Here is a 126,606-nt window from a genome sequence, read left to right as displayed (position 1 = left end):
AGCCGTCAGCCATTTTGTTTGTTGGCCATCTTGGAATTAGCAATTGTCAGATCATAGAAGCCCTTCATGGATCATGATGAAATTTGGCACCCTCATAGAGGAGACTACAAGGTATCCAGGCACCAAATTTGGTGTCGTTCCATGATTGTCTGTAGCACCACCAACAGGCCAAACCCTAGAGGACATTTTTGCTCATAACTTCCTAACCTTTTGACCTAGCCCAGGAAGCTTTACTGTCCCTGAATCTTTGCATCCTGATGAGTAGAATCTTGTGACCTAGTCCGAGACGGTTGGTCCTATCACCACCAAATTTGGTATGTATCATGCACAAAATGGTCTTACCAAAAGTGATCAAAAGAATCTTTGCTAGGCCAAAGGATATGGCCGCTGTTGTCCAATGAATTTCAATGGCGAAGCCTCTAAAAGAGGAAGTGAGTATATCTCAGCAATGATTGGTTGGATTGATGCCAAACTTGGTACACATCATTGGGAGGAGAAGTGATGTGGAACCACCAAATTTCATAACATTTGGCCATGTGGGGGCACTATACCAGAAAAACACATCAAAAGGTGTTGAAGTACTCATTACTCCAGGACATCCATGCCCACTGACCTTGACCCAAGTGAGGGGAAACTTGGGCCTCTGCCTCGCTCCCTGGAGCTCCAGCCCAGAGCCCGGCTCTCCCCTGGGCCCCGGGCACACACTCTGAAGCCCAGGAACCATCGTCTCCACACCTAGTGCGACTTCCAGAGGCCTGACCGCCTGGTAGACCAAATCAAGCAAATCAAGCCAAATTCCAGTTTGGGTTACCAGGGGGTTGGGCTTCTTTGCGTGGGCGTATGCTGGAGGCAGCGTGCCCATGCTTAAGAGTGGGTGCTCGGGGACCAACGGTCCCCACTTCTCCAGTGGGACTTGGCTCCCGGGGAAAGCTCCAGGCCCCGGCTGAGCTCCAGGCCCCAGGGAAGCTAGCCGTTTTCCCAGACTTCCGAGCACCCTGACAGGGGGAGCTTTTCAACCGACCCTGGCTCCCTGCTTCCCAACTGGGACATTGCTTTCAGAAGGTGGCTCCAGGCCCCGGCTGAGCTCCAGGCCCCAGGGAAGCTTTCCCCAGTGGGACTCAGTCCCTGGAGCTAACCTCCAGGCCCCAGGGAAGCCAGCGGTCTTCCCCGACTTCCAGGAACCCTAATGGGGGGAGCTTCCGGACCCGGCTCGGGTCCCTGCTTCCCCCTGGGCCTCAGTCCCTGGAACTAACCTCCAGGCCCCAGGGAAGCCAGTGGTCTTCCCCGACTTCCAGGCACCCTTGTGGGAGAGACTCCCAGGTCAGGGCCAGATGCGACCAAGTCCCTTCTCCACACTAAATGCTGTACTTCTTATACTAAGGTTTTTTTAAAATGAATTCTAAGTTTCAAAAAGCAGTCAAAGTTTTCAGGAGTCCAATGCAGTGTAAGTTTATTGCATTCAGTAGTGAGCAAAATACAACTAACTGAGTCAGGTCCCCGGGAGTGACGGAATCTAATACAGCAAACATCCACTTATATCTAAAATTTTAACAGTATGCTAAACCTATGTATCCAATAAGCGCATAACACGGTTGTATGGTAACACCCCTTACATCATCCGTTTTTGCATGGTCCAACCCATTCGTTTCCAGAATTTTCCCCAGATTTTCCCAGAATTCATTATTCCATACATCACTGTTTCCGAAGTTTCCTTTTTTGGTTAAGCAAAAAATGATGATTCAGCCATGTCCTCACTCTGCCTCAGATGCTCAACCATGTCCCCAATCTCACCTCAGATACTTTACCCTTAACGCAGGTGTTAGCTATCAAGCGATGGGTTAGTCCATGCAAGGCGGACACTGAAGCAACTACGCCCCGGCCATTACTTATGCTTCTCTGTCACTATAACCTAGATTTCACCCTTTTCATATCACCTTCATGTTTTGCTGAACTTGCATTTTCCCTTTTTTGGTATACCGAGGCCCTCTTCCGTTGGCTTCAACATTCAGAGGCCTTCTTCCATTTCTCCAACACCCTAACGGGGGGAGCTTCTGGACCGGGCCCAAGTCACTGCTTTCTGATTGCTAGTCTACGTCGTACCTATGAGCTGCTTGGCCCTGGCATTGCTGCTTGCAGCTATATTTATTATTATTTTTCTGCCCCAAAAATGTTTGCACAGCAAAAACTGTAAGGTTTAGAGCTACCAAACTTGGCACTTAGGTTCCTTTGGTCAACCACTACTCAGGCAACAAACTTACCCCGATTGACCACATTGTGGTGCTGTAACAAGCGAAACGCTCGTGGCTATATTTATTATTATACCTTTTCCTCAAGACTAGGCCATTTTTGAAGTTGTTCCCATGGAAGAAAACTCATGAAATTCGGTACACACATCAGTGCTTGTGACAGTTACTCAGAGACGAAGGCTTGGCCCCAGGTGTGGCCCGGGTACTCCATAGCGCCTCCATATGGCATTGAGTCTTGTGCCTGGCATGTAGTTTCACCTACATGCACCAAATTTTGTAGGCATGTGGGTTTCCCCAAGACGAACACATTTGCAATACAATTTTATTAGCCATTCCCAAAAGGAAGTGAGTTATTTTGTATTTTGTGCTTTTTGACACACATTACATTTTGACATACTCCTCCTAGACGGTTCATTGCATTCATGTCAAATCTGCTATGTATGATGTCAAGATGTTGCAGATTTTAAATTGCTGACGGATTTTTGATATCTTACAAGGTGTTGAAATGGTGAAATGGTGAATTTATGTCTTGCCATGCAGGAGAGCAATGTGTCATAAATGATGTGGCTAAAACTTCACAGGTTATTGGTTATGATGGTTATGAAGATATCCACATGCCCAGAGTGACACCCTGGTCTAGTTCCACCATCTGGCAATAGAAAGAGTGGCTTTTTCACCCATCTCGGCTATAGTGCTCCTAGACGGTTTATGGGATTCATTTCAGATTTGGTGTACATGAAGTAACGGGTATCCTGATTTTTATACTGTAAAGGGATTTTTGATACGTTGAACAGTGTAGCCATGGGGATAGGATGAATTTGGGCACCTCTGAACAGAATTTTGACCAGTTTCACCAGTCTGATGAGTGACAGGATGTTTAACCAATCAAATTATGAGTTGTAGTGTGGCGGTTGTATTGAGATGCTACTTCATGATGTACTCCTTGAGACATTCTGACAAGAGCAGCGGACATGTTTGTATTTTAAGCACGTTAACCATGTTGCAAATTTATCCATGTCAGGAGGCATTTTGGATGCTTAGTGAAAACTAACTCTTTTAATTGTGGTGTTGGATTCATTTGGTGATTAAGTCAGGGATAATGGCGGACGAGCTGTCCCTATATAAAAGTTTTGGACGAGTCGTAGGCAAACTCAGCTTCGAGTCGTGGTGTTGCGAACTCGCCTGTGTCGGAAGGCATTTCGCATGCTTACTCAGAAACGAGCTACGAGTGGCCTTTTAAGAGAAGCATGCATCGTATTTTGTCATTTCGGTTAATTGTGGTGTTGTGTTAATTTCGTGATTGGGATGAAGGTTGACGAACTGTCGAAATATGGGACGTGGCGCAGGGAAATTCCATCAAACATGGCGTGTCCTTTCATCGCTAACCTGATCGGCGTTGAAGCCAAATTAATTCGCATAGCCTTACGTCGGGAGATAATACATCTATCATTCACTGATGACTACCTAACTGAGCGTTACCGTTTTTCATCACAGTCTATCATTTATCAGAACAACTCCAGCCTACATCTCTAATATTAGACACCGTGAACTTCTTGCTCTCAGATCAGAGCAAATTCTTTGCGTTGCTCTTCATTTTTTTTTTGCCAACGGGAGATTCCTTTATAACACTGGCGACACCGAATATATCGGGAAAGCAACTGTTTGTAGAGACGTAAGAAAGTGTCCCTTGCACTTAAACGGCTACTGCACATTTTAGTCGTGTCTCCTGGGCACAGATCTCTAAGGACCATCAAAGAGGAATTACACAGGATTGCAGGTGACTTATGTAGAATCATTCATTTGAAGTTAATGATGATATTTTAAATTATATCGTGTTCATGACATTGTGCTGCGACCTCAGACTGGGATCAGTAGTTTTTATGTTGCAGGGTTTCCCAGTGTCATGGGCTGCATCGATGGCACGCAGATCCCTATCACTGCTCCCTCAGTTAATGAAGTAGAATATGTGAATAGGAAGTCTTTCCACAGCATTAATGTGCAAGTACACTGACTATTGTCTTACAATAACAAAGACCATACATCACAATATACTGCAACCAATATTTCTCATTCTCTGCACTGTCAAGATCATATGTGATGCAGCACACTTGATCACAAATGTTGAAGCCAAGTGGCTTGGCTCTGTGCATGATTCATGAATGTATCATTAGTATACCCTGAGCAACAGATTTGCACATGGTAAGTAAAGCTTTGCACAAATATCATTCCCTTGTCTCCCTCTTTTAACACCCTCAAAATGTATCCACTGTATAATTACAGGAGAGTTTGATGGCCACCTGCTTGGTGACAGAGAGTACCCATGCCAGCCCTCTCTGTTGAGCCCTGACCTGGGCCCCCAACAACGTTTCAGTGTGGCTCACTGCAGGACTAGAGCCTGGGTTGAGATGACAAAGCCTGGCTCCAGTGTCTGCGAAAAGTCAGAGTAACCCCAGAGAAGGCATGTGACATTATTTTGCCATGTGTTGTTCTCCATAATATTGCCACAATTAGAGGAGAGCAGCACCCTGCCACACAAATGAACGATTCTGAGGAGGACAGTCCCATCCACCCTACGGATGTCCTGTCCGAGACATAATTTGCCAAAAACATTTCACGGATTAAGATACCACCACCCCCAGCAGTCAAATAAAGAAAATTCAGTCACATTTTATTTGGTCTTTTTTTATTTCCTACAAATGCAAATGCAACAATGACTATATTTAGATTTTCCAACAATTAACAATTCACCTGTGACCATGCACCCACCTCTAACTGGTGTTCCAGTAATTCAATTTCAAGATAGGCCCTTTTAATCTGCCGTTGCAAGGGCACCATTTCTCAGTCAGTTTTAGCCATTTTCTTCAGGAGATGCATTTTATACAACTCCTTAATCGGTAACTGAGAAAAAATAAGGATGACATTAAATTCTACAGTTCTACATGCAGAATTAACCTGGCATTTACTGAACATCTCACTGTGTCAATCTGTGCTGTGGAGATTGATGGACTCTCCTGGTAATGCCCAGTCATGCTCGGTTAAAAAGGATAAGAATGTGTCATCCCTTCAGTGTGCATTTTAAACTCAAAATTTCACACAAGAATGTAAAAACATTTTATTAGGGAGAGAAATATCAGTAGCTACCATACGTAACATTAATGTAAACCACTGTAGGCCTCTCTGAATCCCTCTCTGTGGCAGCAGACAACGTGTCCTCATCATCATCCTGTGATGAAGAAGAGCATTCTGTTTCAGTATACTTTAAACTACTATATTTGGCAAAATCTCTGGAGTTTTGAGTACTTACAACTCAAATGTTAATCTGCTAAGGAGGATATTAGATGAGAGGACATTTGTGTGTCTTAAAAAAGCATTCTGTTGGGGGTTAAAGCTACTCAAAGTTGAAATAGCCACTGAATGATATTTACTTTAATATGTCAAATATGATAAAAAACCAAAATGAGGTACAATCATGAGCCTATAGGCCTAAGAAAAATGTGCCTTACCTGTTTGAACTATGCTTTAATATTTCATTTTCAGCGGCTGCCAAGTGTGCTTTGTGCCCATGGGATTGCTCCTAAAAGAAAATAGAATTTTATTCAATTACATTCCACCACTTCCACCTGTAATATTAAAAGAAAGTGTGCTTACATGTTAAATGAATAGACTTCTGCATTCAAACTTGCGCATTAACTCGGGCAGCAATTCTCTCCCACGCCAATTGTCTCGCCTTTGCCGTTGCAGTTGTGTTGCCCCCCCCCCTTTTTTTTTGAAACTGTGCTCATACTCGCCATAAACACGTATCAGAATTTCTAACTGCAGCGGGGTGCACTACAATGACTTTTGTTTTTGCCGGTTGCCATGGTGAATCGTAGTATCAGAGCTCCATTGATGATGGCTTTTTATAATTGTCATGCACATGCTTAACTCAGAATTAACATACTCAGAGTTTCCCATCTCAGAGTTCAGGATTAAACTCAAGAGTTTGTTAAACCTGCCTTCTGGAATACCCCCTGGAGTGTTTGTTGTGTGTGAGGCGTCCTGGTATGTCTGAGATAGCTCTAACAGACTTATTATTGTGGAGAGGTACAGTCCCTTAATAGGGTGAGTACTGTTGAATGTTTACTATGCCCGCATTCTGCCATTAAGTTCAATATGTGTCTGTGGATGTGTGTCTGCTTATGTGTGTATATATTGTTTTAATTTATGGATTTGTGGTATTTGTGTTTTGGTTTGGAGACTAATATGTCACAACCCAAAGGAATCCCTAACATCCGTGGTTTCCATGTTAGCAGCATACAGAACCAAAACATTGAGACCAACCAGTCCTTCTGGCATGATACTGCCCAATCAGACCAAATTCAGTGTGAACATGTCTAGTTAGGACGGACTTGACCAAAATCATTATCATAACCAATACTGCTCAGCTAGGTTCATTCCCTAGTATGCCATCCCAACCATACTCTCTCATGTTGTCACCATCAGCCAACCTGAACTCCCCATGTTCACAGCAATCTGACTACAAGCAGCTGTTTCTGGATTGCTTCTACTGTCCAATTCAGACTAGGCAGCCTAAGTTAGCAAAGCAGAATAAATCTGTTGGAGACTACATGAGAAACTAAACCATCAGTCAAGTTCAATATGTCCACAAATGCAACAGCAATTGAAAAATGGCCAATGACTGACAGTACAGAGGAGAACTCCCGGGAAACGACATTACGTCTAGCAGAACCAAAGCTAAGACTGTGTACAACGGTAAACCAAAAAAAGTGCACTCTCAAACCACATTTACAGTTTGATTACATTAAAATTTATAAACAGGGATTATGAAATAACCTAACGGGAAGGCAAAATAATTTTGTGTATAGCTCTTTGTTATATAGTATTGTACAGATTTATGCAAATTACAGTTAATTTTCATTGGTTCTTTCGACTTCATAAGACTGTATTCCCCTCTGATATTTGAGGGTATTGTTTTGTTTACAGGGACCTTAATGTGTTTATCTACACAGTCAGATTGAAATGAACTCAACAAATGTTTGGTCAGTCACAATTTTTGTTTCACAACAGGTCACCACCTCCCCTTAATACATCAAAGACTTCAGCTGTGAATGACACATCCACAGGGAGTTCTGCAGTGGGAGACTCGTAATGAAGAACGACAGGGTTGAGAACCAAAATGGAAACACAGAGAGCAAAATGTCCTACTGTCTAAGGCATATCCTCCAACAGAATCTCTCTGTACATTTCATCACTCTGAGATGAGCATAATGGTCTGTTGTTCAAATTAAGATTAATACAAATGTTGTTCAAATGACTGTAAATGTACCCGTGCTCCTTCAGTTTTCTCCTCAGTAAACAAAAATGCATTGATATAAAGCCGTACAGGACTACAGCTCACAGTCAACCCTTCTCCATAAACACACTTAACATCTACTGAACACAGACTGTCTCACCTGCATCAGCAAGCGATTCCTACAGCTCAGTACCTGTGAAAACAGTCAAGAGTTTGAGAGATCACTTTTTTTGTCTGAAGCACTGTCTGTACATTTGGTACTTTAATGACTGGTCTGTTGATAGCCCAGAGAACTGTCACTGGATCGTAGACCCATGCCTTGTTCACAGTCTTTAGAACAAACTGGATCAGCTTGATAAATGCCACCCAAGTCTTTTGAGGGAGGTGACGGTGACAATGGTTCTGTGGTCTTCACAGATATATCGACAAGCCCAAACAACTTGAAGTGCAGAAAAATGAAGGTACACTAGACTTACCTTACTGGATACATATAATTTTGGAAATCACACATTTAATTATCCTTAGAGCAATCATAATCACATTCTCTAATGACTTTTGGAAGTCTCACTTTTATATACTTGTCCTTTCAGCAATCATAATCACACATTACAGCAATCACAGATCCTTCACTTTAAATTCTTATCATTACAGCAATTACAAATCTTTTACTTTATTTTCTCGTTTTGCTCTGTGAGACAGGGTCATATGCTGTGCCATAGTGACGTTATGAGTGACTCCCAAATCCAGGGGGTTTTTACAAACTTTAATCAGGAAACACATGAACACAGCGTACATCTGAAGAGTTTATATAGCGTAAATTACCCTTATCCTAAAGCTCACATGGACATCAGCTCTGTGGAAGTTAAGAGTCACTGCTCTTCTTCATTGTACCATTAGCAACATACAGTATCTCTATTAACACCTGATTAAAAACTGTTCATAAATAAATAATAAAGTAGGGGTGTGTGCCATATGAATGTGTAACCACCCACACAGTGTGATGTGAACACAATGCTACAGGGATAGAGGTAGTACCCTGAGTAACACTACTGTGTCTTGGTTATCTGTATAAAAGAATGGCTGACTCATCTAAAAGTGGAGGAACAGTATCAAGACTTCTTCACACTATTCTGTTTTGAAGCAAAAGGTGATCACCTAAAGCAGATATCACCTTAAGGAGAAAAAAAGTCCAAATCTGACAAATGATATCTAAAATCTTATTTAAAAACAAACAAAGAACGCCAGGATAACTTTAGTCCATTTACATTTGGTCTTAAATGTAAATGTCCACAATATAGTTAAATATATTAAGTGAATGAATAATTTATTTAAGACATCAATTAAAATCTGTTTGTGATCATTTTGAGATTCCTGAGATTAACAATGCATGTTAACATTCTGAAGTAACTGCCCTGGAGTGACTCAGACGATGGTGATGATGTGGCCAATGAACACTCCCATGGCTGAGTCTGGATGTTATATTTTGAAGTGGGAGCATACACTGTGACATCTCCACTGGACAGCTGCATGTGTGATGGCCTGGCTCAGTCCTCTATGTCCCCCTTAGTCTCCAGACTCGCCCGCCGGACATTACGGTTCTGCTGGCAACTGAAGTGGAGCGCCTTCAAACTGAAGTCAGAGGTCACACAGAACAATTACAAGGGTCAGTAATGGTCCAGTGTTAAAAATCCGCGGACTATTGGTGCTGCTCTGTAAGACAATGGGCCCTACCAGTACACACGTCTCTCTTGTTTGGACATGACGTGCCAGATTCGGGCCAGCTCCTTGGTTACCACGGTAGAAGGGGTGCCAGGGTGTGCACTGCACCAAATACATACACACAATCTAACTGTATTTCACTTAATTTCCACAACTTTGTTTATAATGCATATAAACAAAGCAAAGCAGATCACTATGCTGTAGCAGAGTGACAGTCAGTGGCCAAACAGTACACAGAGGAGGTCAGGGATCGAACACTGACCTGAGGTACGACCTCCTGTTCATGCGACAGAACATGATGAAGCCATTAATGCATTTTTTCTTCTGGCCTGGATGAGAGTGGGGACGGCTTCCCCTGTGCACACACAAGTGGCTGCTTATTTTATAAGGGGCATCTTGTTTTTTAGGTATCCAGGTAACTTCTTCCAACCTGGAACCTTCCCCCTCACTCTGGGAGGACAAATAACCGGAGCTGCTCCTCCCAAACACAGCCTGGGAGTCAGACAGCTAAAGAGAACAGAGACAGCGGGTAACGTCATGTGAACCAGTAAATGAATTTGACTAAAGGCTAGCTGTGTTCAGACAGTGGAGATTTATGTATGAACGTACAGAGTCATCCGGATGGTTAACGGACACACTGCTCCCTTTAGAGCCTGTTGTTTTAGGGTTGACCCACACTTCTTCAAACAAGGCTTGGGCGTGAGAAAAACAGAGGTCAGCACACTGATGATAATGGCTGGAGTGACAACTAACAATCATCATCTTTAAAACAAGGGGCTGAACGTATGAAAACATCAGTGCTTGTTCCTCTCTTACTCTGTAGCTCCTCCTGTCCCTCAGGAAAGAGGGCGTGGCTGAGACCTCGGGCAGGAGACGTGAGGAGGGAGGGGCTGAGGTTCAAATCCTGTCTTGCTTCCAATAACAGCGGTAAGGCCAGAGAGGGCATCTGCTCTGGTGTTGAGTCGGGGCAGCTGGACCAGTAAACTTTTCCAAGCATACAATCCTCCAGGAGAAGAACCCCAGTCCTCCTGAAAAAAGACAGGATGATGACTTAAGTGACATCGGGATGACACAAGGTATTCAGTTCACAGTCCATTAATGACGTGACCTGCTTGCAAAAATTATGTTTACCACTAAAACAAAACTGGCAAGTATCTGTAACTGAAATGTAGTTTTGGAATGTCACATCAGGAGGACGATGGCACTGATGGACCCATAACCTTGACAACCTATCACTTTTGAGGTTTCACAGAAAAAATGAGGATCTGCGTTTTCCTCTCCCACTAAATCGTGCAGTGAAATGTCAGCACGTGATTCCTCATGCTCTCCACCCTAAAAACAAATGCACTCTCAAACCTCGTCCGTCTGTACACACCCTGCTGGTGGTGTGTCCAGGACCTCACTGCCTGGGCTTTCATCTTCACTTCCTGTTTGCTCCGCAGAAACACAGCAGAGGCCTCCCAGTTCTTGAGACAGGGAAACCCGGTTCTCAGCGGTTCCTACATACAGAGAGAAACCTGGCTCTCAGTAGGTTCTACATATAGAGGGAACACTAAAGTTCTCAAGCTGCAGAACAAACATAAATGTCATTTCTTACTCAGAAAACAAGATGGCATTGGAGTAAGGTGAATGAGGAGTGACAGCTACTGGATTAACATTGGAACAACACTCAATACAAATCACTGTGTCTGAACTGCATAGATGGATGCACCTACCCCTCCTCTAACCTGACAACATTCCCCATTAGGCTCATCTTTCCAAAAGCTGCTCTTTTCTCTGAAAAGTCCTGAAACACTTCCACCCTTAGTTTGTGTAGTCAACTAAATTGCTAAAAACATTCAAGTAAACAGCAGACCACACATTTCACGTCTCTAAAGCAGGTGGAACTCAGTCTCACGTAAAGAGAGTGTATAGACAATTCTTTTGAGTGAGACTGGTCTCCAACCACACAAGACTAGGTGAGGATCCGTATGAGCGAACCTGTGCCGTGGCTGCTCCTCTTGCGTGGTCGACCACAGACATACTTGCTCTTGGCTTGGCTGCTCCTCTTGCGTGGTCGACCACAGACGTACTGGCTTTTGGCTTTGAGATCATGTGAGGGTGCACTGGGGTCAGAGGGGGGAGGATCCTCACTTTCAGATTCAGTCTCTGTCACAAGCAGATATCCAGTGAGACAAGTCAATAATAACTGGGCTTGACTTCATTCAAAGTAAAGGTCTGTTACCTAAAACCCAAGACCTCAGTGGTGGTGCAGTGTCTGCTTCTAAAGCATGTAAAGCTGTGCTTGACAATGACTGTACGTTGCCCTTGAGCCAACAGTAAATTAAAGATTAACCACCAAAAGACAATCTAGCATTACAAATGCAACACCTCTCACAGTGACCTCTAGGAGACAGTGAGGAGGGAGGCAGCTCAGCAGTCTCCCAATGTGACTCTGGAGGAAATCAAAATACTGCAGCATATGGACCAGAGTCTGTTTCTGCAGACACACACACAAACATATTAACAATTTTTGTGAATAATAAACCACAGAACAAATTAGTCATATGACGGGGCTGAGTGGACCTGAGGTACCTTAGTCAGTCCACGACCATTTTCTGGTTCAGCAATGGGTAACAATCCAGCAATCTCTTTTAGGCTGCTGTTGCAACTTGTATTCCAGTCACACTGATTTCTATCACCAACATCATAGACTGTTACACACTGCAGTACATCTCATCAGTCCCTGGCTATGAAAACTTAAAGTGAAAAATATTTTTACTGCATTTTAATAATATTTTTTTTAAAATACAGCCAAAGTGTTTTAGTAATCTATAAATACCAATAGGAAAATTAAGTGCCATTAACTTCATTTTGAAGAATTCCTTGCGATGATTTTGTATTAAATTAAAGCTACCTTTTCTTTCGGGTTTGTTTCCTCATACTAATGGCCGGAGTCATGCTCGAAATCTTTGGGCGGTGACACGTCATAGACAATGAGAGAGAGAGAGAGAGAAAGAGAGAAAATGTTAACTAATTCAGTAACTGGGTAAAACTTGCTTCTGCGCTTCACTTAAAGCTTAACATTGAAAAAGGACAAAACGGCCATATCGGTCTAACAAAGAAAAAAAGCCACCAGCCCAACATCTTAACCAGGTATTATACTCCTCAAAGTTAAAGGAGCTCGTTAGCTATCTTAGCTAAAGACTATGTTAAATGTCTCGGCCCTTATATTTGACAGAAACTGTCACATAGCTGTACCATGACTGCCAAGGCAACCATCGAGTTTACCTCTGACTTACCCACTTTGTCTTGGACTGGCACCCTATTTGGTGTCGAGACGCCTCGAGAGCCCCTCTGAATATTTTCGATGGTGTTGAGGTTCTAGAATACTTTAATTTCCAATTGGAACCTTTGAACGAGCACAACGACCAATCGTTTACCACCCTACAACTCGCTGGCCAATGAAACGTACTTTCTCTCAAAAGAACGATTGCGCTAAAGGTTACAGCCGCACAGTGGCCCTGATTTACGAAACGAAAATACGACAGAAAGCTGGGCGTACGGTCATTTCCACGCAAAATTTGACATTTACTGTGGACGTGATTGATCAAATTTCATTTGATGTCTGAACTCGTGTACGCAAGTTTTGGAGTCAACCTGGACTTGCGGTGCAGAATAGTAAATCTCTGAGTCGGAGAACTGTATGTTAGACCATATATTCTGACGGGCATCTAAGCATATGCAGCCACATATTCATCACTTAATATTTTATTTTGTAAAGGCCTACATCGCCTGTGTCATGTCCTAACATAAATAGATAGTTTCAAATTGTTTGCAGTTAACGGGGTTGACAGTTTTTTTTTTTTTTCTGTAAGATGAATTTCTTTCATTTTGAGATAGCCTACTTGTTAGGCTAGGTTGCTGGTGACATAATTACAAGCAATTAAAATTAAGCGATGAAAAGCAATAGGTAGGCTAACCGATTTGCAATATGATTGGTTCAATTGGAATTGAGACGTTAGTTTCTATTTCGAGGTCGGAGAAGTTTCTCCTCTTGGACGTATTACGCATCTCCATGTCGTAAACTCTAGGCGCGAGGCCTCTAAACCGAGAATATCTAGGGACGTGATATTTAAATAACGATTGTTTTCAGCCGCCACATTTATCAACGCCCAGTCATTCTTACCCTGTGATTGGCGAGATACAAACGTTTCATCAATCACACGTGAACACTGTCATACATAAGATTTCTGAGCTCGGTTTTGCGCTGGTTTCTACTTCAGATTGCTAAATGAGTGGATCCAAGTGAGTTGATCACAAAGTATCGTATATTGCTAACGACAGCAACTGTCAGAAAAATAAATCGTCTCTTTCTGGGTGGGACCAAATAATATGGCCAGGTTATATTGTATAATCAGTGGAAATAATAACAATTGCCCTAAAATTATTATGATTTACATAATCTAGTGTTCCACAGTCAGATGATTTTGATAACTGGTTAGCTTGCTCCAAAAGCCAGATAGGCCTACAAACGACAACGTGGCTGTTGTGGGAGCTTTAAAGTCAGCTGTGTAACATTTTGACTTTTTTTTTTTTTTACTTTTTTTAAACTCTCACAAAGTCGGTCCTAAAATGTAATAATTTAGTTCCTAATTATTCATTTGGCTACGATAAGACAATTTGGTGATCTAGATATGTGTAGTGGACATGACTGTGAAGTGGGATATTCAAGTATTAGGAAAACCAACTTTATGTAAAACCTTTGATCAAAATGTAGAAAAAACAACAGTGAATACAACTCTAGAGGAAATGGTTAAAACTGGATTTGAATATTTATAAAAACACAACTGAACATGACCAAACTCTATAAATACACACAAAATGTCCAGGGGAACAGTAGGTTACAGTCCTTCCAGTCATGGCACTGTGGATTCTTAGGGGTTGATTCAGGTCCAGTGCATCTCAGTTCATTTTTCGTTCACTAAAAGTCCCCATTCCCCACACCACACAGAGAAATGAACATATTTACAAAATAGAATGAAGCGTTCATCATTCACCACGTTGGTGTCAGTAAAGACATGGCCATGTCAGCTGATACACACTGCAGTCTTATCTGTTTAAAAATTACTATAGGAGTCACTCAGTTGACAACTTGTCTTTTTAGACTGGGTACTTTCAGTGTCCCGTGTCTAGTTCCCGCATGTAGTCCTGTAGAGCCTGGAGCCGAGCGTCAATCTCTGACAGGTCAGCCCCTGTGCCTATGGAGCTTTCTGGAACACAGACACACGGTGAGAATATAATGCGTTTAAAAATGAATTATCTTTTTAATTACACTCCTTTAGATGAACAAGTCTCATGAGAGTCAGCTGAGCTAACCTCTGTCTGCTGCTTTTAGCCGTTGAGTAGGAGTGCTGCACATTGGCTTTTTACTCAGGTGTCTTCCCCTGGTCTGGATGACAGACAGTTTGTCATCACAGATAATGATTTAAAACATCATTACCACAGAGATACACTCATTCATTCCACTCTGAAAACACAGAACATTAGCACTCACCATGACTGGGCCATTATAGGTAAGCTTTCTTCCTCTGTAATGCAAACAGAAACACAACCATCCTATCTGAGTATGGCCTTTAATGGTACCGCTCTTATGTTCTCTAACTTCCATATGATCTTATCACTTGATTTTTTTTCTTTGGTTTAAATTCTCTCACCTGATGGATACCACTGTAATGTAAAAATATGTTATTTCAGTGCAATATGTTGTGACATCTTGTTTTTTTTTTTAACTACTTAAAGAGTGACAACAGTTATGTATTTTTAGAAATTCAGGCTTGAGAATAAAACTACACAAACATTCAGACATAAATGTTTTCAGTTATTTCCCCATTATTCTCACATCTATTGGAGAAAGTCTAGCTTTGAGTTGAACATGAGTTTATTTGACAAAGGGTGTTGTCATGACACAATAATTTTGTTTCCATAATGATACTACGTTGTGGATTTCCCTACTTGATGCTTTCCAAAAATGGTAAGCTGTGCATTATTTTTTTCTATTGTTATAAATTCTAATAACCCCGTATGTCTAGGACTATTGCTTAACCCAAAAGACCCTTTGATCGCATTACAGCTGTAATCAGTAAAGAAAACAAACCGTAGTAGCTGCATTGTTGGTCACTGACATGTATTCAAATTCATAAAATTTAAGTAAAGTGATGTGTACCTGTTAGGCAGGGGCTTAGCAAGCTCTTCAAAATCAGCCCATGAGTTTTCAGAAGACTGTCGACTCCGACTCTCCAAAGATACACTTCGCCCCCGGCCGGCACTTCCTCCCTTGATTAACTGTGAACACGGCTCTCTGGACCGGGAACGCCCCCTCTCCATCTGACTGGGCAACGGCAGCATGTCCCGTCTGATTTTTCTTTGGCTTAGGTAAAAAAAAAAAAAAAGTATAAATAAATCTCAAATATATAAACAGTTAGAGAGAGAGAGAGAGAGAATGAAACAGGATTTGCTGTTTTCTGTTTTTGTTACTTTTTTAAAACCCAATTTGGAATTACTAATTTCCTATACTATCCAAAGTCCCTGTGCTGGTATAACCCTTGCATCGCTCCGGCAAAGAGGAACCCGTGTATCTATCCTCTAAAACAGCAAGCAGAGTCTCAAGGGGAATGTAATGTGTATGACCACACTATTTCCCTCAGATTCTCGTACAATGGAGAAAGCACCCCATTAATGACAGGACTGACTGGAGTACAATGACAGGGAAAGTGCCCTAACCGACTGACCCAATCAGAATACATCACACCCACACCCAGCTGCCACCATCACTGGGGTTTAAACACGCAACTCCAGCACAGCGTAACCAGATTTTTTTATTTACCGACCTTTTATTTTCCAGCCTTCAGCTTAACCTACTGTGTGTGTTGAGCTTTTCCTCTCTTTCCATATGGTGCACAACCTCACATTTCCTACATTTCTTTTGTCTGCGTCATCTCAGTCAGAGATGTGCCATGAAGATACCATCTCTGTGGAATATTTTAACATTGCTACTTATCTGACAGTTTACAGGAATTACATATTAGAGCTGTGTCTAAGCTCTGTGTAGACCTCAGGATTTGTGCAAAGGGTTACATGTTAACACAGGGCAGTCGGGTAACTCACTTCCTAAGCTCTGCTTCTCTTTGGCGCTGTTGACGGTCGTGGATGTAGGCAGTGGGGTCAAACCGAGGTGCACGTGACCCTGTGGAATGAACAGTCAAACACTTACCAAAAAATTGTCGTAAGTACTCACAGAAACATGCCAGAAACAGTGCAATAAGATAACTGTTTTCTCACGGAGGTGAGACTAATGTTGAGGCCTGACGAGAGCAACATGGCAGTCAGTTGGTGACTGACTCATACTCATTGTGGGTGCCTCACTCAAGGTCTGGTTACTAGGGGTGTGAATCTCTCCCTTATAAGAAATCTTGCCAGAGTACACCCATTTTTAACTCAACAGGATGCTGAGAAGTTCATTCATGCTTTCATTTCAAGTAGACCGGACTACTGTAATGCTCTTTTTATTGGTCCTCCAAAAAAGTCAATTGAGAATCTACAACTAATTCAGAACTCTGCAGCTAGACTTTTAATGAAAACAAAGAAGAAAGAGCATATTACTCCTGTTTCAGCCAGACTGCATTGGCTCCCTATATCTTTTAGAATTGATTTTAAAGTCTTTCTATTTGTATACAAAGCTCTTAATGGTTTAGGACCCTCTTACATTACTGATTCTCTGTTGTTTTATGTTCCTTCACGAGCACTTAGGTCCTCTATGGCAGGTCTTTTAAACATTCCAAAAGTCCCAAAAAATAAAGTTGGGGAAGCTGTTTTTATGCACTATGCACCTTAACTGTGGAACATCCTACCAAAAAGTATTAGAGAGGCAGGCTCAGGGGACAGTTTTAAACAGCAACTAAAAACATACATATTATTAGCAATTTTCTCTTTTGTTTTTCTCTTTTTGTTTAAATGGTTTTTATTCATTTTTTCCATTCCTTAACTTGCTTTTTTCATTTTTTAATTCTTTTTTATTTCATTTGATCTATTCTTTTAATTATTTTACTCGGAACTGTTTTATTCTTTACAGGGTTCCAACACATTTTCCTTTTCAAAATTCCATACTTTTAAAGACTGAAATTTCTAGACTTTTTCAGACCATATCTGACATCCGGATACAAATAGCTAGATCTTTATTTTGTAAATAAATGGTTTTAAAACCCAACTCTACACATGTATGTTACATTCTGACTATGTATGCTATTACTGTATGTTACCAAATAATTGCCATAAGATTGCAGCTAGGTACTGTAGCTCATACAAATCAGTCAACACCAAACCCAGACAAGTTCAATGCACAGCATTTTATTCAAGCTGCAATTCTAAAACAGTGCAGACACCAATTTACCCCCAAATGTACGGAGAGAGGTCCAGGGAGGTGCTCTGAGCTCCATAGCCTGGTACATGAATTATTTCTTAAATAAGAGAGCAACTGATGTTTTAGGTTAGCAAGGGACCGGAGGCTCAAATTTAGATTTTTGTATTTAGAAGGGGCCTATGAGAGACCAATTTACCCCTAAGAGGTGAGGGAGAAGCCCAGGGAGCTCCCCTGAGCTCCAGAGCCTGAGATATTGATTTAATTTTAATTTAGGAGTCGTTTAGCAATTTGGATTACAAGGGGGCCAGAGAAATTTGTCTAATACCTCTAAGCCACCAGTACAGTGCCAATGCCGGGCCAGTTCTGCCTTGGTGCCTTTTGAGAACTGGTCTGCATATCGACAGTTTTGAGAACTGAACATTGAGGTAGTTTCCATGGGGGAAAAAATCATGGTGGACAGAACGCATCCACTTTGCTTGCTTTTTATAAATTTATTTTTATGTTGGGCCTCCACACAGCAAAACACCTCGCAAATTTCACCCTACTACTTTTGACTCTGGGGGCGGAATTTGTGAAAAAAGCAAGCCTGTCACCTAGCTCAAAAGTTCAAGTCCTGGAATGAAGCTACAGTGGTCTATTTGCCCCTACCAGAGCCATTGAGAGAGTTTTTTCTACTGATCTGGCCCCAACTACGTTCATGTAACATGTAAACAACAATCCATGCTAATGGAGACACAAATGGTTGCCCATACATCTTTTAATAATATATGCTTTCATCATGCTACATGTAGCCTTTTGCTTCCATCATCTTAGTCAGAATTTTTTCGTTACTCCTGCCTCTCTAGAGTATGTCACGTACCAAACACACAACACTCTGAACTGATTGGTTCTCGCATGGCAAATGAGCATAGCCACTGATGTCAGTGGTTCCAACGTTTGGACAAGCAATTTTGAGGAGCAGTCTTTTTTTGGTGGAAACGCGTGGAACCGGTTCTAGATTAGGCACCGCAACTAGCAATAATCCACGTCAGTGGAAAAGGGCTATAAGTCCTATATTTGCTGGGCTTTTGGCTGTGCTGGCGGCCTGCTCCGAATGCCATGAAAAACACTCTGCTTGTTTGATCAATTTATTTTTAGAAATTCTGAATTTTATATTTTTGAAAATAGAATAGGGGTAACAGTCTGGAAACACAAATATTTTCCATATTCTATTTTCTTTTTTTCCATAGTTATCAAGACCTGGAAATTAATAAAATGAAATTCCATACTTTTCCATACTGCGTAGGAAACCTGTCTTTAACTTTGATGATCTTTCCTGTTTCATGCCCTTTGATTTATGTGGTTTATCCTTGTTTTTTACTGTGTGGTCTATTTACTACTGTTTCTTTTATTACTTCTTCTTATTATTATAATTTTCTTTCTGCCGAAATGTACAAGCAATTTGAGCTACATTCTTTGAGCTACATTCAGTGCTACATAAATAGAGTATTATTATTATTATTATTATAAGACGATCCAATACGCATGTAGATACACGGGCTACGATATGATTCAAGGATGATGCATTTTTTAGACAGAACAATTTGGTGTGATTTGATTCAGTGCGACTCAATACGATGCAATCTGATACAGTTCTTAACATCTGTTTAATGTAGACATTCATTTTCCATTATATATTAAATAAATAAAATTCTATAAAAGTGGCACTGCCTACCTTCAAATAGATATATTTAATAAAAGACCAGGGAATCCCAAGTATTTTTGTTACGATGGCATGGAAAAAAATGGAAGACAAATAAATCATTTCAGTACAATGGAGTATTAGGGCCAAATTGAGGGGGTGGGAAATCTGAGATTTCCAGAATTGTAATAGGTCTGTTATGAGAATAAAGTCGTAATATTACAAGAAAAAGTCATATTTTTACAAGAAAAAGTCATAACATTACGAGAATAAAGTCGCAATTTTGGGTTACGTGTTATTTAAGAGGGGAAATATCAGAAGAGCAGCCTGCCGCCTTTGGTACAATGAGGAACGTGGTGCATCTTGTGAAGTTATACTTTAGTATAGGTTTCACAAAGAACGAAATACTGTACTTAATCTTTTGGCACATCAGCACCACATTATCATAAGTATCAAGAAATTCTAAGATGTCAAGAATAAGGTCGTAATATTACAAGAATAAAGTCGTGACTTTACACGAAAAAAGTCTCGATAATGTGGTGCTGATGTACCACAAGGTTAAGTATTTCGTTATTTGTGAAATCTATACTAAAGTATAACTTCACAAGATGCCCCTTGTTGTAATGCAGGCAGGCTGCTCTCCTGATATTTCCCTCTAAAATAAGATGTAGCCTAAAATTCCGACTTTATTCTCGTAATATTATGACTTTTTCTCGTAAAATTCCGAATTTATTGTTATAATATCTTGACTTTTCTTCTTGTAAAATTCCGACTTTATTCTCGTAATATTATGTCGGATTTCAGAATTACATGGCATTTTATTTATTACTTTTCCAACAGACACAGACAAAAAAGACAGTATTAACAAACATTTTGACATTATCGCTGTAGGCTACTTTGTTGTATTTGACATTACTGTTGTACTATTGCTGTTCTACAGACCTTACAAATGGCAAGACTTTTGTCCCATTTTCCTTCCTTCCGATAAAATCCAAATGACTTCCAAACTTTAGATTTTAGATCTGATGGTGCACTGCTAAAGTTACTCTCGTTAAAGGTAAAAAGTCAACGCAGGATGCTGTGCAGATTTATTAGTGAATGAATGGCGGTTATGTGGTCATTATTATTTTGAAAGTAACATGACTTGTAACATTAGATCACTGAGTCTTCTGCAGCACTTTGGTTTATACTAAAGTAGAATTAGCAGCAAAGCTTCAGTCAACTGATTCGTAACTACAGAACTGGGCCATCGACAGGTACATGGTACAGTTACACCGATCCAAGTGTCCGCATATCAATGTAGTCGCATCTTTAAAGTTAAAACCGGTTTCTGATTCATATCGCTGAATCGTTACACCCCTACTAGTTACACTCTCCTGCATCTGCCTTACTGATAATCACTCCTTCTTCCCTGTTTACCATAGGTTTAAAAAAAGAAAGACTGTTCAACTGTTTCAATTGTTACAGAACAATTTATATAATGGTGGTATGCTTAAACTGTGCAATGTTTTTTCCCAGCATACTGCAGCCATCAGCACAAACATAGCAAATAAAGTCACACAGCCAATGTTTGGTTTTACTGTTTGGAAGGGAAAAAAATTCAGGACGATTCAGGACAGTTATATTTCGAAGTTAAACAGAAGGACAGAAACATCTCTTACGTTTTGGTTTTGCTATTTCAGAAATAATATTCTATCTGTTCTTTAAAATATTTAAAGAAGTAGGCCTAAAATATGAAATAGACATATACATTTTTTACCATCAACTGTGCCATTGTTTCAGAATACATAAAATTTTCACATCACAAATTTATCCATGACAAACCTACAGCTCAATCCTTGGAAGAAAATAACACTCAAAACTCACGAAACAAATTTCGTATCAAATTCAGTATGTTGTATCACTGAAGGAATTCCAAAGTTTAGCATTTGTCAAACACTAAAGTGGCCAAAACAGTCTCTACACAGTCAAAATTCCAGGCAAATGTACATGGAGTCCTCGAGTGAATAGTACATTTAATAAGTAGGACAGAAATCCCTGTGTACCTGTTGGAGACGGAGAAGGCCTTCGTATATAATTGTGTGACCCTGAGGAGCCTGCCCTCCGACCCCTGTCCGTTGACCCTGCACTGTTGTCCATCCTCTCTCTGGACCCTGAGTGTCTCCTCAGCCCAACTCGGCCCAGACTGCGATCCCTGGACCCAGACCGCTGCAGCTGTCCGTCATTGCGGGAACTACTGTGTCCAGAGGGGACAGGCGTCATCCTGCTGCAGAAACCAGGTTAGAAAAAAAAAAAAAGAAAGAAAAAAAACAGCAAGTGGTACGGTATGAAACTGCCTTCACCAATCTCTACAGTTCTTGGCGATAGAAAAAAAATAGGCTGTAACGTACCCTCGTTTCAACAGGGCTAACTCATTGGTCAAACTCATGACTCGTATTCGAAGAGCTCGCTCCGATGCCCTGACTTCTGCTAACTGAAAACAGCGTGCAATGTTAGTAGTATAATTATTTCAACTGAACTTAAAAGTTTAAAGTGTTCAACAGACATTCCTGGACACCAGCTGTTAGATTGTGAACACATACTAAATCGTATACACTCATTAAGCATATTTTCATTAAATCACTGACATTCCTACACATTATAACCATGTGCTGTTGAGGATACACAAATTGCATTCACACAAAACACTGACGGGACTGTTGGTCATTCATGAACCTGTTCCATCAGGAGGCACATTTCCTGTCCTCGTTTGCTGGCTGAGCGCTGGCTTTTGGCTCTCTCCCGCAGTAGCTGCTCCTCCAGATTTCGCACTGCTTCCCTGAGCCCACAGGCCCCTGCCGGGGCAGAACTGGGCCCCAGGACTTCCAACCGCCCCAGAGCTCTAGCCAGCGCCTCCTTCTCCTCTGTCACCAGAGCCAGTCTAAAGAGAGAGTGATCAGAGAATCCATAACACATATGCAGCAGCGTGTTTAGTCTCTCTCTCACTCCGAATGGTATCCATGGTTATGTAAACCATCTGAAGACAGTCATCTTGAACAGTAACTGTTCCTGACAGAGGTATGAATAAAAGGTACTAACTCTGCCCGAAGTCTTTGTGTCTCTTGATCTGAGGTTCTTTGGTCTCCCCTAGATCTCAGAGCATCCAGTTCAACCCTCAAAGATCGGATCTCTTTCTGAAGGGCTGCTGGATCAGGTTTGCCCAGATATGGTAGTGGAAGGGGGTAGTGTATCCTAGAAGCAGCCAGAGAAAGACAGATAGAAAATACAGGGAAACACAGAAAGGGAACCAGGTTCCAAATTGATCGACATCTGACAGCAAAAGGAACTGACCTGTCAAACTCTACAGTGTAGATGAGGATCAGGTAACGTTTAGCGCTAAGGGCCGGACACTGCTGCTGGGCGCGGGGACGGCCTACCACACCTGCTTTCCTGTTTCTCAGCAGCTCCAGGTCAGAGTAGGTCAATAGGTCAAGAGTGACTGACTCACTGGACTAAAAAATAAACCAAAACAGTTTGAGAGAGAGAATTTCATGACTGTTTTATCTTCCAGCTCACCATACAAAAATCAGCAGCTACACACTTTCTTTATCTGTCTGAAAAAAAGAGAGCAGGCTACAGGCAGACGAGGTGTTGTGTGGTCAGACTATTGTACGAAGCAGCTTTTCTGCCACTTCTCAATAAAATGAAAGACCAAGTTTCAGCATGACAGCTCTATAGTGCTACACCAAAGAGCAGAAGTAGACTATCAGCCACCCATTTCATAATCTTCTGAATGTCTGTCGCTCTTACTGAATGGCAGTCTGTTCGTTCCTCTTTCGCAGTGTCCTTTGCTCTGTCTCAGTGAATAACAGTGTATGACCAGGCATATTAACAACTGAGAGCTGATTTACTGTTGTCCTAATTGAGGGCAGCAGTGTGACACTTCACCTTTCAAAGCAGTTTCAGTCTGAAGCTTCACAAGTGCAGAATCAGAGCAGGAAAGAACTGAGTCATCTATCAAGTAAACACATAGTGTGAATGGAAAGAGAACTGGGTTGAGGACTTAATTTAGCAACTGCTAAAAAACCATAGTTATAACTGTCATTGAAAAATAACTAGCCTATATTAATTCATATAATTACTAAGTGTTTGTTTACTTCCATAGACAGAGTGGGAACATGGATTAGGGATGGAAGATAGAGTTCAGGGAGGGACAGAGGAGGAGAGAGAAGAGAGGAGGCAAAGAGAGGAAAGTGTTCAAGCAAGGGGAGAAGGAGAGGAGAGGGCAGAGAGAAAAATAGTAAAAAATAGAAAAGATCTCGTCATTATGAGAAAAGATCTCGTAATTACGAGAAAATATCTCCTGATTATGAATGGAGAATGCAACCTCCCAATCTGCAGCACCCTACCTAGTAAACTATAAAATTCTGGAAATATGGTGGCTCAGGAGAAATAGTGAATTTATCTATACTAATTATCTTTTAAAAAATTAAACCATGAAAGTGTCGAAAGAAGTTAAAAGTTGCCAGCAAAGGTTGAGAGCACCAAATGATTTGGTGGTTTTCAATACTGAAGTGAACTGTGCAATCTTGCTGATAAACAGTTTACAGGTTTACAGTAAAGTGCATAAACAGCTCACACCAGTAGTGAATGTTATGCATAGCCTACACTGAATATTTGCAGAACAACACAGCACAGTACTTTAATAACATGATTAGAATTACAGGCTGAAGCTCCTTCTCTCAGTGAAAACACTGTGTGTTTTTTGTGTCATAAAATGTTTATGCATGAGGAGTACAGATCTGGCATTGCCGGAAGCGAATTTTCAACATGTATTTTGGCAGGAAGACTCCTTAATATGCATAAAGATCGACCAATCAGGTAGCGCTTCTTTTATGAATATTAATAAGTCTTCCCTGCCTCACTACACATTCCGAAAATTCGCTTGCTGGAAAATGCTGCCGGAGGGTGCTGCAAATCAGGCAGTTACATTTCATAATTCTGGGATCCTGATCTCGTAATTACGAGGTCTTTTCTCATAATTACAAGGCAAGGTGTCTAATTTTTCTTCTTTTTTCAATTTTTTTTCTTTCGTGAATGCAATGCAGTTCCATAGGTATCTTCACATGTGGCGATCTATTTAAGTGCCTTGCCAGAAATATGTCTCCCTGGATGCACTGAACTGTTGCAAAATGTAAATAAACATAGCTGCGCCCAGTGGTTAACATAATCACTTGCAACGGTATTTAGCTTCACGGACATCAAATTTTTTCCTACAAAAGTAATAACCATAAGCATAAATTAAAGAAATTGAACAGAATTTAATTTAAATGGAATGGAACTTAATTTTAGAACGTTGGTAACTCGTGTGCAAAAGAACTCGGGCTGTCACAAATTTTTTAAGGGTTCTGTACTTATTTATTTTATATATTTAAGGTGTTAAGTTAATATATTGTTACATTTGAGGTTCAAATTTGCCTTAGAAATAAAAAAGGCCGTTCTTTGATGTCATCGACCTTTGTTTTGTGCTTTTTTTTTAAGTATCGGTTCAGGCACCATTTGGGCAACGGCACCGTTTTAAAAGTATTGTTTTAGCACCGGTATTGGAAAAAACCCAAACGATACCCAACCCTACAGATAGCACTACAGAATAGAAATGCATGCATGTCACATCCACATAATCTGATGGTTTGTGTTTGTGGAACAAAATATTGAGCTATTAAACCAAACAAAATCCAGTGCAGCCAAAACTGATTCGTTTGCCTGTGTAGGATTATAGTAACATCTGAACTGACATGGTTCAGAATAAGAGAACTGTTGAACCTGACAGTTTTATTACCATAGTTACAAAGGAAGCTTCACACCTCTGGCACCAGGTTACAGCTGGAGCCAAGAGCAATTGATTAAGGCAAAATACTGGTAATGGGAAAATGGCAACCACCACAGACAAAAGGCACCTTTAGCATTAACACTAAGATTCTGATTTGCATTAAGCAACATTGTAAACCTACTGTGTGTTGCCATTTGCTTCATGGTATAAAAGGCCGATCACGGTAACAGTTCTCTGAGTTAAGTGTCGCAGGCAGACATGCTGCCGGATTCCATCACCACCAAATAAAGCTTTTCTCAAAGCGTGCTTTTGGTCCGGTTCATTTACTTGTAAAATCACAAGGAAATCCAACACCTGGGTGGGAGAAGAATGTTGCTCAACTTCAAATTTCAGTGTCTTGCACTTAACAAAGTGCTAAACAGGTTCAGTTAACGACACTGCATACACCTACAGTCGTCTCTAAGTTTAGAGGCAGGACATATATGGGCTGGGAGCCACATCAGCTGGAAGAACTATGTATTGATAGCCTCTCAGAAAAATCAAAAGCACTCACCTTTGCTTTATGGAAATTCCAATAATTTTATCAGAATCAGAACTTAGTAATTTTTTAATGGACTTTTAAATAATGAATATTCAAACAGGAGAGTGACAACTTTGACCGAGTAACGTACATAGGGATTCCATCCTATGGCATAGGACACTAACCTTACTGACAGCAGACTCCAGCATGCTGCAAAAAATAGGGAACTGTTTAAAATTTCCTGTTTTCCGTGTGAGGTCCTCAATATCTGGGGAAACAGTAACATTGAAGAACGGATAAAAGATAAGAGTGAATGGATAAAATAATGAACAGATAAAAAGAGATAAAACTTTTTCTTAAAATGAAAATGAAAACACTACTCACAAGCAGGATCAAATTCTCCTCTCCACTGGTCAGCTGTCGCGACATCAGAAATTTCCACAATGAGCAGTCCCTCCTCCAGTACCACTTTAACAGCAAATTCTACCCCTCGAAATACCATTTCTTCTTGTACAACTTTGCCAACCTCCATTTCTACACGGGGGATGACAAATTCTGAGGAAACCATATTTTGCAAGGATACGTACAATCTGTAAGAGGTAGCCTGTCTTCATATAGAAAATTAAGTCCATTTAAATGCCTAACCTAGAGATTAAACCAGACACTGAGTGTGTTTGTTTTAGGATGTTCCATCATAAATTACAGCGATATTGCAAAGGTCTCAACCCGCTACAACGCAGTAAGGCCAGCTGAAGGTAGTTAAATCGCCGTGCTGGACTAGTATTGCAGCAGCAAAGTTATATTCACTACAGTGGGAAGAGAGAAACAGTAACTTATAGAATAACCGCAGCTTTACGCCACTATTACTCAAATTTCCTCATAAACGTTAACTACCGTTGGCATTTAAAAAGATTCAAAACTAGATCGCAGCGGTCTAAAGAGGTGAGTGTAAACCAGTGCTAAACCTCTGGACCACTGGACAGGCAATCCGTATGCAAACCATTAAGGTTGGTGTCAGTAATTTAAAGCTTAGCTCCTTGTCATTTACTGAATACGGTTCAATTGTTTACTGGGCTCCTACTCGATCTCAAGCTAAATGGTATTGTACTTTCACCACAGTATTTTCAAATCCTTACTTTAGCTAGCGATCTGTTTACTGATCCTGTGCCCTGTAATAATCCAAGATATTCTAGTATCGCTAGCGAGCTAACGTTACCTGGAGGGCTAGCTATGATATAACACTGCAGGTCGCTTAAATCTTCAGTTATACAATCCTAGCTTAGAGGAAAATGTTAGGTAAATTTGCGAAGAAAAACTGCTTGTAACCAGGCGAACTATCAAAGAAGAATGTCCGTAGTATTCCGATTTCGTATTCACTATGAATCCCCAAGTACGCCAGCTAAACCCAGTGCAAGAGGAAGCTAAATAAGCTTGCAGCCAAGTTAGATGAACTGACTAGCGAACGTCAGATTTGTTGCTAGGACAGCTGTGTGCTGTTTGCTAGCAGTACAATTTACATACCCGTTAAAGATAAGTTTGTTGTTAATGACTTGGCTACTCAGGATCGTGCATTCCAAAGCTTTGGTTCTAAAACTTCATTCCAAAATCTTCGTAAATATATCGCGCATATTCCTAAGAAAGCACCTACGCATACTGACAGTTACAAACCTGACACTCTTGAAAACAGCGGTTTATTAACCGGGAATTTAAAACTACCGCCCACTAGGTAACGCCAACTAGATACATTGGTCAGCAATTCGAGATGGGGTTCTGCAATTGTGTGTTGTGCTTGTCAGTCACCGGTAAGCTGCCTTTTCGTACCGCCCACAGCAAACCCGGAGAAGGGTCAATATAAAATACTTAATTTGTAATGATTCACTTGTTATCTCGTTCGCCTTAAATACAAACATTATCACATAGGGGGTAATTAAGGCACAGTGTTGCATTATTCGAACACTTGTGTGAACACTGTTAAAAACATTCAACTATCTCCTCTATCGTGTCTATTACCGGCTAAATATCATGGACTAAACAGTATTGCTTTCAGACTACCGTGACTGCCAGCCCAGTGCCTGAAAAGATCTTTTGGGAGACAGAGAGCGACAGAGAGAGAGAGACAGAGAGAGATAGTAAACTTTTGTACTTCAGTTATACATTTGTTTGAGGCTTGTAATAGACCACAGGACACTGCAGCAAACCCAGAAGTGACGGAAAATGAACCGGATATTGCGTTGAGGAGTTTTTCCCGCGTTTTGACAGTCTGGGATTCCTCAGAGCGGTTTTGGGAAGTAAGAGATAGAATCAGAGTAAATTGTTTTTAGGTTGGGATCGTGTATAATTTTTGTCGCCGATTCTGTCAACTAGTATTACTATTACAGTGTCAGAGTGTTCTTTTTCCACTCACAGAAGAGGCTAACTTTATCAGCATGCCTCCGAAAAAACGGGGCTCCACAACACCGGCCAACAAGGAAACAAACTCGAGCACGAAAAAGACCTCTCCGGACAAGAAGGAAAATTCCATTGTTTGCATTGAAAAGTAAGATTTCCCCTAGTAGTACATAATCTGTTTTCCCAAGATACGTTGTTTTCTCTTTACTCAATTCTTCAGAACCCGGCGTTTAAGTACTATAATGATTTGCATTTTAAAGTGCCACCCTTGAGCTACCCAACGATCCAGCGTTGATGAAGAAACAAGCTAATTAGCAAACAAGCATGCTAACCAGTTCTGTGCTCTCCTTAACTCGCGAAATTGGCCCATGAGGGTTCAGTTTGTCCGGAGCTTTTGGAAGTAAACTTTATGCGGTGATTTCCATCCAAAATGTTACTCTCCTGTTTGGGTACTTGCAACCAACGATACGCGTTGTCTCGGTGTTTTTAGTCGGATGCTTTACTTTACTGTCACCCTGGTAAAGCAAAATAAATATTTGAAAGGGCGAGTTGGTGTTTGCTGTTATGCATTAAACCTTAGCTTGTAGTGTTATTCCTTTAGATATTGAAACATGCTGTCAGTGACACTGTTAGTTGCTTCAGAGTTGTTCCAACCTATAGTAACTTAAAATGTGACAGGGAAGTAAATCTGTCAGTCATTTCTGATGTTATAAGTGGCTTGTGTCATCTGTGTGGGCTTTTTATCTACTCTTCTATAATATGAAATAAAACTGTGCTGCTTTGTTACTACAGGAAATGTAATCTTCAGTTACATGCTTATTTTGTTTTCCTGCCAGCCACAAGGAGAAGGATACAGATTTTGTTATACTTTGTAAGGAGCTCCTGGTGCCAAATTTACTGTGTAACCATGCATGGTCAGTGTGGAGCTCAGTGTCACAGGTGCTGGGGAAAGATTCGGTATGTTTGTCTGCCCACCCATTTCACTGATTTAGCTTGAGACCTAACTGTTTAAACCAAAAAGATGCCCCTTTATTCAAAATGTGAATGTGATTTACAGAAAACGTACATGGCGAATCATTTGTGAAACTAACTATGTTTCAACACAGGATATGAACAGAAAGCTATGGGGGGCATGCCTGTTCATTGCAGTGACAGAGTTCGATATGCCCTGTTTCACCTTAACAGATCTCCTTAAAGCTGTGGGGATGAAGTAAGTCAAGCCTCTGTACATGTGAAAATCATCCTGTCTGAATGATTTACTCAGGAGCAGTATTAGTGCCTCTGGAATGATGTTTTCATAGTCTTGCTTATCAGATTATGCTGATTTGAAACAGTGATTGCTGAAGTTAAGTGTTTTAATTTAGTTCATTGATGCAGTAAAGTGACATTGAAAATCATTTAATGTCATTGTTCATATCAGCTACAAACATTGTTAGAACATTTGATGCCATCTCTTGTGAAGCCTTTAATTCCCTTAATTTCAGTGTGGATCAGAAACTGTCCTCTGCTGTGTGTTTTTGCATGTCTAAACTCAGTGTAAACACCTTTGAACTGTTGTAATACACCGTTATGTGCGGAGCTAATACTGTGTGAATGCATGTGTTCTGTCAGTGTAACCTGAGTGTGGATTGCCTATTTCATGTCCTACACACCCTCCATTCTGTTTACAGTGTGAAACAGTTCCTTAATGTGGTGAGAAAAATGGACGTTAATGTGGATACAATAAGTCCTAAAGTGAACACTGCTTTGACCAGGCTGGAGAAGAAATATGACGTTTCACTGGCCCTCTATCAAAGATTTGTCAAGTGAGTAAAACTTTACTCTGACTAGGGATGTAACAATACACTACACAGTTCGATTGTAACAAGTTCACAGTTCGAATCGAAACACAATACTATGTTTATGGTTTGATTCTTCCATGATATTTTTAAGAAAATCAAATGAACTGACACTGGAATGAAAACAATGGATTTGTTTTAGATGCATTAACAATGCTGAACTATTGTTGTCTTTTTGTAACATTAAACCAAAAGCTTGACCCTTGGAGGAATTGTTTGAAAGCTAGACAAAAATAAACACTCCTCAGATATAACATATTAAATTGAATGGGTCTGTCTGTATTACATTAATACGAAATTAAAATTGCACCTCAACACACAGCGCTCAAATGTAGACACAAGTTAATGAGCTAAGTCTCCGCACTTTTTAGAATTTCTGTCACTTTGGTTTTTCTTCGTTGTACAAGGCTGGTATTACAGAATGACTAAAGTGCGAGCGTGACGGAATGTTGTATTTGGGCTGTAGTGTGTTTAATAGTAGGCGAAATCCTTTGTTGTCGACTACTGAGAACGGTCTCATGTCTTTAGCGATAAACACTCCTGTGGATTTGGTGATACTTTGCTCTTGCAAAATTAATGCAAAAACTTTTTTTCAAGAGCCTTTATGCACTTTCTTTCTTACATTTCCTGACTGGAGTTTGTCATTGTGGTGGCATTGTAGATGCTGCATCATATTTGTGGTATTAGCAGTAATGTGGCTGATAGTTTTCTACAGTGCATACCATCTTCGTTTTGTCAGTTAATTTGTTGCCATTCTCCTGTTGAATGATTGGAAAGCCAAAATGTCGCCACACTTCTGATTTAAGGAAAGATGGCGCATCTTCGATTTCAATCTCAGCTCCAGCCACACTCATTACTCTTCACCCTGACGCTGCTAGACTGCTACTGAAACCTCTTTTTGTTTATGACTGAAATATGTAAAATGTGAGGCCTTGAAAGGAATGCCCAGAAGAGTGATATATGACTTTATACACTGGTACCACAAATAATGATACAGCTGACTACTTTCATTTTATATATTTATTTACTACCACTGATGAAGTGTAATGTAATGTTTGTTATATTTGGTGTTTATGTATATTTGTGTGTCTAAACATTTGAATTAAACTGTATGTTTGGTGATGATGATAATTCAAAAATATAATTGGAGCTGAAAACCGTCCAACTTATACGATGCATACCATCACATTTTTGCACCGTGATTTATCGTGCTACGAGGCATCGTTATACCCCTAACTCTGATAGTGACTTAGGTCCACCTCAAGGCACACCATTGGGTACTACCAGCGTGGTTCAACTAAAAAAGGTTTAACAAAATTATTCAGCTTGTTGGGAATATCATGACATTTTGCTCATATGAGAGAGATGTTTTTTCCTCACCATATTGGTGTGGAATCATTGCATTGCCACTTGCCAGTAAGAACTTGTCATATTACTAAAGAAATGGATATAATAGATTTTTACAGGTACTGTTTTCTTAGGAGGAAAAAATAATTGTATTTAAGCTGCCTGCTGCTGTAGTACTGATAATTAATTGCAGTTAACTGAGGTTCTGCGTTCGCTTCATATTGTGCTCTTTCAGTATGAACAGTAATGCATTTCAGTAATTAATTTAATTGGGATTACTCGTTCCAGATGAACATAAAGTACAATGACAAGTCAACTCTAAAACAATTCCAATGTATTGTCACATTGTTTACAAATTTAAAAAAAGATCATAATCAGTAGGCGAGTTGTCATTTTTTAACAGGGGGCTGGCCCAGTGGTCGCTGACACTACTCCATTGAGTATATAGGGGGATGACACGTTAACAAGGGGGAAACACTTTGGTCATTTTTAGGGCTGCCGCGATTAGTGGAAGTAATTGACATCAACGATGAAAATGTGTTGACAGCAGTATTTTAAACTAACACGTTTTTTTTAATGACTGTACCTTTTTGACTTCTAAACCGCCTCAATTCATTTGCTGCTGCTACGGCTGCCACCACCGACTATTGTTCTATAGATGAATATGCTGACTAGTCGAGTAATCTTTCAACGAGTCGAATAGTTGATTAATCTTTCGACTACTTGACATGAGTAGTCGGTAGATCAATCTATAGAAGAATAGTCGGTAGTGGCAGCCCTAGCAGCAATTACATAGTGATATTGAAGAAAAACCTTTGTTATAATGAATTGAAGCGTCTTAGAAGTCAAAAAGGTAAATTCATAAAGATAAGAAAAACAATGCGTTGGTTTAAAATATTGCTGTTGATGCATTTTCGTCGTCAACATCATCCGTTACCTTGACTAATCGCAGCAGCCCTAGTCATTTTGCTAACAAGGGGGATGGCACAACCCCCTCATCCCCCTGCAAATTGCCTACTGATCATAATTGAAATATTCCACAAGTATTCACACCCTCGATTTTATGCTTCATGGCAGCACCTCTAGTAAATTTATAGCTGTATGTTTATTTCGGCAAGGGTTTGTTTGTATTTTCTGTATTCTGTATTATCCTGCTGGTCTCCTGCATACTGTTGCAATTTTCTTCCAAGATTTGTCTGTCTTGTTCCATCCATTTTGCCCTCTTATTTTGTCAGCTTTTCATGTTCCTGATGCATCCCCACAGAAATATGTTTCTGTCTCCATATTTCACAGTAGGGGTGGCTTTTTGGTTGATGTGCAGTATTGCGTTGGTACCACAGTGCTATGAAATTATAGAATCTTCCTACACTAGGTGTCAGAGTCTCCCTCATACATATTAACAAACTTCAGATGAAACTTTATTTTGGTTTTATTCTAGAAGATTTTTTTTTTTTTTGCCAGCATCCCATAAGGTGCAGGTTTGTTGAGTGTCCAAGCTATTGGACTGTTTCTCCCATCTTTGCAATGGAAGACTGATTCTCTTGCTATTGGTTTCCTGAAGAGCTTGCCTTTCTCACTGGATGTTCACTTTTGGAGGACAGCTTGTTATTGGGGAAAACACATTTGTGCCACTTTCTATCCATTTCTCAGTGATGGACTTAATGGTGTCTAAAGGGATATTCAGAATCTTTGAAATCTTCCAATTTTCAAACATGTTTTCTCAGACTTGCCTTTAGTGTTCTTTGGCCCTCATGACAAAGCTGCTGTTTGGATGTGTACTAACCAACTGTGAGTCCTGTGACAGACAGGTGTATTTCATGTGAATTAATCTGAAATGCCTCAACTTTATAAAGATGGACCCAAATAAATGTTATGTCTGAAGCCATTTTATTAAGTCATGTCTTAGCTAATGGTGTGAATACTTATGGAATCTATTATTGTGTGTGTTTTTTGAATTGGTAAATAAGAAAACTTTTTAAGTATTTTTAATGACAGTGTTTTGTGTTGATTGGTAGCCAGCAAATCCAATTAAATTCATACTCAATCCAAATAAAGTCCAGTTCATGTAGAACTGTGGTAGGTGAGTATAGGCCCTCAGACCTCCCGTTGTGACTGTATAATGCTTTCTCTAATTTTTTTTGGAAGATCAGAAGAGAACGTGGTGATCAGAGACAGGTTACTGAACTCTGATCAAATTTTTGCACTTTTTGGAACCCCATAGTAATATTAACATCCAACAGGTGGCGCCATTTCATTGCGCTGACATCACCCAGTGCTTTAGCACTTCATCAGCAGTTACACCGCTGTGTTTCCCATTTTTCACACAGGAGATTTCTTAGTGTCACATTCTCTGCATTCCAATATTTTAACAGTATCATATTGCAACTAGTCTCACTTAGTATTTTGGTACATGTTGTGTGGTTCTTTTACCTCAGTGATTTTGATATTTTCATCACAGATTACAGAATTGTCTGTGTATGTGATTCAGTGTTGAGTAGACGTGAGTTTGATTACTGAATGAACTAATGATTTAATCATTGCAAATGAGACTCATTTACTCTGTTTTATTCTTCAGAACTTGCAGTAATATCTACACTGAATCAAACGATGAGGAGTAAGTAAAAGAAATAAAATGACTTCACTTTCACCACTGATTCCCAAACCGACATATGTGAATTGCCATTAATGTAGGCTTTGCTGAAAGGTGCTCTGTCAGCATGACAACTAGCATAGTTGGGTGGTACAGACTGAGAGAGAACATGCTGTTGTCCTTGTCTTGACACACCCTTCCTCCTACACCTTTTTCTTCATAGGCTCTGTACTCTGGGAATTTGACTGAAACTGTTTAAGCTGTAGATCCACTTTTTATCATGTTTTCTCTGTCAGGGTACCTGTTTTCTTCATCTTCTCAAACATTTACATATAGTACACATAAATTACCAATGTACATTTTATGTTGTATAGGAATTTGCTTTGTGAATTGAATTTACAGTTGAATTATTCCAGTGGCATGTTTAATTAATTTTCTTTTTCTGTATCAGGGTTAAGAGAATTTTGCAGAGCAGCTGGACAATGTTCCTGTTAGCTAAAGGTTTGTCTGTCATTCCTCAGTAACCTAAACTTAGTGTTTGTAAATGTTTTTATAAACTAAAATGTATTTGTCAGAAACATGATACTCCCAGGTATTGGGGAAAAAAACAGTGAGTTTCCTGGAGCCTCCACTTTTTAAGGAAATGTAGTGATGTGCTTGTCCCAGTCCATGGAGAAATGATGACTGTTTTTGTCTGGACTTTCTGCTTTGGCAGGAAACGTTCTGCAGATGGGAGATGACCTGGTCATTGCCTTCCAGCTACTGCTGTGTGTTTTAGAGTTCTTTACCAAGCGCTGTGTCTCCTCTCTGCTCCAGCCACAGTACAGTCAGTGCCTCTTCACCTTAAGTTTTCTCTTCACATCTCTACAAGCTTCTTTGGGCGAAACACTTCAGATGGTCTAGTTGTCTGTCATTTTGTGATACAGTGTTAGTTATAGATGAGTACCACAGCCAGCTCTCTCATTCGCAAACTTTGTGTTTACGTTTGAAGTTTGATCTTCACGTTCTCTTGCAAGATTTTCTGTTGTTCTAATTCCTGTTGAAGACAAAGTTCTGGATGGCATACCAAAAATGTATTCAAACCAACTTTATGGATCTCTTGTCTATAATCTCTTCCAATAATTTTTCATGTCTCAGTATTTTCGGCACTGTCACTCCGTATATTTAAGACAGACAGGTTCTACATCAATACTACACATAATAAGGACATAAGCCTGCAGAGGTTCCTGACTTTTATCGTTTTAAGAGGTGGTGTCCTGACTTAATATTGATCTGCAAGAGAGCATGTAGGTCAAAGAGACATTCAACACTTCCTTCTGTCCTTAAATGAAATAAAAATGAAACAGCCAATCACCTTGTCCACCAAAAAGTGACAGTGCTGATAGAAATGCCACAACTGTGTAATGAGGTTCTATTTATTCTTTCCAAAGTGTAAGTGAAAATACATCACCATACAGATTTTTGGTCGTGTTGTCTAGCCCTGAAATCAAATGATATCTTGTCAAATGTGCCATCAGAGTCTTCAGTCAGTGCCACTACCCAGAGTCCACCGGTACGGACATCCAGGCGTAACCATGGTAAAGCCAAGCCACGCCCACCGGAGATGGACATGCAGTTGATAGAGGTTCTTTGCAAAGAGAATGACTGCAGTGTGGATGAGGTTAGCGCCGCCTTCCAAAATACAGCTCTCCTTAATCCAAATCTCATCTGTTCCTGAAAATATGTCTGGTCAAGAATTTTCACATAGACACCTGTATTCCATTATTTTCGCAACTAAAATAGCTTTGCCTGCACATTAATTTTAGGTACAACTTTTGAAGAGACATAAAAACAAATTTTCAGATACAGAGATTACAGATAGTTAGAGATTTCTGTGGTTAGTCTGATTTTCAGTTAGTTACTTATTTTCCCTCTTTTCTATTGACTCCGGTTTAACTTACATATTGTTTACTCGAACAGGTGCTGGATCTAAACAGGTCGATGATCTAACATTAGTGAAACTCTAATTTAACTGTAAAGCTAGAGGGGTAGGAGTAGATTGTTTGTTTGTTTGTTTGTTTGTTTGTTTGATTATCTGAGTGTGTTTTGGTTTTCAGAAAAGTTGACTTTGGTGGCACAGGTTTATTTTAAGTAACCTTGTATGTTTGCTCATAGGTTTGCATTTCAGTGAAACATTGGATAGAGCCCATGTTCAGCTGATCATTGCGTACATTTTTAGAAGGATGTTTGTTTCGTGTCGATATCTAATTTCCTCATCTGCACAAATGTGAGTTGGTATAGTTATGTTTTACCTTCCGTACCGTGCTGCTGGGTCTTGAGTCGCTCCCTTTAGAAAGTCCACACTCAGTGAGAGCAGCACAGTGGTCTCATTAGTGCTCTAACAGACATTCTGTTTGTTTGTGTTGCAGGTGAAAAATGTTTACCAAACCAGTTTCTCTGCTTTCCTGGACCACATGGGTTTGTCTGGGTCCCAGGAACTGCCAGACGTATGTTTCCTGTTCTGAAGTATTCTGTGGATAAACTTCCAAACATTCTGTGAAAGTAAACTGGCCTGTGGTTTGCATTTGCTTAACCAGTCAAATTTTACTAACTTCCTTGCATGGCTAAAAACGGGGAGGGAGAGGTATCCACGTTTCATCTGTATTTACCTAGGCCACAGAGGTGTTTACCCAGGCAATCAAATATCGATCACTCACAGCTCCCCGTGGAAATTAATTGGAGGGCCAGTAATGCATATATAGACAAAAATGAGTTAATATTTGCAGTGAGCTAACAGTCCTCTTGCACTTCCCTTAGCAATGCTGTTATTGATATATGTTGTCTGTCGTACATGCTACCTGTAACCTGGCAACTCTCAGTCTGACTTTACCATGGCTGATATATTAACTCTCTACTCGTCCTTGATGAGTTTACAGAAGAACCAAGAGGGTAGTGATAGTGAAATCAGTTGTGTTCAGCTTATTGACTGTAACCTCTGAGATAGAAACTGTAGTAATAGGTGTTATATTTTGTGGAGGGATGCAGATTTTGTTAGTGGATCTTTTTAAGGTTTATGACCAAATGTGATACCCTAAAAATGTAACAGATATTAGACATGGAGCGTGTTCTGATTCTGTCTTGAGCGACAAGGCCATGAAGTCCCCTGCCTACAAAATAGACAATATAGAGGAAGTCTGTATTCAGAATTCAGAGTGACCAGTGTTGGCTCCGACACCAGGTCACAGCTTGCTATCAAACATGTATTGACCTTTCCCCTGATTGGCAAACCAGCACACCGGTGATGTTTCTTAGATCATGAAAATACATGACATACATGGTTCAGGCTCTTTTCTCCAATGAAGCAAACCAACCCTGTTTTCTCTAATGAAACTAATAAACAAACTCATTTTCCAGTTGTTTGAATTAGATGAGCACAGCTCTGGCAGCTGATATGCATGTTACTAGTTACACATTTTGCTTTAAATGTCAGTACATGCACATGTTCAGGAGCTGGCATTTTCAGTCAGTGTACTGTGAGTCTGGGCGTGTTCAGTCAGTGTACTGTGAGTCTGGGAACACCAGAGTTCTATATTACCAGGTAACTCTAAATTAGCTATGTAGCCATTAAAATTTTTTTTAGCTGAATAGCTGAAGAACAATTGAGTATGCCAGGCAAAAAAACAACAGGTTGGCAATGAAGTTGTAGCGCTGATTGGACTGCTGTAAAGTACACTGTTGAGAGAAATTGTTTCGTTTTGAATAATCTTGATCTTGTGTGGTAGTTGAGTAGATTATCAGACTGCCTATCCCACTTCATACAATGTCAAATTTCTGTTCCTAATTGTAGTCTTTTTTTTTGGACCATTGACCTCTGACATTGATTTGAGTTGACTGTGCCGTTTTTTATGTGAATCTCATTAACATTTATCAGAAACATCAGTGCATTGCATTGAATTATGTTTAATGTAAAGATGTTACTTAGGGGTTTTGATTTGTTTGATTAGCAGTAGGGCTGCATAGATAATTGAGTCAAAAATGAAATCATGATATGGTCACATACTATTACTAAACCTTTTTCAGTGTGACTTTATACCTGTGTGTGCTTTTAGCTTTGATAACTAGCAGCAATATGATACGTTAACTTAAATGTTTATCATATCACGGTTCAAATCACAGTGTGTATCAAAACAATCACAAAACGATTTATTGAATAAATCATGCAGCCTCAAAGATCTAATATCCTGACATTGTTTCTTTTTGTCCTTCTAGGTGGAGGATATCTCTAAACAGTATGAAGAATTATATCTGAAAAACAAAGACTTTGATGCTAGATTGTTCCTGGTTAGCGATAAAACTCTTACCCCCAACAAAGTGGATTTGTGAGTATGATAAAATCTGTCAGTGAGTGCATGGTCATTCTCTTCAGCTCAGTATGAATAAGTGGTTGTGTGCAATGTTTCACAGAAAATGCAGTTATAAATAACGGTCTGTGGTTATATAAAAAAATGCCAGGTCCTTTTAGAGACATTCATTCATTTTCCAAGCCGCTTATTCTAATTAGGGTCTCAGCGTTCTGGAGCCTATCCCAGCCCTCATTAGGCAGGGGATAGGTGGGGAACATCCTGGACAGGTCGCCAGTCCATTGCAGGGCAGACACCTAAGCACATTCGCGTACACATTCACATCTTGGGCCAATTTAGTATCTCAAAATCACCTCACTTACATGTCAATGGACTGTGGGAGGAAACTGGGGCTCCCGGTGGAAACCCACGCAGACAGGGGGAGAATGGGCAAATAGAAAGGACACACACAGCAAGAAGGTCCTGGGTTCAATTCCCAGCCTGTCAGTGAGGTGACAGCACTAACCACTGCACCACCTTGCCGCCCCTTTTTAGATACATTTATGCATCATGATTAAATTAAACTCAATGCTCCAGAAGTCAGGAGTATTTTTCTGGGTTCCCTTTTTCCCCAAGGTAACTGTGTCTCTCCCTCTCTCTCCATCTTCTGTCATTCCTTTTCCCCTGGCATTCTAGGTTCCATTGTTCCTTTATGGTTTTTACATGTTAGCCATACACATCTCCTCTTTCTTCCCTTGCCCTGCACTATTTTGCAGCAATGGAATCACGTTTTTTTTCTTTTACAAACGAAATACATTTCATACGTAACATCTCAATTATCAGTTTCTATTTAATCACAATTTTCATTCATTGTGACACTGTCAGACAGTGATTGTCAGTCTGTGTGTGTGTGCTTAATTTGTCTGTATATTCTCACAGAACAAACGTGGAGATGACCCCTAAGAAAAACCAGTCAGGACAGGAGCACATTCTCATTCCTCCACATACACCAATCAGGTGAAAGACTATTTTTCTCACTTTGCCCGTGACACACTTTCACGCTAACAGCACGCTTTGGATTTCAATATGAGCACACTTCCCACAACCAAAGCGGATCTGTCCCCATGTGTCTTACATAGAGATGACATAACTGGGTTGTTCATGAATGGAAGTGTAGAGAAATACATAGTGAGAATTGTGAATGTGTGTACTTTCTGAATGGGATCATGAAACAGGTTGTATAGCATTATGTGTGCTGACTTCAGAGAACTCCTGGTGTAGTTTGTAGGATACTGTCACTGAGTGGTGTCAGACATGGTGTTTGAGGTTTTCCCATGTCCTGATACAAGATCAGTCAAGAGATGACATGTTTTGGAGAGTTGAATTATTGACTGCAAGAGGAATCATAACCAAACCTGTGTCAGAGCATGGTTAATGTCACTGCCATACCAACAATCAGACGTTACCCTACAACGGATGCACCTGTTCCAACATATTGAATAGGTCATTTCTGGCTAAAAAAGCTCATTGATGGTATACAATTGTTTGTAGAATATTATGGATGCTTATTAGGGGTGTAACGGTTCTGAAACTGAGACCAAAATCGTGATACAAACGTCCACGGTCTCATTTTGCGGTTCCGGAATACGGAACCGCGATACCTCCAACCTCACCCCCAACCCACTGCCACTGCAGCAGGTGCAGCCTGTTGAGCTCTCCTCACAGTTAACACTAACACATGCAAATCACAAAATTATTATTCTATTCTAGTTAGGGCAAGATTTATATTTTGTAAATATTAGACATTACACCAACTTTGTTGTCTTCCAACCGTGCGTGTCACGTGACTATTCGGTCCAATCGTGATTGAGTGATCACAGCTGCGGTAAAAGTTAGGCTAGTTTAATTAGCTCAAGATGGATAAAAACCCTGAGATTGCAGAGCCGCTGAGTACATTCAAGTCAGCACTGTTGGAATACTTTGGTTATGCAGTGGAGTTGAAATTGTAATTGCCGGCTGGGTCGGCACCTATCGCACCTATGAATGTAGAAGGGGTCTCCTCTCTCTGTGGTCCTTCTCAAGATTTCTCCCATTTTGGGTTTTTGGGGAGTTTTTTCTTGCCCGCCATGAGGATTAAGTCAGGGGGTGCCGTTCTGTTTTGATTTTGATTGTTGTGGCCTGTAAAGCCCTTTTAGATTGTAAACAGTGGTATTGGGCTCTAAATAAACTTGAAACTTGAGTATAGGGATGGCAATTGTGTCGTAGACAAAAGATACACAATTTGTCGTTAGTGTTTCACAAAACTTCCACAGACGGCAGGGAACACTTAAAATATGCAAGCGCATATCAGAAGACATCATCCCGACATTGATCTTAGCGGTGCACGAAAGAAACCCCAGCAACAGCTAACTCGGACCGCGCCCAATCAATTACCAGGGCAATCGGGGTTTTCATGGCACTGGATATGTGTTCAGTTATTGAAAACGACAGATTCAAGCATTTGCTGAGTGTGCTGGAACCCAGATACAAAGTGCCGCGCCGACCGCATTTCAGTCAGAATGTGTTGCCTCAACTTTATAACGAAGTAGGGGCTAAAGCGTTGGAGGAATTGAGCAATGTAAAATTCATTGCTTTAACTACAGATGGGTGGACCTCCCGTGCAACAGAGACTTTCATCACAATCACGGCGCACTACATTACCGACAACTGGGTAATTGCTGCAGCAGTGCTAAAGGAAAAACAAGAGATGCTCCAGCTTCCTTTGCACAAGCTGATCCAGGATGTACCCACTTGGTGGAATTCAAGCCATGACATGCTTGAGCTTGAGCTTGAACAGCAGGCTGCTGTTTTATCAGCACTTACAGACCTGAGTATTAAGAGAAACATTAAGGACATTGTTACACTGTCTGATGAAGATATAGAAATAGCTGAAGAAGTGGTTCAGGCTCTCAAACCACTGAAAACGGTGAAAACGCTGTTGAGCACTGAACAGCTGCCAGCAGTTTCAGTGATCATGCTACTGAAACACACAATCCTGGCATCCATGAAGCAGAGTGAAACTGATTCAGCAGTTGTGAAAGATGTCAAATCTGCCATTGCATCTGACTTCTACTACAGATACCCTGACACTGATTCAACACTTATTCAGTTTCTTCATGCGAGCACTGCACTTGACCCATGTTTTAAATTTCTGCCCTTTCTGTATGAGACCATTCGTGGCAAGATCTTCACCAGTCTGACCGAGAATATTATGGATGACCGTCCCCCACAGGTACTTTTGTTAAATGGTTTTAATATAAATAGAATTAATTTGATAAAGTCAATTTAATCAATACAGTTTAGTTTCAAGGCCATAAGACCCGTAAAGCATCTTAGTGACGAAATGAAAATAAAACTGATTTGTACAGTGCTTTTCACAGCATTTTATGTCAGCATTTAGCTGTAACTAAACAGAGGATAAAAGCCTTGACCATCAGAAATGTACATCTGTTTTTTGGTTTCATTAATGTTAATTTCCTGGATTTTTATATTTGTCAGATATTTTAATTGTAATAATACCAAGTAGTAACATAACATTGCAACTGTTTTGTGGATTTGTCTTTGTTAGGCCCAGGCCTCAAGGGAGGAGGTGGAGGAGCAGTCAGAAATGGCCTCCAGTAGCAGTGGTGAACCTCTAGCCAAAAGGGCACCAATCACTGAGCTGTTTGGAAACTTATTTCCAGCAGAACAGACACCACCACCCAAGCCCTTGTCTCAAGTGGTGGAAGAGGAGATGCAGCATTACAAGGCAGTGCAGAGTCTCCCAGTGGAGTCAGATCCACTTACATGGTGGAAGGACAATGAGAGCCAGTTTCCCCATTTAGCCAAGTTGGCTAAACGCTACCTTGGAGTCCCAGCAACATCTGTCCCCAGTTAGATGGTTTTCTCTACTGCAGGGGAGATTGTCACAGCACAGAGAGCAAGCCTCTCACCTGAGAATGTGGACATGATGGTGTTCTTTAAGAAGAACTTCAAACTTAATTGAAGCATTCCTACAAAACTGTGTGGTTAACTGAATGCACCAACCACTGTTTATTTCTGATTGGTCTTCAGAGAAGTTTATATTTGTTTACCTGGACTGGTCTTGAGAATTGTTCTTATTTATTTATTTATCTATTTTTGTTTACATAGTTAATTTGTGAAGTTAATCTACCATGTTCTTTAGTGTTCTTCTCTTTACTGTTCCAAATTATTGGTAATTTCATAAAACTTTTTTATTAGAAATTTTCCCTGTTTTTTTCTTACTCCACATTCCCCCCCCCCCCCCCAGGCTCAACCTAGGCTCAAAAATCAAGGTCTGAACCCGAACCATAGATTTGAAGAATTGTTACACCCCTAATGCTTATGGATATCCCAATGTAGAATATTATGGATGCTTGTTTCATATGGGATGATTGGCAGTGTTGTGTAGAATAAATTGTTCCTTAATCTTTAAGACAGTAAATGTCAAACTCTTTTTTGATCTTTCTGACTTGCTGTTTTGTGCTTGATTTTAGTCTTTCTGTCTCTTAACTCTTTCCCCCTCCTCAGAGCCGCAATGAACTCAATTCAGCAGCTGAGGTTTGACTTGAATTCAGCCCAGGATCAACCCTCTGACGTCCTTTGTGGGTATTTTAAGGTATGTGTGTCACTGCTGGTGCTCGGATGTGTGGGGCGACTGTAGTATGCACTGATCAGACCGTGGTTATTTATACAAATGCAGTTATTTGGCTTCAGTACACTTGACTGAATGTTTTGTGTGAATGTTTTCAGCCAAGATTATGTAAAGGAGCTCATTGTTCTGACAAGCTGAGGAAATGTATATCAGTATGAGAGTCAGTCTGTAGTTGTTACTCTGATCCACTGTACAGAACCATGGTAACCGATTTGTGTTCATTTCCCTTTGGTGTGATTACATATGAACGCATATGAATGAATGTAAGTTAGTGTCTGTGTCTTGGCAGAACTGCACCGTGGACCCATCAGAGGAGATAGCCAAGCGAGTGGACCAGCTGGGCCAGGTGTTCAGCTGCAGGTTTGCCCAGGCCGTGGGGCAAGGCTGTGTGGGTCTGGGCAAGCAGGTACAGACTGAAAGGATTCTGATGTGTATAAATGTTCTTTTTAAATGTGAATGTGTGCGGCACAGTTAGCCCCGTGATCTGAACTATGCTATTGTAATGTTTCGCTGACAGCGTTTTTGTCTGGGCGTACGGCTCTACTACAGAGTCATGGAGGCAATGCTGAAATCGGTAAGACAACAAGACTTCTGAGTAGGAAGTTGCACACGTTTTGTCTCTGAATATTTCTGACAGCCATCTCTTTCTTGATTTAAGGAGGAGAAGAGACTGTCAGATAAAAACTTCAGGTAAAACTTTCCATGCATGAATTCTGAAGTGGCTGTATGTCAGTGTGCATGTGTCAGTGCTTTTGCCTATTATGGACAGTGTTCTTGTGTGCACTGAATCAGAGTACTGAACACACAACCTCAGAAACAGACTTTGGCTTTAGGTTGGAGTTGTGTAGGTAACTAGATAAATGGTGAAATCCTGTGCCTTTGATATTTTTTTAAAGCATGTGCATCAGAACCTGTGTATAATGAGCCAAAGTTTTCATTTATATGGACATACATGCTCTGTCCTGTTTGAACATTAAATAACTGTGAAAGACTGAATGCCCATGTTAAACAGCAAGCTATCATTCACCCTGAGTTGTGTTCTTTCCATTCCAGTAAACTCCTGAACAGTTCTGCATTCCACACTTCTCTCCTGGCCTGTGCCCTCGAGGTCATCATGGCTACATATGTCGGTAAGCTCCTGTCCTGCTAGTATTCATCATGGAATATGGGATTGTTTTCAATTACAGAAAAAGTGTGTTCTAAATAAAGAAGATAAAAGGCCTGTAAGATAGAAAAGTCAGCACAGGAGTAGAATAAATGTTGTTGGAAAGTGTCCCATTTGCCTGGTTTGAGACAGAAATCCAAATAGAGCTGAATGGAAGATTGTGAAAGGCTTGTTGGTTTGTTAAACACAAGTCTGGAAAACAGGAGGATAACAGTGATGCTAGAACCAGAACACTAGAATCACCTCTCTCTATACCTGTTAAAGCCAAGTCTAGTCTCCACAGTCCTAAAACCCACCATCAGGGTGCCTTGGGTTGCACAGCCATTTCATAGAATTGTTATGCTTAATGGCTTCCCAGAGTCCAACTATGTGCTAATGCCATCGCTACCTAATAGAATGATTTGACTACTCACTGTTCTTTTTTCAGATTTACAATGCTAATGATGCACAGTCCTGTTCAACAAGTGGACAGGGTTTTGGGGGGAGCTGTGTGGAGGAGAAAGAGTGCATAAGGCTTGTATAGGGGTGTATGTATGTGTGTGTGTCAAGCATACACGTTTGGTGGAAGAGCAAATTTATATCACAGCAGAGCCGAGTTAAGCCCGTTGGAACATATGCAGACCTTTTTGAGATATAATGCAGACTTCTAATCGTGTCTGGCTGTTCTGCTCATTTTCATGCACTTGGGGGAATGGTTCACTGAAGTCTGCAACATGCTGACACAGACTCATTCATTCATCTCCAGCTAAATTTTCACTCTTGCCCATGTTTTATCCTGTGTAGAAAGGCATTGACAAAAGGAATAAACTCAGCTTTGGGAACCAAAGGTCATATTTTGTTTTATGGAGGGGTGATATAAGCCAGTGATTCTCGACTCCAGTCCTGGGGGCCCACTGTCCTGTATGTCTTTGTTTTAACTCAGGCCTGACACATCAGATTCCCCTGATCAGTTAATCATCAGACCCTTGATTAGCTCAGTTAACTGTCATAGTGAAGAGTAACAACAAAGACGTGCAGGACAGTGGGCCCCAGGACTGGAGTTTAGAATTACTGATATAAGCCAACCTTCAGGCTGTCATTGTTTTGTTCTCAGGCTGTGGCATGTCTACTGAAAGAGATTATTACTGGGGTGTAACGATACGCCTAAATCACGGTTCGGTACATACCTTGAAGTCATGGTTCGGTACGGTTTCGGTACAGTGAAAAAAGACATGCAAAACATGAAATTTCCTTTCATCTTATATGAATTTACTTGTAAACTTATAAACTTGCCCAAACTTGTAAACAATGGCAAACTGGCAAATATAATTTACAGTTTGCTCTCCACCCTATTTTTTCCTTGTACCGGTAATATTCACATTTGGATGATGCCGTCTCAAGTGAGTAATTATATTAGATATTCACATTTGATGCCATCTCAAATGAGATCATGTTCGACGTACTGCCAGCAACATACCTGATTTCAGATTGACAATGCCAGCACGCTGCCTTTGTCTTATCCACTTGCCTTTGCCCATTGCTACTGTAGTGCCCCGGGAAAACCGAAATGTTCCCAAACAGAGGACCCTCAAGGATAGGGGAGGGTGCTGAAGCTCTGGCTTTACGGTCGTCATACTAATGAGGCTGCATTGTTTCAGAACCGTTACACCCTTAATAATTACAAATTCAATTTGTAACCTATCTTTGTCACAATTGTTTTTCATTAATATATTTTATTAGTTTTATTTTAGCCATAGTATTTAAGTATATGCTAATATACTTAATTGTATATGTGAACATATACACAGTATATGTTAATATTGAGATTACTTGCTTTGACCTAGGCCAACACGATGACCTGTGACCTATGGCACTAACAGTAAAAGTTGACCCACTTCAATAGTTGGAGTGTCAAGCAGCTGAAAATATGAAAAGGTGTCAGCAAATATGCATAGATTTAATCACAGGATGTTAATCTGAAACACAGAAGCAGGATAGCAGGCCGGAGATGGTTTAGGGAAAGTCAGGCGACAATAGTACAAAAAAACTCTGTGTAGCTGAGAGCAATATGAGACTCCAGCAGGTCTGATCCAGCCTCAGTTTATATGGTCAGCTGGAAAAGGATATTGAGCTTTAGAAATTTAACATGATTGAAGGACTAAACATAAGGACAGTTGTAACTCTATTTAAAGATTAAGAATGTGTCTGAGTCCTAGACATTTGTTGGAAGGCTTTTGCAGAACTGCAGAATTCTGTAGGAGAATTGTGCATGAAGTAGATAAGGAAGATTATAAGGACTTTGGAGATCACCAAAATCCTGTGGGAAAGGTATACCAATTCATACGTTTGCAGCATTATTTTGTAGTTGGCAGTCAATGTTGCATCCTGAACTAGCGGAAGTCTAAGACACTGAGGAACATGTAGAAACACTGCTACACTGCTGTAGTCCAGTCTAGATCTTGTAAAGGCATGGACTAAATTTTCTAACCTTGGAGGGAGAGTGGTTTCGTAGGTTTGGCAATGTTCTCTAAGTGGTAGAAGGCTGTCTTAGATACATTTCTGACTTTAACATCAAACGAACATTCAGAGTCAGTAGTAACACAGAAGTGTTTAACTGCTGTGTCAGATAAAACAAAGAAATCATGCAGATTCAATATACAGTCAGTTAGCTTATTTCTAACAATCTTAGTACCACATAGTAACACAATTTTTTTTTTTTTTTTTTAATATATCAGAGTTTAGCAGGAGGACATTGCAAGTCATCTAATTTCTGGATGTCCTTTAAACTGTCTTCCATTTTAGAGAATTGAGAAAATGCATCCGGTTTAACTGAAACATACAGTGGTGTGTTGTCAGCATAGCAATGGAAATTGATATTATGTTTGCGAATAATGTCACCTGTTGTTTGAAATAGGCCTGCAGTTGCCAACTGAATCAGGGTTTGATGTCTTAGTCAGGGGTTTAATAACAGCCACTCTGAGGTCTGGGTCTATGCTCAAGGTCTAGCCAGGACTAGCAAGTGTATTGTAGTTAGTAGTGGCTTGGTAACTTAGGATAAAGGCGCTTGCTTTGTCAGGATGGTGTTACATTTTGAGAAAGCATTACATTTTGAGAATCTAGAATCAAGTCAGTACTCTAGACTTAGTGGCTGACTCGTGCAACAACAAAATGATTCAATTTCATGTATTGAATACTGCATGAAAAATGTCTGTTAGGTGTAGGGATGCACCGATCCGACTTTTTCAGTCCCAATACCGATACCTGGGCTTTGGGTATCGGTCGATACCGAGTACCAATCTGATACCAGTGTTTAATTAATAAGCTGTATGCCTCACTGTGTGGAAGAGACTGGGAGCATTCTCTTATGTGTAGGGCAACATCAAGCGTGACTCAATCATTGCTTTCCTAACTTTGTAAGACAAAATGTAACAAAAAAATATATATATGTGTGTGTGTGTGTGTGTGTGTGTGTGTGTGTGTGTATATATAAATATATATATATAAAATTAGTTGATAGTTGTTTGTTATTAAAATAATAAATAATCGTGCACCAGCAACTTAGAAAAAAATCCTCAAAATGAACAGGGATTACAGTTCAATTGTAAACCTTTTAATGCAGCAACAAATTGGTCAGGAATTAAAATTCCAGCATAAACAGTACAACTGCATCAAATGAGAACAAAATGTAAACATTAAATCACTATTAAGTCACAATGTAGGCCAAGGAGGAGGCCCTCATTTTCAATGACTGTCGGGTTGCTCATCCAGAACAGCGAATTCGAGAGCCTTTTCTGTTATCTTTGTCGCTTTCACTGAAGTTTTTCGGGTCTTTGCAGTGCACCTGACAAAGTTAACTGCTTCTTCGAATTGTCCCCCTTTTTTGTTTGGTTGAACGTCATGTGCTTTGGCATGATACTTATGGAGGTGCCTGATTAAGATGGTTGTGTTATATTTTGCAGTGCTACCGCCACCCCACGAAACACTGGCTTTGCGGCAGGATTTGCCTGTGATTACCGGTTTTTGCCTGGTAAAACTGATTAAAAAAAGATAAATTAAAAACTTGCCGGTCGAAATGTCTGGTAGTAGTGCTCATATGGAACGTAGCTATAACAAAGTCTATCCCTAAATAGGACATTGTGTTTTGACAGCGAGATAGCCTATTGACAGAGTTGCAAGCTGCAAAGACACACTGGCCATGTTTGATTTCAAGTTGGCAGCAGCAGAATTTCAGATGTTACAGGTTACAGATGTTTCGTAATAGCCTACATTTTAACGGCTAATGTTGAGGTTTTGCTCAATTGTTACTGTTCATTAAACAGTCAAACTGATTTGAGGTCGTTGTACATTATGTTTGCATTTGTAACACAGACTGTTACTGAAACGTGACCGGTTAGTTTCAAATTTGTGCGCTAAAATAAATTCTTTCCAGACACCAAACAGGCAAGAAAAAATCCTAGCGGAAACCCTGCTTTGCAAATATTGCAAGTAGCCGTAGAACTTGGCGTAGCAAGCGTGAAATACCTCCAAACTGCTGACCCTTTGTTGCTCGCTCCCTCCATGTTATGTTAGCTCTCCCCCTAGCAAAATGTACAGGTCTACCGGCGCACTACTTTTAACGACACGTGCACGTAGACGTAAGCATAGAATAACACAGAATTGAATAGATCAGCCCCACTGTCATCGATACCCGATCCAGCTATTTGAGTCAGTATCGGACTGATATCCAATATCAGTATCGCATCGGACCGATATCAGTATCGAATATCAGTAGGATTATTCGTCTTGTTTCTGTCAGAATTTAGAGAGTTGCTGACCTAGCAACAACAGCTTTGCTTGTGATTTAGAAGCCTTTCTTTTCTGATTGATATAATCACCTATGGGTCGGTCAGGTGCCACATGTGATCCAGCTTTGATGAAGCTTTTTTAAGAGCTGGAGTTTGGTCAGTACGCCAAGGTCCACATTACTTCTCTCTGACTAATGTATAATGCATGAGGCTGTTTAATGCAACATTCAGGAACTGATACAGTAGAATGACCATCACATATGAAATAAAATAAGTTCGGATGGTGGTATTTTTTTAATGAAGAGGAGTCATGTTTTCCACGTGAAATTAAAGCACTAGTTTATTGGAGGGCATCACAGCCATGTTTCTAGATTAAGGTGAGGAAGGAATATTCTTAAATTGGCACAGTAGTTTCCGCATCCACCGCTAACTACTTCCTCTTTGAGGTAGATTTTCCATTATGACTTCCCCAAAGACCAGACTGCTAAACCTACTTTGTGACTCATGTAAACCATTTCATGCCCATTTGCTGAACCTGCTGTGTGACTTGTGTTAACTATCTCGTGCTAATTTAACTTTGTTGTCGCAGGCAAACAGGCTTAGGGCCTTGCTGACTGTTCCGTTCTGTTGATGTTCATGAAAATTTTGAGCTATGCATTTATAATAGCTGCGTGTTTATGCGAAGCTACAAATTTACATGTTGAAATGGCAGGCTAACTATGTGAGTTTTTGACTATAGGAAATGAATGAGACAAGTTGTTTAATCTAGTGGCTAGATTCATGAGTACAATAAGCTATGAGGTGTCATGGAGTCTCACTGAGGTTAATAGGGCTCTGCCTCCTCTCTTAAGGGAGCACCTTTAAGAATGGGGATTTTGGCAGCAGTGCTTTTGATGGCACTAGTGTGGAAACAGACCTGTGCTTCCCCTGGATCTTGGATGTCTTCCAACTACCTGCATTTGACTTCTACAAAGTGATTGAGAGCTTCATCAAAGCAGAGCCCTCTCTGAGCCGAGACATGATCAAACACCTGGAGCGCTGCGAACATCTGATCATGGAGCACCTTGCCTGGAGAGGGGTGAGTGAACATCTTACATCTGGTTCACACAGGACCTCAAAGTTATGATAACCAGAATTACAGGGCCTGTGTATCCAGGGCACTCAAATAATCTGCTGTGTATGTAAGAGAAGTATTATGTCGCTTTTCCACTACATGGAACCGGCTCGACTTGTCTCCACTCTACTCGCTTTTGTCGATTTTCCATTAGGCAAATCTAGTACTTGGTATCTGGTATCCGATACTATTTTTCGTACCTACTCTGTTGTGGTCCTAAGCGAGCTGAGTAGGTACCAAAATGTGACATGAAAACACTGCAGACTACTGATTGGTCAGAGAGTCCTAAGAGTTTCTAGTTGGTGTTTGTGTTTATTTCAGTAGCTAGCAAATCTAGCCTGTTAGCTAACGTTAACTCTAGGTTAGTATAAATTATGGTAATGTATTTATACTTATGGTATCATATAAGTTATGGTAACGATGGAAGCTCTCAACCGCATTTTGGAATGGCGGTTTTTTTTATATGAAAAAATGCTTTGACCAGCAGTTTATCAGAAAAAGATGTTACATGTGAACACCTCCTAAACAAACAACGGTCCTATCGTTTCTCCCTCGTCACTTCTAAAAGTCTTTGGCAACATTGCTTACAGCAGCTTATAACGCTGTCCATTACTAAATTAGGTTACCCACAAAGCTAGCTAACACCATGTATATCAGTGGAAGACCGCTAACATTAATAAGCGGTTAAAGTATAGCATCTAACTTACTCTGCCTAAATGAAGTAATGGGAAATTTATCTGTGACTCGCATGTCTGTAGGTTAAACCAGAGAGGATGTGTAAATAAAAGTGAGCTGAATAAGTATCTAACATGGCTTGGTAGAAACCCCAAAGTAGCAAGTCCTGGTTGCAGACAGTCATGTAGTATGATGACTCCACAACAGTTTCTTGCGGTGTCACCAGCTACATCTAGGGGGTGCTAAGTGCAGTGGAAAACCAACAAGGTAACAGATACCAAAAAGCGAGTGGAGTCGAGTCAAGCCGGTAGCATGCAGTGGAAAAGCAACATTAGTGCATAAGAGAGGTATTAGTGTATAAGAGAAGTAGTAGTACATAAAGGGAATGTTGGAATTGGTAGAAATTCTGCTGATGAAATTGTTAAAAAAAAAAGCGCACAGCTCAGAAGCAGAAGCTTTGGATTGGTGTCAGAATTTGCCAATGCAGCAGATGCTCTGAGTGCCGGTATTTCTACATACCGTTACCATTTCCGTAGCATTGCTTACAGGATCTGCAGACAGTTCGGTAAGTTCCAGTGCTGATTTTCACTGGACTGGAAAGGTGATAAATAACTGTCCAGGTGTTTGACTCTTCCATCTCAGTAAATATGGTTCTAAAAGTCATGTCACTGCCATCACTTGCTTATAAACACTTCAGTGGTGTGTTCAGGCTTGGGAGCCACTTGTCTGCCATGTCCTGTTGAGTTTAAAGACTGCACCAAACTTTCTACCCATGTTTGAGTGGCCAGTGGCACAAGTGAGGAAAATGGATTAGTGTCTTGTTCTTCTGTAAAACAAAAATAGTCAAAAAGTTCTTTTTACACTGGATGTTGTGTATTAAAAAATAAATAAATTAAAAAAAAACTTTTCCCCGGAAACACGAACCATCATACCGTGACTGCATGCCGGCATGCCTCTCGTCAGCCTTTCAGAGGAATTCGTTGTCTAGATCAGTTATGGACTTCCCCATACATATGGAATATAGGCTACTGCTTTGTAGAGCAGCAACGGTTATCAAGAGGTTCTGCTATTCATTTTTACATCTGTGATCCCAGCCATGTGTCATTAGCTGACTCTGGTCAGGGGTTCAAGGCAGCTGATGGTGATTTTCCCTTTGCCAGGTGAGCTGATGAGAACCAGCCAGGTTGACGGTCAGTTAGGGGTGTGCGATATTGACAAAATATGATCTCAATATTTTCTGTGATTTTGTCGATAACGATAAGTAGACGATATTTTGCATCTGTCAAAAATGTGTTTGTAAAAGTCTTATATGGCACTAGTTTGCTCTTGTTAATAGGATATTAATTGTTGCCTCCTAGTGATATAAATGGAAACAACATATTTAAGGAAAACAGATCTTCTTTATTTACTTAACTGAAGCATTAAAGTAAAAACAATACAAAAACATTGAAATCACTAATGCAAGTATTATTGACATCAAACAGATCAACCATTTCAAAGTGGCCTACAGGATTTACTTTGTAAAAAATTGCACAAAGACCAACAAAAACTATTATAATGAGAGCCTTTTAGACAGACACTTCCCCTTAATTTTTGACATAGTTAGCAGATTGCTGTCTTTTGAACAAGATTTAACGATGTAAAAAAGAAAAACACAAGTTTACAAGTCACAGAATATATTCCTTAGAAGCAAGTAAGTGGGATTTTGATTTGTAAAAAAAATTATAGAAACATCTCAGTTTTTGATGTTTTCTTTTTGTCACATTAGTTGATTGACAATTTTTTTTTTGGTGATGTGGCTCTCAGAGGCTATGGAAGTCAGTGAAGCCATAAACCATTTTATTCACACCAGCCTGTTGCCTCATTGCTGTTCGTATCTGGAATGTGTTTGAGACTGACAGCCTGCCCCACAACAGTATTGGCACCACAGTTATGAAAATATGTGAGGCCTGGAGACTAAATATAACTGAGATATTGGATGTGTATTAAAAAAGACTACAGGTGTATTTTCTGCTCATTCATTGTGAAACGTAAAGATGCATTTATGATAGGGCAGTGTTTTGTAGTTATATGTGTATGCATGTCTGTAATTATACACATATACTGTAGGCAGTTCTTTAAGGTGAACATGTCCTTGTTCCACTACTTCCTTTTTCTTGGTGTTTTATGCAGTGAGGGGTAATTGAACAGATGCTTGGATAAACATCCTCTGCGGGTTTCTTTTTGTAAGAGAACTGTAAAAATCTCAGATTACAGTTAGTGGGCCAAAGGGCACTGCATAGCATTTAGCATTTAGCATTGGTAAAACTCTCAAAAATCTTTGTTTTATGTCTCTTCCTCCAGCCATTTTTACTAACTGGCACTTCCTCTGCTGCTCACTGCTTCCTTGTGCATCAGACTGCTAGAGAAGTAGTAATTAAGAGCAGTTGGTGCTCACAATTGAAAGCACTACTGGGTGCAATGCTTTAGTTACCTTGGCTAGGCCACAGCTGTGCAGTAGGTCCACATGTGTGAGAGTGTAGCCCAGCATGTTGATGTGGTAGGGGGTAAAGCAGAGCAAGAAGACAGCCAACATCCAGTAGATGACTATAAGGGTATGGCGATGATGGTTCTTCCTGCGATTGGACTGTCGATTAAGCACTCGTAGCACTTTGCAGCAGCAGGGCTGGGAGGAGGTAGGCAGCTTGCACTAGGGCCAGTGCTGCCAGTATGAACACACGATGCTGCTGTGATGAATGGTCTAGTAGGCAGGGCCGATGGCTTAGTGAGGCCGCCGAATGCAGCAGTGATACTGCGAGACCAAGGGCCAGTACAAGACACCAAATGATGGCGCTGAGTATTCGGGCCATGAGCACACGCCGTGGCCGCTGCAGCAGGGGGTGCGCCACCGCAAAATATCGATCGATCCCTATGCATCCCTCCGTATAGGCTAATGTATTTCAGGGTGAAGGTCAGCTGGCACAGGGCACCCCCTGGTGACCAGTCACTGCTGTGGGTGGAAGAAGCTGCCCTTTTGCGATGGAAGTAGATCCGAAGGGGAAGAGACACAATGAAGAAAAGGTCTGCGGCTGATAAGTTGGCTACATAGATTGATGTGCTGGTGAGTGTACGAGGTGACAGCCAGATCCTATGCAGGGCCATACCGTTACTGACCAGACCAAGCACAAAGATGAGGCTGTAGGAGACCTGGTAGTATGTGAAGCGATAAGTGGTGTCCACAGTACAGTTCAGCTCCACCACCATGTCTGTCTGGTTCCCCAGTTCCATTGGTAGCATCAGTGGTCATGCAGTTATTGCCTGGCTCTGTTCATGAGTCAGACAGTTCCACCGGTGCCACACAGGAGTATCAGAGTCTGTAAAGGACAACAGCTTAAAACACGTGACACACTAAGGCAATGAAGTCCTGTCAACAGTAGCAAATAAAGCATAATTAAGTTCCAGTCGTTGAATTGACATTAAATATTTGCTTAGTGCAGGTGGGTAGGCACCGGTGCACGGCCAGATGCCGCTGTTTATATTGGGAGGGTTGTATAAAAGTCCTACGCCCCTGGTCCTTACTTGGGACTTTCCATGCCTTAGTCACCTGGGTGTCAATCCTGCCCGGTTACACATTAGACCCCTCACAGTGCATAATGAGTTACATATTAGACCCCTCACAGTGCATAATGAGTTACACATTAGACCCCTCACAGTTTTTTTCCAAATAAGCTAAAATGAGCATTTTAATTTTTTATTTTTTCTTCAGCCCACCTTTTCAAGCCCAATTTGTTGTCACTGCTGTGTTCTGTTGAGAAACATGATCTTAGTGTCCTGCAGCAATAGATATATTCTCAGTCAAATTCACCTCATTACCTTCCAAATGAAAGCCATGTTAGACTGCTTCAATCTGGTCATGCATTAAATTGTTGATGGTACTCAATGTTCTACATTAATATTACACATTATACATTTGTGGGCTCTTTCAGTTCGTTTATATAGTAATTTCAATGTGATTTTTGTTGAGGTACTTGGTGAAAAGACCCATAGGAAATGAAAATATAGAAAACATAAAATAGGAAATAAGTGTTTTCCACATTAATGGTATTGCAGTGTGCCTAGATTTACTGGAATACTCTTGAAGGGGCTATGGAATCTTCCCAAAGTTCAGTTACCATTAGTGCTTAACAGTTATGTGATTTGTAAAGTAGCTTACATGATTACTGATTTGTAAAGTAGGTTTTAGGAGAAGAGCTGTGAATGTCATTACATAATTTATCCAAGGATGTTCTCGCTGTTTTTGCCAAATGTTTCCATATGCAAACTGAGGTCCTGATGTTGAGAAGCTAGTTCTCTCTGAGTTGGTTACAGTTGATTTTTATAAATCTTCATGGAATTTGATTGTCCCATGGTCAGAAATGTAGTTGTACTCATAATACTTACAAAATTATTTTTTTTGTTGTTTATTTGTTTGTTTGTTTTTAACAAAAACCACTGTGAAAATGTTCATAAATTTAATTGTAGATTTAAATAAAAGTGCAAAAGTGTTGTTTTTTGCTTGGATAGCTATCAGTTTTGGTTGCTTCTGTTTATTCAAGTTAACTAAATGAAAAATGTAATACGTTAGATAAATGTAAGACATGAGATACAGAAGGAATTGTCTTACCAGAATTTAAAGATTTCATTTTGTGAATAGGATGGTTTTCAAAAAGTTGAGGATTATTGTTGACTTTTTTCCAGCCATTCTCTCTGGTAGCAGGTCCAACTTAATCCACTATCTGTGCTTATAGTTTTGTGGCAGTAGAGCTGTGCTTACCTGAAGTCCATTATCAGTGAACAAGCCCTTATTCAAAGCCACACTGTACAAATATCAGCACAACCACTGCAGACACACACACACACACACACACACAGAGGTATACGCAGAAGCGCTTATAAACAGATGCCCACACACACACAGGATGCAGGAGGAGCAGTTCGTGAGATGCAAACATGTTTTGACCCAGGTTGTCGCTGTTTGTGAATACAGGCCATTTGAGGTTTAAGTGTACCACACTGAACTGCTCTAGCTTAGAGATGTGCTTGTCATACAGGCCTGAGCTGAGAGCGTCTAATTTGGTTAATTTATGAATCAACTATTTTATTAATATACACGATGACCATTAACAATTCATATCTGATAACTAGGCAGTAAATTCCTTTCCATTTTCAACCAGTCTTGGAAAAGCTGGAAATTTCAAATGTCATGAAAAATATCTGAACCCGTAAAACTGAGTTATGCTGATATTTAATGATATATTTTAATGATGTATGGATTTCATTGATATATTTTCAGACAGAATGGGAAGAGGATTAAAAATTACTATCAAAATTGAAACCAAGAAGTCGCTGCAATTGCATATTTTAAAATCTTTCACATGGGAAAACCTCTTATGTTCCTTCTGTGGAGTTGAAAGAAAAGGGGAAACAAAAGCACTCTGCATCACGTGACTGCATGAATGTGTGTTAACTTAATTTCTGAGAATGAGTTGGTATTGAGGGACAGTCATTATCAATGTAGGAATTTTCGAACAAATTCTTATCTCTTCCTGCCGTAGTCAGCCTGAAATCTATCCTTCCTGCAAATTCTGAGGAATATCATTTGCCTTTCCTATAAATGCAGAAAAACAATCTGGGCAAATAGATGTTGTTTAATGAATTTAGAGAAATATTGTATTTTGACTTCTTTGCACAAGTATAATTTAACACTAAAGCCAGCTACAGCTACATATAAGAAAAGCCAGAAATAGTTCAGCATTTTAGCTTAATGAGGTATTATGGATTATGTAACCAGTACTATTATGAAACCGTGTTATGGAACCAATTAGTGACTGATTGGCCACTACTCGGCCACTGTTCAGTTTCAGTAATTTTAATACACGTTTTTTATGTCACAGCGAGTATCTTAGCGCAAACGTGTGTAGGAATTTTCCATGCAGGCTTTGTCAGGATGCCGGGCTTGCAGTAACTTGCTAGTTTCAGTCAGACAGTCTGTGAAGTCTTCCATGTTACATGATTGATCAGTGACTACACCCCAGGCTAGCACCAGAGAGGAATTTGGAGGGTTAGCTGACTTTATAGAAATATGTTTGAACACATTTACTGATTTTTAAGCGCAGCATTGGCTGAGCCTAGCCTCTGTAAATTATGTTATTTGGTTATTCAAGCTTAAACATGTATAGTTGAATAGATCTGGTGGTTGAAAAATAAAGGATTAAAGTTGTTATAGTTTTGGTGTCAGTTTGGTAATCTCTTGCTGTACTCTGTAAATCTGTACTCTGTACGGCCAGAGATTAGAAAAGACAGTTGTAAAAATGAATAAATAAACAAAATTAATCATTTTAAAAGATTTAAAAAGCTTTTCATTTATTTGGTAAAATGTAGGTTTGTCCTTAACAATGTATGGATCATAGTAACCGTGCCACAGTTGCCAAGTGTGATAAGAGTGCCGCAACTGATGCTAACACATAGTTAGCCAGCTACACAGAGGAATGTCAGGTCCTGCCCAAACCTGCTTCAGCTTTTTATGTGTCCTGCCCATCCCTGTTTTCTTAGACGAGAAGCAAGAGAATCTAATGTTGTATGAGCAAGTCGGCGAGATGAGAAATGCTGTTTTCACTCAGAGAAAATGCACCACAGTTGTATGTGAAACACCTTTCCCTTTTATAACCAATGTCAGTCGTAGGACTTGATCAGTGTACAGTGCCTAACTTACCTCCAATTATTTCATCTGATCCAGGTCATAAGGTCAAGTTAGCTAAATGATGTGCATGTAACTGGTGTGTGCATTGTGGTGAGGTTTATTTTTTCTAGTGGTTTTATTACTTGCTAATTTTGCAGTGAGCAGCCTCAGCATGAAGAAATACAGTTATGCTTTTGCTGAATTTTGTCACCCACAGTCACATCTGTCTGAATTAGGGACTGCTCATGACATGCAGCGTGCACAGTCTAAACATGCGTGAGTGTGGCTGCTGCTGCAGCTATTTTAAGACAGTTTCATTCCATTCCGTCCATGTTCTATCACACTTACACAGAACTGTTTGACTGTCACGTGAGCACAAGACAGCTCATGTTTCACATTTGTTCAAGAGCCTCAAATATACATAACTACATCACAGTTCACTCACATGTTCTGTTTAGGCAAAGCCAATATTGTGCTTTGACACCTTTTCCATTTTTTCATGAGCCCACTTACTGTTAGTCAAGATCACAAAACACTTTTCGCTCATTTATGGACACAAATCAGTGTCCTCCGTCCCAGATTGTCAAATATCATTGTGTGTTGGTCACTTTGGTTGTGTGAAGCAGTTTAGTCTACATTGAGTGAAAATCCATGCTCCATGGTTCTGCGCCCTTTGATGGTAACATTCTCATCCTCTGCTTCTGTTTCAGTTACACTGTTGACTCGGTGTGAGTAAACGTAGCCCTCAGAGTTCTAATGGAGCTCTCTTCGTTGCAGTTTTGCAGGCCGTCGCACTGCTTTATGTGATTACGGACAGCATAAGATTTGCGTTTGATGGAGTTCTGGATGGTCTCTGAGGTGAAGTAATAGACCACAGGGTCGAAGCAGCAGTTGGTGACGGCGATGCAGAATGTGATGGGGTAGAGTGTCCTGATGACAGACTCAACGTTACATCCATTCAGAACTCTGCTTCGCACCAGAGTGTACAGAGCCAGGTTTATATTGTAGGGAATGAAACAGAAGCAGAAGATGAGAAGATGGACCACAATCATACGCATCACCTTGGACTTATTTAATTGGCCTCCGCGGTTGATGGTCTGAGGATCTCGTAAGGTCTTGAGGATCATTGTGGAGCAAGTGATGTTTATCACCAGAGGAATAAGGAAACCCACAGTTTCAATAAATACCACAACTTTTGACAACTTGGACTGCCATTGATTTTTGGTGAAGTTCTCAAAGCAGTAGTGTCTGTTGCTGTCTTCTCGTGTGTCCAGCTGAAAACCAATGGGGAAACTGACAGACAGCACCAGCACCCAGACGGCACAGCAAGCGATTTTAGCATTCCGCCGAGTCCGCACTGCCCTGGAGCGAAATGGGTAAACGATGGCCAAGAAACGGTCCACATTAATGCAGGTCAGAAAGAGGATGCTCCCATACATGTTTGTGTAGAAAAGAGCTACAGAAATCTGACAGAGGGGCTCACCAAAAGGCCAGTGTCTGTTGATGAAATAGAAGATGCGGAACGGCAGACTCAGGACAAAGAGCAGATCTGACACCATCAGGTTCATCATGTAAATGGTCGTCTCATTCCGCAGTTTGAGAGTACACACAAATATGTACATTGCGGCCATGTTGAAGAGTAGCCCGAACACAAAGACTATGCCGAAAGCAGAGCTGTACAGAGTGTACTTAAACTCATCATTAGAACAGGGGTTGGTCAGATTGGTCATGGTTCAGAATCGTGGGTACAGTGATGTCCTTTCGTATACAACATGAATGTTTTCAAAAAGTCAAAGCTGTTGTGTTTTTCCTTAAATAGATTAGAACACTGACACTTAGAACTTCTGACAACTTGTATTGTTTATCAAAATGAAGCTCTGGTTGTTTTTTTTTTTGTTGTTGTTGTTGCTTAAATCTCAAATGATTTGCGAAGAATATGCTGTCTTTTCCAAACTTTTTGGTAACTCTGTATGTATTGCTACATGTCCTGGAACACAGACATTCTCAGGCTTGTGAACACCCGCTCCAGAGATCACCCAGTTCAGTGTTCCATTTTTCCGTCTATTGGGATTCCAGTTGTCAGTTATCTTACGTGCTCCAGGGATAAGTCCTCAAAACTGGAGGTGTTACTCACACGATCCACAGCATTCCTGTTATTCCTGTCAAATTGTATAAAGTTCATCTAAAGATCATCCGCAAAACGGTGGGGAAATGGCACTTTTCTCCCGTGTGGGGTTTTTTTTTTCGTTTCTTTTTTTAAAATCCTGTGGAACTGTAGTCAACAGGCTGTCTTCTCGTATCAGTGCTGGTGGTAGAGTTGAATGTCTTTCAGCTGTTCTCTGTCCCTGACATGAGTAAGCACCAGTCTGCTGATGATGAGTTTTGACTGTGTGCAGAATTCCTGACCCAGGTCTGTGCACACAGTGGCTGAAGATCTCTGTCAGTACTCTGCTCCTCAGACTTACAGCACTTCACACACTGAAGCAGGAACTGAAATTGTCCTGAAAGGAGCTGAAATCTCTGTGGGGGGGGGAGGAGCTAAATCATGTGACCCACCCTTCCTCCACCACCCCACAGGACAAGTTTAATGTCTGGAGTTTCAAAATCACTGGTATTTTTTTCTGTTTTCATGCTGTTTATTTATGTCTCCATTTTATTTTTTCATTCAGACCCAGGCCAGTACCTGAGAGATTTAAATATAGACTCCTGCGTTATGGTGCTGAGTGAGAGAGGAAAAGTAGAGGCTATAATCTGTCCATCTGTGTGATAAATGTAATGTGATCTTTGGACTCATCAGTGACCCAAGACCACTGCCAGTACTTTACACTACTTTTTATTCAATGGGGTGTGTGTGTGTAGAAGTGCTTAATCCATGTGGATACGCTGATAGAGGAAAACCTAAGGAGTGGCATTCCAAAGGTCATCCAATAAAAGTCCATTGCCGCAGGCAGTCACATCTCATCAAAAGGGAGGTGTGCTTAATTCTTTTAGTTTTCACAAGAACCACATCTGTTAGTTTATGTGCTTATCAGTGTTAGTTGAACTGAGTGAGTTAACACTCAGCCTGTGTAGGCTCCTGTGTAGACTCTGAATATGAAAATATTAACTTATATTATTTGTGTTCTCTTAAGCATCATTAACTTGTACACAGAGGCAAATAGAAATCGACATATCTAGGTATTTAGCAGAAGTGGAAAGCACCTAAGCAGCTGAGCGGTTAAACACATGAGGGAAGTTAGTGAGGCAAATGTGTTGTGCAGATAAACAGGTGCATATGTTACAAGTTAAAGTGCAGCCATTGCTTAAGTACGCTTAATTAACTCTTGTCAAAGCATTTGTGCTTACATTCCAGAGATATGTCTCTGAAGATTATCAGTCATGCAGGTCTTTGGAATGTCCAGTACTAGTCAATCAAAGGCAGCTGAATTCACATTGTAGCCTTGAACATGGCTAGGCTGTGACATAGGGTTCTGCCTATGCTCTTGTCCAGTGTGTATCGAGGATGTGGCACCATAATTAAGTTGTGTTGATTGAGTCAAGTGCCTATGAGGATCTGTCCTGTGCTAGAACATGTGAACAGGCCATATGGAGACATTTCAGTTATTATACACAGTGCCCCTGTAATTCTCTCTGTCACACACACATATTGTAGATGGGCAAAAAGCACAGCTGTTTTTTTCCTATGGTGAGAGAAAGCCAACATCAGCGAAACGCAAGGATTTTGAATGTCAGAACTTTTTTTCTTTGCTTTTTGCTTTTTCATCATTTGTTTTGGCTATGTAAACCTTAAACTACTTTAAGTTCAGATCTGCTACTTTTTCTGCGTGTGTTTTTATGTTTTTCTGACATGCCGTTTTTGTCCTCTCAGGATTCGCCGATGTTTGAGTTGCTGCAACAGTCGCATGAAGAGGGTCCTGTGGAGCAGGCAGAGCCCCCCGCCACCCTCAACCAACCCCTGAAACACAACCACACTGCCGCTGATCTGTGAGTCACACCTTAAAACGCTACCCCACCACCATCAATCTGTGAGTCACACCTCAAAACACTACCACACTGCCACCAATCTGTGAATCACAACTCAAAACACTACCACACCGCCGCTGATCTGTGAGTCGCACCTAAAAAAACACTACCACCTCCGATCTGTGAGTGCACCTCAAAACACAACCCATGAAACACAGCCACACCACTGGATTTCTGTTGGCTACTGAACAGACAGCAACTTATGGCATTTTGAATGATTGATTCTGACCTTAAGCTGCTCTCATTATGTTTGAATGTTTCCTGCTATTCTTTATGAACTAGTAGAAATTCTTGGGGTTCACTATTTACACGGCGTTCACACATAAGCAGACTGGCAGCACTTTCAGTTCCTTCTCTGTATTGTTTGTATTTTACTGTGTCTTTCCTTTTTATTTTACTTGGTATTAATATTATGTGTCCCTCTTCTAAAAAATTATGTGTTCCTTTTTCCTGTAAACCACCTCTTAGCCAATGATTAGAAAGACCCATGTTCCAATAACGTTGTCAAGCAGCTTAGCAAAGTGAAAGAATGTAAACCAAGGATATTTGGGCTTTGTTCTCCTCTTAGCTCCCTACACCAGTGTTGCAGGGATTAGGCATTCCCAACTGCTGATAATGTGCAGCAGAGACTACATCTTGTATTTAAACATGAGTGACAGTTGAGGGGCCAGTACAATTTTACAGGACTGCCAAGAGATGCTAACATTTCAAATGACACAAAAATCTCAACTTTCGGATCTAACCGTGGAGAAAAGATTTAGATGGATCATTGATTTTATATGCTAGTTTTAAGTGTCTACATTCACTCGTTTACACAGAGTGTAGATAAAAATTATTTGAATAGTGTCAGGAGTGAGCTGCTGGTGAATTCTTATGGACCCTTAAGTCTTTGAATTACCAGAAGCTTACGTGTGTGTAGTCACAGGGGAAGGTGTGATGTAAAAGCACATTGTTCTAAGAGTGAATTCTAGCCAGCACTCTGTACGTTCTTTGACCTGGAGAACAAAGGAGTGAGCATAAAGAGAAAATGAATCAGTGTAGTGAACATACAGAGAAAATGAATCAGTGTTTAAGAATCAGCTTCTCTGAGCACTGCCCCTCTGAACTGAGGCCTTCCTGGGTTTGATTTCATGATAATATCTGTATATCTGCCAAGAAGCTCAACATGCAGGTATGGCTCAAAGCATGGTCTCAATGCCAGATCATTTAATTATGCAGTGTATCCTTATTCATTATGTTTTGTTTTGTTTTGTTTTGTTTTTAGGGGTTTAAACAATTGTCATTTTGCATTAGTCACGTGTTTCTTTTTCCGCTGAAACAGAATACTCAAGTGATAGCTCATTGTGCAAGTTCAGTTTTCTTGTCCTGATTTTCTGGAAGATGAACTTTACCTTTGCATTACCGGGCCCTCCAGTTTAATGTTGTGTGCAAGTGATTATGCGAATGATTATGCGAGTGATTACGCGTGAGATGGGTGAGGTTGAGGACAGTTTGATGTTGTGTGCGAGTGAGTGTGCGAGTGATTATGCGAGTGATTATGCGAGTGATTATGCGAGTGATTATGCGTGAGATGGGTGAGGTTGAGGACAGTCTGATGTTGTGTGTGAGTGATTATGCATGAGATGGGGGAGGTTGAGGACAGTCTGATGTTGTGTGTGAGTGATTATGCATGAGATGGGGGAGGTTGAGGACAGTCTGATGTTGTGTGTGAGTGATTATGCATGAGATGGGGGAGGTTGAGGACAGTCTGATGTTGTGTGTGAGTGATTATGCATGAGATGGGGGAGGTTGAGGACAGGCAGTGTGTGCTGCTGTGCTCTTAGTGATGTCAGATGCTTTGACCAGAGGTTTCCAGTTAAGCATGCCAGTTAAAATGTGAGTGTCGGCATTTCTGATCTGATAACTGGTTTAATGCAAACTACACACACTCTTTCTGGGCAACACACTTTTGAAAGACCCACAGGTAGATCAAGGTAGATATTTCTCTCTTACAAATGTGTCTATCTTGGTGCAGTGTAAATTTAGCAGTGACGTTCAGCATGGGGTGTGGTGTGAATGTTTTTTGTCACCATGTTTTCTTTCTTACCAGAAACTTTAATTGTTTTGTAGATACCTCTCCCCAGTGCGGCCTACCCGGCAGACCCCTGCCACAGCCTGTGACAGCCCAGTTGTTACACAGCCCCAGGCCCAAATGCCAAAACCTTTCAAATCCAACTCACTCAGCCTCTTCTACAAGAAATGTGCGTATATGCTTTCAGTGATGGGCCTACAGTAACTCTGGGTGTATAACTGACTCGCTCTGGTTTGTCACAGAATGTACCATCACCTCAGTGGTGTTTTATAAACTTAAATTATTGCCATGTATGCATGTGTGAACTGCAGTACATCTCTGTTCATTTTATAATACATTTACATACCGAAAGCTGATATGAACCTCATTTCCAGAATCTCAGCAGAACAGTAGATGAGTGTTTATATCACGATAGAAATCAAAGCAAGGCTGTACTATATGGGACCTGACCATCAGTCTGTCCTACAGTGTATAGGATGGCTTACATTCGCCTGAACAAGCTGTTCTCTGCTCTACTGAGTGATCGGCCTGAGCTGGAGCCTGTCATATGGACCTTGCTGGAGCACACCATGCAGAACGAATATGAGCTACTCAGAGATCGCCATTTAGACCAGGTACACACTCCCTACAGAACACAGTCTAACACTCCCTTCCCTTCTTCACTAGCATAAAACATAAGAACAGCAAGCTAAAGTCACAGAGCACACTCAGTAGTTGGCACAAGAGCGCACTAAAGTTACAAAACTCAGATGATGTAATCTGTAATGTAATTTTCCTCATTCTGTATATTCTGTATATTCACTTCACACACACGAAACCGTTCCCCAGTTTCACCACTATTTCTGTCACAAACTCGCCGCTGTGGGGGTTCAGTTAATTAAATAACTTTACTTGGTTTATCAAATCAAAATAACTCTGATATCTACATGTTCTTGTCTGATTTGCTGCTGCTCTGCAATCAAAGTAGAATTACTTTTCAGTAAAAGGAGAAATGTCCCCGCTCTTCTCTCCTTTGTCCCGCCACTTTCAGCAGTTCCACTGCAGCCCATAGAAAATGAATGGCATTCAGTGCTGGTCATGAAAAGTTTGTGGACGAGTGAGTCCGATGTCAAACACACACTTTGAGATGCGAGCTGCCGGTAGATTTAATACCTAAAGAAGGAAAATTTCATATTTACTGTGGTTGGATATTAGCCTCAGATTTGAGCTTTTGTGTATTTATAATCTGTAACAGTATTGACCCCTAGTCATAATCCCAAAACAAAGAGCAGCCCAAACTGTATGCAGATGACGAGCTGAGCTCTTCATTTATTCGCGGTCTTCTTAAACAGCTAGAACTAGTCCACAGTCTGGTTCTCTTTTACCTGCCAAGCAAGAACACTACTACTGTCTCCACTCAGATCTGGAACATAGAAACCAACCTGCTGACATTTGGCATGTCCATAAGAGACTCCTCAAACCTGAGGGTAAATCATGACATCTAAAATTTAGTTGGTAATGTTTTCAATTTCCTTTCCAGCTGATGATGTCAGCCATGTATGCGATATGTAAGGTGAAGAATGTCGACCTGCGCTTCAAGACGATCGTCACAGCCTACAAAGACCTGCCAAACACCAGTCAAGAGGTAAACAAGCATCTGATTGTAAAGAGTTAGGTTAACACACACTTTCACTGAAGCATTATCCACAGGTCCCTGGTGTGAAATTGAGAATCACACCTAGAGTAGCATGTTTACATTTACATTTAGTCATTTGGCAGACATTTTTGTCCAAAACAGCTTACAAAAGTGCATAGTAAAAATTTGTTCTCTAAGCTTTAATATTAAGATAGTGTGTTGCCAGCAATCATTTTATACTTCAGCCAGTTTTGTTGGAACCTCCATTGAATTTGACTGTTCCCTCTGTCCTTTGTCTTTGAGACCTTCAAGCGTGTGTTGATCAGGGAGGGGCAGTATGACTCCATCATCGTCTTCTACAATCTTGTGTTCATCCAGAAACTGAAGACCATCATTCTGCAGTATTCCTCACCTCGGGTAGTGTCAGCCTCCACAGTTTTGTTTTGTCGTCATCTAGTGGCCCTGAATATAAATGCATAATCTCCAAAGAACTAGCCAGACCCTCGTGTGGGTGTTTATGACACTGGTGAACTGTACTGTACTCTGGTCATAGTGATAGGCTAATGATCTGGTTTGTACTCTCTGTGTGGATTTTCAGGCTGCTGCAGTTATTATGTTTGATTGGAACAGTTTTGTAGGTGACCATGAGAATGTTCTTGGCTGTTTCACTCACAGTGTTGATGTGTTTCTGTTAGCCACCACCCCTGTCCCCAATACCTCACATCCCCTGCAGCCCTGGCTACAAATACCCCAACTCTCCCCTGCGCCTACCCGTCAGCAACAACGTCTATATCTCCCCTCTTAAGAGTAACCGCATGTCCCCGGGGGTCATGACCCCACGATCCAGGTCAGCACTCACTTTTGGAATTCTTAAAACATTGTATCTTTGCTTTTTCTAATCTAACACTGGAACTGTCTCTGTCCCAGTTGACGCAACACCTCGCCCGTGATTTTGGCTCTTAACATGTTCACACATCCACGGTGATGTTAGAACTATAAATAAAAAAATACTCTAAAGAGATTTACTCTGTAGCGCAAACATCAAAATCGTATTGTGTTTGTTTTGGAATAAAAACAGCATTATTAGTACACCAATTTATTCTGCTCGTAGACTGATGCTAAAAAGCATTCAATTGCACATTAAACCACTTGAAGAGCTAAAATGTGACAATAAAATACGATTCGTAGACTTTAGTGGCTTTATGCAAAGCATTAACATACCTAAAGCAAAACAGGAAGCCCCTTTAATGATCACACATCTATAGTCATGAGTCAGTACAGGAATAATTTTAAATTGATATATGTAAAAATGAAGTTTACAATTAAATAGGGGTTTTCTTTCATTTATGCTTGATATATTTTCTTGTGGTCTCTTTCCTCAGGTTTCTTGTTTCGATTGGAGAGTCTTTTGGAGTAAGTGCTCTGTAGTGCCTGAAGCACATGCTGTTAAGGATTATCATTGCTGTTATATATTATTAATGGCAAATTAATAAATATTAACTTCATTAATAATTTCTGTTCCTTTATGACAGACGGGCGATAAATTCCTGAAGATTAATCAAATGATGAGCAGTTCTGACTGGTCACTGAAAAGGAGTTCAGAAGGAGGCTCTGGGCCCAAACCATTAAAGAGATTGCGCTTTGACACTGATGGACAGGACGAAGCTGATGGAAGGCAAGTTATTTTGTCTTAGGGCGCGTCCATTAGCTGATACTGGCATCAAGCATGACTGACGTATGCCTGGGTTAAGCTCTGTCTGATGTATTCCTGGGTTAAGCTCTGTCTGATGCATGCCTGGGTTAAGTTTGTAGTATTAGGTCATTTACATAGTTAGAAACTTTTGTATTGTTCACTGTTGACCGGGGAGAGGAGTGGAATAAAAGGGAGAGTTCTGGAGTGATGTGAGTGTGTCAAGTAGTCTATTGTGTCTCTCGCTCTACATAAGGTTTATCATTATACCAAAAACAATAGAACATGTTGTCAGAAGTGTAGGAATACGTACCTGATATATATTTTTTACATACTCCAGTGAAGTTTCATCTGAGTCCACAGAGGGAAAAACAGCGTCTCCTGTAAACAAACAGAGTTAACGAGGTTAGCATAAGCGAACGTTACGGCATGAGAATATGAGTCTGTTTCAAGTCCCACTGCCAGAGAAATTCGCATTCAAGGCTAAAGATGAGCCCAAATGAATCAAATGCTTCGAAAGGTTTTGGATTGCATCAGGATTGGAAATGCAGACGAAAACCAACTGAATGCACGGATCTACACAATGGGGGAAGAGGCAGAGGATATTCTGACTTCTGAAGCGAGCAAATGCAGCACGGTCAAGAGCAGGTTCCACACTCACTTCATAACAGTAGACAAAGCAAATTGCTGTTTAATTCAACCTCAGTTTTCTCTGTCAGAAAGGCTGGGCAGCTCAGCAGCTGGTTTCATGAAAAAGTTTCCAAGACTCTTCCTCTGCCTCTTAGATGCACTTAGGGCTTTTCGTGTAGATTCAGGTGATTTTTCAGGGGCAGCAGTGTCACCTGGCATGACAGAAAGAGATTCCACCTCTCTGACTACTCTGGCTTTGATGACCAGAATCTCTTCTTGACTCATGTGCTGAGTGCAAAAGCGTGCATCAAGCATTGTTGCCATGTTGATCAGTAGTAGCTCACTGTTGAATAGTTGAAGAACAGGCTTGAGGCATGACACAGTGACATTTTCAGAAGAGAGAGCAGTTGTGAAATCAAGGAGAGGCCCTAGTGCCTTACTCACAGAACCAAGGACATCAATGTCCTGCCATGTAGACACCAGATGCCTGGTTAACCTATCACCAGCTAAGACTTATGTGATGGCCTTCTCTTGTTCAAGCGGTCACTGAATCATATTTTGGCTTGATCCCCATCGTGTTTGAGATTCCGTCAGTAGTTTATGCTGAGGAAGGCCAGTTTCCTCTTGAGCATCTTTGAGTGCCCACTGCCCTTTCCAGCTGTGCAAGAACCTTTTTACAAACTTCCACAGCTTTGTCATCCCTCATGCTTCTCCCTGCATTAAAAAAAAACAAAAAAAAAACAGTGAATGAGAGTTCAGTTAAATATTAATGTCATCATAATCTTAAATACACACGGGACATACGTATATAATTTCTTATGTCTGTGCCATGTGTCTGTTTTAATATCTTTTTTTGTAATGTATTACTTTTCAAAATGTATAGTTATATGACTGTGGGCAGCACAGGAAGTTTTCTCTGAAGAACATCAAAGATTAAGCTCATTAAGCTCATGCATGCTTAACATGCATGCATGAATACACTGACATTAAGAGAGAGAGACTTGGAGAGAGCAAGCTTACCAGTAGCAATGTGTAGACAATGGCCAAACCATGACAGTCTTGTCCACTTGTTCAATTGCTTTCACCACGTTAGCTCCACTGTACGTTGTCAGGCACACCTGTTTCTCCTCGTCTAGGTCCCATGCTTGAAGAAACTGCTTCGAACCACTCGCAAAGTTCTGCACATGTGGTCACCTGGGGGGAAAAAACTTGTTTTGAGGCAACAGCTGTACAAACTCTAGACAGTGGTTATGTAGTGGACCGTGAGGCTAATGTATAGCTCCGTCACTTGCCCACTCCGCATCTGTGGACAGCGTTGTTTGTAACCTACTGTGACACTCTTCGTTCATAGCTGGCATGGCTGTTTTTGAAAAATATTTCCTTAATGGCATGTTGCATCTGTGGTCCATTTTCTGGATCATTAGCCTGAATCCCTCCTTGTCAACACTTCGGATTGGCAACATGTCTTTGGCTAAGTAAAAATGCTACGGTTCCGTCAGTTCGTTCCAGTGTTTACTTTTTTTTTATCACAGGGAGTGGCACTGGCAAACGTGCTGGCAATACCCTTCAGGGTTAAAAGAGTTTGCTTAGTGTTACTTGTTGCTGCTTTCTCCTCGCGCAACTTCTGGCTTTGCTCATATTCTGGTCGGTGTTTTTGCTTAAGGTCTTGGAACACATTTAATGTGTTTCCACCCTTTGTTAATATGGGTTTTTGAACAGGAGCTTTGAGGGCGACGGCTACTGTCAGACTGAGCTGGGAAGAAGCTTATTATGTTCAATCCAGAGTACAGTGAAATATATGACATGACAGTTAAACTGTATCACTAATATTCATTTGTGGAGTCAAACTGGATGGGTCCTAAGAGTTTCTGGTTGGTATTTGTGTTTATTTCAGTCACTAGCACAGACATCCCACCCTGCAAAAACTCATTTCAGGGAGATAGCATCGTTTTTTTTATTCTATTAGAACCTCAAGCAAGTCTACAGGGAGTTTGGCCTCATCATATAGGACATCAATAGAGTAGCTCCCTTGCAGCTAGCCAGCTAGTTTAAATAACATTAGCTATGCTAATGAACGAATGACACCTTTTAAACTCACCTCACCCTGTCTTTTACAGTGATTTAACCCATCATGGGCAAAAGAAAAGTCACTGTTGCAAACAGTGCAGCGGGCAACACTGTCATTATTTCTGACCCCTATTAGGCAGGGGTACACTTTAGTGTAGTCTTGGTTGAAGTGTGTTTTATATTTTCTTTTTTTTGGAACACTGCCATGGCGCTGCCATGCAAGACACTAAACTGAACTGATGGACAATGAAAGAGAGAGATTGGTCGACTGACAAGTCCGCCCACGGAGAAAACTGATTGGTCTTTCTTTGTGCTAAGTAGACCTATCAGGATGTCCTGTCTTTTACTCTCTCGCTACATCTGTCACTCGGTCTCTCTCTCAGTCACTATCTCTCTCCCTCGCCCTCTCGCTCGCTCTCAAAAATATCGATATTGGGGATATTGTATATAATTTGTGGGCACTATAAATATGCGGGAGGCTCCCGGAACTTCTGGGAGAGGTGGGATGTCTGCTAGCAAAATTAGCCTGCTACCTAACATTAACTCTAGGTTAGTATAAGTTATGGTAACAAATAACGCTCTCAACTGCATTATTGGAACAGCTTTGTTTTTAAATGAAAAAAGATGTTGAGTGTGAACTAGGGATGGGCATTTCAAGCAAAAATTCTATTCAATATTCACTAAGAACTATTTGACCATTCCTCGAAGATCGCCAGAGTTTGCACCATATGACAGAGTATGAGGGCCACATTGAGGGAGAGAAAATTCGGAGATTTCGAGAATAAGGTCGTAATATTACAAGAATAAAAATCATAATTTTACCATAAAAAAATCACAGTATTACAAGAATAATTGTACGAGGAAAAAAGTCATAATAGGCTATTACGAGAATAAAGTCGTAATTTTACGCTATGTGTTATTTTAGAGGGGAAATATCAGAAGAGCTGCCAGCGTTAAAATGAGGAGCATGGAGCATCTTGTAAAGTTATACTTTAGTTTTCAGAAATAACGAAATACATAATCTTTTGCCGTATCAGCACCACATTATCATAAGAATCAGGACTTTGAAAAGATTGTGGAAGAAACTGTATTTTGTTATTTTTGAAACCTCCACTCAAGTATAACTTCAAGATGCCCCACCTTCCTCATTTTAACACAGGCAGTAGGCTTCTCTTCTGATATTTCCTCTCTAAAATAACACGTAGCCTAAAATTATGATTTTATGTGACTCTCTTGTAAAATCATGACTTTATTCTAGTAATATTACAACCTTATTCTTGAAATCTCAATTTTACTTTCCTCAATGTGGCTCTAAATACTCCATTGTAGCACTGCACCTCATTTTCATTTATTTTTTTGAAGGAGATCCACACAACTTTTTTACGGCTAGTCGTCATGCGGCTTTGCATGTTTCTCCTGTTTCTGCAGTAGCATCTAATCTTGCAGTGCCACACACGTTTTACCGGTGCCTGGTAGAAACGGGCTCTTCTTTTTTTGTTGTTCAATGGCAGTTGGCAAACAGCTTTTAGGTGCATTACCACCACTTTCTGGTGGTAGTACACGTTAATTACTACCAGGCGCCGGTAAAAACAAGGGAAAATGTATTTTTTTAAGATGATTGTCGCGAAACTATTTGACTTTTTATAATTGAATGACTTGAAAATTCGAAAATCATGACCCATCCCTAGTGTGAACAGAGCCTAACTTTGTTTAGCTACCAATGTTAGATACTAACATTTAACTCAGTTATGTTAGTAAGTTAGCTAGGTTAGCAATTTCCTTAAATGTAAAATAGGCTATCATTAGCTATCTTCTCTCTGTCTGCTATCGGTATTGTTAACATCCACAAGAATTACTGCCTAACTAAAAAAGTTTACACTTTATTACAACTTTATTCTTTGAGGCTTACCCCATCGATGGTAATATCCAAATATCCAGACAAGACAGCTGTTTGATTAGCTTGACAATGACCATCTGTCAGACACCAATCACACAAACGTTCGTCCAAACACTGTTTGTTGATTGGTAGGTCATTCCTGTTGCAAGCTAACCTTTCCTTTCAAGATCAAGCCACTTCTTTTTTTTTTTTTTTTTGGTCAGCGCATTGAATCCTCACTGTTTTTATGTTCATTCTGATATGTATGAATTATTAATTCAGCTTAAGGCGGTCCACAAAAAAAATTAGGTGCAGCGCCTAAGCCAGGGGTCCCCCAACCTTTTTTAACTGGTGACCCCACTTTAATGTCACAAAACTCTAGTAACCCCAATCATTCACAACACAGATATGTTTTGATTTGTATGGGCTACTTTGAAATATTATGTTACGAGTCAAAGTTCATTTTACACCTTTTATTTATCTTACCCTGGTTTATGAGATGGTTGGGCCTGCACATGCACTGCAACCTGTCAAAGTTCAGTAGGAGAAAGAGCGCATCTCACCTCTGCAGTCTCATCCAGTTGGGAACTGTACTTTGGCTTCATGCACACAAGTGCACTAAATCCGGCCTCACACAAATGCGTGCTTCCAAAAGGAACCAAGACTTTTGGTGCACACAGTGCGATCTCTGGGTACTCTTCCCTTACTCCAAACCAGAATTCCTCCACAGTCACTATCAATCCCTGATGTGTTCTGTCACATGATAGTTTGTAACTTTTAAGTTTGTTTGGTTTCACGCTCTTGCTGCATAGTACGTTTCCATATAGGAGACATTTAGGCTTTATCTTGTTGTTTTTCATTACACTGGTAAATACGTGCTGCAGGAATAATTCATCATATTTTCGCATTCTTTTTGATGGATGTTTCTCAGGTGCACTTACAGATGTCATGGGGGTTGCAGATGGGCGAAGAAACCTCTCCATTTTGAAGATGTTTCCTGTTCTAATACGTTTGATTTTCTATCCTAATTCATTTGTTTTGCTAAATTTGTGTGCCCACTTCGATTTGATTTGAATGTTACGTAGCTTGGTCAAGCATGGTTACATCTGTTAGACAGGCCGCCGAGGTCATTAACAAGTTTATTTTAACTCGATTTTTATGCAGGAGGATATGATTAGTTGGTTAATTGTGCTTAATGTTATTTTTAAATTTAATGTTTACATATATTTTTGTATGGTTCAGTTGTAAAATATTTCAGGCGACCCCATTTGAATTTCAGGCGACCCCAAGGTTGGGAAACGCTGGCTTACGCCTTCCTGTGGTAGGGAAAACCCTGTGTAACTATCGTAGGAAAAAGGAACATTATGCCAGAGTGTGCCAAGCTAGAAAGGTCAATGAGGGAAATGTTGCCCTACTGACTGAAGATGTGGAGGACAGGGTTGCATTCCTTGGCTCACTGACTGTCGATGCAGATGAAGGTCCATGGATGACAGAAATAAAAATGGATCACTGCAGCACTGAGTGTAAAATAGACGCAGGGACAAATTTAACGGCAGTGCCAGAGACTGTGTGCAGTCAGGACCAGCTCAGTAGACTGGGAAGATCATCAAAGGTCTTAAAGGGACCAGGAGGAATGCCATTGACTGTAATGGGGAAATTCACAGCCACTCCTAGACACATTTCCCTCTCCCACCAAAGGTAAAAGAACAAAACAGCATGGAACAACAGGGAATCATTTCAAAAGTTGAACAGCCAGGTGAATGGTGCGCACTTATGGTGGTGGTACCCAAGCAAGCACGCAGGGTGAGATTGTGCACAGACCTCACGGAACTGAACAAATTGGTTATAAGGGAGAGGCATCCACTTCCCTCAGTACAGCACACATTGGGACAGCTGGCAGGAGCCAGAGTGTTATCAAAGCTGGATGCTAATTCAGGGTTCTGGCAGATTCCATGTTCCAAAGTGGAACACCGTTCATAACACCGTTTGGATGGTGGTGTTATAATTGCTTGTGCATTGGAATTTCCTCTGCTCTAGAGCACTTCCAGAAGTGCATGGCACAAATCTTCAAGGGTCTGCAGGGCATTTTGTGTCAGATGGATGATGTGATCATCTTGGGAGCCATCCAACAGCAGCATGTTGAGAGGCTACGCATGGCGTTGTCACAACTCCAGGAGGCCGGGGTTACACTCAGCGAAAAATGTGACTTTTCCAAGAGCAAAATCAAGTTCCTGGGGCAGGTCATCGATCAACAGCAAGATCAACAGCAGCAGCAGGGCCAAACGACTGAGAGCCGATACCCATCCAGAGAGAGAAGGGCCCCAGGGTACCTAAAGGACTTTGTTTGTGCTCGTAGGTAGAGATACCAAGAACTGAGTGGGCCACACTCAGTAGAAGGGCTGGGCTGTCTACCCCACCTTTCTTAAAAAAAAAAATAAAAATAAAAAATATTGAAATGGTGTTGAAGAAAAAAAATGTTTAGGTAAATGAGTTATTTTGTTATTATTGTTGAGTTCAAAATAGCAACAAGAAATGAAAATACAGGAAACAGAGGTTGAGTTGAGCTACAGGTTGAGAAACTGTTTATTTAACTCATCTCCCAAGATGGAAAAAAAAACACTTTGTCTTAGAGAGGGGGATGCAGTATTAGGTCATTTACATAAAGCGCTTTCAGTCCAGGGGAACTTCATAGTTCTTCGAACTGTTGGAGGAAGTATCCCCTTTTTTGTGTATGCACTGCAGGAACTGAGGATGCGTCTGGGACGCCCCACGACGAAACACAACACATGACGCAAAAAGTCGTGATATTGACTGAATGGCCAGATGCATTAATGTTTTTTTAGTACACAATGTGATAGGCCTACTTATATCAAGAAAACCACAGTTTTCATCCAAACAGTTTATTCCTTCATTAATATTTGTTACGACTGGCTCAAACAAAGCAATTAAAGAAAGAGAAAAGAGTGTCTAAGGGAATATGGAGGCGTGAAGGTTGGCAGGGGATATGTGTGCGTGCACATTCTTACATTTCCACAGCATTTTGTAAACATGTTTATGTTCGCTCCATAGAGATAAGAAGTTGTTCAGTGATGAAGGCGCTTACCCGATGTATATTGAAACATCTTTGACTAGTATAACTGCTACGCAGACGTAGTGGGCAGCACAGTGCGAACACGGCAGTCTGTCACTCGCACTGCGCAGCAGTCTATAGACAATACATTGGACTCGTAATTATTATTCTGTGCTATTGAGTGTGAAAATCCGTGCGAGTTAGTGAGATTCAGTGTAATGACAAATGTTGAAAATCCATGAAGCTTGCCTGCAGGGCTTCAAACCAGAATTTTTTTTCAGTCGGTTTGTTGTGAGCTGAATCAGTGTGTTAATGTTTCTGGTTTTGTGGTCCACCTTAAAATGATAATTTCCGAACCGGTTTGAACCAAATGAAATACCGAATAGTAAAGTTCCATGTAGGGCTGTGTGATATGACAATATGAAGCATGTGACCCGCGAAGCAAAACTCAAACTTTTATACATTTAGGCTTTTTCTGTATGCACGAATGAAGACATGGGTTGTTTATGCCAGGTCAAACGAAAGAATGAAAAAATAACATTATTAACAGGTTACCATTATTTCAAATAAATGTTTCTGTTCTGTTATATAAAAATTTTAAGGTTCTGGTTTCGTTTTTGTTCCTAGTGAAATATCGATTGTTTCTGGTTTTCGTTTTCATTCCCTGAACCGGTTCAAAGCCTTGTTTGACCGCTGTGCTTTCCACACCACATCAAAGACAACTTCCCAAATGTAACACAAGATTCTGTCACACTTGCATAATATTGATTACAACCAATCAAAGATGAGCGCTGCGAAGTGCTCTAGAATCTTTGCGCACAGTTCTGATGGCGGGGAGAATATTTTAACAGGAGTGGGCCAGACAAAAAACCATCGCATCAGTCAGCTTCATTAAGCAGGAAAAAAAAATAGTAATAAAGGCAGTCACGAGGGGCACCGAGGCCTCAGTGGCCAGTGAACATGCGATTTTCAAAGGGGCATCAAGGCCAGAGAGAGTGGCCGTCATGCGTCTGTGAAATTCTCTGCTTGGGTTAAGCTCTGTCTGATGTATGCCTGGGTTAAGCTCTGTCTGATATATGCCTGGGTTAAGTTTGTAGTATTAGGTCATTTACATAGGTTGGAACTTTTGTATTGTTCACTGTTGACCAGGGGGGAGGAGCAAAATAAAAGGGAGAGTTCCAGAGTAACATGAGTGTGTCAAATCGTCTGACGTGTCTCTCTCTACATAAGGTGTATTGTTGTACCTAAAACAATAGAACAAAGTTATGTCTGATGTATGCCTGGGGTAAGTTCTGTCTGGCGTATGTCTAGGTAAAACTCTGTCTCACGTATGTCTGGGATAAGTTCTTTGGTCAAGGGCATGGCAGAGAGCTACGAATTTAATCATATACATATTCCTGTAGGTCCTGGCCTGCTCAGGAACCCGGTCTCAGACCATTTGACTATGGAACATTTAATGTTTTTGAGTTTAGAATAGTCTTATTCCACCCACCAGTACTAAAGACATGAGACTGACTGCATCTCTCCATATTTATTTCTGCAGCAAACCCAGCAGTGAGTCTACGCTGATCCAGAAGTTGACAGAGATGAGTGAGTTCCTCAGAATTGAAACAGTCCAGTGTCACTTTGCTCAAAGCTCGGGTTAGGGTTACACTAACCGCTCTGTCTCTCCTCCTTATCAGGGTCAGCACGGAGCCGCATGCAGGAGCAGAAGATGAAGGAGGAATCCAAGACCGAGGACACGGAACCATAAGGCAGTGTGGGATCAGAGGAAATGTTCCTTTATTTCACTGACCTCCTGAACAGACCTATGTACTTTGGTGTACATTTTACATTTTTTTATTCTGTTCTGAAGTTGTTTTAGTATTTAAATAATGGCAAACATTTTATTTCTTTTTATTTTTTTTGTCTTGTGCTGTGATTATGATTATGATTTCAAAAGCAGCATGTGCGAGTACCACTACACACTCTCAGACAGGTGTGTGGAATGTCTTGTTTGATAACTTATCGCTTTTAATGTAGTTTTTTTCAGTACTTTAAATTTCCAGCAGAAATTCATTTACCGCATTCATTCAACAGTTCTTACTGTTCCGTCATCATGGATGTAAAATATTTTCTCTCCTCTTTGAAATCATTACAATAATGAGTCTGACTGTCAAGGTAGGGCCTTTAGATTTATATCATCCTAAATGTCTGGCCTTTCTGATGTGTCTCATCTCTGCCCAAACACTGGCCACATGAAGTAGTTTTTGAAAAAAAGTCCATTTCTGGTAATGGAAAGGACTTAAGTAGTGATTAAAAACTGAGAGAAGGTGTGTAAGTGATTGAATGAGTGAATGAGTTTACATAAAAAAATTTTAGTCTAGTTCAGTTTACAAATTTATTGATTGCTAAAGATTAAGAAGCCCATGGTTCTTAAAACTCGTCTCTAACTTGAAATGTGTTGTCACTGTGTTCAAGTTAGAGAAGAGTTTTTATTTTCCCTGCCGTTGTCATCATATTTTGACAAGTGACAAGTATTCTGTGGTCCAAAGCCCTGTATACTCTACACTGCCAGCAGTGTACTCCTGTGACTGTCACTCATGAGAACTTGACAAATAAAAAGTGTAATTGTGGTTTTCAGACATAGTCAATAGCTTTATGACTGAAGAGAAGCTGCTCCTTAGAAGCCTTACAGTCTAGAAACACTGAGGACACACATTCATGTAACTTTTGCTTTACAGATAATATCATTTCCTGATTCTGCATTAAAATCCCTTTCCTTGAGGCTTGGTATAGTTGAAATGATTTTCTTCACAGGACAGCCAAGGGGAGGAGGCTGTGCCCCTGTATGGGACAGTTTTTTTCTTAGCATGTTCGTGCTTGCCTCTGTCCAGATGCAACTGACCAGCACTATCTGAATACATATCTGAATCATTTCTCTTCAACACTATGTTCTTAATATGCAAAGTTTTAAAAGTTCCACTAAAACATTCCACCATCACAACTGGATTTAATAATAATCAATATTTTTTAGTTTTGATAGTCCAGCATTCCTGCTGGTGATGGACTTCAACAAATAGACACCCTCAGACACCAGCTACCTGTAAGAATTTTTAGGGATCCAAGAAGTGGGGCTTTAGAGGCTCCTAATTTTTGTAGTCCTCATTTGTGACCTTATAAAGGAGAATTTTACAACTGCCGCATATTGCTTCTATGTCGTTATATAAAAATTAGGGATGGAACGCTATAGTTATCTTAGTTCAATGTGCGACATAAGGTTCGCGATTCGGTGGTGCAGTGGGTAGCGCTGTCGCCTCACAGCAAGAAGGTCTCGGGTTCGATTCCCGGCCGGTCGGCCGGGGTCCTTTCTGTGTGGAGTTTGCATGTTCTCCCCGTGTCTGCGTGGGTTTCCTCCGGGAGCTCCGGTTTCCTCCCACAGTCCAAAGACATGCAGGTTAGGTGAACCCGTGTCTGCGTGGGTTTCCTCCGGGAGCTCCGGTTTCCTCCCACAGTCCTGCAGGTTAGACATGCAGGTTAGGTGAATTGGAGACACTAAATTGCCCCTAGGTATGATTTGTGAGTGTGTTTGTCCGTGTGTCTGCCCTGCGATGGACTGGCGACGTGTCCAGGGTGTTTCCCCGCCTTTCGCCCTATGACCGCTGGGATAGGCTCCAGCACCCTCCGCGACCCTAATCAGGATAAGTGGCTTAGATAGTGAGGGTTCGCGATTCCATGTCATCTTGAATATTCAGAATTGATATTTAATTTCCAGCCATGCAAAATACAAAATAAATTCTCATTTGAATAAAGTTTTCTACTAGACAACACAGAGCTAAAAGTAACAACAGAAATTCTCGTGAAGATCAGAACAACGGATGTGTCATAAATACAAGCTACCTCAATGTTTCCCAGCATCAAAGTTAATCAAACATGTTAAATTAAATGACTAATATGACATCATGAATCTTACGTTAAGTATGTGTCTCTACATTATGAACAGAAACTGTTTCTTTGCATAACAAGATACCATAAATGACTTCAGGTTTTTGTTGCTCAGTCATTTTAAACAGCAGTTTTCAATGACACGCGTACATAATGCGTTAGTTTGACACTGATAGTAACGTTACGATTAGTTGAAATAAAGTTGAATTTTTAAATGATAACAAGATACCATAATTTTATTATCGGTTTCATTGTTGTTGCATCTTAATCAGTGATTTTCAGTGAAAGACACATCTTCGTATCTCGCTATGCCAGGTACATTCAGGACGAATGTACTTGTTCATAAAGTCCACGCACATTAATGAAGTAAGAGTCTCAGTTGTCGACAGAAGTTGAGAATCATAGCCAAAGAAACTTTAATTTCTAGAAGAGGTCGGCTATACATTATGAACAGAAACTATTTCTTTGCATAACAAGATACCATAAATCTCTTCAAGTTTTCGTTGCTCAGTCATTTCGAACAGCAGTTTTCAATGACACGTGCATAGCCTATGTAATGCGTGATTCTGGCACTTGTAGTGACCTCACGATTAGTTGAACTAAAGCTTATTTTTCAAATGATGCATAAGATAACAAGATACCATAATTGCATTATCGCTTTCATTGTTAAGGGATCTTAATCAGCGGTTTTCAATCAATAACAAATGTTCGTGTTGGCAACGTGACACTATAAAACTTGCTACGCCACATATATTCAACAGAAGACTGTACTCGTTTATAAAGTCCATGCACATTAATTAAATAAGAGTCTCAGTTGTAGACAGAAGTTGAGAATCGTGGCCAAAGAAACCATCATTTCTAGAGGGTAGGGTACAATACCAAGTAGCAAATACAAGTTGGGTACAATACAAAGTAGAATATCCCAATGTCATTTTCTTACTTACGAAATGGATCGTAATATTTTTGGCTTGTGATATACTGAATTTAGATTTATTGTCCCATCTCTAATAAAAATCAATTCCTTGTTAAAGTTTTGAAAACAAAAGCTTAAGTTTTAGATGACAAGATACTTGTGTTTGTATTTGTGTGTATGTATGTGTGTGCGTCTGTATTTATGTTTGTACATGTGTGTCTACAGTATGTGTATTTGTGTATGTGTGTGTGCGTTTGTGTATGCCATGTTGGGGGAAAAAGCAGGTGTGACTTCGTTTAGAGGTTGTTCACCATATTGAACTGTCTTTTTCAGCCCTCTGTTGTGATACCAGAAACTGTATGAGAAAGGAACCAAAAAGTAACTTATTTGCCCATGCAGAGGAACCATCAAAAAAGGTCAAAGTGCATGTTAAAGCCACATTCAAACCTGTTTCATATCTGTACTGTTTTGCAGTATGACAGAAAATATTCGGACAGTAGTAACTGTCTGAACTGTAGATTACAGTTGTAAACTGACTGGTATATTCTGATGGTTACATATGTTTAGAATATGTTGTGCTTATTTCTATCATGCAGCAACTACAATAAATGCAGCAACTAAAATAACTGATTATTTCCTCTGCTTTTCCCTCCAAGATCAATATGTGACACTAGCATTATATGCAAAGAGGAACTAATTAAATTACTTCCTTTGAGCTGACACAGACACTATTTCTTTAGTCAATTTTTGAATGCAAATATGGCTGCACCAGTGGGGAGGTGGTCTGTTATGCTCCTGGGCCCTCATGTGAGTTTAGGTCACAACTTGGTCAGAATTGTCATGAAGCTTCTGTGACTCCCAGATTTGATCGGAAATTTTCATGTTAGTTTCCATATTACAACCTATTATGGACTAAACGATTAGAGAGGTCATCAAAAGAGCTAGAGCAGCTTCAGCGCCAGGACCAAACGAGCTCCCTTACAAGCTGTACAAGAACCGCTCCCAAGCGGTAAGGATACTATGGAAGCTCATGAGGACTACGTGGAAGAGCCAGACCATTCCATCAGAATGGCAACAGGCAATCGGAGTCTTCAACTCCACCACCATCAGCCGGTTCAGAAGTATCGCACTGTTGAATGTGGAGGGAAAGATCTTTTTGGTTCTGGCTAGAAGGCTGACCAGCTTCCTCAAGGGCAATGTGTACATTGACACCAGTTGCCAAAAGGCTGGACTCCCAGGCTTCCTGGGATGCACTGAACACTCTTCATGATCTGGGAGCAAATACAGCCTGCCAAAAGAGAGAAGGTGTGCTTCTACCAATTCACACTTTATTAGCGTGTAATGTTGCCACTGAAAGTTTGTGAAATCCCACCATCAGTAGTCAGCAGGATGGACAGTATCACAAACACATCAGGAAGTGGTTGGGCCTCCCCCGCTGTTTGTCCAACTTGGACCTCCTTGGCAAGAATGCGCTGCAGCTTCCACTGAAGTCCATCAGCCTTGGATACAGGCAGGAGAAAGCCCATCTTGCACTCGAACTAAGAGAATCCAGGGACCAGCTGATCAGCAGCGCAAAGGTGGATGTCCACACTGGACGCATGTAGAAGGCACAGGCAGAGGTGGACCAAGCCATCAGCAAGTTACAGCACAAAGAGGTCCTGGGAAGACTTCAAGACAGCCAAGCAGGAATGGGCTGGGGAGAACCTGCGCAGTTCTGGTCCAAAACCACGAGGGAGCAGAGGAAGACCATGGTCGTGGAGGAGGTCACACGGGTGGAGCAGGAGCACTACCTAATCAAGGCAGTGTCCCAGGGCCAGCAAGGCGCATGGACACAATGGGAGGCCACCATAAGCAGAGGCATCAGCTGGGCAGACATCTGGCGAATGCCACAAGCGTGGCTCAGCTTCTTGACAAGGGCAGCATATGACACCCTTCCATGTCCATGAAACCTCTCCCAGTGGTGTAGGGGTGAGGACAAGTGCCTGCTGTGCAACAACAGCAATACAGGCCTCCAGCACATCCTGTCAGGGTGCAAGGTTGCACTAGCGCTTGGGCGCTTGAGGTGGTGGTACTAAGGAAGCTGGCACAGCTGTTGGAGAAGTGCAGGGTGGGAGCAAACAACTGCTCAGGCAACCATCAAATGCTCATTCCCTTTGACAAGACAGGAGAAAATCAACAGAAGCCAGCAGTGGGGAAGATAACATCTCTGCTTACTCCTGGAAAAGCATGGGAAATGCAAGTTGACCTGGGCAAGCAGCTCATTTTCCCACCTGAGATCACACAAACGACTCTCAGACCAGATGTCGTGATGTGGTCCACAGCTGCCAAGAAGGTCCTCATTGTTGAGCTCACTATCCCTTGGGAGGAGGGGATATCAGCAGCACATGAGTTCAAGTGGCTCAAATACCCTGAGCAACTGCAACTATCCACCCAGTGGAACTTGGATGCAGGGTTTTGTGGGCAAGTTAGCGATCCAACTTCTCTGTGCGGCTGGTATGACTGAGACGAGCCTACAGAGGGCCGTCAAAGAACTGGCAGAGGAATCCAAGAAGTCAAGCTACTGGTTGTGGCTACGGAGGAGGGATAGTTTCTGGGGCTCAACACCCCAATAAAGGCAGTTGCAGGGGGTGGCGGGGAGACGTTCCCAACTGGCCACTGATCTCGCCACCACACAATCACATGGTTCATGTGCACCTTCAGTAGTTCCAAACAAACTACGCACTGTCAAGTTCTCTATAGAACAGACAGCAGGGAAAGCGATATTAAACGGTAAATATTAATAATACACACAAATGGTTGAATATTTTAACTGCCCTCACACTTACTGCATATATGTTAATGTCAGTTTGGTATGTGGAGAAGGGGAGTGGCAACTTAATCAGTTTATCATTTATTTATATCATTTTTGTTTTTGGAGAGAAAGAGTTTGTTCATGTTAACATACATTATGTTAGCATACCTTACATGCAATGCAAGATCCTGGAGTAGTCGGATTTAATTATTTAGCATGAACTGACCTCCCTTCACTTTCCTGAGGATGACCAACGGTCAAATCACCAATGACAAACAAGAAATTAATAATGAGTTTAGGAAATTTTACTCCTCTTTATACTCATCTGAAGTAACTCATAACCCTACGGAAGTCAATTCTTTTTTGATGCTTTTGTAGTCCCTCAAATAAGTGAATCACATAAAGGGGCCCTGGAGGAACCCCTCTCTGTTGAGGAAATCTACTCAGCACTAAACAATATGAAGAATTCAAAAGCCCCTGGGCCAGATGGATTTTTAAAGAAATTTAGGGACAAGTTATTACCAATACTCTTCTTGGTTTTTGAGGAAACATTTGTCAGGGGCTACCTCCCCCCGACCTTGTATCAGGCCTCCATATCCTTGTTACTGAAGAAGGATAAAGACCCTCTTAGCTGCGGATCATACCGCCCCATATCGCTTCTCATTGTAGATAATAAGTTGCTAGCTAAACTCTTGGCCCTCTGTCTGGATGCCACCCTCCCATCTATTATATCCCCAGACCAAACTGGGTTTATAAAAACCGTCTCTCTTTTTTCAATATTTGCCGGCTCCTGGATATTATGTATTCTTCAGACCCTAGTCAAAAGCTTCCAGAAGTAATGATCTCATTAGATGCTGACAAGGCGTTTGATAGGGTGGAATGGGGTTACCTTTTTAATTGTTTAGAGAGATTTGGATTTGGTCCTAATTTTATATCCTGGGTGAAACTACTATACGCATCCCCCACATCTTCTGTGTGCACCAATGGTACAAATTCTTCGTACTTTGCTCTACAACGTGGTACAAGGCAGGGGTGTCCCATCTCCCCCCTTCTGTTTGCTCTTGCTATCGAGCCATTGGCCATCTGCTTACGCTCTTTATCCGAGGTGTGTGGCATTGTTAGAGGGGGAAGAGTGCAGAGGCTATCATTATATGCTGACGATTTACTTTTATATACTACAGACCCCTATAACACTCTGCCCCACATTATGACCGCTTTAGATCGCTTTAGTAAACTTTCTGGGTATAAACTTAATCTCTCTAAAAGTGAGCTTTTCCCAGTTAACCACTCTGCACAATTATCATCCTTTAGTACCTTTCCTTTTAGGGTGGCACCAGACTGCTTTACCTATTTAGGTGTGGTGGTAACTCGGAAAATCGCAGACCTTTGTAAGTTTAATTTCGTTCCTCTTTTGTAACATACTAGAGTGGCCCTTGACAAATGGTCTGTGCTTCCTTTCTTGCTAGCAGGTAGAATTAACATAATTAAAATGAACACCCTGCCCAAATTCCTCTACTTGTTTCAAGCACTTCCAGTTTATATAACTAATTCTTTTTTTAAACGTTTGAACAAAATTATTTCAGCTTTTATTTGGAATAAGAAACCACCTTGTATTCGCAAAGAAATCTTGCAGAGGCCTAAGTTGGTGGGGGGTATGGCACTTCCACATTTTCAGTTTTATTATTGGGCATGCAACCTGAGATCATTGGCATTCTGGCTTTGAAAATACTCTGATGATGACGTTCCTATGTGGGTACAGATTGAAACTTATTCCACTCTACTGGTATCTCTTTCGGCTCTACTCTATTCAGAGTTGTCTGATGCTACACTGAATCGCATGTTCTCTCTCCCCATAATCAAACAATCCCTGCATATATGGTCTCAGATGCGGAAATATTTTTCATGGCAGAGAGGTTCGATCCATGCCCCAATTGCAGCAAATCACCAATTTCCCCCCTCACTTCATGAGGGGGAAATTGTGGCAAGAGAAGGGCATTCTTTCATTTAAAGACCTATATGTTGATGGCACTTTTGTTTCTTTTGAGCAACTTATTGGAAAATATGGCATGCCAAAAGCACATTTCTTTAGATATCTACAGGTTCAGGATTTTATCTGCAAGACTACAGATTCATTTCTGTTAATCCCTGAACAGCAACCACTCGACATTTTATTTCCAGCAGACCCCTCCCTCAGAGGCACAATCTCTGTCATGTATATAAGACTTTCATCTGTACAGACTGAGTCTCTTACTGCACTGAGGGAGGCATGAGAAATCGATTTAAATGTGAAATTCTCGGATGGTGATTGGTCTTCCATACTATCAAGGATACATTCCTCTTCAATTTGTGCCAGACATGGGCTCATCCAATTTAAGGTGGTTCACAGGCTACACATGTCCAAAGCAAAATTTTCAAGGATTTCTTCCTCAGTGGATGCTTCTTGCAATAGGTGTGCTTATTTACCAGCTACTCTAACTCATACTTTTTGGTTCTGCCCCAGGCTTTCGAGCTACTGGTCTTTAATTTTTAAAGATTTAAGATATTTAAGAGACCTATAGACCCCAATCCTCTCACAGCCCTTTTTGGTGTCCAGTGTGAAGAGGCCCCCCCTCACAAAAACACAATCTGTATTGCTTTTGTCACTCTTTTGGCGAGGAGAATAATTTTATTGAATTGGAAATGTGCCCCCCCCCAACCTTTAAACACTGGGTGAGGGAGACTCTGCAGTTACTATATTTGGAAAAGATCAGATTTGCTTTGCATGGCTCTGGCAATAGGTTCTTTACAGTGTGGCAACCGTTTATTAATTATTTGGTGAATCAGTTGTGATCTGGTTAGGCTCATTGTTCGCATCACTTGCTGAAGCAAGCATTGGGCTCTGTACCGTAGGTTTGTTTGAGTGTTGTGTCCTGTTTGTATAGTTTTTTTGTTGTTGTTGTTGTGTTTAACTGTATTTCATCGTGGGTTATTTATTTATTTATCTGTGTCTCTCTTTTTGTGTATGTGTGTCTTTCTTTTATTCCCCTTTCTTCTTTTATTTCTTTTTCCAAGGACTTTCACTTACAACATAAGCATGGATCATAACAAATAAATATCAACGAATGCCAATAACTGCACAAATTAAATAAGTTAGTTTGGTCAATAGTGCAAAACATACAAGGCAACCAACTGCATTCAAGAAAAACTATTGTAACACATGTTACGGCCTGGCTGGAGAGACTGCAGCATAAAAAGGGAGGCTGGCACAAATTTAGCTTTTAAAATAAATAATAGAATTTATTAATTTACCCTCCATGTTAATATCACAGTCACTGCACTGCCACTGCAGGAGTGGTGGGGGTGCTGGGGGTCGTAACACCTCCCTCCCTAAAAGGGCTCCTTCATGGAGACCTAAAACAAAACACAAAAAGACATGTGACCACTCCAGTCATACCCCACATCCCTCTAGTCTTCTGCATCCTTGCCTCTAATCATGAGGGAACACACACACACTAAAATTACAAAGCTGTCTAAAATTAGGAACACAATTTAAATTATCACACTCTGAATGCCCAGCTCTGTGAGCGTTTCGAAGCCCAAAAAGGGGACTTGGACCATGTCATTACTACTGCCTGAGACAGGAGTGCCCCACCTCTCGAGTACAGTGATAATAAAGAGAAATCATTACACATACAAGTTGCTTGCCTGTAAGGGTGTACGCTGGTGTGTTTGTCTGCCACTGCTCATGGGAACTGTCTATGCCAGGGGTGTCAAACTCCGGTCCTGGACGGCCGGGTTCCTGCTGTTTTTCTTGGAGACCAACTAAATAGAATCTCTGATTGGCTGAAGAGTGTCCACACCTGTTTTCAAGGTGAAAATCAACAGGTAACCAAGAGTTGAAAATAAAAATCAGCAGGATTTTTATTTTCAACTCTTGAAAATAACACCCCTGGTCTATGCCATTCTCCCCCGGCGATCCTGTCTGTCTTGTGGATTATTTGTTTTTTGCAGACTGTAACAAAAACCAAGGACTGCAACCGCAGGATTGTCTATCGCAAATAAAACATCGTATTAGTCAACCTGGTCTGTTTGGATTTGTTTTCTCCTCTGCAGGCGACACTAGCATCTTCACCGGCCTAACTCGAGCCCTCTCTGCCGCTGACACCACTAACTGCCCAGTGTACGTGTGTGTAAGTCTCCTTCCTCACGTTTGTATGCTGTCTCCTGTTCACTTTGGCTAATTTGCTGGTCCCTACGTGTCTGTCGGCAGATGGCCTTTGACTGTCATCACTGTTTCGGCTGTGTGTAAGCTAGCTAGCCTAGCAATCTAGGGGAATTTTGTAACCCATCCTGGTTGCTTAGTTTTGGATATTCTCTCACTTTTCGTCGTGCTGCAGATGCTGTGGATTATTTACATTCTTGGTCTCTCTATAGCACCATATCTGCCTGTGGGTTATTCGTACAACTCAGCGGACCTTCTAAATATAAACTCGTCATCCTTCCGTCTACCTGCTGGAGTTTATAATCACTGTGTCAATTTAGGCATCGCTCGCCAGCCTCGTTATACACACCGAGGTTCACGCCGGAGATTTAGCCAACAGGCTGATCTATCTGTCGGCGCTATCGTCACTATCTGGTCTGCGCGGCTGTTACGCCCACAAGGTGAGTGCAACAATAAGTAAGGCGGGAGAGAATACGGATCAGGCTTAAACAAACAAAATTTATTTAATCAGTACAAAAAACGAATGGGAGCCATCAGGGGTTCCAAAAAGAAGTTCAATAAACGAAAACACGTCGGTCCAACCGGCCACCTCCGAAGTTAACAACGTCCACCCTGGCAACCTAAAACAGACAAAAAGAAAGGAGAGGAGGGGCAGGGAGAGGTGGAGGGGCAGAGCTTTTAAACCCGGGTACAACTGCGCGCCGGTGTACCCAATTCGGTTGATTGCCTCCTGCCACACCACCGGCATGCCTACCAGGGAACACACAAAAAGAAACAAAACCATGGCCTGGGGGAAAAGGGGCAAAGCCCAGAGGGCCGTGACAGCGGCCTACTCATTCCCAAACCAGGCAACGCAGTGGTGGCAGTGTTGACTTAGGAAATCTCCGTTCTTTAAAACTGTGTGGAAATACGGCGTCGGGGCGGGCTGCATAGCATAAACCAGACTCCTCACCAGTTAAATTTGCCCTAATAAACACTCGGTCCATATCAAACAAGACCTTTGTTTTAAATGATAAATTTATGTCTCGTCGTCTGGACTTTTTATTTGTAACTGGTTTCTCTATCTCCAACCTTGAAGTAGTTGACACTGGTGTCTCTGATCATTTTATGGTTCTGTTCGAATCCACATTTCCCTGTCCCCTTCTCACCCTCTCCCAGCCCCTCTCCTTCGTCCGATCCATAAACTCAGCTACAGCCACACATTTCTCCAACACATTCATGCTCACTCACCTACCCTGTATCTTCCCTCCTGCACCGACACTGAAGAGCTAGTTACTCTCTTCAACTCATCCTGCTCTGACACTCTGGACTGTGTAGCTCATTTAAAACTAAAGAGACCCAAGGCCAGCACAGTCGGCACCCCCTGGTTGAATGACTCCACTTGTGCTCTTAGACAAGCTTGTAGGAGGGCTGAGTGCAAATGGGAAAAAGACAAACCCCAGGTCTCATATGAAATATTCAGAGATTGTCTGAAGCATTACCAAAACTCTGTCAAGTCAGCTAAGGCACAATTTTATGCTGAACTAATTAATAAAAATGCCCAAAATACTCTTCAACACAATTAACTCTATCTTACATTATACGATGATTGCAATCGTCATTTTTAAAAATCCGTGTAAAATATAAAGTCTTAGAATGTCTTAAATTTAGTTTTTGATATTTAGGTCTAAAAATGTCTTAAAATGTCTGGAATTGTAGGAGGGGAGGCATGTTCAGTTTTTATGTTTTATTTTACCGGTATTTTATATCCCACAACAATGACCATCTCCGCAACGTCCAATATCTATTTGTTTGTATGTTAGAGCGCTAGCGTATGCTCCGCTTTGGTAGGTGCTTGTGTGTCCGTTTGTGTGGCTGTGATCCGCATTTTAACTTAGAAGAAGAATGTGTTTATCCAGCTTATGATTTGAGGGCTGCGGTGGGGAAAAGACCCAAAAGCACAACGCTGCAAACGTCAGGCACAGCCGCTATGCTAGCACCCGAAAAGTGCTATGTCCAGCGAGTCGTTCACTGCTACTGCGGTGGTAAATGCAGGGGGACTTCTTTTCCATTGGACTGGGTCAATTGACATACAGTTTTATTTTCGTTAATGAGAGGGCAGTTATGTTATCTAATGTGCACTGAATATTTCTGTCATTCAAATTCAACAGAACTCAGTAACTGTGTCAACTGTTGTCTAGTTTGTCGATTTCTTTTGCCGCAGTAATGGTATTATTTTTTTTTTTCCTTTTAGAGGTATTTAAAAAGCCTTAAAAGTCATTAAATTTGTACTTAAAAATGTGCAGCTACCCTGGTCAGCCATGTAAACAACAGCTCTTAGCGCGACGTTGCTATACCACCGTCGGCCGCTTTACATCACTCCAGTTCCTACTGGCGGTGCAAACAGTTCTAGGGGAGCTCCCCAGGGGGTAGTTCCTCTGGGATGAGACCCTAGAACTGTTCGGTCCGAAAGCGCCTATTAAGTAGCCTACTAGCACACCAAGGGCTATCATAACATGTCAGTCGTTCCTTGCAATGAATTAGCTTTAATGATCATCCATCCCAGATAGCAAGACGACATTGAAAAAATATTGATTTTCCATCTGAATCATCATTATGGTTGAAATTGAAATCTCAATGCTAAATAAATGTTGGATCACCATTACAATACCGATGAAACCCGACAGTATAGTAATGTTGATGACCGTGACGTTGGAATAACATTGATTTATAGTTGTCCTGATTATAAATGATTGAGCATCGATTTGTAGTTGACCGGGTAACGACAATGATGTTGAAAAGTCATCGATATATAGTTGACCGGGAAATGATGATATGACATTGAGAAGCCATTGATTTATGGTTGACCAATATGATCGAGAAGTCATCGAGTTATAGTTGACCGGGAGACCATCTTTTGGAAGACCAACTGCAGCTCACACATCTCATTTGTGAATCCATATCAGGTAAGCATGCATTTATTTATCTAATGTTTGAATGAATTGTACCAAATTGAATATTCGTAAACGTTTATAGCTTATTTACATTGTCTAACATTATATGCCGTCATACATTCGTGCCTGTCACAATGGTCATTATTATAATTTAAACGTTAGCATCTGTTGCCAGATTTAGGCATCACGGACCAAGTTCACTCTACAGTTTTACAAATACCTACACTAAGTTAGTTTAGTCAGTTAGCTAACCTTGGTTTACTGTAGGTTTTTCGTGGTAGCTATAAATTAAATAAAATATTTGGGATGTTTTACTGTCAAAATGTCAAGACTGAGAGATGCAGATGCGTTAAATTAGCTCGCTAACGCAACTGATAACTTAGCATTTCATGTTAGCATTAGATTACAGGATAGCGTTGGCCAGGACGAATTGAGGGGAAGAGAGAGGCATGCGTATATTTCGGAGACAACTCAAAATCTGATCAAAGATAAAATACACGCTATTTCATGAATTACAGTCCTCAGTGCAGGATTCTTTCTTCCGACGACAAAGTTAGCATTTTGCTTTTATGCTAGCGAAATTATCCTACTAAGTTACTGATGGAGCTCGGATATTGTGCTATGAAGTCATTATAAAATGGTATCGATCACATATTATTGACACTGTGTATTATTTTGGTAATTGCACACTTTTACAGTCACTGAAATTGCTGACTTTATTTTTTTGCTCCTCTGTTTTCTGTTTTAGATACCCTGACTTCAGACCAGATGGGTGGGGATGGAAGACAGACAGCGCAGAAGTGAAGTCGCAAAGAATTAAAATAAACTTGTTTTAATAAACTTGTTTTTTAACTGATGTAAAGTTGTCCATTGTCATTTATATATAGATCAAACCTAATGTTTAATAATATAGGGCTATAAATATATTTAATAAAATCCTGGCTGTAGATAAAGCAGGACATATTTTTTTCACAGTATTTTAAAGTAGTAATTTGCTATGGTTTAATTTCGGTTGAGATACCATTGAAGTCCTGATCATCTTTAGTTATGATTTCAACGTTGTCTCAATATAAACCGAGGGTGCAAAAGTGATGAAGAATCAACATCGGAGTTCGACATTGATTCAATGAATTTAACGTTGACAGCGGAATATTGATTTAACATCATTTCAAATTCTGGGATCTGAATTTGAATCCATTCTGAATCCATACATATTGTGTTTATCTGAGACAGCGGTGTTTTATATTGAAATGTCTTGATATTAGATTCACGAGTGTTATGGATCATGACATTGGACTACATGATCGTAGCGAAAGATAAGAGGATTCGGGCTTATCAACAGAATCAGTTTTTACGTGAACTAAGCAATCTACCAAAAGTAGTACCGCAAACAGGTGGACTTTTTTAGATTAACCATAACATTTCCTTTGTACGCACGCAGGCATAAATGCATAGGCTTAAATGTATTGTGAAATACATTGACGGAGCTAATTCCACAACATGAAGTAAAATTTCCTGCGCCATGTCCAATATTTCGACAGTTCATCAACCTTCATCCCAATCTCGAAATTAACACAACACCAAAATTAACCGTGGTAACAATATAGGATGTCTGCTTCTCTTAAAAGGCCACTCGGAGCTCGTTTCTTACTGTACGTTCACACTGAGCGCGGCGAGAGCGTCAAAGTGACCGGAAGTCATTCATTTTCAATGAGAGCCAGCGTCTTTAAGCGGCGAAGAGCGTCGCGGCAAAGGGCGTCGCGGCGAGGGTGGTTTGGGCGTCAAAATACAGTTGAAGTTCGGTTAACTTTATGGTAATGAGATATGACGCTGTTGGGCGGCAACCAATAGAAACTTGGAAGTGCTCCGCTCTAGAGAATTGTAGAGAACACGACAGTATAAACTATTGTTCCCACAAAACTTTTGGTCCTAAGCAAAATGGAGGAGAAACTGATTATATCGGTGGTGGGTTTCCCCATGTTGTACTGTAATGTAGGTTATGCACAAACGTTAGTGTTAATTAAAGACCAAGGCTAGTAAACGTGTCCTATAAACTCCATGCTGGAATTTGACCTAGCCTATCATTAACACAAAAGACACACAACAACAAAAAGCTTTTAAGTAGTGTTTTTCATTTGTTAATTTTGTTACGAAATATGTATATAGCATTGTTTATTTATTTCTGTCATCGGTCGATTTCGCACCTTCACATTTAAAATATCTCATAAGGTTAACTTATAGCCTACTGGTGGTCAGTCAGCACAAAGATACCGCTCGACCTGTTTGTTTGCTTTATAGCCCCTTTAAAAACATTTGCATAACCAAGCTTTCCGAAGGACCTTGTACCCGCCTATTTCATCAACGGCAGAGCGTCCACAGTGTTCAACAGCGTCGTTGGCAGGGAGGTTTGGGCGACTCTTGACGCTCTCGCCACTCTCAGTGTGAACGTACAGTTAGTAAGCATACGAAATGCCCCCTGACACGGGTGACTTCGCAACACCGCGACTCGAAGCTGAGTTTGCCTACGACTCGTCCAAAATTTTTATATAGGGACAGCTCGTCCACCGTTATCCCGGATTTCATCACCGAAGTAACACAACACCACGATTAAAAGAGTTTGTTTTTTATGAAGCATGCAAATTGCCTCCCGACATGGGTGAATTAGCAACACTGCTAACGTACTCAAAACACATACACTAGGGACGCTTGATACTAACGTTTCGACGCTGTGCCAAGTTTTCAAAGCGCAGATGTTTTGAAACACTGCTTCGAAGTGTGGTTCAAAACGCCCATGTCACGTAACAAGGGCTAAATGAAGGTTCAGTGCGTTTCGCAAACTGTTTCGAAACCCTGATAGTCACGTTTCGCAAACTAGTTGGATGCTAAACTTTTTTGTGCCTTGCACTCAACGTTGATGCATTATACAGATAAAAGATCCTGTTATTTCTAACCTAAAAGTTCATTCTCAGAAGTTGAGATTGATCTCAATAACTTTAGCATACATCCGTTTTTTACATTTGAATTTCGTAACACAAGAAAGCTACAATGTAAAACACATCGAGGGATTAGTTTTCCAATACGTACTCAGATAATTGCCTTCCTTGTTAAACAATTTCACGCTGTAGCTTTCACTAGCACACAAGCTTCAGATAATCCAAGTTCAAATTCAAGTTTATTTAGAGCCCAATATCACTATTTACAGTCTCGAAGGGCTTTACAGGCCACAACAATCAAATCAAAACAGGACGGCACCCCCGACAATCCACGGCATTTCGCGAGCATTTAAATACCAGAATCTTGCAAATCAGACAAGCGCATTTGATATTAATATTCCCTGACGTTGGGCAGCGAAAAGTTAAATTATCCACAAATTATAAGAAACTGTGGGTATAACAAATGTTACACAGTTCAGCAAAGAGAAGTAATATGATCACGAAATGACATTGGTAATCATTTACTCTATTTACACGATTGGTGTTGATTATTCAGCGAATCGTTAGTTTTATTGTTAATCAAGACGGATTAACCGGAACAGGTGGAAATTATAGATTAAATTAAGGAAATTAAATTATAGATTTAAAGGTGAGGTTTGGGTTTCCTCTGTTTCCAGCTCACCAGCTGCCACTGCATAATGTTTCACAACGAAAGTACATTAAAGGGGCCTACACTTCATAAACTACAAAGTACACTCAGACCCACAAAACCCATGTGGTTATTTATCTCAATAAACATAGCAACCTTTTGTCAATAGATTATCTTTCTAAATGTCATGTTTTACACATGAAACTGAAATACCAAGCAGTTGAAATTGCCTCACAGATGTTAATAAACACAACACAATAGAAAAAAAGAAATATTTATAGAAATACACTGTTTATTACGGTCCCAATTTACCATCTCTGACAATCTGAAAGCTTTTATTACTTTATTTGTTGCATGGTGATTTCTCCGAAATATGTATTGATCATATGTATTGATAGCCTGGCATAACCCACCAGAACAATAAGTAGTTTAGGATTTGTCAACGTTTGTCTGAATCGTTGTTTTGCAGAACAGCAGTATCAAGATGTAACGCTTGCAAAAGTGGCCAGTAGGTGTCACCATGGAAATGGGGGTCAGATTGTTTCAAAACTGTTTCAAAATTTCCAGCACAATTACTTTGAATGTTTCAGTGATTCACAAAGCCTTGCTTTGCTCATCACTAACATAAACAAACATGGCCGCTTCTCTTCTTCGAATTGCTCAAAGGGTACATCATGACATACCTGAATATAACCCCTCACGCTACAACTCATAATTTGATTGGTTAAACATCCTGTCACTCATCAGACTGGTGAACTCGGTCAAAATCTGTTCAGGGGTGCCCAAATTCATCCTTTACCCATGGCTGTACTGTTCAACATATCAAAAGTAACTTCACAGAATAGAATCAAGACACCCGTAACATCATGTACACCAAATCTGAAATGAATCCCATGAACCGTCTTGGAGCACTATAGCCAAGATGGGTGAAAAAGCCATTCTTTCAGTTGCTAGATGGTGGCACTATACCAGGGTGTCACTCTGGGTATGTGGATATTGTCACAACCATCATAACCAATAACCTGTGAAGTTTGAGCCATATCACGTAATGCATGGAGAATTTATGACACATTCCTGTTTGCATGCCGAGACATATGAATTCATCGTTTCACCATTTCAGCACTTTGCAAGATATCAAAAACCCTCTGCAATTTAAAAATTGCAACATCTTGACATCATATATAGCAAATCTGACATGAATCCAATGAACTGCTTAGAAGGAGAAAGTCAAAATGCGTGTCAAAACGCACAAAATCCAAAATAACTTACTTCCTTTTGGGAATGGCTAATATAATGTAATTGCAAATTTGTTCATCTTGGGAAGCCATATGGGGGCACTATGGAGTCCCCGGGCCACACCTGGGGCCAAGCCTCTGTCCCTGAGTAGCTGTCACAAGCACTGGTGTGTGTACCAAATTTCATGAGTTTTCACCCATGGGAACCACCTCAAAAATGGCCAAGTCTTTAAGACAAAAAGTAAATCATCATCATCATCATCATCATCATTTTCTGCCGCTTACCCGGGACCGGGTCACAGTGGCAGCAGGCTGAGGAGAGTAGCCCAGACATCCCTTTCCCCGGCTACATCCACCAGCTCCTCCTGGGGGATCCCAAGGCTATAATTCTCCCAAAGTGTCCTGGGTCTTCCCCGGGGTCTCCTCCCACAACCGGTGGAAATGAGCTTCCTCCGCAGGGTGGCTGGGCGTACCCTTAGGGATAGGGCAAGGAGTTCGGACATCCGGGAGGAGCTTGGAATAGAACCGCTGCTCCTCCGCATTGAAAGCAGCCAGTTGGTCGTGCCCAGAACACCTCCACAGGGAGGCGCCCAGGAGGCATCCTGAATAGGTTTCCGAAGCACCTCAACTGGCTGCTTTCAATGCGGAGGAGCAGTGGCTCTATTGCAAGCTCCTCCCGGATGTCCGAACTCCTCGCCCTATCCCTAAGGGTGCGCCCAGCCACCCTGCGGAGGAAACTCATTTCTGCCGGTTGTATCCACGATCTCATTCTTTCGGTTACTACCCAGAGCTCGTGACCATAGGTGAGGGTTGGAACAAAGATCGACTGGTAAATTGAGAGCCTTGCCTTCTGACTCAACTCCTTCTTCACCACAACGGCATGACTGCCGCTGCCACCCCGATCCACCTGTTGATCTCCCGCTCCATTTTACCCTCACTCGTGAACAAGACCCAAGATACTTGAACTCCTCCACTTGAAGCAGTAACTCAGTCCCAACTCGGAGGGGGCAAGCCACCTTTTCCGGCATAGGACCATGGCCTCGGACTTGGAGGTGCTGATCCTCATCCCGACCGCTTCACACTCGGCTGCAAACCGCCCCAATGCGTGCTGGAGGTCACAGTTTGATGAGGCCATCAGAACCACATCATCTGCAAAAAGCAGAGACGCAATCCTGAGGCCACCATACTGGACATCCTCCTCACTCCGATTGCGCCTTGAGATCCTGTCCATGAAAATTAAGAACAAGATCGGAAACAAGGTACAGCCCTGATGGAGTCCAACACTAACTGGGAATGAGTTTGACTTTGTGCCGAGAATACCGACACAGCTCTCACTGCGGTTATACAGGGACCAAATGGCTCGCAGCAGCGAAGCTGGCACCCCATACTCCCGCAGTACCCCCCACAGGACACCCCGGGGAACACGATCGTAAGCCTTCTCCAGGTCCACAAAACACATGTAGACTGGATTGGCAAACTCCCGTGATCCCTCCAGTATCTGTGCAAGGGTGAACAGCTGGTCCGCTGTTCCACAGCCAGGACGGAATCCACATTGTTCCTCCTGGATCCGAGGTTCGATAGTCGGCCACAGTCTCCTTTCCAGTACCCTGGAGTAGGCTTTCCCAGGGAGGCTGAGCAGTGTGATACCCCGATAATTGGAGCACACTCTCCGGTCCCCATTTTTAAAAATGGGGACTACCACCCCCATCCGCCACTCCACAGGCACTGTCCCTGACTCCCACGCAACATTGAAGAGGCGTGTCAGCCATGACAGCCCAACAACATCCAAAGCCTTTAGCATTTCAGGGCAGATCTCATCCACTCCTGGCGCCCTGCCACTGCGGAGTTTTCTAACTGCCTCAGTGACCTGTACCAGAGAGATGGGTGATGACCCTCCTGAATCTTCTGGCCCTGCCTCCTCTGTGGAGGGCGTGTCAGTCGGGTTTAGGAGCTCCTCAAAGTGCTCCTTCCATTGTCCGACCACATCCTCAGTTGAGGTCAGAACCTCCCCATCCCTGCTGAGAACAGCCTGGACGCCTGCCCCTCCTGAGTCGCCTGACTGTTTGCCAGGACCTCTTTGAGGCCAACCGAAAGTCCTTTTCCATGGCCTCCCCAAACTCCGCCCCTACCCGAGTTTTTGCTTCCATGACAGCCGTCGCTGCAGCCCTTTTGGCATGCCGGTACATCTCAGCCAATTCTGGAGTCCCCCGTGCTAGCCAAGCCCGGAAGGCGCGACGGCTTCCCTCACCGGTGGCGTCCACCACCGGGTCCTTGGGTTGCCGCCACGACAGGCACCGATGACCGTCTGACCACAGCTCAAAGCTGCCGCTTCAACAATGGAGGCTCTGAACAGGGTCCATTCGGACTCCATGTCCCCAGCCTTCCTCGGGATCAGGGAGAAGCTCCTCTGGAGGTGTGAGTTGAAGATCTTCCAGACAGGGTCCTCAGCCAGCCGTTCCCAGTTCACCTTCACTACGCTCTTGGGTTTAACAGGTCTGTCCGGCAGCCTCCCCTGCCATCTGATCCAACTCACCACCAGGTGGTGATCAGTTGACAGCTCTGCCCCTGTCTTCACCCGAGTGTCCAGCACATACGGCCGCAGGTCTGATGAGACAAATACAAAATCGATCATCGACCGTTGGCCTAAGGAGCTCTGGTACCAGGTACACTTATGCTCGAACATGGTGTTCGTTATGGACAATCCATGACTCGCACAGAAATCCAACAACAAAGCACCACTCGGGTTCAGATCGGGTAGGCCATTCCTCCCAATCACTCCTCTCCAAGTCTCCCAGTAGAACTACAGAGTCCCCAGATGGTGTCTTCACTAGGACACTCTCCAGTGTATCTAGGAAGGCTGGGTACTCTGAGCTGCTGTTCGGCGCATACGTCGTCACAACAGTCAGAGATTTCACGCCTGCAACCCGAAGGCGCAGTGAGGCGACCCTTTCGTTCACCGGGACAAACTCCAACACAGCGGCGCTCAGTTTGGGGCTAACAAGTAACCCCACACCTGCCCGTCTCCTCTCACCCCAGGCAACTCCAGAGAAGGATAGAGTCCAGCCCCCATCCAGAGAACCCATTTGATTCCAGAGCCAAGGCTGTGACATTCCACGTACCAAAAGCCAGTTTCTGTACCGTTAGTCCAGTCCGCCGGGGCCCTCGCCCCATCCTGCCACCCATGTGGCATCGCACCAGGCGGACCAAGGAGAGGAAGAATAATAATAATAATAATCCTTATTAAAATAATAGGGCCTTGCACCCCTGGTACATGGGCCCTCCGGTGCACTAAAAATGAATTAGTGTTGTGTTTCCCTGCTGTTTTAGAGTTAATAAAAACAAGGACGTGAGAGATGAGGAATTTCTGTGGTGGTAAGGTCTAAGGCTGCTGACTCTTCATATTATCACTTCATTGATGAGCGTTTCATTATGGACAAGAGCACGTGAAGTGAGCTTACATCACATAAATGGACACTCTTCTCCTAAAACAACACAAATATACAAACACAGACCTCTCCTGATACAACACAAATATACAAACACAAAAACACAGACCTTACACTCTTCTAATACAACACAAATATACAAACATGCAAACACAGACAGTTTTTTTATGAGCCTCCAGCCACCTAAATCTTGTCAGTCACTCTTTACATTGTCAGCCATTTAATATATCCATGCATGAGCCACTTGCCACCAAGGACTCTGACTTCTAGCCCCTGGTTATGTCACTATGTGTCTTGATTCTGATTGATCCAAGTTTGTCTAAAGTCCTCCTCCCAGTACAGTGCCCCACAGCCTCTTGTCTCTGAGAGCTTCCACACGAAACTAAATCACCTGGTTAAAGAGTTGTTCCCAGTTATGACAGTCATAATATTTCTTTCCCTGAGCTGAAAACTTTTGGGTGTTGGCAAAAGCAAACTTGTACGCTTCTTACATTTTATAAACACTTTATTGTCCCCTGTAGGGAAATCCTTCTCTGCATTTAACCCATGCTAACTAAGCAGTGGGCAGCTGCCATACAGCACTAAGGGACCAGTGGTAGGAGCATCTCATGCCTAACACGTATGTCTTTGGCTGTGTGAGGACACCAACACAAACACAGAGAGAGTATGCAAACTCAACTCAGAGAGAAGCCATAACTGGGACTTGAACCCAAAACCTCTTTCATGTGAGGTGATATTATTAACCCTTCAGCGGGGGAGTTCTTTTAACAGTCGCTGCGTAAGTTTTTTGCTCGTGCGCCAGCGCTCCACACTAAAATTCGAGAATTGTTACTTTGCATTGGATTTCATACTTGTATTTGCTCCAGTGGTTTGATTTTCAAGACACGGGACACGCCTTTCTGACTGCAGAGCCACAGTTTCAGAGAAGAAGTTTCACAACAGAAGTTTAAGGCCATTGGCAATGTAAACAGCAGCCTTCTAATGCTAACACTAACCGTAAAAGATTCAAAAGTGTTCGATACTAGCCTTATTTTATTTCAGTTTCATATCACAGATTTATTGGAAACCCGCCTAAAACACCTGAAATGTTAATTAACCTAACAGTTGCTAAGATAAACCAAAAAAATTGTCTGCTTAAGCTGAATGCCACTGGCGTGAAACTGCTGTTGCGAAACTCTGGTGGTGTAAAACTGCGGCTCTGCAGACGTGGATATGAACCTATTGGTTTGAAACTAACATTATAAAGCAATATATAATCTAAGCCATTTCCCACAGTTTGCTCAGAAATCAACTGGACAGTATTTCGTCTTCTTATGTCTATGGTAGGCTATTTGAATTGTACTGAACAACTTCTCTCTGGTCACATAACTTGCAAGCCATGCGACACCGCTATACAGTAGGCTAGCATACAAGACAACAAAAGCCACGTGAAAGGTCAGCTCATTTCAGTAGCATTACATTTAAAACCCAAGCCGTTTCCCACAGTTGGCTGCGGCCAAAAGACGTTGTGTTCTTCAAACCAACACAAAGGAGCTGCTGAAACTATAAAAAAAGAAAAAGAAAAAAAGCGAATGGACTGCCATCTCCTCTAAGTACGAATCCTGTTTTTCATGATATAAAGGTTGAAATGTTCCACTATGCAAGAAAAAATGCTGTAGCCTCATAAGCAAAATCTGAGACTGGTGCTATTTGTAAAACAGTTAAAAATTAGTTGAAGCGAGAATGATGTAGGATTGTGAGAAAATGGACTTTGTCTGGTTTTTCTAATTAATCATTGCAGAGATTCTTAAAAATACAGTTGAAAAAGGTTTTACAAAGCACCTGCTATATGTTTTATGTCATAATATTATATGTTATATTATCTGTCAGTATGATTGGAATGACTGGAAGCTGTTAAACAAATTAGAGAATATCTTGAAGAAAATATTTATTCAAAACACCCCAATCACCCTTTCACACATGTACGTACTATACTAAATACTAGGATTACAACTGCTACTACTGCTACAAACTACTTCTATATAACTACTATGAATAATACACTAAAACACTACAACTACACAACAATACTACTTCCACTATTACTACACTACTACCTCCAACTACTACTTAAACTCTACAACTAAACAACAACAAAAACAACAATTACTACTAAGTGCAACTGCTACTACTACTTCTACTACTAACATTTTTGATGAATATAATTTAGATTATTCTTTCTAATGATATTCTGTTTTTATTTGTGTTGCAGGTCAGAGAAGGGTCATCTAAAAGTGCTTAAGTGTATGATATTCCTCAAAGCAGGGAAACACACACAATGGTGTGTTGCAGGGAACACACATGTATTTCGTCAGCCTCCTCTGCTGTGGACGTCTGGTGGTATTTTGACACACTTTGCACCTCCACCTCGTTCTACTGCCTTGTCGTTCAGTGGTCATCCCTGGTGTGGGGAAGTGACAGACAGTGAGGTGGAGGGGATTGTCCAATGCAGGCCATCCACCAGATGATGACCGCCGAGGAATGTGGAATTTCCTCTTCACCCTTAATTGGTGATAGGTGAGCACCTGTCCTGTGAGCCTGCAATGGACTACGTAACTGTTGAAAGTGGCCACATCTGCAAGATGGAAAAAAAGTTTTATGCACCATTTCAGGGTTTTCCTTATGCACTCCACAAAGCTGTTGAAGTATATCGAAGTTGTTAACAGAGCCCATCTTTTGATTATATTCAATTATGCATACGGGTCTTGACACTTTGTTTCCTGTGGCATGGTCTACTTTGCCTGTTGCTTGCATTTCTGCTTTGTGCACTGTGGGCAACACATGGACATCTCTTTTATCATGCCACTTTGTTGCCAGCATGGTGCCATTGTTATATAAGGCCACCTCACCCCTGCCCATTTTTTTCCCAAATTGTATAAGGGGCCAATAAAACCTTTCATCTTTTATCTTGTCCCATACTTCTTTTGTCATTTATACTAGGAACCCAATCATTGTGCGAGAGATTGATCACTAGCCACAGGACTCAACATCCAACCACTCATTTCTGTTACCTGGCACCTCAGTGCTCCAGGTCATCATTCCAATCACCTCAAAGGCTCCAGATCCAGCTTATGTTCTTGCCCTAGTGAGTGTTCCAGTTGCAGCAAGGATTCAAGCTCTAAATCTGGTTGCAGTGGGGATTCCAGCTCTGGATCTGGTTGCAGCAGGGATTCCAGCACTGGATCTGGTTGCAGCAGGGGCCTCTCTCATGGTAGGCACTCCAGAATCAGAATTGTTGGGGAATTTTCTTCCTCTGGATCTGGTCACCATGGGGACACTGGTGCTGGATCCAGTCACTGCAGAGGCTCTGCCTGCCTCTGAGTCTTCTATCCCTGGTCCTGCTCTTGGTCCTGTCGCCGCACACGCTGTGCCTACCTCTGGGGTCCCTGGTCCTGTCCCCGTCACCTCAGTTGCCCCCCTCCAGCTCCAGCTGTCCACCAGATGCTTCTGGTCCTGTCCCCGTAATTGTGGAGGCTCTTCCTCCAGCTCTGGTCACTATCATTTTCATGGCTCCACTCACAGGACCTGCAGCAGTACCGGACGCTCTGGATCTGCTATCTTCTGGTTCACCCCCGGAGCCTCTGAACCACCCTGTCCTGTTGCCTGGGCTGCCTCCAGAGCCTCTGGACTGCCAAGCTCTCTCTGTCCCCCCTGTTGTAGATTTGTGCACACACACTTCCTGATTTGTTACCTGGTCTTGTTCAATTCAATTTTATTTGTATAGCGCTATTTATAATCAAAATTGTCTCAAAGCAGTCTTACAGCGATCAGTGCCTAAACCCCCAGTGAGCAAGCCACAGTAGTAAGGAAAAACTCCCTAAGGCATTGAATAGGAGGAGGAAACCTTGGGAGGAACCAAGACTCAACAGGGGGAGCCCATCCTCCTCTGACCAGCACATAAAACAGACATTAGCTACGGTTACATGCACACATTTTTATCATTCGGAATGAAATTATTCTGTTTGATGATTCCAAATGTACTGTTTACATGAAAGCAATCGAATAGTTTATGTGCATTTACATGTCACAAGCGTACAATCAGAATTCATTGCAACTGCGAAGAAATTACCTTGCACTGTCCTGTACGATGTAGTCAAAGGCTATATAAAAATCTCTAAGCCTGTCTTACACAGATATAAATAATGTTAGAGTGGTCAAAAGAATGCTCACTTTCAAGTATTGTGAAGAGCCAGGGCAACAATAGCTTGACTTCAGATGAGTGATTTGATCAGTTAATTACTTAAGACAATTGTAACTTTAATTATAAATATAGCTGCAAGCAGCGATATGGGGGCCAAGCAGCCCAGCAGGACTGACAACTTGATCTGATCATGTTAAAAGTGTGGCTGCAAGCACTGATAACAAGTTTCATCACAATTGACCTGACACAAGAATTACTTTTGATAAGAGAAACAAAGCAACACTTAAAAGGCAAAAGTAATTTTAGCTTATTGCAGCGCCTCCCAATGGTCAAATGACGCAGAATTTTTTGTGCTTCCTCAGAATGGGGTCCTGAATCTAAGTACCAAGTCTGGTTTTGTTATATCAAACTGTGGCTGAGTTATGAGCTCACTTCCTCTTTTGCGACTTCGCCATCGCCAACATGTCCAGACCTCAGGATCAAAAAAGGCATGACTTCAAATGACAAACACGATTGTAGATCAACGATATGAAGAGTAATGGGCAAAAACATGTTTTTGTTATTACAGCGCCCCGAGTGGTAAAATGGGGCAATTTTTTCTGGACTCGTCTTAAGTCAGGCCACCAAGTTTGTTGTCGATACATAAAAGCGTTTCTGAAATATGAGCTCAATATGAGCTCTTGATTGGCTGTCACAGACAAACACTTTCATAAATGGAAAAGCCAACAAATAGCTTTTGTGAGGCTTGGTCTGAACATAATCTGTGCCAATTTTGGGGAGGATTGGACAAAATTTGTGGCCTTTGAAAACACTTTAAACCTTTACAAAAAATCCAATATGGCGGAAAATCCAATATGTTGGAAACTGATGACATGCATTGAACTCGGCTTGATCCAAAGAATCAAACGGTATGCCGTTTTTGAAAATCGGTCATGCGGTTCAAAAGTTACGTGCGTAAACACACCTCCCAGTATTGACCCATTGGTGGTGCTGGAGCGCTCGAGGTGCAGATATGAAACTCGGTGAAAACAATCAGGGAACTGTCCTCAATCAGTATGCCAAATTTCACAACTTCTAGGGGCTGCCCTAGACACCCTAGCCAGAAGAAGAAAAAGAAGATGATGGAGAAAAGGTAGAAACACAATGGGTGCCTAAACAGCTTCACTGCTTGGCCCACAATTAATATAATAATTACATCATCTCTGCGTGGAATATTCTCCAATGCTTGCTTAAACAGCTTGTTGTAGTGAGATTTGCGCCCATCTAGAGTATTCTAAATATTTAATACAAGCGTGTTAAATTTCTCGCACTGTCCGCCATGTACTTGTAACTCTGTCATGCATAATAAAACGTCAATACACCATTACCTTGCGTATAAAGTTCTAAGTGTAGAAGACAATCTGAATGAGCGTTTACATGGCTAATATTTTACTATCAAATGGATTATCAGAAATCTTTGCCACCTCTTTAAATCTGATTGAATTCTCGATCAGATTGGGGTATTTCATTCCAAACGAGGTGCTCACATGAGGCATTTTCATTCCGATTGAGCTTGAATCTGATTATTAACGGAATATTAGGCTCCACGCACTTATTCACAGTATGAAAAGAAAGTCCTTCTTTTTGGGGGCCAAGCAGCGAGGCTGTGTAGGCACCCATTTTGTTTCTACCTTTCTCCAACATCTTTTACTCCTTCTGGCTAGAACCATATGCAAAAAAATTGTGAAATTTGGCGCACTGATTGGGGACAGTGGGTGGCACGGTGGCGCAGTGGGTAGTGCTGTCGCCTCACAGCAAGAAGGTCTCGGGTTTAATTCCCAGCCGGGCGGCCAGGGTCCTTTCTGTGTGGAGTCCCCGTGTCTGCGTGGGTTTCCTCCCACAGTCCAAAGACATGCAGGTTAGGTGACTTGGAGACACTAAATTGCCCCTAGGTATGAATCTGTCTGTCTGCCCTGCCATGGACTGCCGACCTGTCCAGGGTGTTTCCCCGCCTTTCGACCTATGAGCGCTGGGATAGGCTCCAGCACCCCCCGCGACCCTAATCAGGATAAGCTGCTTAGATAATCAGTGAGTGATTGGGGACAGACCCCTGATTCTCTTCACCAAGTACAAACTTTGTCCAATCTTTCACCAAACTTGGTACAGATGATGTTCAGACCAAACTGCACAAAAGTTATCAGATGGAGTTTTGATTTTCTAAAGTGTGCATCCGTCACGGCCAAGGTCAGCAAGGTCACCAAACAGGAAGTGAGGGCGTTTGATGTATCAATGCCAAACTTGGTGGACTGACTCAAATCTGCCGAAAGGGAGTCCAGAAAAAAACTGCCATATCACTATAATAAGAAAAAACGTGTTTGTTCATGCTCTTCATATCTTTGGTCTAAAATCATGATTGTCATTTGACGTGAAGCCTATTCTGATCCTGAGGCCTGAACATTTTGCCATTTCCTTATTCTCGTAATATTATGTTTTCTTGTAAAATTACGACTTTATTCTTGTAATATTATGACTTCATTCTTGGAACATTACAACCTTAATCTCTAAATCTCAGATTTTTTTTTCCTCAGTGTGGTCCTAATATTCCGTTGTAAGAACAACAATCAACTACAATTAAAATCAAATAACTTAGATAAACAAAAGGATGTCCTTTTTTGCGACATTAGCCTTTTTTTGCTGCTTTTTCTATCGATGCAGAAGAAAGTACTGCAGTGACGAATCTTCAGGGCCTTCAAGGTATTCACAGAAGGCACTGGAATCCTCAGATGAAAATTTAAAAAAAAAAATCGCATCTGGTTAATTGTATAATTAAAATAAAATTTTGATGAAATGAATACACAAAATTGAGTATTTAACAAGTACAATTGAGTACAAAATTTAATATTGAGTCTCTGTGTTGCTCAATATTACAGTGTTATGCCGACTTGTTTCTGTTTTTTCTGTCCATGCACAGAGCATTTGAGTGCTTTGTGTTGGACAAACAATCAGTTTCTACAGTAGTCTCTGGGGAGAATATCCTCCTTCCAGGGTATTGTATATCCTGGATAGAATCAGAGCCATGCACATGGCTCTGGATAGAATGCCCTGACCATTAAATGGAATGAGAGCGTACGTTTGGATTAATAATTTTATCAACCAATGGTTTTGGTTTTGTAGCCAATGGGCATACTCTTTCAGCCTGCTCACTTCTCCCAGTGGAGGAGAAATCCTCTACGGTCCTCTCTGCACTGGCCTCCTCCCTGGACCCCCTCTGCCCCCCCGTCACCAAACCGACTCGCCTCTCCGCTCCCAGTCCCTGGCTGACTGATAGTATTCGTGCTGACAGAGCCAAACTTCGCACGGCTAAACGGAGATGGCGGAAATCAAGATCCCCCAACGACCTATCCCACTACCACTCTCTTCTTTCTTCTTTCTTCTCTACCCTGTCCTCTGCCAAATCTGCCTTCTTCCACTACAGGATCAACTCTGCCTCTTCTAACACCCGCAAACTCTTCTCCACCTTCTCGTCCCTCCTCTCTCCCCCCCTGCGACTCCTTCCCCTATCCCCTCCCACCACGGATCCTGCACCCCCCCCCCCACTATCTTTTCCTTCCTCTCCCCTCTATCTGACTCTGAAGCTCTCCTACTTATAAAATCCCATCGTCCTACTACCTGTCCTATAGATCCCATCCCCTCCCCTCTCTTTCAGGCCATCTTGGACGACATTCTGTCCTTCATCTTGTCCTTGATCAACAGCTCCCTGTCTACTGGCACAGTTCCTTCTGCCCTGAAGAGGGCACGGGTCAAGCCACTGCTTAAGAAGCCTGCTCTAGACCCAGCTGATGTCAGTAGCTACCGCCCAGTCTCTCTCCTACCGTTTCTCTCCAAAACCCTAGAACCAACTCTCTCCATATCTTCTCCAGAACAATCTCCTGGATCAGAACCAATCTGGATTCAAAGCCAGCCATTCCACCAAGACGGCCCTCCTTGCTGTCTCTGAGCTCCACCTGGCCAGAGCGAAGTCTCTCAGCTCTGTCCTCATACTTCTAGACCTCTCCGCAGCATTTGACACAGTCAACCACCAGATTCTCCTCTCATCCCTTGCTGGGCTGGGCTTCGCGGGATCTGCACTCGCATGGTTCAAGTCCTATCTGTCTGACCGTTCCTACCAGGTCTCTTGGAGGGAATCGGTCTCCTCCCCCCACCCTTTCCACACTGGAGTCTCACAAGGTTCGGTACTTGGTCCACTCCTCTTCTCTCTCTACACCAGATCACTCGGTCAAGTTATTTCCGCCCATGCTCTCTCTTACCACTGCTACGCTGATGACACACAGCTGTCCCCCCCCCCCCCCCCCCCCCCGACTCTCTGGTTCAGCCTCGTATCGCAGCCTGCTTAGCTGACATTGCCTCCTGGATGTCCACTAACCACCTCAAACTCAACCTGGACAAAACGGAGCTTCTGTTTTTTTCCCGCTAAGAACTCCCCAACAATCGACACTGCAATCACCATCAAGGAATCTGTGGTGTTCCCCACCCCAGCAGCCAAAAACCTTGGCGTGACCCTCAACAACCAGCTGACCTACTCCGGTCACATCGTGGCAGTCACTCGATCCTGCAGATTCTCCCTCTACAACATCAGAAAAATCCGCCCCTTCCTCACACAACAGGCGACCCAGCTCCTGGTCCAAGCACTTGTCATTTGGACTACTGTAACGTTCTACTGGCTGTCTTGCCGACCTGCGCCATCAGGCCACTCCAGCTCGTGAAGAACGCTGCTGCACACCTCGTATTCCACCTCCCTAAGCACTCTCATGTCACTCCACTGCTTACTGAGCTCCACTGGCTTCCAGTAGCTGCCCGCATCCAGTTCAAGACACTGGTGCTGGCCTACCAGGCCACAAGATGCTCCGCCCCATCATACCTTCAGCCCCTAATAACGCCGTATACCCCTACTAGAACCCTCAGCTCTACGACCTCTGGTCAACTGATGGTTCCCTCACCTCGGGAACCTGGCAGCCGCTCCTCCCGACCACACTCTTCTCCGTCATTGCCCCATGGTGGTGGAACGACCTCCCTCATGCAGTTAGGACCGTGGAATCTCTTACCATCTTTCGCAGGAAACTGAAAACCCACCTCTTCAGAACCCACCTGTCCCCCACTGCCTAACCCCCCTTTCCTTACATAAAAAAAACCCCACCTTGTCTTGTATCTATGTTTGTCAAAGTATTCCAGGGGCGCAATACGAGGGGGTAAATTGACGCTCAGTCTTATTGTGATCTCTGCTTATGAGGTATTAGGAATCCGACTGACTGATGCACTGATTGTAAGTCGCTTTGGCTAAAAGCGTCTGCCAAATACCAAATTGTAAAATTGTAAATTGTAAATTTTCCCAGGGCTCCAGGGTATTCTAGAAGATCCGCACTCGCTCAGATACGAGACCTAGGGTGCAGCAGAATAGTCAAAAAAATTACATCCTTTCCTAAACACTTTTCCTTGAACTAAATGGAAAACGTCATGAGGTTAAGGAAAGGTGGGGAGGAGAATTCATAAAGACTTAGGAAAAGACCACGGTGCTAAGAGAATCCGACAGCACTTACACTAGGCGACGTAATCATGCGACGGCGGATTACTGACGTAGATCGGCGGATATTACTGACATACACCTGCAGTAGTGAAACAACAATTTTCCCAAGATGGACTACTAAAAGCGCATCATAGATACTTCGCCCCATGCGTTTTTATCCTGTTTTTTCACGGTATATAGACGTGCACAACCTGGTGAAAAATATTACTTCATCACCAAGGTTGGAACTGAAATAAAAATAGGGCATATAGGCTATCAGTTACAAAAGTGAAACGAATGGTTGCTCATGCTCCTATCCGCTTACATTTAACATGAATCCCCGATTGTAGGAAAATAATTGTTAAATTTATGCAAGATAGGCATAAGATGTTAGGCCCACAAATCTACAACTGTAAATACCATCACTCTTAAGTTTCAAACATGTTGAATTAAAAACATAATCTGGCTATAAACGTCTCATATCTCTTATCGGTCATGTTGATCTGATCCATTTTTAGAAAATAGAATTTAATTTGTTTTGCAATTACTAATGCTTGTATTTCAGTACTAAAACATACTTTTAATCAGAAATAGTGGAGAAATTGTTTGTAAATTATTTAAGTTCATATTCTGAATTTTAACTGTTTTCTGTTAAGAATTTAAGTAAGAACGCATGAGCACGACCCGATGCTAAAGGAGATAGGATACCCCTTGGGTGCATCCGAATAGTCTTTTGCTTAAGAAGGTTCCTAACAGAGTGAAATGACCCGGAAGTGTCTAATTGGAAGCTATGATAAGAGCTGATCGAATTCTCTAAATGCTTAGGAAAGGAGCTTCTATGCTTTCATATCTCCTTTAGCATAGCGTATCCTTGACGTGACACAAAGATTATCTGGCTGACGTTTTCTCATTTAATGATTTGCTGATCATATACAAGTAAAATAAAAAAAATAAAAGTAACATGACAAAGTGATGGTGTCGGTCAAAAGACGTATGCTCTCCAAAAGATGATGATTTCTGACTATAAAAGGGCTGCTCGTGCAAACCACGTCGTGCTCATGCATTCTTACTTAAAATCTTAACATAAAACAGTTAAAATTCACAATATGAACTTAAGTAATTTATTAACAATTTTCCAACTATTTGTGATTAAAAGTAAGTTTTGGCCCTAAAGTAGTACAAGCAACTGAAATTAAAGGGATATGATTTACAGCCAGATGATATTTTTAATTCGACATGTTTGAAGCTTACGAATGATGATGTGTACAATTGTAGATTTGTAGGCCTAACATGTTATGCTTATCTTGCATAAATTTAACAATTATTTTCATACAATCATACTGGGATTCATGTCGATAAATAGCCTATGAGGTGGACAGGATGGTGAGCGTGAGCAACCATTCGTTTCACTTTTGTGATTGGTAGCCTATATTCCTTTTTTACTTCCAGTAATGAAGCAACATTTCTCACCGGGTTGTCAACGCCTATATAGCCTGCACGAAAAAACACGCTAAGAACGCACGGGTATCTAAGATGCGCTTTTAGTAGTCCATCTTCGGGACGTTGTAGTTTCACCACGGGAGATCTACGTCAGTAATCCGCCGTCGCATGATTACGTCGCCTAGTGTAAATGCAGTCGGAATCTCTTTGCACCGCGATTGTCTTTTTCTAAGTCCTTATGAATTCTCCTTCCCATCTTTCCTTAACCTCATGACGTTTTCCTTCGAGGTCAAGGAAAAGTGGTTAGGAAAGGACTTAGGACGTAATTTTTTTTACTATTCGGATGCACCCCTAGTTTAAAGCTTAGTGCTAACTAGCCATTGATAGCTGTCATGGAAAATGGCAACCGGTGGATGATATTGTCGTAAATTTACTTTATTTTTTTTACTTTATTACATGGACAGTGTGCTTTGCCAACTAGTGGTGAACTTGGAAATACAACAGTCTTGGCGATGTTGCCTAAATCCGGACATTGTAAAACACTTACCGAAAGGGTTTAACGTGGCTTTATGTTCCAAAACTGCCATCAGTGATCACCAAATGTCAGACTGATCGGTGATTGGTGATCATTGATCGCTGTTTTGGGGCATCAAGCTACGTTAAGCTTTTTCTTCATAATAGGCGTCAGTGGAGATGAAAACGCTTAACGTGAGATAACGACCATACTCCTAGGATTTCGGTTTTAAATTTTTGACAGGAGGGTTTTTTTAACAGGAGATGTCCGAGAGAAATTTGGTGATCATTGATCGCAGTTTTTGAACACTAGCAACGTTAAGCGTTTAAGAATGTCCCCATAAATCAGATCACACATAAAGTGACTGCCCGCAAGTAGTGGAGAGTTTGGGTAAGAGGAGAAAGGAGTGGAGGCGGAGAATAACAAATGAAAACAGTTTTGGTTCACAACAATGTTTATTCATTGTTCATTGTTCATTGTCTTTTTACACAGAAAATTAATATTTCTGTGTTATTTTTATTTATAACAAAGATTAAGATCCCAAACTGAATTACACTGTTTCTGTATTGATTGTATAAAATACATTTTACTCTGTCCTGCTTCCAGTTGGCTTTGTCTCCTGTCCTGTGGTGTCACATTATGTTCTGCAGTGTTCTCCTTAAGTTGGTTTTATCTCAAATTGTACAGAACACTGAGTAGTTTAATTATATTATATTTAATTATATTAAGAAAAGTGCATATGAGGTAAAAATGCTGTCATGTGAGGAAATTAGTTGAAAAAATAACTAATTTTATTTTTCAACTATGTGAAATGGAAATGTGAAATATATGTCCATATGGTGTCTATTTTTATGGTGGATATAAGCTGCCCTTAAAATTTAATTAGTGTTTTAAATACTTCATCAATCAAATGTAAATGTCACACTGCAGGGCAAATTATGTGATGTGCTGACAGAAATAATTTATATAATAGTGAGAAAATTTGGTTACTAGATATATTTTCCGAAAACCAACAATTTATAGTATGCTAGTATTGTTTCTCTTGAAATCAATCATTCTGGGGAAAAAAAAAATCACCACGACTTATCAGTTGCACGTACATGTAGCCTATATCTACGTACAAACATACAGCTACTGAACGAACATTTCTGAGGAAAGATGCATATTCGTTGATCATTTCAATAAACATCACATGTACAGAACCTTCTGTTTACTTAGCTATAAAATGCTTTAAGCGTTTGTGATGTTTACACGCGTATTTAATGTTTGGCAGATTTGGCACAAGATAACTGTCAGCAGAAAGCGCTCATTATGGAACCTGAAGCAGGGCGCTTTTCAGAGTTGATTATCAGAGTAACTGGGGCAGCCATGTAGTAGGCCTACTATCTTTTTACGCTGGCAAATCTTGCAGGAGGAACTAAATATAACTGGCGAGTAACCTCTTCAGCTATGTGAACGCTTTCGCATTGCTGAGAGAGAGAGAGAGAGAGAGAGTCGACATTGCGACTTTACAAGATGGAGGTAAATATGCGTCTTTCTGTGTTTTGGTTTAGTTGATTGTCAGTTTAAGAGTTTTCAAGAAACCGAATACCAAAAATAGCACAAACTTAAAACTTTGAGCTACTGCTGCACGCGACCTGGTCCACAGTGATGCTTGTCTTTTCTGACAGCCATGTAGGCAACGGTATCGTTATACCGAAATTAAAAAAAAAAAGAAAGAAAGAAAGAAAACAAAAAAAGAAAAAAAAAAGAGTGTATGATTTTGTTGTTCATGATGATGAAAACGCACCTGTGTTTTGGCACAGAAAAGGGGTGCAGGATAGAGCCCCTCTGTACTGAATGTGTTGTTAACGTAAAGCCGTTTCCGATTTAACTATGCTGATGTAGTGACGCCATTATTATATGAGAGTCTAGCAGGTACTTATATCTTTAAGTCAGATCAAGAGGGATGTGTCGTGGCTGCATGCTGTTATATCTCAGCCCCAGTCAGCGTTACTTTTTTCCTCAGTGTGTTGTCAGTTTTTCAAAACTATTGTTCTAGTAAAGAATAAAGGAGTAATAAAATAGGCAGATTGGATCAGGATTTTCAGAAATAACTTAGCTAACCAAAGAAACAATTACATACAAGAATTTGATGAAAATTTTCAGTAATTAATTATGTTTCTATTTAATGGACTCTGTCAGACTGCAGTGTAGTAAAAACCTGTTGCTTCTTGTCTCACCATCGTCATCAGCCAAATGTTTTGGTTGTAAGTGTTAAATTAAACTCTGAGTTCATAGTGGTCAGATACAAGGCGGAGGAAACTGATTGTGGTAGCTGACAGTGGTAGTGGGGTCAAAGCTTTTGGAAGTTTGTTAAATATAAGTAATATGTATAATCAAGTGTATGTACTGGTCTATGTAGTCTACAGTCAGTGCATACAGTAAGCAATGTTACTCCTCTATGGTGTTACGCCATGTTAAGCCATGGCAAGTTACAGAGTCCACTGATTTAATGAAGCCCACCTGCCTGCTTCTATCTCTGGTTTTGCCTGTTCTTCAGAGAACTGCATGTGAAAGTGGATGACTGTCTTATTGCTGTGATACTGCCTTCTTGATGTGTATCTCAAGTCAGAGGACAGGAAGTAAAAGTGAAATGACAGCTTGCTCACTGACACAGGAAGTGGTGTAACCTCCTATTAAGACGGTGCTCAGAAGTTGTGTGTGGCTTTTACTATAAGCTCTATTTTCATAGCCAGTCACTGTGCAGCACAAGTGTTTTATGTTTCAGAGATGGCATTGACAGAAGAGGAGAAGGGGAGCTTGAGGCAGAATGTTTCACCTCTGTGCTCACAGCTCTGTTTTTCACTCCACAGGCAGTAGGCCAGTTTTGGGATGTGTGAGTTAGTTTACACCAGTCCTCTGTGAGTGGACACACCCATATTCTCCAAGCATTTCTACAGGTTCCACTAAGTGTCCACTGTTTTCCAGATTTTAGCTGTTAAACTAAGAAGGGGAGTATCAAAAAAATGCAGATTGTCATTGCTGGCAATACTGTAAGCATCAGCTGGAGGCATTCTTTTGTTTGAGAGTGCTGTTTGTGTTTACAGGCTAATGAACACAGTGACCCAAGGGGACTCAGATGATATGATGAAGTGATATAATATGAAATGATTAAGGCCTGATAAGACCTGGGTAGATAAGATCCTTGGCTTATAGCAATTGACTTGTTCCTTTTAACCCTGAGTGTGCGATGTGATATATTGTTTCAGTCATTCTGTTATAAGTCTGTGTGTCTATGAGAGACAATGTATGTTCTCCTGACTGTGAGCTCATTACTCCCTGAATGTCAACAATGTCAGTCCACACACATATGCACACACACAAACGAGTGTGGGCGCACACGCACACACACACGCACACCAGGTTTTTCTTTAGACAGTAATTACTGGTTTTTGCGTGGTAAAATTTATAAAAATTAAAAACTTGCCCATCAAAATGTCTGATAATAATGCTCATACAAAATGTAGCTATAATGAAGGCTATCCCTAAACAGGACATTTGTGTTTTGACAGCAAAACAGCCTTGCAAGCTGCAAAGACATATTGGACAGACTTGAGTTCAAGTTGGCAGCAGAGGACTTTGCTACAATGAGAAAAAGGAGAGAATAAAATATAGGCTATAGGCTACATTTGATACCATGTAGGCCTAGGCTGTTTTTTTAAACAGGCTACAGATGTTATAGGTTACAGATGTTTCTTAATAGCCTACATTTTAGCGGGTAATGTTGAGGTTTTGCTCAAATCGTTGCTTTTCATTGAATAGTCAAACTGATAATACTAAAGACTTATCTATTTTCTCTAACTTATGGAAAATATCATTTTGATTTGACTTTGTTATAGACATGTAAAGCTCTTTGAAACTATAAATAGTGATACTGGGCTCTAAATAAAATTGTATTATTATTATTATTATTTTTATTATTATTACCAGAGACTGCGAAAGAGCTAGATTAGCTAGAGGCAAGAATAAAAATGACAGTTTGACAATAAAATAAACCAGCCTACCTCAAACAAAAGTGAGGCTGCCTTAAGCAGGTTCAAAACAGAACAATTCTACTCCGTATCTGCAACAAAAAGAGGAGCCACTATGCTTCGTTGAATCGTTGGGAAGACAGGTTGTGGGGAAACACGACGACTCAACCAGCCAGGCCAAACTGCGCACCACGCCACCAACCTGGACACTAGGCTCACAAAAAGTGGGGAATGATAGAAAACATACACCCAAATAGCTGTCCCTGCCCAAATATAACATTAAGAGGGGACCGCCCAGCAATTAAGGTGCCCACTCATCAGTGTATCCAGCCGGGGACAATGAAGTAAGCAAGCAGCAGAGAAAAGGAACACCTAATCTGCTACACACTGAAAGGTGTGTTGAAACTGATCTTTTTGTCTTGTCTCACTAGTCTCTGACTAGAATGTAGTTAAATCTTGACTCTCTTGTCGAACCCAAGTTCCCATGATGAAACAAACCCCTCACAATAGATAAGAGAAGACTTTCTCTCAGTGGGGAACCATTTTTGGCAAGTGTTGCTATTTTTGAATTACTGATATTTATTGTTCAGATCCTTTCAATCACACAGTTAATATGTTTACTGTCTCAGAATGGTCCCAGGAACAAGACTGTAAGTTTGCTTAGATGGCCTGCTCAGTTTCATTTTTGTAGTGCCTCTTACAATAGACATTTTGACAAAACATTTTTTATAGTACACCAGGTGTGATGCTACATGGATAAGCCTAAGGAGACAGTGGTAAAGAAAAGCTTCATTTGGCTGAAATGGGAGGGAAACATGAGGGGGATGAAGACTCAAGAAGCCTGTCCTCCTCTGGTTGGCTGTGGACTATTAGAGTACATTAGTTAGTCTGGGAGTAAGGAGACAGAAAAATCTAAAAAGAAACTGAGAGGAGGAGAAGAAGAAATGAGAACATGTCACTGTGTGAGTGCAGAGGCAATCCAATCCAGAGGTGAGGTCATGAGGAAGAGCAGTTCATAAGTAGTGGGGGGCACAGGAAAACTGGGAACAGCAGGCTGGGGGGCTGGTAGATAGGTGGACATTAAGAATCAAGAAGCTGCTTTCTGAATATCACGATGGAAGACAGCTATACAACCTGTGGCTGTCAGATCCACTTATCCTGTCTGGGGTGTGAGGAAAGGACCTCAGGTTAAGGTAGCAGAAGAGAGAATATCATAAGCAGCACATGTCTAATAACTGAGTCTGGTGGTATCCATAGCTTATATACACAGAGAGTAATACAGACTTATGGATGTCAGCAGTCCATGGGCAGGGTCAGGGGGTGGGTGGAGGTGATGGGGGTTGTGCAGTGGGGATACGTCAGCACTGACTGCACAGTAAGAAGGAGATGGACTGGATGGAACTGGCCTGTACAGTAGTCACAAAAGGAATGACTTTCAGAGGGCATATAGACAGTTGATTCAGTGCAAGGTTGTAGTTCAGCCGTTTTTCTTATAGGTGGCCCCTTTACCCATACTTGCAGTGTGTTTGGTAAGCATGCTGATGAATGCAAAAGGATTGAAACTATGAATGTCCAGTCATGACTCTGCTGTGTGGTTTACATAAACATGGTTAAACACCTGAATTTAAACAGATCAAAATATTTCACTGCAAGCATTGCACTCAACTTCCCCCTTCAAAATCCCCCTCTTCTCTGTGCACTGTAAAGGAATGTTAAGCTTTTGTTGTTTGTACCCAGTGTTTCTGTCTGTCTGTGTGCACATGTTTTTGGTCACATACTACAGCAGTGAGCAGTGAAATACAGCCTCTGAATTTAACCCATCCTATACACCAGTGAGCACACACACAGAGCTGGGGACCAACTCCAGGTCTTTTTGCCAATGCTTAAGTCAAGGTCACTGACAGGATTCCTAGCATACATGTCTTTGATGGTGGGAAGAAACGGGAGCACCCGGAGGAAACCCATGCAAACATAGGGAGAACATGCAAAGGACCCAGGATGGCTGGAAATCGAACTCAGGCCCTTCTTGCTGTGAGGCAACAGTGCTAATGTTACCGCTCTGCATTGTGTGCTACAGTGGACTCGAACCAGCAACCCTCGGGATGGGAGGCAGGTGTGCTGGTGAGGAGGCTAAAACCTGTGGGTGCTTGCATCAATCGCTAGCACGCCTCTTAAGGTGTCGGGGGAGTGAGGTATACTCACTGCACAGCACTCTACTTGCTCGCTACCATTACACTAACCACTGAGCCACCATGAAGCTTAATGAGATTATGGTAGGTCCTGATAGGACCCTGATTTGGACTCTTACTCATTGATTAGTTACCAGGCAGCTGGTGTCTTTGTTAACAGATGATAAAGACTTTGGTCAAATTCCCAAAGTGCTTTCTGTTATGTCTCTCTTTGATTCAGTTTTTTTTCTTCTACTTGTTACACAACTATAAAGAGTTGTTATAGCAACTGTTGGAAACCAGTGACTTTTTCCCCCGCTTATTGTGATGGCATACAGGTTGACTGACTCTCATTATTTTGACTGACTCATGATTTTGACTCTCATGACTTTGACTCACTCATGACTTTACCAAGCATAGGTTATACACTGTGACCACAGTAAAAGCACACATGTCCAACAGGTCTGGACAATGAAAAAGTCCAAATAGAGGAATGTCAGACATTAATATAGCAGTTTTTTTAACTGATCTTCATTTTTAAATGTCAGTGGTGATGCTGGATCTTTTTTTTTAAAAACAGAATTCCTTTGATCGTGAATCCTGCAGTATACGCTGTTCTATTTGTCACTCTCCCAGTCCCAGCCACATGCATCTCTCACTTTCATGCTGTTTTTACCATATTTGTCCTCATACAGTTTGTGCCATATTTGTCTTCTAGGACGAACGTATTCTCAAACCATCTGTAGCTCGACTAGCCAGCATGTTCAAACACCAAGCCCTGCCTGTCTCTCCTACACCAGTTAAGGTGATGATGGAATTTTTCTCATATGGTTTCTCTTTTTTCACCTTCTTTTCATACCTGCTTATTTTGTCACTTAGACTACTTCATATCTCTCCTCTGGTCTGTTTCCTGTAATCTTCATGTCTGGAAGAACCAGTGTTTTGACTTGTAAGCCTGTATCTGTGAAAAATGTAATGCTTAGAGCACGCAACTAAACATTTTTACCATATACACTTGTTCACATTAGCGATCAGTTCTTTTTTCATTTAAGAATACATTTTTATTTACAACAGATATTTACAATAGAAAATGTATTTCAGTTCATAAGGTTTTAAAATCAACTGTTTTGGTCAACTAAAATATCATTTTGGACTACGTATTACTAAAATATTATTTTGGACTGCGTATTACTGGCTTGTTTTTTTTTTTTGCCTCAGAGATGCTGTTTCTGATGCCAAGCAATGTACGGGTCACATATGAATCCTTTAACCATTCTTTGGTCAGGTGTCTGGGAGGGGCGCCATTCCCTGCAGATATTAATAATCGGAATGTTTAGTTATGTAATGCTGTGATGCGAAGAATGCTGGTTGCCCTCTGCTCTAAGGTGACATAAGCTTCCAGGGTTGAGTGAAGACTCTTTGGTTAAAGAGTCTTGATAGGCCTTTGCACATCTTGCTGTCTATCTTTGAGTGTGATTTTTCTCAGCACTATGTGTTGTGCTCTTAGCAGAGTTGCAAACTGTGCCACTGTTCAGGGTGTTGCAATTTGTCTGAATCATGCTGTAAAGTCTAAAGTTCTGTCTCTTTTGTAAACCTGTCATTTTCTGGGCACCACATGTCATCCTGCCTGGCAGGGTGGCATGGTAGCTTTTACCCTGTGCCTGGGGCATTTGCCAAAGGTCTGCTAAGGACTCTACTGCACTGGTCTCAGTGAGGGGAGCCCAGCAGAGAGGACAATGATCTCACCCTCTTTTTCAGAACAAGCCTGTAATGCGGAGACACCCAAAAACACTGGCACTACCTGGCAGTAAAGATGCTGGCCCTCCTGAGAGAGAGGTGAGCTGAGTGGAACACACAGGTGCTTTCTTTTAGTTAGCAATGAACCAAAGCAATGAGTTTTTATAATTAATTTGTGAGGAATAGATTGTATTTTCTCAAGACAAAAAAACCTTTAACAGTCAGCTTCCTGTACAGGATCAGATTTAACATAGTTAACATAGCTTTATACTTTAACATAGCCATATAATATAATCTAACATTGCCATATAATATAATATAGCTTTATAAATTAACATAACCTTATAACTTATGTTAACCCTAACCCTAACCCTAACTTTGTAAAGTAACATAGTGTTATAACAATATAATTTAACATGCCTATATATATAAACATGATGTTATAACTGAACATAGTTTATAATCTTACATTATCATTTAACATAGCTGTATCACTACACTGTGAGAAATGCGTACAAAGTGAGCAGTAATTTTGTAGCTTCAGTGTCTCTTCCACCAAGATTTTAAGATTTTCTCCTTGATTTGATCACAGATATAACTTTCCTACAAAATCTCCATGACTTGCTATTTCAGTCAGGTTTTTCACACTCATCCTTTTGTGTGTCAGTCATGCCTCCCTGGCTCTACTGGGAAAGCGTGTACATTTACATTTTACATTTATTCATTCAGCAGACACCAAATAGACTTCCAGTACAGACAAAGTACAAACAATACCATGCAGCCATTAAGGAGCTGTCTGTTGCATAAGAGCCACCACTAATTTCAGTGCTTTGAGCAATGATCAATACAACACCTATATTTCCGCCATGACAACAATTTGGATAAAGGCTAAATCTAAAGATCCATAATCTAAAGCTATTTTCCACCTTCTCACATAAAGTATAACAAAAATAACTGCTAAGTAATACCTCTCATAGAAGGTGTATGTGTGTGTGTATGTGTGTGTTTTTCTGTGTTTTGGCTGTGTGTGTGTGTGTGTGTGTGTGTTTCTGTGTTTTGGCTGTGTGTGTGTCTTGCCATAATGATGGTCATTGAATCTACAGAAAGGAACCAGCCCGGAACCAGATCCACCCAGAAGTAGGAATAGGAACTCAGCCCTCATAGAGAAACTGCAGGTGGGTATAACAGAGAACAGAAACTCAGCCCTCATAGAGAAACTGCAAGTGAGTATAACAAAGAACAGGAACTCAGCCCTCATAGAGAAACTGCAGGTGGGTATAAGAGGAACAGGAACTCAGCCCTCATAGAGAAACTGCAGGTGGGTATAACAGAGAACAGGAACTCAGCCCTCTTTTCCACCAACAGGGAACGGATTCTGTTTTAATTAGTGCACCAAATTTTGGACTGTTTGGAGCATTTCGATCAAAAATAGGTTTCAGGTTTGGAACCTGAAAAGTTGGTTCCCAGCTGAAACCAAAAGATAACTGTTTTTTCCAGTGCGAACTGCGAGGACATCAGTGGGTGTGTCAAAAATCATGCAGGTAATCAATACAATCCCCCATCTTGCTACAACTCTTTACTTCCGTTGTCCATGACGATGCATCCTTGATTACAATGGTCCCACTCAAAACTGGAAATGCAGGCTGGTTCACTAGATGGCACCAAGGTTCAAAGAATCCTGAATGGAAAGAATCCTGTTGGTGGAAAAAGGGTAATAGAGAAACTGCAGGTGAGTATAACAGGAACAGGAACTCAACCCTCATAGAGAAACTGCATGTGAGTATAACAGAGATGGGATTGAAGAGAGAGAGAAGCTCTGATGTGGATGTAGGAGCTTGTTTTTCTGGTGCTTTATGCAGCCACACTGTTTAAGGGACATCTGACATTGTGAACAGACAAATGGATTTATGATATGAGGCAGGAAACAGTCTCAGGTCACCGTTGGATTTAGGGGTGCCTGTGTGCCTCACAGTCATCTTTCTGTAATCATGTTTATTTAGCACCACTGTTCTCTGCTGTGCAAAGGTGTGCACAAGTTCTTGGGGGCGGGGTGTTCCAAAAAAGCGGGTTTAGTGGTAACTCAGTGTTAGTTAACTCAGAGTAAGTAGTAAACCCCCTAACAAATGAGCCCTATGGCTTCATTCTCCTAGCAAAACGAAGCTATAGGGCTTTTCAATTAGGAGGTTCACTACTTGCTTTGAGTTAACTAACTCAGAGTTTTCACTAAACCATCTTTCTGGAACACCCCCAGCATGGTTCTGCTCAAATGTAGTTTTCAAGTGAAGTCGAATTAACTTTGTTGGTCATCCCAACCATATACTAGTATGAAGTGGAATGGAAAATCATTTCCTCTATACCACGGTGAGACATACAACAACAGCAGACAGACAGCATACAACATAACAACGACAACGACAACGACAACAATAACAATATCAATATCAACATCAACAACAACAACAACAACAACAACAATAAGAGCTACAACTTATAGGGGGAAAAAAAAACAGTGCAGAGACTGGGTGACACTCAGTGAAAGAGCACACGACAAGGTCAGCACAGCACAGTAATACAAGAACTACAGTGCACTACAATAAGCACAATAATAACAAACACAGGAAATATACAGGATAGAGTTATACAGATAAAGCATAGCATGTCATAGCTGTCAGCAGTAGCAGCTTTATGTATAGCAGCATGTACATATAGATCTGTGTATCTCAACAGTGTAGACATACATCAGAATGTAATATAACCTTAAGATTAAGGTGGTACTAAAGTGCACATGTCTGGACTGGTTTTCTTTCTTTTACCACCAGGCCAATCTGTCTCTGTCTCCCATGGCACTCCTGCCCCAACCAAAGAGTCCAGGCATGCTCATTACTCCTACATCACCCTGCACCCTGGCAAGCCCCTCTCTGCCCCCCCAGAGTAAAGAAGAGGCCTCCACCAGCTTTGAAAGTCCTGCTGATGGTGGGGTTCTGCTCAGCATTAACAAGGTATTTTTAGGGTTAATATTACACATTCTTTGTCTGTGATGCCTCCAGTAGATAAGAGACACCACTCCATACAGTGCTGATGAATTCTGCACTGAAACTGAAGTGAGGCTATAATGATTTTATAAATAAGGAAATTATAATTGCACATTCAAAGACCTTTATTTTGCAAAAATAAAATGAGGAAACACTAATATACATTAGCACTAATTCAAATAAATGAACAACTTCCACTGATGGAAAAATACCATTTAGAATAATCATTTTCCCTTTCGTAAAGTCACTGACATTTTGGCTCTGTGTCGTTATGTTTCTTAAAGTCACTGACATTTTGGCTCTGTGTCGTTATGTTTCTTAAAGTTACTGACATTTTGGCTCTGTGTTGTTTTGTTTCAGCTCTTTGGCCACTTTAATTTTAGGTCTCAAATAATCACTTGAATCGTAGAAATTATTCATGGAGTTTTATCTGATAAATGTAACTTTTCTCCCTGTTTGTAAACGACTGCTGAGCTTATGAAGGGACACAGGCTTTATTTTCATGTTTTGTTATGTTTTTATGAGAGCAATGCTCTCCCAGTGATGGAAACCACAGTAAAGTCCTTAGATGAACTGGATTTTTGACATATTGTGACTTCCACAGGTCTGGCCTATAACCTGTGATGGCTCTAGCCTACGTTTATATGTGTATTAAGCAGGGTTTTTTTATGTTTGCTCATTTCCCTCATTTACATTTAGCATACAAACACATTAATTAATTTGATTTAAATAAGTAATGGTCATCAGCTCAGTGGCTTGTTTCCAAGCAGTGACCCAGTTAAACCCAGTTCAACCCAGAATCAGAAACTTTACATGGGAGAGAATCATTGTCTTCCAGACTATAAAGAAAAATTCAGAAACAGTGTTGCTAATAGTGCTGTTTTGAGAGCATATATCAAGTTATTATTTTTTGACTGTGTTGCACACACCATTGGAAACTGAAAGCAGAGTCAAATTTGTTCTTATGCATATACTGGCGAAGTAGTTACACTGGTACATGGTTAGGCAGCACCAAATACTGGGCCAGCATTGGGGAAAAAAATTTTCCACAGGAATTCTCAGACACTTGGCCAATAAAGTCTAACCAGCAGCATGTTCTCTAACCTTTGCACCCTGATTCTACACAGAGTAGAGCCCGTCTGTCAATCAAGCGGCGGCCACCCTCTCGGAGGTACAGGAAGTTAAGCGGAGATGAAACAGGAGACACAGGGGGGAAAGCTTCCCCAGATCAGCTGGCCACAGCTTGGAGCAAGAGAGATGTGTTTGATGAGAAGACGAGCGATGGAAATGAAATTGAAACTGGCAGCACTGTATCTGAGTGCCACACCAAAACAACAGATTTGGAAAAGAGTGGCACGGAAACGATAGAAAAAGTGGAGAGTGTGTCTGAAGAGACTTCTGAGGCTCCTGTGGAAATGGAAAAAATGGAAAAAACAGAGGAACAGGCTGTGGACAGGGAGGGTTTAGCTCAAGCCCAGAGAAGAGACCGTGGCTCAGAGTTAAGCACAGAGCAGGCCACGGAAAGACCGCCCGACACGGATGCACTGTCAGACTCAAACCAAACACAAGACAAAGAGAAAGAGGAGAAGAGTGGGAAAGATGGAGAGAGCCGAGACACTGTGGTGAGGTTTCTTAATATGCTCTAATCACAGTTAGTCAGTCAGTGTCCCAAATGTTGCTTTATACTAAATGCTTTCCATGAAAATTTGTTCAAAAAACCCTGAAACTACTTTAAAACAGTGAAATAAATAAACTTTATTCTGCACAACTGAAACTCAAAAGATATCAGAATGTCAGCCGTTCTTGAGCAAGCTGGTTGTGTTTTCCATCATGCTGGCAAGTGCAGTTTGTAGCTGAGAAGACTGTGTCCTGTAAGATTTCTTACTTTCTTACCAAAGCCTGTGGAAAACAGCTTATGAAATTGTGATAAACCACCTGAATCAGTTAGTCTACAGCAGGGACATGCATGCACACACTCATTCAGAACATTAGAGTACACATTACTGGAGCTTTCACAACTTCTGTTATTTGTTGATATGGTATTCTTTACTATTGGCCTCTAATCCTCTGTATTCTGATTATTTGTCAATTTCACACTGCAGATGGTCATACGTTCTGAATGATAAAAGGAGAAACGGAAACTACTTCAGCTCATCTTGCACAATGCAAGACTTGAAATCCTGGAGCTTCAAGTCACTCAGACGTGTTGTAACTTTCTGGCACTGAACTAAGATCAAGTGCTTAGTAAAGATTTATATTGCTATGTTCACTTTTTTCTTTTGATATAGTCATTACAATTCACAGGCTCTTTTGATGATTTTTTAAAATGCTATATGTATTTGAATGCGTGCACACATGATAACACATGAATAAAACAACATTCCCCCCAGTCTGCTGCACAAAAATACAAGTATGAAATGTATTGCTCTAAATAAACCAGTATACCTCATATTTCTTATTTCATAAAGAGACTGAAATAGTGATTTGGATTTTTTCCTTTAAAAACATTTTTCAATTTCTGCTTTAATGTGACACCAGTGTGCCTCAATGTGGATAAAACTTAATAAAGCTATGTCTTGAGAAAACTGTCTTCAATTGTTTTCATTGCTGATGGACTCAAAAGCAGCCTTTGGAAGTTTCTGGAATAGTCCCTTGCCTTCCTCTTTTGTGCCTGCCTCTGATTCTTGATCAGTCAAATGAAGATTAACAGATAAATATAACTCCAGGGGAATCCTTTAGTCATTACTGATCCCTAACGCACTGGCTGCAACCTCTCCTAGCCCAATACCTAGCCTAAACAGATTAATGTAATTTTTTTGGTGCTGTCACACAAATCAAAATGTGAAATTTATTTTCCTGTAGAGAATGGCCAGGGTCATACATGAAACCAGAAAATGAACAAGGAGCATCAGACTGGTGAGCTCTGGGAGAATGATTGTTAGTAGTATTGGTTTGCACTGGACATCCTACAGTGAACTTTAAAGATACAGTCAGGGGTTATTTGTTTTGTGTATATGCATTGGTCCCCAAAACCCTGTCAATGTACCATATTACACACACATGGATGAATATCAAATATGCATAGGAAAATAGAGTAGTGTCCACCAATATGAACTTTATATTCAAGCTTTTCTTTTTTTTCTTGTTTAGTTTGCTTTGTTTTGTTTCTACAGTACAAATGATCCTTAGTGTCCTTGACAGGTTTTGAAATCACTTGGCTGATGATAATGTAAAGACTGTGTAGTGACAAATGTCCAATTGGAGCTGATTAAATAAACTGGTTTGGTCTGATTAAATAAACTGGTTTGGTCTTCTTTTGACCTCTTCTACTTTTAATGTCCTGTCTACCTGTGCTGACGGTTTTGTCCATGAGTGATGTTCTTTTACACATTTACTGTGTTAAAAAAGATTATACATTCAAACAGATTTTTGTTAAGGGTGGAGGAAGGCATAGTGCAGCAGGAATTTCCTATGTGGTAAAATCAGAAGTCCTTCCCAAGAGATTAATTGAGGATTGGAATAAGAGCTGAGTATAGAAGGATTACGGCAGTTCACGGGAAGCTCCCTTCTAAGGACTGCACTGTGGCCGTGATTCAGGTACCTATCTCATTAACATAGCATTGGGCAGAGACCGGATGGTAAATTGTATTCAAACACGTCATGCAAACTGAACCTTCAGATGCTTCAGAACAGAGGTCAGTCACACACACATGCACATGTGTAAGTAGTGACAGCATTACTGAGGTGGTACTGTTTCTGTCGTGGCACAGAGTATACAGTTTAAAACCAGCCCAGGAGCCCGTTTTAAAGAGAAGTTACAAGCACTTACAGTTCTCAAATATATATTAATGTCCATTCACTGGAATACTTGTAGAAAAAAAATCAGTTTCCAAGCAAACTAGCCAATATGAAGGCTGATGGAAGTGGCTATAAAACAAAACCTTAAAATCGCAGTTCAGTATAGGCCTGCAGACAGGTCATTTTCAATACTGCATGTCCTTCCTCTACTGCAAAACATATCACTGATCTACAGATAAAAACATCAGTTTCAACCTAATGCAACCACAACACCATCTAATAAGCTATAGTTTATTTTTTGTAGATCAGACGTTTCTTTACCAATTCCACCGAAAACCACAAGCTACAAAGTAGTGCTATGACATGATGCAAGGATGCAAGAACATTTTCATTTCAGTTGCATTATACTGCCAGGATACCGTACTTTACCTTACTATGGTCAGAGCGCTCTTCCATCTACAATAACTTGAAATCCAGGGGTGGACAGTAACGAAGTACATTTACTTAAGCACTGTACTTCAGTACATTTTTCGAGTATCTGTACTTTACCTGAGCGTTATTATTATTATTATGTTTTGTTTTGTTTTTCTGGATACTTATGACTTTTACTCCACTACATGTGAAAGACAAATATTATACTTCTTACTCCACTACATTTCCATGAAGGTTCTCGTTACTCATTACTTTAAAGCATAGCTTCGAAGTCAGCGGATGAATTTTCTTTTCTTAAATGCGATAGGCCATATTGTGTTCGACACAGGAGGAAAACCAATCACAGTAAAGCACTCCAATGCTGTTAGTCAAGAGCATGCTGCATTTTTAAACAATGTAACTTGGCGGTGTTACTGATGGCTACTACTACGGCAGGTGAAGATGATAAAGATAAAAGTTCCTCACCAGAGCACCCATAGCCATTAAGTCCATGTCTGAGATTTTTTAAATGAACTGGTTTTCAAGCTAACTGCTTCCCGTACGTGTTCGCGCGCTGTGTTCGCCTAACTTTTTCATAGGTGGCTGTGATGTAGCGCTCACTACTCACTTACAATCATATTCGCCGCAGTAGATATAAGATGCGACTCGAAAATCGCGATTAATATGTTTGTGAATGTGTGACAAATCTGGTGACAGAGGCAAGCCACAACTGCTGACGTTGACACAGCGTGTGAACACGTACGGAAACCAGTTAGCTTGGAAACCATTTGGGACATAACACAAGGTCCTTTGTGAATCCGCTGCTGACGCATACTGGTCAAAGTGCCGAGTGAACATCACTGATAAAAGTCAGAAATTTATGTTTTAATCTTGTCAGATAAACAGTACGATTAGTAAAGTTACAGGAAGGCAGTGGATTCACGTAGGACCCGGTTCCAATAAGACGAGGGAGAAGGGTGACGAGGGTCATCCAGCTGTTTCACATTTCAGGCAATGCTATGTAGTAGAAGTAAAATTAACATTATGACCTTTTAAGGCCAATCTGAGTTAACCAAGGGCTTATTTAACTGAGGCTATACACTGTCTTTTATAGAGGAAGCATTCGATTCCACTGTGTTTCTATAGGCTTTGAAGCATATCCTACAAGCTTTTATTCGACAGGTTCTACAAGCAAGCCAGTGCATTCAGTGGGTTGTTTCAGAGGTATTAGGCCCTGTAAATGCATTGTGGCAACAATACAACAATGCGTTCACATTAAAAAGAAAATGTACTTTTGAATACTTAAGTATTTTTAAAAGCAAGTACTTCAGTACTTTAACTCAAGTAAAAATTTAACTGAACAACTTTTACTTGTAGTGGAGTAATATTTAACCACGAGTATCTATACTTTGACTCAAGTAATGGAGATGTGTACTTTGTCCACCTCTGGTGAAATCTAATTCATCAGGTTGCCTGTCCACTTATGCTAACTTGGATTTCCATTGGTATCAAATGCTGCCCACACGTCCAAAACTTTTGGTCGGAGGTCATGAGCAAGCTATCTGAGATCCTTAGCCTCTGCATCCTTTTATGCCCCATCATAGCTTTACTTGGCGATGTCTCTACGCTACATACACCGAAACATCTCAGATCATTCATATTAATATCGCTAACCATTGCAAAAAAAAAACATATTACTGAACTGGAAAGACAGAACAAAGATATCCATAGCTCACTGGCTCAACCTACTAATAGACCATTCAAACCTAGAAAAACTAACCGCATCTCAAACAACGTTAAATCCTATGAAGACACCTGGTCCCCCTTTCCACAATACCTTCAACGCTGATTCCTCTCCCCACAAGTGACCCTTAATATTACTGTTCTTTTCAACTTTTATTTATTTATCTTCTCCTCTTATCTGCTTCAACAACCCTACATGAAAACACAGTGTGCAGTTTGTCCCAGCAGCCCAGCTTGTTTGGTCTTGTCTGTCTTGCCCCATCATGCCTTGTCAGTCTGTTATGCTTTGTTCTTCAACCTTTATACGTTAATATATATATATATATATATATATATATATATATATATATATATATACACAGACACACACACACAAGAGGGATTTATTTATTTTATTTATTTACTTAACTATTATTATTATTATTATTATTATTATTATTATTATTATTTTTATGTTTTCCCCCTTTTCACTTCTTTTTTCCTTTCCTTTTTTCTTTTTGTTGTTGTTGTTTCCCTTTGCTCATTCTTTTTTGTCTTTATTTGTTGTTGTTATTGTTTTCTCTGTTTGTTAGTTTGTTTGTTTTGTTTTCATTGTGATGCATTGTTGTACTTCATGTTTTGTAATTCTGTATTCAAATAATAAAAAAAATGCTGCATTTAAATCTACTCAACCACAGCCAGAAGAGATGTACAGACTTCATCCACCCCT

At 41.1% G+C, this 126,606-nt stretch overlaps 4 protein-coding genes across 4 annotated transcripts; 1 reads left to right on the top strand and 3 right to left on the bottom strand.

Moving 5' to 3' along the window:
- Positions 1–8,258: 8,258 nt before the first annotated feature.
- On the bottom strand, positions 8,259–12,610 carry meiosin (meiosis initiator). Its single transcript, XM_030782009.1, has 11 exons — positions 12,540–12,610; positions 12,155–12,207; positions 11,833–11,932; positions 11,629–11,737; positions 11,239–11,406; positions 10,634–10,757; positions 10,075–10,286; positions 9,868–9,950; positions 9,521–9,765; positions 9,271–9,360; positions 8,259–9,168 (listed from the first exon to the last, which is right to left on the bottom strand). The coding sequence occupies exons 2-11, from the start codon at positions 12,196–12,198 to the stop codon at positions 9,084–9,086; spliced, it is 1,260 nt and encodes a 419-aa protein (XP_030637869.1). The 5' UTR covers positions 12,199–12,207; positions 12,540–12,610; the 3' UTR covers positions 8,259–9,083.
- Positions 12,611–14,415: 1,805 nt separating this feature from the next.
- ccdc61 (coiled-coil domain containing 61) lies at positions 14,416–26,198 on the bottom strand. Its single transcript, XM_030782790.1, has 12 exons — positions 26,051–26,198; positions 25,852–25,934; positions 22,668–22,828; positions 22,416–22,568; positions 22,053–22,257; positions 21,728–21,810; positions 21,383–21,603; positions 16,405–16,483; positions 15,464–15,667; positions 14,795–14,828; positions 14,617–14,689; positions 14,416–14,510 (listed from the first exon to the last, which is right to left on the bottom strand). Exons 1-12 carry the CDS (start codon positions 26,196–26,198, stop codon positions 14,416–14,418), a joined length of 1,539 nt encoding a protein of 512 aa, XP_030638650.1.
- Positions 26,199–28,092: 1,894 nt separating this feature from the next.
- rb1 (retinoblastoma 1) lies at positions 28,093–76,050 on the top strand. The gene is made up of 27 exons (XM_030781697.1): positions 28,093–28,202; positions 28,891–29,011; positions 29,161–29,264; positions 29,725–29,859; positions 33,815–33,853; positions 34,281–34,330; positions 34,545–34,655; positions 35,347–35,489; positions 36,238–36,315; positions 38,078–38,187; positions 39,088–39,165; positions 42,718–42,805; positions 43,131–43,247; positions 43,359–43,415; positions 43,500–43,531; positions 43,895–43,971; positions 49,621–49,847; positions 61,124–61,239; positions 63,388–63,518; positions 63,818–63,963; positions 64,869–64,973; positions 65,268–65,381; positions 65,660–65,811; positions 66,347–66,377; positions 66,497–66,639; positions 75,841–75,887; positions 75,980–76,050. The coding sequence occupies exons 1-27, from the start codon at positions 28,093–28,095 to the stop codon at positions 76,048–76,050; spliced, it is 2,733 nt and encodes a 910-aa protein (XP_030637557.1).
- lpar6b (lysophosphatidic acid receptor 6b) lies at positions 57,966–58,985 on the bottom strand. Its single transcript, XM_030781656.1, has one exon. It carries the CDS (start codon positions 58,983–58,985, stop codon positions 57,966–57,968), a length of 1,020 nt encoding a protein of 339 aa, XP_030637516.1.
- Positions 76,051–126,606: the final 50,556 nt, after the last annotated feature.

Source organism: Chanos chanos, chromosome 8 (genome assembly GCF_902362185.1).
Source record: "Chanos chanos chromosome 8, fChaCha1.1, whole genome shotgun sequence".
NCBI lineage: Eukaryota > Metazoa > Chordata > Actinopteri > Gonorynchiformes > Chanidae > Chanos > Chanos chanos.
Note: the sequence above shows the minus strand (reverse complement) of the source record. Positions and strands in the feature narration are given on the sequence as shown.

What these genes read in the sequence shown, in the direction of transcription:
- meiosin (XM_030782009.1), bottom strand. Translation starts at nt 12,198, where the DNA reads ATGACTCCGGCCATTAGTATGAGGAAACAAACCCGAAAGAAAAG. An exon ending in CTGGACACACCACCAGCAGG is followed by an intron (nt 10,287 to 10,633) that starts GTGTGTACAGAC and finishes GTCTTTTTTCAG; the next exon opens with GAGGACTGGGGTTCTTCTCC. An exon ending in GGGACAGGAGGAGCTACAGA is followed by an intron (nt 9,951 to 10,074) that starts GTAAGAGAGGAA and finishes CTCACGCCCAAG; the next exon opens with CCTTGTTTGAAGAAGTGTGG.
- ccdc61 (XM_030782790.1), bottom strand. Translation starts at nt 26,198, where the DNA reads ATGGAGGTTGGCAAAGTTGTACAAGAAGAAATGGTATTTCGAGGGGTA. An exon ending in AGAGAAGCAGAGCTTAGGAA is followed by an intron (nt 15,668 to 16,404) that starts GTGAGTTACCCG and finishes TTTTTACCTAAG; the next exon opens with CCAAAGAAAAATCAGACGGG. An exon ending in CCTATAATGGCCCAGTCATG is followed by an intron (nt 14,690 to 14,794) that starts GTGAGTGCTAAT and finishes TCTGTCATCCAG; the next exon opens with ACCAGGGGAAGACACCTGAG.
- rb1 (XM_030781697.1), top strand. Translation starts at nt 28,093, where the DNA reads ATGCCTCCGAAAAAACGGGGCTCCACAACACCGGCCAACAAGGAAACA. An exon ending in CTTAAAGCTGTGGGGATGAA is followed by an intron (nt 29,265 to 29,724) that starts GTAAGTCAAGCC and finishes TTCTGTTTACAG; the next exon opens with TGTGAAACAGTTCCTTAATG. An exon ending in ACCCCCAACAAAGTGGATTT is followed by an intron (nt 38,188 to 39,087) that starts GTGAGTATGATA and finishes ATATTCTCACAG; the next exon opens with AACAAACGTGGAGATGACCC.
- lpar6b (XM_030781656.1), bottom strand. Translation starts at nt 58,985, where the DNA reads ATGACCAATCTGACCAACCCCTGTTCTAATGATGAGTTTAAGTACACT.